At 64.1% G+C, this 121896-nt stretch overlaps 20 non-coding genes and 2 pseudogenes across 20 annotated transcripts; all 22 read right to left on the reverse strand.

Moving 5' to 3' along the window:
* Positions 1-36926: 36926 nt before the first annotated feature.
* On the reverse strand, positions 36927-37045 carry LOC142864488 (5S ribosomal RNA). Its single transcript, XR_012915004.1, has one exon. It is a non-coding gene; the product is annotated as a 5S ribosomal RNA (ribosomal RNA).
* Positions 37046-40895: 3850 nt separating this feature from the next.
* LOC142864393 (5S ribosomal RNA) lies at positions 40896-41014 on the reverse strand. Its single transcript, XR_012914951.1, has one exon. It is a non-coding gene; the product is annotated as a 5S ribosomal RNA (ribosomal RNA).
* Positions 41015-44802: 3788 nt separating this feature from the next.
* LOC142864510 (5S ribosomal RNA) lies at positions 44803-44921 on the reverse strand. The gene has a single exon (XR_012915006.1). It is a non-coding gene; the product is annotated as a 5S ribosomal RNA (ribosomal RNA).
* Positions 44922-48690: 3769 nt separating this feature from the next.
* LOC142864521 (5S ribosomal RNA) lies at positions 48691-48809 on the reverse strand. The gene has a single exon (XR_012915007.1). It is a non-coding gene; the product is annotated as a 5S ribosomal RNA (ribosomal RNA).
* A 3801-nt stretch (positions 48810-52610) lies between these two features.
* Positions 52611-52729, reverse strand: LOC142864394 (5S ribosomal RNA). Its single transcript, XR_012914952.1, has one exon. It is a non-coding gene; the product is annotated as a 5S ribosomal RNA (ribosomal RNA).
* A 3793-nt stretch (positions 52730-56522) lies between these two features.
* Positions 56523-56641, reverse strand: LOC142864532 (5S ribosomal RNA). The gene has a single exon (XR_012915008.1). It is a non-coding gene; the product is annotated as a 5S ribosomal RNA (ribosomal RNA).
* Positions 56642-60418: 3777 nt separating this feature from the next.
* LOC142864395 (5S ribosomal RNA) lies at positions 60419-60537 on the reverse strand. The gene has a single exon (XR_012914953.1). It is a non-coding gene; the product is annotated as a 5S ribosomal RNA (ribosomal RNA).
* Positions 60538-64344: 3807 nt separating this feature from the next.
* LOC142864543 (5S ribosomal RNA) lies at positions 64345-64463 on the reverse strand. Its single transcript, XR_012915009.1, has one exon. It is a non-coding gene; the product is annotated as a 5S ribosomal RNA (ribosomal RNA).
* A 3799-nt stretch (positions 64464-68262) lies between these two features.
* On the reverse strand, positions 68263-68381 carry LOC142864396 (5S ribosomal RNA). The gene has a single exon (XR_012914954.1). It is a non-coding gene; the product is annotated as a 5S ribosomal RNA (ribosomal RNA).
* Positions 68382-72188: 3807 nt separating this feature from the next.
* LOC142864397 (5S ribosomal RNA) lies at positions 72189-72307 on the reverse strand. The gene has a single exon (XR_012914955.1). It is a non-coding gene; the product is annotated as a 5S ribosomal RNA (ribosomal RNA).
* Positions 72308-76101: 3794 nt separating this feature from the next.
* On the reverse strand, positions 76102-76220 carry LOC142864440 (5S ribosomal RNA). Its single transcript, XR_012914998.1, has one exon. It is a non-coding gene; the product is annotated as a 5S ribosomal RNA (ribosomal RNA).
* Positions 76221-80011: 3791 nt separating this feature from the next.
* On the reverse strand, positions 80012-80130 carry LOC142864554 (5S ribosomal RNA). Its single transcript, XR_012915010.1, has one exon. It is a non-coding gene; the product is annotated as a 5S ribosomal RNA (ribosomal RNA).
* Positions 80131-83926: 3796 nt separating this feature from the next.
* On the reverse strand, positions 83927-84045 carry LOC142864565 (5S ribosomal RNA). The gene has a single exon (XR_012915011.1). It is a non-coding gene; the product is annotated as a 5S ribosomal RNA (ribosomal RNA).
* Positions 84046-87873: 3828 nt separating this feature from the next.
* LOC142864448 (uncharacterized) lies at positions 87874-87992 on the reverse strand (annotated as a pseudogene).
* A 3795-nt stretch (positions 87993-91787) lies between these two features.
* Positions 91788-91906, reverse strand: LOC142864398 (5S ribosomal RNA). The gene has a single exon (XR_012914956.1). It is a non-coding gene; the product is annotated as a 5S ribosomal RNA (ribosomal RNA).
* Positions 91907-95701: 3795 nt separating this feature from the next.
* LOC142864576 (5S ribosomal RNA) lies at positions 95702-95820 on the reverse strand. The gene has a single exon (XR_012915012.1). It is a non-coding gene; the product is annotated as a 5S ribosomal RNA (ribosomal RNA).
* A 3794-nt stretch (positions 95821-99614) lies between these two features.
* LOC142864452 (uncharacterized) lies at positions 99615-99733 on the reverse strand (annotated as a pseudogene).
* Positions 99734-103502: 3769 nt separating this feature from the next.
* Positions 103503-103621, reverse strand: LOC142864587 (5S ribosomal RNA). Its single transcript, XR_012915013.1, has one exon. It is a non-coding gene; the product is annotated as a 5S ribosomal RNA (ribosomal RNA).
* Positions 103622-107442: 3821 nt separating this feature from the next.
* On the reverse strand, positions 107443-107561 carry LOC142864599 (5S ribosomal RNA). Its single transcript, XR_012915015.1, has one exon. It is a non-coding gene; the product is annotated as a 5S ribosomal RNA (ribosomal RNA).
* A 3822-nt stretch (positions 107562-111383) lies between these two features.
* Positions 111384-111502, reverse strand: LOC142864610 (5S ribosomal RNA). Its single transcript, XR_012915016.1, has one exon. It is a non-coding gene; the product is annotated as a 5S ribosomal RNA (ribosomal RNA).
* Positions 111503-115322: 3820 nt separating this feature from the next.
* Positions 115323-115441, reverse strand: LOC142864621 (5S ribosomal RNA). The gene has a single exon (XR_012915017.1). It is a non-coding gene; the product is annotated as a 5S ribosomal RNA (ribosomal RNA).
* Positions 115442-119265: 3824 nt separating this feature from the next.
* LOC142864632 (5S ribosomal RNA) lies at positions 119266-119384 on the reverse strand. Its single transcript, XR_012915018.1, has one exon. It is a non-coding gene; the product is annotated as a 5S ribosomal RNA (ribosomal RNA).
* Between the last annotated feature and the right edge of the window lie 2512 nt (positions 119385-121896).

The following is a 121896-nucleotide window of genomic DNA, read 5'->3' on the forward strand; positions in this document are numbered from 1 at the left end:
TGTCCACTCACCCACGGCAGACGGGCAGGCAGGGCGCAGTGCGGATCTGGCTGTGTCCACTCGCCCACGGGAGACGGGCAGGCAGGGCGCAGTGCGGATCTGGCTGTGTCCACTCACCCAGGGGACACGGGCAGGCAAGGCGCAGTGTGGATCTGGCTGTGTCCACTCACCCACGGGAGACGGGCAGAGAGGGTGCTGTGTGGATATGGCTATGTCCACTGACCCACGGCAGACGGGCAGGCAGGGCGCAGTGCGGATCTGGCTGTGTCCACTCACCCACGGCAGACGGTCAGGCAGGGTGCAGTGCGGATCTGGCTGTGTCCACTCACCAACGGGAGACGGGCAGGCAGGGCGCAGTGCGGATCTGGCTGTGTCCACTCACCCACGTGAGACGGGCAGGCAAGGAGCAGTGCGGATCTGGCTGTGTCCACTCACCCACGGCAGACGGTCAGGCAGGGCGCAGTGCGGATCTGGCTGTGTCCACTCACCTACGGGAGACGGGCAGAGAGGGTGCTGTGTGGATATGGCTATGTCCACTGACCCACGGCAGAAGGGCAGGCAGGGCGCAGTGCGGATCTGGCTGTGTCCACTCGCCCACGGGAGACGGGCAGGCAGGGCGCAGTGCGGATCTGGCTGTGTCCACTCACCCACGTGAGACGGGCAGGCAAGGAGCAGTGCGGATCAGGCTGTGTCCACTCACCCACGGGAGACGGGCAGAGACGGTCCTGTGTGGATCTGGCTGTGTCCACTCGCTCACGGGAGACGGGCAGGCAGGGCGCAGTGCGGATCTGGCTGTGTGCACTCACCACGGCAGACGGGCAGGCAGGGCGCAGTGTGGATCTGGCTGTGTCCACTCACCCACGGAGACCGTCAGGCAGGGTGCAGTGCGGATCTGGCTGTGTCCACTCACCCAAGGCAGGCGGTCAGGCAGGGAGCAGTGCGGATCTGGCTGTGTCCACTCGCCCACGGGAGACGGGCAGGCAGGGCGCAGTGCGGATCTGGCTGTGTCCACTCTCCCACGGCAGGCGGTCAGGCAGGGCGCAGTGCGGATCTGGCTGTGTCCACTCACCCAGGGGAGACGGGCAGGCAAGTCGCAGTGTGGATCTGGCTGTGTCCACTCACCCACGGGAGACGGGCAGAGAGGGTGCTGTGTGGATATGGCTATGTCCACTGACCCACGGCACACGGGCAGGCAGGGCGCAGTGCGGATCTGGCTGTGTCCACTCACCCACGGCAGACGGTCTGGCAGGGTGCAGTGCGGATCTGGCTGTGTCCACTCACCCACGGGAGACGGGCATGCAGGGCGCAGTGCGGATATGGTTGTGTCCACAAACCCACGTGAGACGGGCAGGCAGGGCGCAGTGCGGATCTGGCTGTGTCCACTCACCCACGGGAGACGGGCAGGCAGGGCGCAGTGCGGATCCGGCTGTGTCCACCCACCCACGGGAGATGGGCAGAGACGGTGCTGTGTGGATCTGGCTATGTCCACTGACCCACGGCAGACGGGCAGGCAGTGCGCAGTACGGATCTGGCTGTGTCCACTCACCCACGGCAGGCGGTCAGGCAGGGCGCAGTGCGGATCTGGCTGTGTCCACGCACCCACAGCAGGCAGTCAGGCAGCGCGCAGTGCGGATCTGGCTGTGTCCAATCACCCACGGCAGGCGGTCAGGCAGGGCGCAGTGCGGATCTGGCTGTGTCCACTCGCCCACGGGAGACGGGCAGGCAGGGCGCAGTCGGATCTGTCTGTGTCCACTCACCCACGGCAGGCGGTCAGGCAGGGCGCAGTGCGGATCTGGCTGTGTCCACTCACCCACGGCAGACGGTCAGGCAGGGCGCAGTGCAGATCTGGCTGTGTCCACTCGCCCACGGCAGACGTGCAGGCAGGGCGCAGTGTGGATCTGGCTGTGTCCACTCACCCAAGGCAGACGGTCAGGCAGGGCGCAGTGCGGATCTGGCTGTGTCCACTCACCCACGGGAGACGGGCAGGCAGGGCGCAGTGCGGATCTGGCTGTGTCCACTCGCCCACGGGAGACGGGCAGGCAGGGCGCAGTGCGGATCTGGCTGTGTCCACTCACCCACGGGAGACGGGCAGGCAGGACGCAGTGTGGATCTGGCTGTGTCCACTCACCCACGGCAGACGGTCAGGCAGGGCGCTGGGCGGATCTGGCTGTGTGCACTCACCCTCGGCATACGGGCAGGCAGGGCGCAGTGCGGATCTGGCTGTGTCCACTCGCCCACGGGAGACGGGCAGGCAGGGCGCAGTGCGGATCTGGCTGTGTCCACTCGCCCACGGGAGACGGGCAGGCAGGGCGCAGTGCGGATCTGGCTGTGTCCACTCACCCACGGCAGACGGTCATGCAGGGCGCAGTGCGGATCTGGCTGTGTCCACTCACCCACGGTAGGCGATCAGGCAGGGCGCAGTGCGGATCTGGCTGTGTCCACGCACCCACAGCAGGCGGTCAGGCAGGGCGCACTGCGGTTTTGGCTGTGTCCACTCACCCACGGCAGACGGTAAGGAAGGGCGCAGTGCGGATCTGGCTGTGTCCACTCACCCAAGGCAGACGGGCAGGCAGGGCGCAGTGCGGATCTGGCTGTGTCCACTCACACATGACAGACGGGCAGGCAGGGCGCAGTGCGGATCTGGCTGTGTCCACTCGGCCACGCGATACGGGCAGGCATGGCGCAGTGCGGATCTGGCTGTGTCCACTCCCCCACGGCAGGCGGTCAGGCAGGGCGCAGTGCGGATCTGGCTGTGTCCACTCGCCCACGGCAGACGGGCAGGCTGGGCGCAGTGTGGATCTGGCTGTGTCCACTCACCCACGGCAGACGGGCAGGCAGGGCGCAGGGCGGATCTGGCTGTGTCCACTCACCCACGGCAGACGGGCAGGCAGGGCGCAGTGCGGATCTGGCTGTGTCCACTCACCCAAGGCAGACGGGCAGGCAGGGCGCAGTGTGGATCTGGCTGTGTCCACTCGCCCACGGGAGACGGGCAGGCAGGGCGCAGTGCGGATCTGGCTGTGTCCACTCTCCCACGGCAGGCGGTCAGGCAGGGCGCAGTGCGGATCTGGCTGTGTCCACTCCCCCACGCGATACGGGCGGGCATGGCGCAGTTCGGATCTGGCTGTGTCCACTCACCCACGGCAGGCGGTCAGGCAGGGCGCAGTGCGGATCTGGCTGTGTCCACTCACACACGGCAGACGGGCAGGCAGGGCGCAGTGTGGATCTGGCTGTGTCCACTCACCTACGGCAGACGGTCAGGCAGGGCGCAGTGCGGATCTGGCTGTTTCCACTCGCCCACGGGAGACGGGCAGGCAGGGCGCAGTGCGGATCTGGCTGTCTCCACTCACCCACGGCAGGCGGTCAGGCAGGGAGCAGTGCGGATCTGGCTGTGTCCACGCACCCACAGCAGACGGTCAGGCAGGGCGCAGTGTGCATCTGGCTGTGTCCACCCACCCACGGCAGACGGTCAGGCAGGGCGCAGTGCGGATCTGGCTGTGTCCACTCACCCACGGCAGATGGGCAGGCAGGGCGCAGTGCGGATCTGGATGTGTCCACTGCCCACGAGAGACGGGCAGGCAGGGCGCAGTTTGGATCTGGCTGTGTCCACTCACCCACGGCAGACGGGCAGGCAGGGCCCAGTGAGGATCTGGCTGTGTCCACTCACCCAGGGGAGATGGGCAGGCAAGGCGCAGTGAGGATCTGGCTGTGTCCACTCACCCACGGCAGACGGGCAGGCAGGGCGCAGTGCGGATCTGGCTTTGTCCACTCGCCCACGGGAGACAGGCAGGCAGGGCACAGTGCGGATCTGGCTGTGTCCAGTCACCCACGGGAGACGGGCAGGCAGGGCGCAGTGCGGATCTGGCTGTGTCCACTCACTGAGGGGGACGGGCAGGAAAGGCGCAGTGCGGATCTGGGTGTGTCCACTCACCCACGGGAGACGGGCAGGCAGGGCGCAGTGCGGATCCGGCTGTGTCCACTCACCCACGGGAGATGGGCAGAGACGGAGCTGTGTGGATCTGGCTAAGTCCACTGACCCACGGCAGACGGGCAGTCAGGGCGCAGTATGGATCAGGCTGTGTCCACTCACCCACCCCAGGCGGTCAGGCAGGGCGCAGTGCGGATCTGGCTGTGTCCACGCACCCACAGCAGGCGGTCAGGCAGGGCGCAGTGTGGATCAGGCTGTGTCCACTCACCCACCCCAGGCGGTCAGGCAGGGCGCAGTGCGGATCTGGCTGTGTCCACGCACCCACAGCAGGCGGTCAGGCAGGGCGCAGTACGGATCTGGCTGTGTCCACTCACCCACGGCAGGCGGTCAGGCAGGGCGCAATGCGGATCTGGCTGTGTACACTCACCCACGGCAGACGGGCAGGCAGGGCGCAGTGCGGATCTGGGTGTGTCCACTCACCCACGGCATACGGTCAGGCCGGGCGCAGTGTGCATCTGGCTGTGTCCACTCACCCACGGCAGACGGTCAGGCAGGGCGCAGTGGGGATCTGGCTGTGTCCACTCACTCACGGGAGATGGGCAGGCAGGGCGCAGTGCGGATCTGGCTGTGTCCACTCACCCACGGGAGACGGTTAGGCAGGGCGAAGTGCGGATCTGGCTGTGTCCACTCACTGACGGGAGACGGGCAGGCAAGGTGCAGTGCGGATCTGGGTGTGTCAACTCACCCACTGGAGACGGGCAGGCATGGCGCAGTACGGATCTCGCTGTGTCCACTCACCCACGGGAGACAGGCAGGCAGGGCGCAGTGCGGATCTGGCTGTGTCCACTCACCCAGGGGACACGGGCAGGCAAGGCGCAGTGTGGATCTGGCTGTGTCCACTCACCCACGGGAGACGGGCAGAGAGGGTGCTGTGTGGATATGGCTATGTCCACTGACCCACGGCAGACGGGCAGGCAGGGCGCAGTGCGGATCTGGCTGTGTCCACTCACCCACGGCAGACGGTCAGGCAGGGTGCAGTGCGGATCTGGCTGTGTCCACTCACCAACGGGAGACGGGCAGGCAGGGCGCAGTGCGGATCTGGCTGTGTCCACTCACCCACGTGAGACGGGCAGGCAAGGAGCAGTGCGGATCTGGCTGTGTCCACTCACCCACGGCAGACGGTCAGGCAGGGCGCAGTGCGGATCTGGCTGTGTCCACTCACCCATGGCAGACGGTGAGGCAGGGTGCAGTGCGGATCTGGCTGTGTCCACTCGCCCACGGCAGACGGGCAGGCAGGGCGCAGTACGGATCTGGCTGTGTCCACTCACAACGGCAGACGGGCAGGCAGGGCGCAGTGTGGATCTGGCTGTGTCCTATCACCCACGGAAGACCGTCAGGCAGGGCGCAGTGCGGATCTGGCTGTGTCCACTCACCCACGGCAGGCGGTCAGGCAGGGCGCAGTGCGGATCTGGCTGTGTCCACTCGCCCACGGGAGACGGGCAGGCAGGGCGCAGTGCGGATCTGGCTGTGTCCACTCGCCCACGGCAGACGGGAAGGCAGGGCGCAGTGCGGATCTGGCTGTGTCCACTCACCCACGGGAGACGGGCAGAGACGGTCCTGTGTGGATCTGGCTGTGTCCACTCGCTCACGGGAGACGGGCAGGCAGGGCGCAGTGCGGATCTGGCTGTGTGCACTCACCACGGCAGATGGGCAGGCAGAGCGCAGTTCGGATATGGCTGTGTCCACTCGCCCACGGGAGACGGGCAGGCAGGGCGCAGTGCGGATCTGGCTGTGTGCACTCACCACGGCAGACGGGCAGGCAGGGCGCAGTGTGGATCTGGCTGTGTCCACTCACCCACGGAAGACCGTCAGGCAGGGCGCAGTGCGGATCTGGCTGTGTCCACTCACCCACGGCAGGCGGTCAGGCAGGGCGCAGTGCGGATCTGGCTGTGTCCACTCGCCCACGGGAGACGGGCAGGCAGGGCGCAGTGCGGATCTGGCTGTGTCCACTCTCCCACGGCAGGCGGTCAGGCAGGGCGCAGTGCGGATCTGGCTGTGTCCACTCACCCAGGGGAGACGGGCAGGCAAGGCGCAGTGTGTATCTGGCTGTGTCCACTCACCCACGGGAGACGGGCAGAGAGGGTGCTGTGTGGATATGGTTATGTCCTCTGACCCACGGCACACGGGGAGGCAGGGCGCATTGCGGATCTGGCTGTGTCCACTCACCCACGGCAGACGGTCTGGCAGGGTGCAGTGCGGATCTGGCTGTGTCCACTCACCCACAGGAGACGGGCAGGCAGGGCGCAGTGCGGATCTGGCTGTGTCCACTCACCCACTGGAGACGGGCAGGTAGGGCGCAGTGCGGATCTGGCTGTGTCCACTCACCCACGGGAGACGGGCAGGCAGGGCGCAGTGTGGATCTGGCTGTGTCCACTCACCCACGGCAGACGGTCAGGCAGGGCGCAGTGCGGATCTGGTTGTGTCCACTCGCCCACGGCAGATGGGCAGGCAGTGCGCAGTGCGGATCTGGCTGTGTCCACTCGCCCACGGGAGACGGGCAGGCAGGGCGCAGTGCGGATCTGGCTGTGTCCACTCACCCACGGGAGACGGGCAGGCAGGGCGCAGTGCGGATCTGGCTGTGTCCACTCACCACGGCAGACGGGCAGGCAGGGCGCAGTTCGGATATGGCTGTGTCCACTCGCCCACGGGAGACGGGCAGGCAGGGCGCAGTGCGGATCTGGCTGTGTGCACTCACCACGGCAGACGGGCAGGCAGGGCGCAGTGTGGATCTGGCTGTGTCCACTCACCCAGGGAAGACCGTCAGGCAGGGCGCAGTGCGGATCTGGCTGTGTCCACTCACCCACGGCAGGCGGTCAGGCAGGGCGCAGTGCGGATCTGGCTGTGTCCACTCGCCCACGGGAGACGGGCAAGCAGGGCGCAGTGCGGATCTGGCTGTGTCCACTCTCCCACGGCAGGCGGTCAGGCAGGGCGCAGTGTGGATCTGGCTGTGTCCACTCACCCAGGGGAGACGGGCAGGCAAGGCGCAGTGTGTATCTGGCTGTGTCCACTCACCCACGGGAGACGGGCAGAGAGGGTGCTGTGTGGATATGGTTATGTCCACTGACCCACGGCAGACGGGCAGGCAGGGCGCAGTACGGATCTGGCTGTGTCCACTCACCCACGGCAGGCGGTCAGGCAGGGCGCAGTGCGGATCTGGCTGTGTCCACTCACTGACGGGAGACGGGCAGGCAAGGTGCAGTGCGGATCTGGGTGTGTCAACTCACCCACTGGAGACGGGCAGGCAGGGCGCAGTGCGGATCTCGCTGTGTCCACTCACCCACGGGAGACAGGCAGGCAGGGCGCAGTGCGGATCTGGCTGTGTCCACTCACCCAGGGGACACGGGCAGGCAAGGCGCAGTGTGGATCTGGCTGTGTCCACTCACCCACGGGAGACGGGCAGAGAGGGTGCTGTGTGGATATGGCTATGTCCACTGACCCACGGCAGACGGGCAGGCAGGGCGCAGTGCGGATCTGGCTGTGTCCACTCACCCACGGCAGACGGTCAGGCAGGGTGCAGTGCGGATCTGGCTGTGTCCACTCACCAACGGGAGACGGGCAGGCAGGGCGCAGTGCGGATCTGGCTGTGTCCACTCACCCACGTGAGACGGGCAGGCAAGGAGCAGTGCGGATCTGGCTGTGTTCACTCACCCACGGCAGACGGTCAGGCAGGGCGCAGTGCGGATCTGGCTGTGTCCACTCACCCATGGCAGACGGTGAGGCAGGGTGCAGTGCGGATCTGGCTGTGTCCACTCGCCCACGGCAGACGGGCAGGCAGGGCGCAGTACGGATCTGGCTGTGTCCACTCACCACGGCAGACGGGCAGGCAGGGCGCAGTGCGGATCTGGCTGTGTCCACTCACACACGGGAGACGGGCAGAGACGGTCCTGTGTGGATCTGGCTGTGTCCACTCGCTCACGGGAGACGGGCAGGCAGGGCGCAGTGCGGATCTGGCTGTGTGCACTCACCACGGCAGACGGGCAGGCAGGGCGCAGTGTGGATCTGGCTGTGTCCACTCACCCACGGAGACCGTCAGGCAGGGCGCAGTGCGGATCTGGCTGTGTCCACTCACCCACGGCAGGCGGTCAGGCAGGGCGCAGTGCGGATCTGGCTCTGTCCACTCGCCCACGGGAGACGGGTAGGCAGGGCGCAGTGCGGATCTGGCTGTGTCCACTCTCCCACGGCAGGCGGTCAGGCAGGGCGCAGTGCGGATCTGGCTGTGTCCACTCACCCAGGAGAGACGGGCAGGCAAGGCGCAGTGTGGATCTGGCTGTGTCCACTCACCCACGGGAGACGGGCAGAGAGGGTGCTGTGTGGATATGGCTATGTCCACTGACCCACGGCACACGGGCAGGCAGGGCGCAGTGCGGATCTGGCTGTGTCCACTCACCCACGGCAGACGGTCTGGCAGGGTGCAGTGCGGATCTGGCTGTGTCCACTCACCCACGGGAGACGGGCATGCAGGGCGCAGTGCGGATATTGCTGTGTCCACTCACCCACGTGAGACGGGCAGGCAGGGCGCAGTGCGGATCTGGCTGTGTCCACTCACCCACGGGAGACGGGCAGGCAGGGCGCAGTGTGGATCTGGCTGTGTCCACTCACCCACGGCAGACGGTCAGGCAGGGCGCAGTGCGGATCTGGTTGTGTCCACTCGCCCACGGCAGATGGGCAGGCAGTGCGCAGTGCGGATCTGGCTGTGTCCACTCGCCCACGGGAGACGGGCAGGCAGGGCGCAGTGCGGATCTGGCTGTGTCCACTCACCCACGGGAGACGGGCAGGCAGGGCGCAGTGCGGATCTGGCTGTGTCCACTCACCACGGCAGACGGGCAGGCAGGGCGCAGTTCGGATATGGCTGTGTCCACTCGCCCACGGGAGACGGGCAGGCAGGGCGCAGTGCGGATCTGGCTGTGTGCACTCACCACGGCAGACGGGCAGGCAGGGCGCAGTGTGGATCTGGCTGTGTCCACTCACCCACGGAAGACCGTCAGGCAGGGCGCAGTGCGGATCTGGCTGTGTCCACTCACCCACGGCAGGCGGTCAGGCAGGGCGCAGTGCGGATCTGGCTGTGTCCACTCGCCCACGGGAGACGGGCAGGCAGGGCGCCGTGCGGATCTGGCTGTGTCCACTCTCCCACGGCAGGCGGTCAGGCAGGGCGCAGTGCGGATCTGGCTGTGTCCACTCACCCAGGGGAGACGGGCAGGCAAGGCGCAGTGTGTATCTGGCTGTGTCCACTCTCCCACGGGAGACGGGCAGAGAGGGTGCTGTGTGGATATGGTTATGTCCACTGACCCACGGCACACGGGGAGGCAGGGCGCATTGCGGATCTGGCTGTGTCCACTCACCCACGGCAGACGGTCTGGCAGGGTGCAGTGCGGATCTGGCTGTGTCCACTCACCCACGGGAGACGGGCAGTCAGGGCGCAGTGCGGATCTGGCTGTGTCCACTCACCCACGTGAGACGGGCAGGTAGGGCGCAGTGCGGATCTGGCTGTGTCCACTCACCCACGGGAGACGGGCAGGCAGGGCGCAGTGTGGATCTGGCTGTGTCCACTCACCCACGGCAGACGGTCAGGCAGGGCGCAGTGCGGATCTGGTTGTGTCCACTCGCCCACGGCAGATGGGCAGGCAGTGCGCAGTGCGGATCTGGCTGTGTCCACTCGCCCACGGGAGACGGGCAGGCAGGGCGCAGTGCGGATCTGGCTGTGTCCACTCACCCACGGGAGACGGGCAGGCAGGGCGCAGTGCGGATCTGGCTGTGTCCACTCACCACAGCAGACGGGCAGGCAGGGCGCAGTTCGGATATGGCTGTGTCCACTCGCCCACGGGAGACGGGCAGGCAGGGCGCAGTGCGGATCTGGCTGTGTGCACTCACCACGGCAGACGGGCAGGCAGGGCGCAGTGTGGATCTGGCTGTGTCCACTCACCCAGGGAAGACCGTCAGGCAGGGCGCAGTGCGGATCTGGCTGTGTCCACTCACCCACGGCAGGCGGTCAGGCAGGGCGCAGTGCGGATCTGGCTGTGTCCACTCGCCCACGGGAGACGGGCAAGCAGGGCGCAGTGCGGATCTGGCTGTGTCCACTCTCCCACGGCAGGCGGTCAGGCAGGGCGCAGTGTGGATCTGGCTGTGTCCACTCACCAAGGGGAGACGGGCAGGCAAGGCGCAGTGTGTATCTGGCTGTGTCCACTCACCCACGGGAGACGGGCAGAGAGGGTGCTGTGTGGATATGGTTATGTCCACTGACCCACGGCACACGGGGAGGCAGGGCGCATTGCGGATCTGGCTGTGTCCACTCACCCACGGCAGACGGTCTGGCAGGGTGCAGTGCGGATCTGGCTGTGTCCACTCACCCACGGGAGACGGGCAAGCAGGGCGCAGTGCGGATCTGGCTGTGTCCACTCACCCACGTGAGACGGGCAGGCAGGGCGCAGTGCGGATCTGGCTGTGTCCACTCACCCACGGGAGACGGGCAGGTAGGGCGCAGTGCGGATCCGGCTGTGTCCACTCACCCACGGGAGATGGGCAGAGACGGTGCTGTGTGGATCTGGCTATGTCCACTGACCCACGGCAGACGGGCAGGCAGGGCGCAGTACGGATCTGGCTGTGTCCACTCACCCACGGCAGGCGGTCAGGCAGGGCGCAGTGCGGATCTGGCTGTGTCCACGCACCCACAGCAGGCGGTCAGGCAGGGCGCAGTGCGGATCTGGCTGTGTCCAATCACCCACGGCAGGCGGTCAGGCAGGGCGCAGTGCGGATCTGGCTGTGTCCACTCGCCCACGGGAGACGGGCAGGCAGGGCGCAGTCGGATCTGTCTGTGTCCACTCACCCACGGCAGGCGGTCAGGCAGGGCGCAGTGCGGATCTGGCTGTGTCCACTAACCCACGGCAGACTGTCAGGCAGGGCGCAGTGCAGATCTGGCTGTGTCCACTCGCCCACGGCAGACTGGCAGGCAGGGCGCAGTGTGGATCTGGCTGTGTCCACTCATCCACGGCAGACGGTCAGGCAGGGCGCAGTGCGGATCTGGCTGTGTCCACTCGCCCACGGCAGACGGGCAGGCAGTGCGCAGTGCGGATCTGGCTGTGTCCACCCGCCCACGGGAGACGGGCAGGCAGGGCGCAGTGTGGATCTGGCTGTGTCCACTCACCCACGGGAGACGGGCAGGCAGGGCGCAGTGTGTATCTTGCTGTGTCCACTCACCACGGCAGACAGGCAGGCAGGGCGCAGTGCGGATATGGCTGTGTCCACTCGCCCTCGGGAGACGGGCAGGCAGGGCGCAGTGCGGATCTGGCTGTGTGCACTCACCACGGCAGACGGGCAGGCAGGGCGCAGTGTGGATCTGGCTGTGTCCACTCACCCACGGAAGACCGTCAGGCAGGGCGCAGTGCGGATCTGGCTGTGTCCACTCGCCCACGGGAGACGGGCAGGCAGGGCGCAGTGCGGATCTGGCTGTGTCCACTCTCCCACAGCAGTCGGTCAGGCAGGGCGCAGTGCGGATCTGGCTGTGTCCACTCACCCAGGGGAGACGGGCAGGCCAGGCGCAGTGTGGATCTGGCTGTGTCCACTCACCCACGGGAGACGGGCAGAGAGGGTGCTGTGTGGATATGGCTATGTCCACTGACCCACGGCACACGGGGAGGCAGGGCGCAGTGTGGATCTGGCTGTGTCCACTCACTCACGGGAGACGGGCAGGCAGGGCGCAGTGCGGATCTGGCTGTGTCCACTCACCCACGTGAGACGGGCAGGCAGGGCGCAGTGCGGATCTGGCTGTGTCCACTCACCCACGGGAGACGGGCAGGCAGGGCGCAGTGCGGATCCGCCTGTGTCCACCCACCCACGGGAGATGGGCAGAGACGGTGCTGTGTGGATCTGGCTATGTCCACTGACCCACGGCAGACGGGCAGGCAAGGCGCAGTACGGATCTGGCTGTGTCCACTCACCCACGGCAGGCGGTCAGGCAGGGCGCAGTGCGGATCTGTCTGTGTCCACGCACCCACAGCAGGCGGTCAGGCAGGGCGCAGTGCGGATCTGGCTGTGTCCAATCACCCATGGCAGGCGGTCAGGCAGGGCGCACTGCGGATCTGGCTGTGTCCACTCGCCCATGGGAGACGGGCAGGCAGGGCGCAGTCGGATCTGTCTGTGTCCACTCACCCACGGCAGGCGGTCAGGCAGGGCGCAGTGCGGATCTGGCTGTGTCCACTCACCCACGGCAGACGGTCAGGCAGGGCGCAGTTCGGATCTGGCTGTGTCCACTCGCCCACGGGAGACGGGCAGGCAGTGCGCAGTGCGGATCTGGCTGTGTCCACTCGCCCACGGGAGACGGGCAGGCAGGGCGCAATGCGGATCTGGCTGTGTCCACTCACCCACGGGAGACGGGCAGGCAGGGCGCAGTGCGGATCTGGCTGTGTCCACTCACCACGGCAGACGGGCAGGCAGGGCGCAGTGTGGATCTGGCTGTGTCCACTCACCCACGGCAGACGGTCAGGCAGGGCGCAGGGCGGATCTGGCTGTGTCCACTCACACACGGCAGACGGGCCGGCAGGGCGCAGTGCGGATCTGGCTGTGTCCACTCACCCACAGGAGACGGGCCGGCAGGGCGCAGTGCGGATCCGGCTGTGTCCACCCACCCACGGGAGATGGGCAGAGACGGTGCTGTGTGGATCTGGCTATGTCCACTGACCCACGGCAGACGGGCAGGCAGGGCGCAGTACGGATCTGGCTGTGTCCACTCACCCACGGCAGGCGGTCAGGCAGGGCGCAGTGCGGATCTGGCTGTGTCCACGCACCCACAGCAGGCGGTCAGGCAGGGCGCAGTGCGGATCTGGCTGTGTCCAATCACCCACGGCAGGCGGACAGGCAGGGCGCAGTGCGGATCTGGCTGTGTCCACTGACACACGGCAGACGGGCAGGCAGGGCGCAGTGTGGATCTGGCTGTGTCCACTCACCTACGGCAGACGGTCAGGCAGGGCGCAGTGCGGATCTGGCTGTTTCCACTCGCCCACGGGAGACGGGCAGGCAGGGCGCAGTGCGGATCTGGCTGTCTCCACTCACCCACGGCAGGCGGTCAGGCAGGGAGCAGTGCGGATCTGGCTGTGTCCACGCACCCACAGCAGACGGTCAGGCAGGGCGCAGTGTGCATCTGGCTGTGTCCACCCACCCACGGCAGACGGTCAGGCAGGGCGCAGTGCGGATCTGGCTGTGTCCACTCACCCACGGCAGATGGGCAGGCAGGGCGCAGTGCGGATCTGGATGTGTCCACTGCCCACGAGAGACGGGCAGGCATGGCGCAGTGCGGATCTGGTTGTGTCCACTCACCCACGGCAGACGGGCAGGCAGGGCCCAGTGAGGATCTGGCTGTGTCCACTCACCCAGGGGAGATGGGCAGGCAAGGCGCAGTGAGGATCTGGCTGTGTCCAATCACCCACGGCAGACGGTCAGGCAGGGCACAGTGCGGATCCGGCTGTGTCCACTCACCCACGGGAGATGGGCAGAGACGGAGCTGTGTGGATCTGGCTATGTCCACTGACCCACGGCAGACGGGCAGTCAGGGCGCAGTACGGATCTGGCTGTGTCCACTCACCCACCCCAGGCGGTCAGGCAGGGCGCAGTGCGGATCTGGCTGTGTCCACGCACCCACAGCAGGCGGTCATGCAGGGCGCAGTGCGGATCTGGCTGTGTCCACTCTTCCACGGCAGGCGGTCAGGCAGGGCGCAGTGTGGATCTGGCTGTGTCCACTCACCCACGGAAGACCGTCAGGCAGGGCGCAGTGCGGATCTGGCTGTGTCCACTCACCCACGGCAGGCGGTCAGGCAGGGCGCAGTGTGGATCTGGCTGTGTCCACTCGCCCACGGGAGATGGGCAGGCAGGGCGCAGTGCGGATCTGGCTGTGTCCACTCTCCCACGGCAGGCGGTCAGGTAGGGCGCAGTGCGGATCTGGCTGTGTCCACTCACCCACAGCAGACGGTCAGGCAGGGCGCAGTGCGGATCTGGCTGTGTCCACTCGCCCACGGCAGACGGGCAGGCAGGGCGCAGTGTGGATCTGCCTGAGTCCACTCACCCACGGCAGATGGTCAGCAGGGCGCAGTGCGGATCTGGCTGTGTCCACTCGCCCACGGCAGACGGGCAGGCAGGGCGCAGTGCGGATCTGGCTGTGTCCACTCACCCACGGGAGACGGGCAGAGACGGTCCTGTGTGGATCTGGCTATGTCCACTGACCCACAGCAGACGGGCAGGCAGGGCGCAGTACGGATCTGGCTGTGTCCACTCAACCACGGCAGGCGGTCAGGCAGGGCGCAATGCGGATCTGGCTTTGTACACTCACCCACGGCAGATGGGCAGGCAGGGCGCAGTGCGGATCTGGCTGTGTCCACTCACCCACGGCATACGGTCAGGCCGGGCGCAGTGTGCATATGGCTGTGTCCACTCACCCACGGCAGACGGTCAGGCAGGGCGCAGTGGGGATCTGGCTGTGTCCACTCACCCACGGGAGATGGGCAGGCAGGGCGCAGTACGGATCTGGCTGTGTCCACTCACCCACGGGAGACGGTTAGGCAGGGCGCAGTGCGGATCTGGCTGTGTCCACTCACTGACGGGAGACGGGCAGGCAAGGCGCAGTGCGGATCTGGGTGTGTCAACTCACCCACGGGAGATGGGCAGGCAGGGCGCAGTGCGGATCTGGCTGTGTCCACTCACCCACGGGAGACGGGCAGGCAGGGCGCAGTGCGGATCTGGCTGTGTCCACTCACCCAGGGGACACGGGCAGGCAAGGCGCAGTGTGGATCTGGCTGTGTCCACTCACCCACGGGAGACGGGCAGAGAGGGTGCTGTGTGGATATGGCTATGTCCACTGACCCACGGCAGACGGGCAGGCAGGGCGCAGTGCGGATCTGGCTGTGTCCACTCACCCACGGCAGACGGTCAGGCAGGGTGCAGTGCGGATCTGGCTGTGTCCACTCACCAACGGGAGACGGGCAGGCAGGGCGCAGTGCGGATCTGGCTGTGTCCACTCGCCCACGGGAGACGGGCAGGCAGTGCGCAGTGCGGATCTGGCTGTGTCCACTCGCCCACGGGAGACGGGCAGGCAGGGCGCAATGCGGATCTGGCTGTGTCCACTCACCCACGGGAGACGGGCAGGCAGGGCGCAGTGCGGATCTGGCTGTGTCCACTCACCACGGCAGACGGGCAGGCAGGGCGCAGTGTGGATCTGGCTGTGTCCACTCACCCACGGCAGACGGTCAGGCAGGGCGCAGGGCGGATCTGGCTGTGTCCACTCACACACGGCAGACGGGCCGGCAGGGCGCAGTGCGGATCTGGCTGTGTCCACTCACCCACGGGAGACGGGCCGGCAGGGCGCAGTGCGGATCCGGCTGTGTCCACCCACCCACGGGAGATGGGCAGAGACGGTGCTGTGTGGATCTGGCTATGTCCACTGACCCACGGCAGACGGGCAGGCAGGGCGCAGTACGGATCTGGCTGTGTCCACTCACCCACGGCAGGCGGTCAGGCAGGGCGCAGTGCGGATCTGGCTGTGTCCACGCACCCACAGCAGGCGGTCAGGCAGGGCGCAGTGCGGATCTGGCTGTGTCCAATCACCCACGGCAGGCGGTCAGGCAGGGCGCAGTGCGGATCTGGCTGTGTCCACTGACACACGGCAGACGGGCAGGCAGGGCGCAGTGTGGATCTGGCTGTGTCCACTCACCTACGGCAGACGGTCAGGCAGGGCGCAGTGCGGATCTGGCTGTTTCCACTCGCCCACGGGAGACGGGCAGGCAGGGCGCAGTGCGGATCTGGCTGTCTCCACTCACCCACGGCAGGCGGTCAGGCAGGGAGCAGTGCGGATCTGGCTGTGTCCACGCACCCACAGCAGACGGTCAGGCAGGGCGCAGTGTGCATCTGGCTGTGTCCACCCACCCACGGCAGACGGTCAGGCAGGGCGCAGTGCGGATCTGGCTGTGTCCACTCACCCACGGCAGATGGGCAGGCAGGGCGCAGTGCGGATCTGGATGTGTCCACTGCCCACGAGAGACGGGCAGGCATGGCGCAGTGCGGATCTGGTTGTGTCCACTCACCCACGGCAGACGGGCAGGCAGGGCCCAGTGAGGATCTGGCTGTGTCCACTCACCCAGGGGAGATGGGCAGGCAAGGCGCAGTGAGGATCTGGCTGTGTCCAATCACCCACGGCAGACGGTCTGGCAGGGCACAGTGCGGATCCGGCTGTGTCCACTCACCCACGGGAGATGGGCAGAGACGGAGCTGTGTGGATCTGGCTATGTCCACTGACCAACGGCAGACGGGCAGTCAGGGCGCAGTACGGATCTGGCTGTGTCCACTCACCCACCCCAGGCGGTCAGGCAGGGCGCAGTGCGGATCTGGCTGTGTCCACGCACCCACAGCAGGCGGTCAGGCAGGGCGCAGTGCGGATCTGGCTGTGTCCACTCATCCACGGCAGGCGGTCAGGCAGGGCGCAGTGTGGATCTGGCTGTGTCCACTCACCCACGGAAGACCGTCAGGCAGGGCGCAGTGCGGATCTGGCTGTGTCCACTCACCCACGGCAGGCGGTCAGGCAGGGCGCAGTGTGGATCTGGCTGTGTCCACTCGCCCACGGGAGATGGGCAGGCAGGGCGCAGTGCGGATCTGGCTGTGTCCACTCTCCCACGGCAGGCGGTCAGGTAGGGCGCAGTGCGGATCTGGCTGTGTCCACTCACCCACGGCAGACGGTCAGGCAGGGCGCAGTGCGGATCTGGCTGTGTCCACTCGCCCACGGCAGACGGGCAGGCAGGGCGCAGTGTGGATCTGCCTGAGTCCACTCACCCACGGCAGATGGTCAGCAGGGCGCAGTGCGGATCTGGCTGTGTCCACTCGCCCACGGCAGACGGGCAGGCAGGGCGCAGTGCGGATCTGGCTGTGTCCACTCGCCCACGGGAGACGGGAAGGCAGGGCGCAGTGCGGATCTGGCTGTGTCCACTCACCCACGGGAGACGGGCAGAGACGGTCCTGTGTGGATCTGGCTATGTCCACTGACCCACAGCAGACGGGCAGGCAGGGCGCAGTACGGATCTGGCTGTGTCCACTCAACCACGGCAGGCGGTCAGGCAGGGCGCAATGCGGATCTGGCTTTGTACACTCACCCACGGCAGATGGGCAGGCAGGGCGCAGTGCGGATCTGGCTGTGTCCACTCACCCACGGCATACGGTCAGGCCGGGCGCAGTGTGCATATGGCTGTGTCCACTCACCCACGGCAGACGGTCAGGCAGGGCGCAGTGGGGATCTGGCTGTGTCCACTCACCCACGGGAGATGGGCAGGCAGGGCGCAGTACGGATCTGGCTGTGTCCACTCACCCACGGGAGACGGTTAGGCAGGGCGCAGTGCGGATCTGGCTGTGTCCACTCACTGACGGGAGACGGGCAGGCAAGGCGCAGTGCGGATCTGGGTGTGTCAACTCACCCACGGGAGATGGGCAGGCAGGGCGCAGTGCGGATCTGGCTGTGTCCACTCACCCACGGGAGACGGGCAGGCAGTGCGCAGTGCGGATCTGGCTGTTTCCACTCACCCAGGTGACACGGGCAGGCAAGGCGCAGTGTGGATCTGGCTGTGTCCACTCACCCACGGGAGACGGGCAGAGAGGGTGCTGTGTGGATATGGCTATGTCCACTGACCCACGGCAGACGGGCAGGCAGGGCGCAGTGCGGATCTGGCTGTGTCCACTCACCCACGGCAGACGGTCAGGCAGGGTGCAGTGCGGATCTGGCTGTGTCCACTCACCAACGGGAGACGGGCAGGCAGGGCGCAGTGCGGATCTGGCTGTGTCCACTCACCCACGTGAGACGGGCAGGCAAGGAGCAGTGCGGATCTGGCTGTGTCCACTCACCCACGGCAGACGGTCAGGCAGGGCGCAGTGCGGATCTGGCTGTGTCCACTCACCCACGGAAGACCGTCAGGCAGGGCGCAGTGCGGATCTGGCTGTGTCCACTCACCGACGGCAGGCGGTCAGGCAGGGCGCAGTGCGGATCTGGCTGTGTCCACTCGCCCACGGGAGACGGGCAGGCAGGGCGCAGTGCGGATCTGAGTGTGTCCACGCTCCCACGGCAGGCGGTCAGGCAGGGCGGAGTGCGGATCTGGCTGTGTCCACTCACCCAAGGCAGACGGTCAGGCAGGGCGCAGTGCGGATCTGGCTGTGTCCACTCGCCCACGGCAGACGGGCAGGCAGGGCGCAGTGTGGATCTGGCTGTGTCCACTCACCCACGACAGATGATCAGCAGGGCGCAGTGCGGAACTGGCTGTGTCCACTCGCCCACGGCAGACGGGCAGGCAGGGCGCAGTGCGGATCTGGCTGTGTCCACTCGCCCACGGCAGACGAGCAGGCAGGGCGCAGTGCGGATCTGGCTGTGTCCACTCGCCCACGGGAGACGGGAAGGCAGGGCGCAGTGCGGATCTGGCTGTGTCCACTCACCACCGGCATACGGTCAGGCCGGGCGCAGTGTGCATCTGGCTGTGTCCACTCACCCACGGCAGACGGGCAGGCAGGGCGCAGTGCGGATCTGGCTGTGTCCACTCACCACCGGCATACGGTCAGGCCGGGCGCAGTGTGCATCTGGCTGTGTCCACTCACCCAGGGGACACGGGCAGGCAAGGCGCAGTGTGGATCTGGCTGTGTCCACTCACCCACGGGAGACGGGCAGAGAGGGTGCTGTGTGGATATGGCTATGTCCACTGACCCACGGCAGACGGGCAGGCAGGGCGCAGTCGGATCTTTCTGTGTCCACTCACCCACGGCAGGCGGTCAGGCAGGGCGCAGTGCAGATCTGGCTGTGTCCACTCACCCACGTGAGACGGGCAGGCAGGGCGCAGTGCGGATCTGGCTGTGTCCACTCACCCACGGGAGACGGGCAGGCAGGGCGCAGTGCGGATCCGGCTGTGTCCACCCACCCACAGGAGATGGGCAGAGACGGTGCTGTGTGGATCTGGCTATGTCCACTGACCCACGGCAGACGGGCAGGCAAGGCGCAGTACGGATCTGGCTGTGTCCACTCACCCACGGCAGGCGGTCAGGCAGGGCGCAGTGCGGATCTGGCTGTGTCCACGCACCCACAGCAGGCGGTCAGGCAGGGCGCAGTGCGGATCTGGCTGTGTCCAATCACCCACGGCAGGCGGTCAGGCAGGGCGCAGTGCGGATCTGGCTGTGTCCACTCGCCCACGGGAGACGGGCAGGCAGGGCGCAGTGTGGATCTGGCTGTGTCCACTCACCCACGGCAGACGGTCAGGCAGGGCGCAGTGCGGATCTGGCTGTGTCCACTCGCCCACGGCAGACGGGCAGGCAGTGCGCAGTGCGTATCTGGCTGTGTCCACTCGCCCACGGGAGACGGGCAGGCAGGGCGCAGTGCGGATCTGGCTGTGTCCACTCACCCACGGGAGACGGGCAGGCAGGGCGCAGTGCGGATCTGGCTGTGTCCACTCACCACGGCAGACGGGCAGGCAGGGCGCAGTGTGGATCTGGCTGTGTCCTCTCACCCACGGCAGACGGTCAGGCAGGGCGCAGGGCAGATCTGGCTGTGTCCACTCACACATGGCAGACGGGCAGGCAGGGCACAGTGCGGATCTGGCTGTGTCCACTCGCCCACGGCAGGCGGTCAGGCAGGGCGCAGTGCGGATCTGGCTGTGTCCACTCACCCACGGCAGACGGTCAGGCAGGGCGCAGTGCGGATTTGGCTGTGTCCACTCGCCCACGGCAGACGGGCAGGCAGGGCGCAGTGTGGATCTGGCTGTGTCCACTCGCCCACAGCAGACGGTCAGGCAGGGCGCAGTGCGGATCTGGCTGTGTCCACTCGCCCACGGGAAACGGGCAGGCAGGGCGCAGTGCGGATCTGGCTGTCTCCACTCACCCACAGCAGGCGATCAGGCTGGGCGCAGTGCTGATCTCGCTGTGTCCACGCACCCAAGGCAGACGGTCAGACAGGGCGCAGTGTGCATCTGGCTGTGTCCACTCATCCACGGCCGACGGGCAGGCAGGGCGCAGTGTGGATCTGGCTGCGTCCACTCACCCACGGCAGACGGGCAGGCAGGGCGCAGTGCGGATCTGGCTGTGTCCACTCGCCCACGGCAGACGGGCAGGCAGGGCGCAGTGCGGATCTGGCTGTGTCCACTCGCCCACGGGAGACGGGCAGGCAGGGCGCAGTGCGGATCTGGCTGTGTCCACTCACCCACGTGAGACGGGCAGGCAGGGCGCAGTGCGGATCTGGCTGTGTCCACTCATCCACGGGAGACGGGCAGGCAGGGCGCAGTGCGGATCCGGATGTGTCCACTCACCCACGGGAGATGGGCAGAGACGGTGCTGTGTAGATCTGGCTATGTCCACTGACCCACGGCAGACGGGCAGGCAGGGCGCAGTACGGATCTGGCTCTGTCCACTCACCCACGGCAGGCGGTCAGGCAGGTCGCAGTGCGGATCTGGCTGTGTCCACGCACCCACAGCAGGCGGTCAGGCAGGGCGCAGTGCGGATCTGGCTGTGTCCACGCACCCATGGCAGACGGTCAGACAGGGCGCAGTGTGCATCTGGCTGTGTCCACTCATCCATGGCAGACGGGCAGGCAGGGCGCAGTGTGGATCTGGCTGTGTCCACTCACCCACGGCAGACGGGCAGGCAGGGCGCAGTGCGGATCTGGCTGTGTCCACTCGCACACGGGAGACGGGCAGGCAGGGCGCAGTGAGGATCTGGCTGTGTCCACTCGCCCACGTGAGACGGGCAGGCAGGGCGCAGTGCGGATCTGGCTGTGTCCACTCACCCACGGGAGACGGTCAGGCAGGGCGCAGTGCGGATCCGGCTGTGTCCACTCACCCACGGGAGATGGGCCGAGACTGTGCTGTGCGGATCTGGCTATGTCCATTGACCAACGGCAGATGGGCAGGCAGGGCGCAGTGCGGATCTGGCTGTGTCCACTCGCCCACGGCAGACGGGCAGGCAGGGCACAGTGCGGATCTGGCTGTGTCCACTCGCCCACGGGAGACTGGCAGGCAGGGCGCTGTGCGGATCTGGCTGTGTCCACTGACCCACGGGAGATGGGCAGGCAGGGCGCAGTGCGGATCTGGCTGTGTTCATTCACTGACGGGAGACGGGCAGGCAAGGCGCAGTGCGGATCTGGGTGTGTCCACTCACCCACGGGAGACCGGCAGGCAGGGCGCAGTGCTGATCTGGCTGTGTCCACTCACCCACGTGAGACGGGCAGGCAGGGCGCAGTGCGGATCTGGCTGTGTCCACTCACCCAGGGGAGACGGGCAGGCAAGGCGCAGTGTGGATCTGGCTGTGTCCACTCACCCACGGGAGACGGTCAGAGAGGGTGCTGTGTGAATATGGCTATGTCCACTGACCCACGGCAGCCGGGTAGACAGGGCGCAGTGCGGATCTGGCTGTGTCCACTCACACACGGCAGACGGTCAGGCAGGGTGCAGTGCGGATCTGGCTGTGTCCACTCACCCACGGGAGACGGGCAGGCAGGGCGCAGTGCGGATCTGGCTGTGTCCACTCACCCACGGGAGACGGGCAGGCAGGGCGCAGTGTGGATCCCCCTGTGTCCACTCACCCACGGGAGATGGGCAGAGACGGTGCTCTGTGGATCTGGCTATGTCCACTGACCCACGGCAGACGGGCAGGCAGGGCGCAGTACGGATCTGGCTGTGTCCACTCACCCACGGCAGACGGGCAGGCAGGGCGCAGTGTGGATATGGCTGTGTCCACTCGCCCACGGGAGACGGGCAGGCAGGGCGCAGTACGGATCTGGCTGTGTCCACTCACCACGGCAGACGGGCAGGCAGGGCGCAGTGTGGATCTGGCTGTGTCCACTCACCCACGGAAGACCGTCAGGCAGGGCGCAGTGCGGATCTGGCTGTGTCCACTCACCCACGGCAGGCGGTCAGGCAGGGCGCAGTGCGGATCTGGCTGTGTCCACTCGCCCACGGGAGACGGGCAGGCAGGGCGCAGTGCGGATCTGGCTGTGTCCACTCGCCCACGGCAGACGGGAAGGCAGGGCGCAGTGCGGATCTGGCTGTGTCCACTCACCCACGGGAGACGGGCAGAGACGGTCCTGTGTGGATCTGGCTGTGTCCACTCGCTCACGGGAGACGGGCAGGCAGGGCGCAGTGTGGATTTGGCTGTGTGCACTCACCACGGCAGACGGGCAGGCAGGGCGCATTGTGGATCTGGCTGTGTCCACTCACCCACGGAGACCGTCAGGCAGGGCGCAGTGCGGATCTGGCTGTGTCCACTCACCCACGGCAGGCGGTCAGGCAGGGCGCAGTGCGGATCTGGCTCTGTCCACTCGCCCACGGGTGACGGGCAGGCAGGGCGCAGTGCGGATCTGGGTGTGTCCACTCTCCCACGGCAGGCGGTCAGGCAGGGCGCAGTGCGGATCTGGCTGTGTCCACTCACCCAGGGGAGACGGGCAGGCAAGGCGCAGTGTGGATCTGGCTGTGTCCACTCACCCACGGGAGACGGGCAGAGAGGGTGCTGTGTGGATATGGCTATGTCCACTGACCCACGGCACACGGGCAGGCAGGGCGCAGTGCGGATCTGGCTGTGTCCACTCACCCACGGCAGACGGTCTGGCAGGGTGCAGTGCGGATCTGGCTGTGTCCACTCACCCACGGGAGACGGGCATGCAGGGCGCAGTGCGGATATGGCTGTGTCCACTCACCCACGTGAGACGGGCAGGCAGGGCGCAGTGCGGATCTGGCTGTGTCCACTCACCCACGGGAGACGGGCAGGCAGGGCGCAGTGTGGATCTGGCTGTGTCCACTCACCCACGGGAGACGGGCAGGCAGGGCGCAGTGCGGATCTGGCTGTGTCCACTCACCCACGGGAGACGGGCAGGCAGGGCGCAGTGCGGATCTGGCTGTGTCCACTCACCACGGCAGACGGGCAGGCAGGGCGCAGTTCGGATATGGCTGTGTCCACTCGCCCACGGGAGACGGGCAGGCAGGGCGCAGTGCGGATCTGGCTGTGTGCACTCACCACGGCAGACGGGCAGGCAGGGCGCAGTGTGGATCTGGCTGTGTCCACTCACCCACGGAAGACCGTCAGGCAGGGCGCAGTGCGGATCTGGCTGTGTCCACTCACCCACGGCACGCGGTCAGGCAGGGCGCAGTGCGGATCTGGCTGTGTCCACTCGCCCACGGGAGACGGGCAAGCAGGGCGCAGTGCGGATCTGGCTGTGTCCACTCTCCCACGGCAGGCGGTCAGGCAGGGCGCAGTGCGGATCTGGCTGTGTCCACTCACCCAGTGGAGACGGGCAGGCAAGGCGCAGTGTGGATCTGGCTGTGTCCACTCACCCACGGGAGACGGGCAGAGAGGGTGCTGTGTGGATATGGTTATGTCCACTGACCCACGGCACACGGGGAGGCAGGGCGCAGTGCGGATCTGGCTGTGTCCACTTACCCACGGCAGACGGTCTGGCAGGGTGCAGTGCGGATCTGGCTGTGTCCACTCACCCACGGGACGGGCAGCCAGGGCGCAGTGCGGATCTGGCTGTGTCCACTCACCCACGTGAGACGGGCAGGCAGGGCGCAGTGCGGATCTGGCTGTGTCCACTCACCCACGGGAGACGGGCAGGTGGGGCGCAGTGCGGATCCGGCTGTGTCCACCCACCCACGGGAGATGGGCAGAGACGGTGCTGTGTGGATCTGGCTATGTCCACTGACCCACGGCAGACGGGCAGGCAGGGCGCAGTACGGATCTGGCTGTGTCCACTCACCCACGGCAGGCGGCCAGGCAGGGCGCAGTGCGGATCTGGCTGTGTCCACGCACCCACAGCAGGCGGTCAGGCAGGGCACAGTGCGGATCTGGCTGTGTCCAATCACCCATGGCAGGCGGTCAGGCAGGGCGCAGTGCGGATCTGGCTGTGTTCACTCGCCCACGGGAGACGGGCAGGCAGGGCGCAGTCGGATCTGTCTGTGTCCACTCACCCACGGCAGGCGGTCAGGCAGGGCGCAGTGCGGATCTGGCTGTGTCCACTCACCCACGGCAGACTGTCAGGCAGGGCGCAGTGCAGATCTGGCTGTGTCCACTCGCCCACGGCAGACGGGCAGGCAGGGCGCAGTGTGGATCTGGCTGTGTCCACTCATCCACGGCAGACGGTCAGGCAGGGCGCAGTGCGGATCTGGCTGTGTCCACTCGCCCACGGGAGACGGGCAGGCAGGGCGCAATCGGATCTGTCTGTGTCCACTCACCCACGGCAGGCGGTCAGGCAGGGCGCAGTGCGGATCTGGCTGTGTCCACTCACCCACGTGAGACGGGCAGGCAGGGCGCAGTGCGGATCTGGCTGTGTCCACTCACCCACGGGAGACGGGCAGGCAGGGCGCAGTGTGGATCTGGCTGTGTCCACTCACCCACGGCAGACGGTCAGGCAGGGCGCAGTGCGGATCTGGCTGTGTCCACTCGCCCACGGGAGACGGGCAGGCAGGGCGCAGTGCGGATCTGGCTGTGTCCACTCTCCCACGGCAGGCGGTCAGGCAGGGCGCAGTGCGGATCTGGCTGTGTCCACTCACCCAGTGGAGACGGGCAGGCAAGGCGCAGTGTGGATCTGGCTGTGTCCACTCACCCACGGGAGACGGGCAGAGAGGGTGCTGTGTGGATATGGTTATGTCCACTGACCCACGGCACACGGGGAGGCAGGGCGCAGTGCGGATCTGGCTGTGTCCACTCGCCCACGGGAGACGGGCAGGCAGGGCGCAATGCGGATCTGGCTGTGTCCACTCACCCACGGGAGATGGTCAGGCAGGGCGCAGTGCGGATCTGGCTGTGTCCACTCACTGACGGGAGACGGGCAGGCAAGGCGCAGTGCGTATCTGGGTGTGTCCACTCAGCCACGGGAGACGGGGAGTCAGGGCGCAGTGCGGATCTGCCTGTGTCCACTCACCCACGGCAGGCGGTCAGGCAGGGCGCAGTGCGGATCTGCCTGTGTCCACTCACCCACGGCAGACGGTCAGGCAGGGCGCAGTCTGGATCTGGCTGTGTCCACTCGCCCACGGCAGACGGGCAGGCAGGGCGCAGTGTGGATCTGGCTGTGTCCACTCACCCACGGCAGACGGTCAGGCAGGGCGCAGTGCGGATCTGGCTGTGTACACTCGCCCACGGCAGACAGGCAGGCAGGGTGCAGTGCGGATCTGGCTGTGTCCACTCGCCCACGGGAGACAGGCAGGCAGGGCGCAGTGCGGATCTGGCTGTGTCCACTCACCCACGGAAGACCGTCAGGCAGGGCGCAGTGCGGATCTGGCTGTGTCCACTCACCCACGGCAGGCGGTCAGGCAGGGCGCAGTGCGGATCTGGCTGTGTCCACTCGCCCACGGGAGACGGGCAGGCAGGGCGCAGTGCGGATCTGGCTGTGTCCACTCGCCCACGGCAGACGGGAAGGCAGGGCGCAGTGCGGATCTGGCTGTGTCCACTCACCCACGGGAGACGGGCAGAGACGGTCCTGTGTGGATCTGGCTGTGTCCACTCGCTCACGGGAGACGGGCAGGCAGGGCGCAGTGCGGATTTGGCTGTGTGCACTCACCACGGCAGACGGGCAGGCAGCGCGCAGTGTGGATCTGGCTGTGTCCACTCACCCACGGAGACCGTCAGGCACGGCGCATTGCGGATCTGGCTGTGTCCACTCGCCCACGGCAGACGGGCAGGCAGGGCGCAGTGCGGATCTGGCTGTGTCCACTCACCCACGGAGACCGTCAGGCAGGGCGCAGTGCGGATCTGGCTGTGTCCACTCACCCACGGCAGGCGGTCAGGCAGGGCGCAATGCGGATCTGGCTCTGTCCACTCGCCCACGGGAGACGGGCAGGCAGGGCGCAGTGCGGATCTGGGTGTGTCCACTCTCCCACGGCAGGCGGTCAGGCAGGGCGCAGTGTGGATCTGGCTGTGTCCACTCACTCACGGGAGACGGGCAGAGAGGGTGCTGTGTGGATATGGCTATGTCCACTGACCCACGGCACACGGGCAGGCAGGGCGCAGTGCCGATCTGGCTGTGTCCACTCACCCACGGCAGACGGTCTGGCAGGGTGCAGTGGGGATCTGGCTGTGTCGACTCACCCACGGGAGACGGGCATGCAGGGCGCAGTGCGGATATGGCTGTGTCCACTCACCCACGTGAGACGGGCAGGCAGGGCGCAGTGCGGATCTGGCTGTGTCCACTCACCCACGGGAGACGGGCAGGCAGGGCGCAGTGCGGATCTGGCTGTGTCCACTCGCCCACGGGAGACGGGCAGGCAGGGGGCAGTGCGGATCTGGCTGTGTCCACTCACCCACGGGTGACGGGCAGGCAGGGCGCAGTGCGGATCTGGCTGTGTCCACTCACCACGGCAGACGGGCAGGCAGGGCGCAGTGTGGATCTGGCTGTGTCCACTCACCCACGGCAGACGGTCAGGCAGGGCGCAGGGCGGATCTGGCTGTGTCCACTCACACACGGCAGACGGGCAGGCAGGGCGCAGTGCGGATCTGGCTGTGTCCACTCACCCACGGGAGACGGGCTGGCAGGGCGCAGTGCGGATCCGGCTGTGTCCACCCACCCACGGGAGATGGGCAGAGACGGTGCTGTGTGGATCTGGCTATGTCCACTGACCCACGGTAGACGGGCAGGCAGGGCGCAGTACGGATCTGGCTGTGTCCACTCACCCACGGCAGGCGGTCAGGCAGGGCGCAGTGCGGATCTGGCTGTGTCCACGCACCCACAGCAGGCGGTCAGGCAGGGCGCAGTGCGGATCTGGCTGTGTCCAATCACCCACGGCAGGCAGTCAGGCAGGGCGCAGTGCGGATCTGGCTGTGTCCACTCGCCCACGGGAGACGGGCAGGCAGGGCGCAGTCGGATCTGTCTGTGTCCACTCAACCACGGCAGTCAGTCAGGCAGGGCGCAGTGCGGATCTGGCTGTGTCCACTCACCCACAGCAGACGGTCAGGCAGGGCGCAGTGCAGATCTGGCTGTGTCCACTCGCCCACGGCAGACGGGCAGGCAGGGCGCAGTGTGGATCTGGCTGTGTCCACTCACCCACGGCAGACGGTCAGGCAGGGCGCAGTGCGGATCTGGCTGTGTCCACTCGCCCACGGCAGACGGGCAGGCAGTGCGCAGTGCGGATCTGGCTGTGTCCACTCGCCCACGGGAGACGGGCAGGCAGGGCGCAGTGCGGATCTGGCTGTGTCCACTCACCCACGGGAGACGGGCAGGCAGGGCGCAGTGCGGATCTGGCTGTGTCCACTCACCACGGCAGACGGGCAGGCAGGGCGCAGGGCGGATCTGGCTGTGTCCACTCACACACGGCAGACAGGCAGGCAGTGCGCAGTGCGGATCTGGCTGTGTCCACTCGCCCACGGCAGGCGGTCAGGCAGGGCGCAGTGCGGATCTGGCTGTGTCCACTCACCCACGGCAGACGGTCAGGCAGGGCGCAGTGCGGATTTGGCTGTGTCCACTCGCCCACGGCAGACGGGCAGGCAGGGCGCAATGTGGATCTGGCTGTGTCCACTCGCCCACAGCAGACGGTCAGGCAGGGCGCAGTGCGGATCTGGCTGTGTCCACTCGCCCACGGAAGACGGGCAGGCAGGGCGCAGTGCGGATCTGGCTGTCTCCACTCACCCACGGTAGGCGATCAGGCAGGGCGCAGTGCTGATCTCGCTGTGTCCACGCACCAAAGGCAGACGGTCAGACAGGGCGCAGTGTGCATCTGGCTGTGTCCACTCATCCACGGCAGACGGGCAGGCAGGGCGCAGTGCGGATCTGGCTGTGTCCACTCACCCACGGCAGACGGGCAGGCAGGGCGCAGTGCGGATCTGGCTGTGTCCACTCGCCCACGGCAGACGGGCAGGCAGGGCGCAGTGCGGATCTGGCTGTGTCCACTCGCCCACGGGAGACGGGCAGGCAGGGCGCAGTGCGGATCTGGCTGTGTCCACTCACCCACGTGAGACGGGCAGGCAGGGCGCAGTGCGGATCTGGCTGTGTCCACTCATCCACGGGAGACGGGCAGGCAGGGCGCAGTGCGGATCCGGATGTGTCCACTCACCCACGGGAGATGGGCAGAGACGGTGCTGTGTAGATCTGGCTATGTCCACTGACCCACGGCAGACGGGCAGGCAGGGCGCAGTACGGATCTGGCTCTGTCCACTCACCCACGGCAGGCGGTCAGGCAGGGCGCAGTGCGGATCTGCCTGTGTCCACTCACCCACGGCAGACGGTCAGGCAGGGCGCAGTCTGGATCTGGCTGTGTCCACTCACCCACGGCAGACGGGCAGGCAGGGCGCAGTGTGGATCTGGCTGTGTCCACTCACCCACGGCAGACGGTCAGGCAGGGCGCAGTGCGGATCTGGCTGTGTCCACTCGCCCACGGGAGACAGGCAGGCAGGGCGCAGTGCGGATCTGGCTGTGTCCACTCACCCACGGAAGACCGTCAGGCAGGGCGCAGTGCGGATCTGGCTGTGTCCACTCACCCACGGCAGGCGGTCAGGCAGGGCGCAGTGCGGATCTGGCTGTGTCCACTCGCCCACGGGAGACGGGCAGGCAGGGCGCAGTGCGGATCTGGCTGTGTCCACTCGCCCACGGCAGACGGGAAGGCAGGGCGCAGTGCGGATCTGGCTGTGTCCACTCACCCACGGGAGACGGGCAGAGACGGTCCTGTGTGGATCTGGCTGTGTCCACTCGCTCACGGGAGACGGGCAGGCAGGGCGCAGTGCGGATTTGGCTGTGTGCACTCACCACGGCAGACGGGCAGGCAGCGCGCAGTGTGGATCTGGCTGTGTCCACTCACCCACGGAGACCGTCAGGCACGGCGCATTGCGGATCTGGCTGTGTCCACTCGCCCACGGCAGACGGGCAGGCAGGGCGCAGTGCGGATCTGGCTGTGTCCACTCACCCACGGAGACCGTCAGGCAGGGCGCAGTGCGGATCTGGCTGTGTCCACTCACCCACGGCAGGCGGTCAGGCAGGGCGCAGTGCGGATCTGGCTCTGTCCACTCGCCCACGGGAGACGGGCAGGCAGGGCGCAGTGCGGATCTGGCTGTGTCCACTAACCCACGGCAGACGGGTAGGCAGGGCGCAGTGCGGATATGGCTCTGTCCACTCACCCACGGCAGACGGGCAGGCAGGGCGCAGTGTGGATCCGGCTGTGTCCACTCACCCACGGCAGACGGGTAGACAAGGCGCAGTGTGAATCTGGCTGTGTCTACTCACCCACGGGAGACGGGCAGAGAGGGTGCTGTGTGGATCTGGCTATGTCCATTGACCCACGGCAGATGGGCAGGCAGGGCGCAGTGCACATCTGGCTGTGTCCACTCACCCATGTGAGACGGGTAGAGAGAGTGCTGTGTTTATCTGGCTATGTCCACTGACCTACGGCAGACGGGCAGGCAGGGCGCAGTGCGGATCTGGCTGTGTCCACTCACCAAAGGGAGACGGGCAGTGAGGGCACAGTGTGGGTCTGGCTGTGTCCACTCACCCACGGGAGACGGCAGAGAGGGTGCTGTGTGGATCTTGCTATGTCCACTGACCCATGGCAGATGGGCAGGCAGGGCGCAGTGCGGATCCAGCTGTGTCCACTCCCCCACGGGAGACGGGCAGGTAGGGCGCATTGCGGATCTGGCTGTGTCCACTCACCCACGGGAGACGGGCAGGCAAGGCGCAGTGTGGATCTGGCTCTGTCCACTCTCCCACGGGAGACGGGCAGAGAGGGTGCTGTGTGGATCTGGCTATGTCCACTGACCTACGGCAGACGGGCATGCAGGGCGCAGTGCGGATCTGGCTGTGTCCACTCACCCACGGTAGACGGGCAGGGAGGGTGCAGGGCGGATCTGGCTGTGTACACTCACTCACGGGAGACGGGCAGTGAGGGCTCAGTGTGGATCTGGCTGTGTACACTCACTCACGGGAGACGGGCTGTGAGGGCTCAGTGTGGATCTGGCTGTGTCCACTCACTCACGGGAGACGGGCAGTTAGTGCAGAGTGTGGATCTGGCTGTGTCCACTCATCCACGGGTGAGGGGCAGGCAGGGAACAGTTTGGATTTGGCTGTGTCCACATTCTCACGGGAGACCGGCAGTGAGTGCGCAGTGTGGATCTGGCTATGTCCACTCACCCACGGGAGATGGCCAGGCAAGGCACAGTGTGTTTCTGGCTGTGTCCACTCACCCAAAGGAGACGGATAGAGAGAATGCTGTGTGGATCTGGCTATGTCCACTGACCCATGGCAGACGGCCAGGCAGAGCGCAGTGCGGATCTGGCTGTGTCCTCTCACCCACGGCAGACGGGCAGGCAGGGCGCACATTGGATCTGGCTGTGTCCACTCACCAACGGGAGACGGGCAGGCAAGGCGCAGTGTGGATCTGGCTGTGTCCACTCACCCACGGGAGAGGGGTAGAGAGGGTGCTGTGTGGATCTGGCTATGTCCACTGTCCCACGGCAGACGGGCAGGCAGGGCGCAGTGCGGATCTGGCTGTGTCCACTCACCCACGGCAGACGGTTAGGCAGGGCGCAGTACGGATCTGGCTGTGTCCACTCACCCTCGGGAGATGGGCAGGCAAGGCGCAGTGTGGATCTGGCTGTGTCCACTCACCCACGGAAGACGGGCAGAGAGGGTGTTGTGTGGATCTGGCTATGTCCACTGACCCACGGCAGACGGGCAGGCAGAGCGCAGTGCGGATCTGGCTGTGTACCCTCACCCACGGCAGACGGGCAGGCAGGGCGCATTGCGGATCTGGCTGTGTCCACTCACCAACGGGAGACGGGCAGTGAGGGCGCAGTGCGGATCTGGCTGTGTCCACTCACCCACGGGAGACGTGCAGAGAGGGTGCGGTGTGGATCTGGCTATGTCCACTGACCCACGGCAGACGGGCAGGCAGTGCGCAGTGCGGATCTGGCTGTGTCCACTCACACACATCAGACGGGCAGGCAGGGCGCAGTATAGATGTGGCTGTGCCCACTCACACACGGGAGACGGGCAGGAAGGGCGCAGTGTGGATCTTGCCGTATCCACACACCCACGGGAGACTGGCAGGCAGGGCGCAGTGTGGATGTGGCTGTGTCCATTCACACATCTGTGACGGGCAGGCAGGGCGCAGTTTGGAACTGGCAGTGTCCACAACCACCACCAGAGACGGGCAGGCAGGACTCTGTGGATGTGCCTGTCTTCACTCAGCCACGGAAGATGGGCAGGCAGGGCGCAGTGTGGAAATGGCAGTGTCTACTCACCCACGGGAGATGGGCAGGCAGGGCGCTGAGTGGATCTGGCTGTTTCCACACACCCATGGGATACGGTCAGGCAGGGCGCAGTGTGGAACTGGCTGTGTCCACACACGCACTGGAGACGGGCAGGCAGGGCACTGTGTGCAACTGGCTGTGACCACACACCCACAGTAGATGGGCAGGCAGGGCGCAGTGTAGATCTGGCTGTGTCCACTCACTCACTGGAGACGGGCAGGCTGGGTGCCATGTGCATCTGACTGTGTCCACACACCCATGGGAGACGGGCAGGCTGGGCGTCGTGTGGATCCGGCTGTGTGCACACACCCATGGGAGACTGCCAGGCAGGGTTCTGTGTGGGACTCGCTGTGTCCACACACCCACGGGAGACGGTCATGCAGAGTGCAGTGTGGTTCTGGCCGTGTCCACATGCCCATGGGAGACGGGCAGGCAGGGTGCTGTGTGTATCTGGCTGTGTCCACTCACCCATGGGAGACGGGCAGGCAGGGTGCAGTGTGGAACTGGTGTGTCCACACACCCACGGTAAACGGGAGGCAGGGCGCAGTGTGGATGTGGCTGTGTCCACTCACCCACGGGAGACGGGCAGGCAGAGCGCAGTGTGGAACTTGCTGTGTCCACACACCCACCGGAGACGGGCAGGTAGGGCGTTGTGTGGAACTGGCTGTGTCCACACACCCATGGGAGATGGTAAGGCAAGGTGCTTTGTGGATGTGGCTGTGTCCACTCAACAATGGGAGATGGGCAGGCTGGGCGCCGTGTGTATCTGGCTCTGTCCACTCACCCACGGGAGATGAGCAGGCAGCGCGCAGTGTGGATCCTGCTGTTTCCACTCACCCACGGGAGACAGGCAAGCAGGGCGCAGTGTCGATCTCACTGTGTCCACTCACCCATGGGTGATGGGCAGGCAGAGCTCTGTGTGGATCTGGCTTTGTCCACACACCCACCGGAGACGGGAAGGCAGGGCGCTGTTTGGATCTGGGTGTGTCCACTTACCCATGGGATACGGTCAGGCAGTGCGCTGTGTGGAACTGGCTGTGTCCACTCACCCACAGGAGACAGGGAGGCAGGGCGCAGTGTCGATCTTGCCGTGTCCACACACCCACGGGAGACGGGGATGCAGGGCGCAGTGTGGATGTGGCTGTGTCCACTCACCCACGGGAGACGGGAAGGCAGGGCGCAGTGTAGATCTGGCTGTTTCCACTGACCCACGGTAGACGGGCAGGCAGGGCGCTGTGTGGATGTGGCTGTGTCCACTCACGCATGGGAGACGGGCAGGCTGGGCGCCGTGTGGAAGTTGCCGTGTACACACACTCACGGGAGACGGGCAGGGAGGGCGCTATGTGGATCTGGCTCTGTCCACTCACCCACGGCAGACGGGCAGGCAGGGCGCTGTGTGGAACATGCTGTGTCCACACATCCATGGGAGATGGTCAGAAAGGGTTCTGTGTGGATCTGGCTGTGTCCACTCACCCACGGGAGCCGGGCAGGCAGGGCGCTGTGTGGAACTGGCTGTGTCCACACACCCATGTGAGACGGTCAGCCAGGGTGCTGTGCGGATGTGGCTGTGTCCACTCACCCACGGGATTCGGGCAGGCTGGGCGCCGTGTGGATCTGGTTGTGTCGACACAGTCATGGGAGATGGGCAGGCAGGGCGCTGTGTGGATCTGGCTGTGTCCACACACCCACCAGAAACGGGCAGGCAGGGCGCTGTGTGGATCTGGCTGTGTCCACTCACCCATGGGAGACGGGCAGGCAGGGCGCTGTGTGGATCTGGCTGTGTCCACACACCCACCGGAGACGGGCATGCAGGGCACTGTGTAGATCTGTCTGTGTCCACTCACCCATGGGAGACGGGCAGGCAGGTCGCTGTGTGGATATGGCTGTGTCCACACACCCACCGGAGACAGGCAGGCAGGGTGCTGTGTGGATCTGGCTGTGTCCACTCACACATGGTTGACGGGCAAGCAGGGCGCAGTGTGGAAATGGCTGTGTACACACACCCACAAGAGTTGGGCAGGCAGGGCGCTGTGTGGATGTGGCTATCTCCACTCACCCACAGGAGACTGGCAGGCAGGGCGCAGTGTGGAACTGGCTGTGTCCACTCACCCATGGGAGATGGGCAGGCAGGGCGCAGTGTGGAACTGGCTGTGTCTACTCACCCACGGAAGATGGTCAGGCAGGGTGCTGTGTGGATGTGGCTGTGTCAACACACCCACGGGAGACGGGCAGGCTGGGAGCCGTGTGGATCTGGCTGTGTCCACACACAAACGGGAGACGGGCATGCAGGGCGCAGTGTACATCTGGCTGTGTCCACTCACGCATGGGTGACGAGAAGGCAGAGCGCAGTGTGGAACTGGCTATGTCCACACACCTATGGGAGACGGTCAGGCAGTGCTCTGTGTGGAATTGACTGTGTCCACACAAGCACGGGAGACGAGCAGGCCGGGCGCAGTGTGGAACTGACTGTGTCCACACAAGCACGGGAGACGAGCAGGCCGGGCGCAGTGTGGATCTAGCTGTGTCCACTCACCCATGGGTGACGGGCAGGCTAGGCGCAGTGTGGAACTGGCTGTGTCCACTCACCCATGGGAGACGGGCATGCAGGGCGCAGTACGGATGTGGAGGTGTCCACTCACCAAAAGGAGATGGGCAGGCAGGGCTCTGTGTGGAACTGGCTATGTCCACTTACTCACGGGAGACGGGCAGGCAGGGCGTCGTGTGGATGTGGCTGTGTCCAAAAACCCAAGGGAGACGGTCAGGCAGGGCGCAGTGTGGATGTGGCTGTGTCCACTCAACCATGGGAGACGGGCAGGCTGTTCGCCGTGTGGATCTGGCTGTGTCCACTCACCCACGGGAGATGGGCAGGCAGGGCGCAGTGTGGATCTGGCTGAGTCCACTCACCCATGGGTGATGAACAGGCAGGGCACAGTGTGGAACTGGCTGTGTCAACACACGCACTGGAGACGTGCAGGTAGGACTCTGTGTGGAACTGGCTGTGTCCACGCACCCATGGGAGACGGTTAGGCAGGGCGCAGTTTGGATCTTGCCGTGTCCACACACCCACGGGAGACGGGCAGGCAGGGCGCAGTGTGGATGTGGCTGTGTCCACTCACCCATGGGAGATGGGCAGGCAGGGCGCAGTGTGGATCTGGCTGTGTCCACTCACCCATGGGAGACGGGCAGGCAGGTCGCAGTGTGGATCTGGCTGTGTCCACTCACCCATGGGAGACGGGCAGGCAGGGCGTAGTGTGGATGTGGCTGTGTCCAATCACCCATGGGAGATGGGCAGGCAGGGCGCAGTGTGGATCTTGCCGTGTCCACACACCAACGGGAGAAGGGCAGGCTGGGCACCGTGTGGATCTGGCTGTGTCCTCACACACACGGGAGACTTGCAGGCAGGGCGCAGTGTACATCTGGCTGTGTCCACTCACCCATGCGTGACGGGCAGGCAGGGCCCAGTGTGGAACTGGCTGTGTACACACCCCCACCAGAGACGGGCAGGCAGGGCGCTGTGTGGATGTGGATGTCCCCACTCACCCACGGAAGATGGGCAGGCAGGGTGCAGTGTGGAACTAGCTGTGTCTACTTACCCACGGGAGACGGGCAGGCAGGGCGCTGTGTGGATCTGGCTGTTTCCACACACCCATGGGACACGTTCAGGCAGGGCGCTGTGTGGATCTGGCTGTGTCCACTCACCCACGTGAGACTGGCAGGAAGGGTGCTGTGTGGATGTGGCTGTGTCCACTCACCCACACGAGATGGGCAGGCTGGGCACCGTGACGATCTAGCTGTGTCCACTCAACCACGGGAGACAGGCAGGCAGGGTGCAGTGTGGATCTGGCTGTGATCACTCACCCATGGGTGACGGGCAAGCAGGACGCAGTGTGGAAATGGCTGTGTCCACACACCCACCAGAGACGGGCAGGCAGGGCATGTGTGGATGTGGCTGTCTCCACTCACCCACGGGAGACGGGCAGGCAGGGCGCAGTGTGGAACTGGCTGTGTCTACTCACCCACGGGAGACGGTCAGGCAGGGTGCTGTGTGGATGTGGCTGTGTCAACACACCCACGGGAGACGGGCAGGCTGGGAGCCGTGTGGATCTGCCTTGTCCACACTCCCATGGGAGACGGGCAGGCAGGGCCCAGTGTGGAACTGGCTGTGTCCACACCCCTACCGGAGACAGACAGGCAGGGCGCTGTGTGGATGTGCCTGTCTCCACTCACCCACGGAAGGTGGGCAGGCAGGGCACAGTGTGGAACTAGCTTTGTCTACTCACCCACGGGTGACGGGCAGGCAGGGCGCTGTGTGGATCTGCCTGTTTCCACACACCCATGGGATACGTTCAGGCAGGGCACTGTGTGGATCTGGCTGTGTCCACACACCCATGGGAGATGGACAGGAAGGGCGTAGTGTGGAACTGGCTGTGTCCACACACCCATGGAAGACTGTCAGGCAGGGTGCTGTGTGGAGGTGGCTGTGTCTACTCACCCACCGGAGTTGGGCAGGCTGGGCACCGTGACGATTTGGCTGTGTCCACTCACCGATGGGAGATGGGCAGGCTGGGCGATATGGGGATCTGTCTGTGTCCACTCACCCACGGGAGATGGGCAGGCAGGGCGCAGTGGGGAACTGGCTGTGTCCACACACCCATGGGAGGCGGTCAGCCAGGGTGCTGTGTGGATGTGGCTGTGTCCACACACCCATGGGAGACGGTCAGGTAGGGCGCATTGTGGAACTGGCAGTGTGCACTCTCCCACGGGAGACGGGCTGGCAGGTCACAGTGTGCATGTGGCTGTGTCCACTCACCCACGGTAGACGGGCAGGAAGGGCGCTGTGTGGATGTGGCTGTGTCCACTCACCCACCAGAGACAGGCAGTCAGGGCGCAGTGTGGAACTGGCTGTGTCCACAAACCAACGGGAGGCGGGCAGGCAGGGCTGTGTGTGGAACTTTCTGTGTCCACAGACATATGGCAAACGGGCAGACAGGGCGCAGTGTGGAACTTGCTGTATCCACTCACCCATGGGTGACATGCAGGCTGGGCTATGTGTGGAACTGTCATTGTCCACACACCCACGGGACACGGGCAGACAGGGAGCAGTGTGGAACTTGCTGTGTCCACACATCAAACAGACGGGTAGGCAGGACGCAGCGTGGACGTGGCTGTGTCTACTCACCCACGGGAGACATGTAGGCTGGGCGCCGTGTGGATTTATTGTGTCCCCTCACACACGGGAGACGGGTGGCAGGGCGCTGTGTGGAACTTGTTGTGTCCACACACCCAGCAGAGACAGGCGGACAGGGCGCAGTGTGGATGTGACTGTGTAAACTCACCCACGGGAGACGGGCAGTCAGGGCGCAGTGTGGAACTGGCTGTGTCCACACACCTAAGGGACACAGGCAGGCAGGGCGCAGTGTGGATCAGGCTGTGTCCACTCACCCATGGGAGATGGGCAGGCCGTGCGCTGTGTCGATCTGGGTGTGTCCACACACCCATGGGGGACGGTAAGACAGGGTGCCAGAACTTTGGTCTGAGACCTGACAATCCAGAAGCCACGCATGCTGCCGCGTGACGGCGGTATCGCGGCTTGGGACAAGAGGAGGCCCCACGGTGCGGGCTGGGGCTCCAGGCACCGCGGCGGGCGCTGAGGGTGTGGGTGACCCCCACCCCGGGCCGCCGCCCCGCTCCCAGAAAGGGGACAGAACAAGAGGCAAAACAAAAAAAGAAAAAAGAAGAAGCCTACGGCACCCGGTATTCCCAGGCGGTCTCCCAACCAAGTACTAACCAGGCCCAACCCTGCTTAGCTTCCGAGAACAGAAGAGATCGGGCACGTTCAGGGTGGTGTGGCCGTGGACGGCGGAGGGCGCCCCTGATCCGCTCAAGAAGCCGAGCCTCTCTGCGCTTCCCCGCCGCTGCCTCCCGCCCCAGGCCCCGCGCCGGGCCAGGCCTGTTGAGTTTGCCGGCCGGGTCAGCAGGGCTCCGAGGGACAGGGGTGACAGGCGGGGCGGGGCGGACAGGGAGCAGCGGGCCGGGGTGGGGGGCTGTCTCTCTATACACACACACACACACACACACACTCACACTCACTCACTCACACTCACACAAGATGCGCCTCCACGGCTGGACTCGCCAAGGTGGAGACCTTCCAGCCCCCTTCCTCTCCTCACCTGGCCTCCTTCACCTCCCCGCCCCCCACCCCTAGCTCTTGATCGCAACCGCCAAAACCACGGCCGCCGCCGCCGCCACCGCCCATTGCTCACGCACGGGTCGCCTGCCCTTTGACCCCAGGCAGGGGACGCCCTCCCCCCCAACCCCTTTCAGCTGGGCCCCCCACCCTGTGGGTGGGCTGCCGCCTATTCCCCTGGGCCAGGGCTGGGGCACAGCACATGGGGGAGGGGAGCGAGTGTATGGGGCGTCTCTCTCTCTCTGGGGATGTGTCCCATGGGTGGGATGGGGTGGCGTGCTTTGGGGGGCGCTGAAGAAATCAGTCCCCTCCATCTCCTACCTCTGGAAAACGCCCAAGCCCGTGGAGAACTGCCGGCACCGCTTCGTGGGGGCCGGGACCCTCCTCCGTGTCCTCCTGTGGCCCAGTCCAAGGGGCCTGGGCCTGGCTGGGGCTGCATTGGACCCCGACCACCCTGGCGTGTGGACTCACTAAAAATCGGCCATTAGATATTGGATTCCAGCTTCCTAGACGTCATTTCACTAATGAGTGCACCGGAAAGAGTTTCCTAATCCATCTGTGAGGGTGGCAACTGAAAGAGAATTTGAAAGCTGACAGAATAGGCGAGGGAAGGCATAGGAGATTTCCACACCCAGCAAGGAAGACTTTCCCGAAATGGAAGAAAGAAACGAGCAAGCAGAGACACCGGTAGCCCGCCCGGAAAAGAGTCTGCCCCTTAGAGAAAGCACCCTGACTAGGTTCACCCGTGGGTGGGTGGCGAGCTAGCGGCATTCAGAAGAGCGAGGCCCGCAGTCTGTGCGGAAGACACCTGCGCTCGGGTGTGTGTGGCGGCGCGATTCACAAGCAGCTCTAGACGTTAAACCAAGGAGAAGCCAGGGAGTTCCCAACGCCCCAGGTGTCCTCAGCCCACGACTGGCTGCTGTGGGAATGCGAAGCCCGGCTCCTTGTCTCAGAGCGGGGTTCCCAGGAGGATCAGGCTGAAGCTGGGACTCGGCCTCAAAGTGTCCCCTCGCATGGCCACCCCCTTCCCCTTCCTGCTCCTCTACTCCTGGTGCCCCTCCATCCAGGGGCCAGACCTTAAAGAGTCACCGCAAGAGAATCCTGGTCCCAAAGGAGCCTTCTGGGGGACCGGTGCTGAGAGAGGTTGTGGGCATGGCCCGCTGGGGCTCTGCCCGACCCAGGGCTGAGAGATGCCACCTCCCAGCTCTGGGTCCCTGCAGGAAGTGTTGGCAAGCACAGGGCCGGTCCTCCAAAGGCCCAGGTGCAGGGAGCCCAGGCCAAGCAGCCTGTGGAAGAAGCCACTTGCCGTGCCACCCCGGGAACAGGACTGCAGGCCCCGGCCCTTCCCACCTCCTCCTCCTCCTCCTCCTCCTCCTCCCCCCCGCCTCCCCCCTCACAGGGCACAGGGCTCAGAGACACCTCAGACTCTTGCTACCCAAAGTGCAAAGGGCATCAGTTGCTCCTCCAACCCCCCCGCCCAGCAGACCACGTTGTCCAGCCAGCCCCCTGGCCTCCCTGGGGTGCCCAGCACAAAAGTGCAGACACCCACCGGACCCTCAATCTCAGTTTTCGGATGTTTTTGCCACTCTAAGGACCCGCAGGCCAGCTGGGCCTTCGGGCAGGACAGAGAGCCCCGGAATCCGACGTGGAGAGCTGCGTGTACGTCCCCATCAGGAGGCGGTCCCCACCTCCGCGGCTCTCCCCTTGCGGGGAGCGGCAGCCCAGCCGGCAGCCGCAGGGCCTCAGGGAAGACACCAGGCTGGGCCCCCGCGGCACAGCGGGGGCACGTCCCCCGCACTCACGCGACTTAGGGACGGCTGCTGGAGACTGCTGCGGCCACCCTGCTGCCGGGTTTCTGGAGGGCTTCCTGGAAGCAGCGTCCACACCAAGCCCTTGGAAGGCCCAGGCGACGGAGGAGCCGGTCAGGCAGGGGCCGAGGACGGTGAGAGGCCGGGCGGGAAGGAGCGTGTCAGGCAGGGGCAGAGGACGGTGACCGGCCGGGCGGGGAGGAGCCGGTCAGGCGGGGGCCCAGGACAGTGACGGGCCTGGCCGGGGAGGAGTGCGTCAGGCAGGGGCAGAGGAGACGGGCTGGGTAAGGGTTAGGGTGACAGTTAGGGCACAATTCACAATCGCAAAGACGTGGAAGCGACCCGAGTGCCCATCCATCCAGGAGTGCATCAATAAAATGTGGCGCGTGGACACCACGGAGTGCCATTCGGCTGTGAGGAGCAGCGGTGAGAGGGCGCCTCTCGTGTTCTCCTGGCCAGAGCTGGAACCCGTTCCAGTAAGCCAAGTATCCCAAGAATGGACACACGAGCACCACGTGAGCGCGCTCACCGGCAAATTGGTACGAACGGATGGACGCCTACGTGGACAGAGAGGAATCACCTTCATCGGGTGGGTGTCGGGCGGGTGGGGGGAGGGGAGGGGCATACACATCCATTAGGCATGGGGTGGGTGCGCACCGACTGGGGGATGGGCGCACTTGAAGCTCTGACCCGAGGGGGGAGGCTTGGAGAGGGCAAGGCACCCGACCTTAACATTGGTACCCCCACAATACGCTGGAACAACATGAGAGGTATATGAATAAGAACACGGGGGGGGCCGGGCGCGGTGGCTCACGCCTGTAATCCTAGCTCTCTGGGAGGCCGAGGCGGGCGGATTGCTCCAGGTCAGGAGTTCGAAACCAGCCTGAGCAAGAGCGAGACCCCGTCTCTACTAAAAATAGAAAGAAATTAATTGGCCAACTAATATATATAGAAAAACACAGCCGGGCGTGGTGGTGCATGCCTGTAGTCCCAACTACTCGGGAGGCTGAGGCAGCAGGATTGCTTGAGCCCGGAGATTGAGGTTGCTGTGAGCTAGGCTGACGCCATGGCACTCACTCTAGCCTGGGCAGCAAAACGAGACTCTGTCTCAAAAAAAAAAAAAAAAAAGAACACAGGGGGTAGGGGGACACGGGCAACACATGTCACCTGAATACTTGTACTCCCATCATCTGCTTGAAAAGAGAGAGAAAAGAAAATGCAATCCTAGAGGTAAGAGACACTTTTTAAAAATAATGAATCCGAAGAGAAAAGTAAAAGGAGGCCTGTGGAGCAGGTCTGGGTGTGACTCCGGATCCCCCAACATCAGGTGCCACCACCAAAGATTCCTGCGTGTAGCCCATAGAACCCCAAAAGCAACGGGACGAGTTCTGGTCACATACTCCCTCAAAATGACATCCTGGCCTTCTTCTGGAACTCCCTCCCCTCTCAGACTCTCAAGGTTTCCTCCAGCGTGTCGGTTCCCACAGAGCAGACCTTTGGTCTGAGACCTGACAGTCCAGATGCCACGCATGCTGCCGCGTGGCGGCGGTGTTGCGGCTTGGGACAAGAGGAGGCCCCACGGTGCGGGCTGGGGCGCCAGGCACCGCGCGGGCGCTGAGGGTGGGGGTGACCCCCACCCCGGGCCGCCGCCGCGCTCCCAGAAAGGGGACAGAACAAGAGGCAAAAAAAAAAAAAAAAAAAAAAAAAAGCGGCAGCCTGTGGCACCCGGTATTCCCAGGCGGTCTCCCATCCAAGTACTAACCAGGCCCGACCCTGCTTAGCTTCCGAGACCAGACGAGATCGGGGGCGTTCAGGGTGGTGTGGCCCAAGACGGCGGCGGAGGTCGCCCCTGCCCCGCTCGAGAAGCCGAGCCTCTCTGGGCTTCCCCGCCGCCGCCGCCTCCCGCCCCAGGCCCCGCCTCCCGCCCCAGGCCCCGCGCCAGGCTGGGCCGGTTGAGTTCGCCGGCCGGGTCCCGCGGGCTCCCAGGGACGGGGGTGATGGGCGGGGCGGGGCGGGGCGGGGGGCTGTCTCTCTATACACACACACACACACTCACACTCACTCACACTCACACAAGATGCGCCTCCACGGCTGGACTCGCCAAGGTGGAGCCCTCCCAGCCCCCCTCGTCTCCTCGCCCGGCCTCCTTCACCTACCCGCTGCCCACCCCCAGCGCGTCGCTGCCGCTGACTGCGCACGCGCGGGACGCTCGCCCTTTGACCCCAGCCAGGGGCCGCCCTCCCCCACAACCCCTTTCAGCTGCGCCCCCCCCTCGCCCCGTGGGTGGGCTGCCGCCTATTCCCCCGGGCCAGGGCTGGGGCACAGCCAGTGTACGGGGCGTCTCTCTCTGGGGATGTGTCCCATGGGTGGGGTGGGGTGGCGTGGTTTGGGGGGCGCTGAAGAAATCAGTCCCCTCCATCTCCTACCTCTGGAAAACGCCCAAGCCCGTGGAGAACTGCCGGCACCGCTTCGTGGGGGCCGGGACCCTCCTCCGTGTCCTCCTGTGGCCCAGTCCAAGGGGCCTGGGCCTGGCCGGGGCTGCATTGGACCCCGACCACCCTGGCGTGTGGACTCGCTAAAAATCGGCCATTAGATATTGGATTCCAGCTTCCTGGAGGTCATTTCACTAATGAGTGCACCGGAAAGAGTTTCCTAATCCATCTGTGAGGGTGGCAACTGAAAGAGAATTTTAAAGCTGACAGAATAGGCTTGGGAAGGCATAGGAGATTTCCACACCCAGCAAGGAAGACTTTCCCGAAATGGAAGAAAGAAAAGAGCAAACAGAGACACCGGTAGCCCGCCCGGAAAAGAGTCTGCCCCTGAGAGAAAGCACCCTGACCAGGTTCACCCGTGGGTGGGTGGGTGGCGAGCTAGCGGCATTCAGAAGAGCGAGGCCCGCAGTCTGTGCGGAAGACACCTGCGCTCGGGTGTGTGTGGCGGCGCGATTCACAAGCAGCTCTAGACGTTAAACCAAGGAGAAGCCAGGGAGTTCCCAACGCCCCAGGTGTCCTCAGCCCACGACTGGCTGCTGTGGGAATGCGAAGCCCGGCTCCTTGTCTCAGAGCGGGGTTCCCAGGAGGATCAGGCTGAAGCTGGGACTTGGCCTCAAAGTGTCCCCTCGCATGGCCACCCCCTTCCCCTTCCTGCTCCTCTACTCCTGGTGCCCCTCCATCCAGGGGCCAGACCTTAAAGAGTCACCGCAAGAGAATCCTGGTCCCAAAGGAGCCTTCTGGGGGACCGGTGCTGACAGAGGTTGTGGGCATGGCCCGCTGGGGCTCTGCCCGACCCAGGGCTGAGAGATGCCACCTCCCAGCTCTGGGTCCCTGCAGGAAGTGTTGGCAAGCACAGGGCCGGTCCTCCAAAGGCCCAGGTGCAGGGAGCCCAGGCCAAGCAGCCTGTGGAAGAAGCCACTTGCCGTGCCACCCCGGGAACAGGACTGCAGGCCCCGGCCCTTCCCACCTCCTCCTCCTCCTCCTCCTCCTCCTCCCCCCCGCCTCCCCCCTCACAGGGCACAGGGCTCAGAGACACCTCAGACTCTTGCTACCCAAAGTGCAAAGGGCATCAGTTGCTCCTCCAACCCCCCTGCCCAGCAGACCACGTTGTCCAGCCAGCCCCCGGGCCTCCCTGGGGTGCCCAGCACAAAAGTGCAGACACCCACCGGACCCTCAATCTCAGTTTTCGGATGTTTTTGCCACTCTAAGGACCCGCAGGCCAGCTGGGCCTTCGGGCAGGACAGAGAGCCCCGGAATCCGACGTGGAGAGCTGCGTGTACGTCCCCATCAGGAGGCGGTCCCCACCTCCGCGGCTCTCCCCTTGCGGGGAGCGGCAGCCCAGCCGGCAGCCGCAGGGCCTCAGGGAAGACACCAGGCTGGGCCCCCGCGGCACAGCGGGGGCACGTCCCCCGCACTCACGCGACTTAGGGACGGCTGCTGGAGACTGCTGCGGCCACCCTGCTGCCGGGTTTCTGGAGGGCTTCCTGGAAGCAGCGTCCACACCAAGCCCTTGGAAGGCCCGGGCGACGGAGGAGCCGGTCAGGCAGGGGCCGAGGACGGTGAGAGGCCGGGCGGGAAGGAGCGTGTCAGGCAGGGGCAGAGGACGGTGACCGGCCGGGCGGGGAGGAGCCGGTCAGGCGGGGGCCCAGGACAGTGACGGGCCTGGCCGGGGAGGAGTGCGTCAGGCAGGGGCAGAGGAGACGGGCTGGGTAAGGGTTAGGGTTACAGTTAGGGCACAATTCACAATCGCAAAGACGTGGAAGCGACCCGAGTGCCCATCCATCCAGGAGTGCATCAATAAAATGTGGCGCGTGGACACCACGGAGTGCCATTCGGCTGTGAGGAGCAGCCGTGAGAGGGCGCCTCTCGTGTTCTCCTGGCCAGAGCTGGAACCCGTTCCAGTAAGCCAAGTATCCCAAGAATGGACACACGAGCACCACGTGAGCGCGCTCACCGGCAAATTGGTACGAACGGATGGACGCCTAAGTGGACAGAGAGGAATCACCTTCATCGGGTGGGTGTCGGGCGGGTGGGGGGAGGGGAGGGGCATACACATCCATTAGGCATGGGGTGGGTGCGCACCGACTGGGGGATGGGCGCACTTGAAGCTCTGACCCGAGGGGGGAGGCTTGGAGAGGGCAAGGCACCCGACCTTAACATTGGTACCCCCACAATACGCTGGAACAACATGAGAGGTATATGAATAAGAACACAGGGGGGGCCGGGCGCGGTGGCTCACGCCTGTAATCCTAGCTCTCTGGGAGGCCGAGGCGGGCGGATTGCTCCAGGTCAGGAGTTCGAAACCAGCCTGAGCAAGAGCGAGACCCCGTCTCTACTAAAAATAGAAAGAAATTAATTGGCCAACTAATATATATAGAAAAACACAGCCGGGCGTGGTGGTGCATGCCTGTAGTCCCAACTACTCGGGAGGCTGAGGCAGCAGGATTGCTTGAGCCCGGAGATTGAGGTTGCTGTGAGCTAGGCTGACGCCATGGCACTCACTCTAGCCTGGGCAGCAAAACGAGACTCTGTCTCAAAAAAAAAAAAAAAAAAAAGAACACAGGGGGGAGGGGGGCACGGGCAACACATGTCACCTGCATACTTGTACTCCCATCATCTGCTTGAAAAGAGAGAGAAAAGAAAATGCAATCCTAGAGGTAAGAGACACTTTTTAAAAATAATGAATCCGAAGAGAAAAGTAAAAGGAGGCCTGTGGAGCAGGTCTGGGTGTGACTCCGGATCCCCCAACATCAGGTGCCACCACCAAAGATTCCTGCGTGTAGCCCATAGAACCCCAAAAGCAACGGGACGAGTTCTGGTCACATACTCCCTCAAAATGACATCCTGGCCTTCTTCTGGAACTCCCTCCCCTCTCAGACTCTCAAGGTTTCCTCCAGCGTTTCGGTTCCCACAGAGCAGACCTTTGGTCTGAGACCTGACAGTCCAGATGCCACGCATGCTGCCGCGTGGCGGCGGTGTCGCGGCTTGGGACAAGAGGAGGCCCCACGGTGCGGGCTGGGGCGCCAGGCACCGCGCGGGCGCTGAGGGTGGGGGTGACCCCCACCCCGGGCCGCCGCCGCGCTCCCAGAAAGGGGACAGAACAAGAGGCAAAAAAAAAAAAAAGCAGCAGCCTGTGGCACCCGGTATTCCCAGGCGGTCTCCCATCCAAGTACTAACCAGGCCCGACCCTGCTTAGCTTCCGAGACCAGACGAGATCGGGGGCGTTCAGGGTGGTGTGGCCCTAGACGGCGGCGGAGGGCGCCCCTGCCCCGCTCGAGAAGCCGAGCCTCTCTGGGCTTCCCCGCCGCCGCCTCCCGCCCCAGGCCCCGGGCCGGTTGAGTTCGCCGGCCGGGTCCCGCGGGCTCCCAGGGATGGGGGTGATGGGCGGGGCTGGGCGGGGCGGGGCGGGGCGGGGTGGGGGGCTGTCTCTCTATACACACACACACACACTCACACTCACTCACACTCACACAAGATGCGCCTCCGCGGCTGGACTCGCCAAGGTGGAGCCCTCCCAGCCCCCCTCGTCTCCTCGCCCGGCCTCCTTCACCTACCCGCTGCCCACCCCCAGCGCGTCGCTGCCGCTGACTGCGCACGCGCGGGACGCTCGCCCTTTGACCCCAGCCAGGGGCCGCCCTCCCCCACAACCCCTTTCAGCTGCGCCCCCCCCTCGCCCCGTGGGTGGGCTGCCGCCTATTCCCCCGGGCCAGGGCTGGGGCACAGCCAGTGTACGGGGCGTCTCTCTCTGGGGATGTGTCCCATGGGTGGGGTGGGGTGGCGTGGTTTGGGGGGCGCTGAAGAAATCAGTCCCCTCCATCTCCTACCTCTGGAAAAACGCCCAAGCCCGTGGAGAACTGCCGGCACCGCTTCGTGGGGGCCGGGACCCTCCTCCGTGTCCTCCTGTGGCCCAGTCCAAGGGGCCTGGGCCTGGCCGGGGCTGCATTGGACCCCGACCACCCTGGCGTGTGGACTCGCTAAAAATCGGCCATTAGATATTGGATTCCAGCTTCCTGGAGGTCATTTCACTAATGAGTGCACCGGAAAGAGTTTCCTAATCCATCTGTGAGGGTGGCAACTGAAAGAGAATTTTAAAGCTGACAGAATAGGCTTGGGAAGGCATAGGAGATTTCCACACCCAGCAAGGAAGACTTTCCCGAAATGGAAGAAAGAAACGAGCAAACAGAGACACCGGTAGCCCGCCCGGAAAAGAGTCTGCCCCTGAGAGAAAGCACCCTGACCAGGTTCACCCGTGGGTGGGTGGGTGGCGAGCTAGCGGCATTCAGAAGAGCGAGGCCCGCAGTCTGTGCGGAAGACACCTGCGCTCGGGTGTGTGTGGCGGCGCGATTCACAAGCAGCTCTAGACGTTAAACCAAGGAGAAGCCAGGGAGTTCCCAACGCCCCAGGTGTCCTCAGCCCACGACTGGCTGCTGTGGGAATGCGAAGCCCGGCTCCTTGTCTCAGAGCGGGGTTCCCAGGAGGATCAGGCTGAAGCTGGGACTTGGCCTCAAAGTGTCCCCTCGCATGGCCACCCCCTTCCCCTTCCTGCTCCTCTACTCCTGGTGCCCCTCCATCCAGGGGCCAGACCTTAAAGAGTCACCGCAAGAGAATCCTGGTCCCAAAGGAGCCTTCTGGGGGACCGGTGCTGACAGAGGTTGTGGGCATGGCCCGCTGGGGCTCTGCCCGACCCAGGGCTGAGAGATGCCACCTCCCAGCTCTGGGTCCCTGCAGGAAGTGTTGGCAAGCACAGGGCCGGTCCTCCAAAGGCCCAGGTGCAGGGAGCCCAGGCCAAGCAGCCTGTGGAAGAAGCCACTTGCCGTGCCACCCCGGGAACAGGACTGCAGGCCCCGGCCCTTCCCACCTCCTCCTCCTCCTCCTCCTCCTCCCCCCCCGCCCCCCCCCACAGGGCACAGGGCTCAGAGACACCTCAGACTCTTGCTACCCAAAGTGCAAAGGGCATCAGTTGCTCCTCCAACCCCCCCGCCCAGCAGACCACGTTGTCCAGCCAGCCCCCGGGCCTCCCTGGGGTGCCCAGCACAAAAGTGCAGACACCCACCGGACCCTCAATCTCAGTTTTCGGATGTTTTTGCCACTCTAAGGACCCGCAGGCCAGCTGGGCCTTCGGGCAGGACAGAGAGCCCCGGAATCCGACGTGGAGAGCTGCGTGTACGTCCCCATCAGGAGGCGGTCCCCACCTCCGCGGCTCTCCCCTTGCGGGGAGCGGCAGCCCAGCCGGCAGCCGCAGGGCCTCAGGGAAGACACCAGGCTGGGCCCCCGCGGCACAGCGGGGGCACGTCCCCCGCACTCACGCGACTTAGGGACGGCTGCTGGAGACTGCTGCGGCCACCCTGCTGCCGGGTTTCTGGAGGGCTTCCTGGAAGCAGCGTCCACACCAAGCCCTTGGAAGGCCCGGGCGACGGAGGAGCCGGTCAGGCAGGGGCCGAGGACGGTGAGAGGCCGGGCGGGAAGGAGCGTGTCAGGCAGGGGCAGAGGACGGTGACCGGCCGGGCGGGGAGGAGCCGGTCAGGCGGGGGCCCAGGACAGTGACGGGCCTGGCCGGGGAGGAGTGCGTCAGGCAGGGGCAGAGGAGACGGGCTGGGTAAGGGTTAGGGTTACAGTTAGGGCACAATTCACAATCGCAAAGACGTGGAAGCGACCCGAGTGCCCATCCATCCAGGAGTGCATCAATAAAATGTGGCGCGTGGACACCACGGAGTGCCATTCGGCTGTGAGGAGCAGCCGTGAGAGGGCGCCTCTCGTGTTCTCCTGGCCAGAGCTGGAACCCGTTCCAGTAAGCCAAGTATCCCAAGAATGGACACACGAGCACCACGTGAGCGCGCTCACCGGCAAATTGGTACGAACGGATGGACGCCTAAGTGGACAGAGAGGAATCACCTTCATCGGGTGGGTGTCGGGCGGGTGGGGGGAGGGGAGGGGCATACACATCCATTAGGCATGGGGTGGGTGCGCACCGACTGGGGGATGGGCGCACTTGAAGCTCTGACCCGAGGGGGGAGGCTTGGAGAGGGCAAGGCACCCGACCTTAACATTGGTACCCCCACAATACGCTGGAACAACATGAGAGGTATATGAATAAGAACACAGGGGGGGCCGGGCGCGGTGGCTCACGCCTGTAATCCTAGCTCTCTGGGAGGCCGAGGCGGGCGGATTGCTCCAGGTCAGGAGTTCGAAACCAGCCTGAGCAAGAGCGAGACCCCGTCTCTACTAAAAATAGAAAGAAATTAATTGGCCAACTAATATATATAGAAAAACACAGCCGGGCGTGGTGGTGCATGCCTGTAGTCCCAACTACTCGGGAGGCTGAGGCAGCAGGATTGCTTGAGCCCGGAGATTGAGGTTGCTGTGAGCTAGGCTGACGCCATGGCACTCACTCTAGCCTGGGCAGCAAAACGAGACTCTGTCTCAAAAAAAAAAAAAAAAAAAAAGAACACAGGGGGGAGGGGGGCACGGGCAACACATGTCACCTGCATACTTGTACTCCCATCATCTGCTTGAAAAGAGAGAGAAAAGAAAATGCAATCCTAGAGGTAAGAGACACTTTTTAAAAATAATGAATCCGAAGAGAAAAGTAAAAGGAGGCCTGTGGAGCAGGTCTGGGTGTGACTCCGGATCCCCCAACATCAGGTGCCACCACCAAAGATTCCTGCGTGTAGCCCATAGAACCCCAAAAGCAACGGGACGAGTTCTGGTCACATACTCCCTCAAAATGACATCCTGGCCTTCTTCTGGAACTCCCTCCCCTCTCAGACTCTCAAGGTTTCCTCCAGCGTGTCGGTTCCCACAGAGCAGACCTTTGGTCTGAGACCTGACAGTCCAGATGCCACGCATGCTGCCGCGTGGCAGCGGTGTCGCGGCTTGGGACAAGAGGAGGCCCCACGGTGCGGGCTGGGGCGCCAGGCACCGCGCGGGCGCTGAGGGTGGGGGTGACCCCCACCCCGGGCCGCCGCCGCGCTCCCAGAAAGGGGACAGAACAAGAGGCAAAAAAAAAAAAAAGCAGCAGCCTGTGGCACCCGGTATTCCCAGGCGGTCTCCCATCCAAGTACTAACCAGGCCCGACCCTGCTTAGCTTCCGAGACCAGACGAGATCGGGGGCGTTCAGGGTGGTGTGGCCCTAGACGGCGGCGGAGGGCGCCCCTGCCCCGCTCGAGAAGCCGAGCCTCTCTGGGCTTCCCCGCCGCCGCCTCCCGCCCCAGGCCCCGGGCCGGTTGAGTTCGCCGGCCGGGTCCCGCGGGCTCCCAGGGATGGGGGTGATGGGCGGGGCTGGGCGGCGCGGGGCGGGGCGGGGTGGGGGGCTGTCTCTCTATACACACACACACACACTCACACTCACTCACACTCACACAAGATGCGCCTCCGCGGCTGGACTCGCCAAGGTGGAGCCCTCCCAGCCCCCCTCGTCTCCTCGCCCGGCCTCCTTCACCTACCCGCTGCCCACCCCCAGCGCGTCGCTGCCGCTGACTGCGCACGCGCGGGACGCTCGCCCTTTGACCCCAGCCAGGGGCCGCCCTCCCCCACAACCCCTTTCAGCTGCGCCCCCCCCTCGCCCCGTGGGTGGGCTGCCGCCTATTCCCCCGGGCCAGGGCTGGGGCACAGCCAGTGTACGGGGCGTCTCTCTCTGGGGATGTGTCCCATGGGTGGGGTGGGGTGGCGTGGTTTGGGGGGCGCTGAAGAAATCAGTCCCCTCCATCTCCTACCTCTGGAAAACGCCCAAGCCCGTGGAGAACTGCCGGCACCGCTTCGTGGGGGCCGGGACCCTCCTCCGTGTCCTCCTGTGGCCCAGTCCAAGGGGCCTGGGCCTGGCCGGGGCTGCATTGGACCCCGACCACCCTGGCGTGTGGACTCGCTAAAAATCGGCCATTAGATATTGGATTCCAGCTTCCTGGAGGTCATTTCACTAATGAGTGCACCGGAAAGAGTTTCCTAATCCATCTGTGAGGGTGGCAACTGAAAGAGAATTTTAAAGCTGACAGAATAGGCTTGGGAAGGCATAGGAGATTTCCACACCCAGCAAGGAAGACTTTCCCGAAATGGAAGAAAGAAAAGAGCAAACAGAGACACCGGTAGCCCGCCCGGAAAAGAGTCTGCCCCTGAGAGAAAGCACCCTGACCAGGTTCACCCGTGGGTGGGTGGGTGGCGAGCTAGCGGCATTCAGAAGAGCGAGGCCCGCAGTCTGTGCGGAAGACACCTGCGCTCGGGTGTGTGTGGCGGCGCGATTCACAAGCAGCTCTAGACGTTAAACCAAGGAGAAGCCAGGGAGTTCCCAACGCCCCAGGTGTCCTCAGCCCACGACTGGCTGCTGTGGGAATGCGAAGCCCGGCTCCTTGTCTCAGAGCGGGGTTCCCAGGAGGATCAGGCTGAAGCTGGGACTTGGCCTCAAAGTGTCCCCTCGCATGGCCACCCCCTTCCCCTTCCTGCTCCTCTACTCCTGGTGCCCCTCCATCCAGGGGCCAGACCTTAAAGAGTCACCGCAAGAGAATCCTGGTCCCAAAGGAGCCTTCTGGGGGACCGGTGCTGACAGAGGTTGTGGGCATGGCCCGCTGGGGCTCTGCCCGACCCAGGGCTGAGAGATGCCACCTCCCAGCTCTGGGTCCCTGCAGGAAGTGTTGGCAAGCACAGGGCCGGTCCTCCAAAGGCCCAGGTGCAGGGAGCCCAGGCCAAGCAGCCTGTGGAAGAAGCCACTTGCCGTGCCACCCCGGGAACAGGACTGCAGGCCCCGGCCCTTCCCACCTCCTCCTCCTCCTCCTCCTCCTCCTCCCCCCCGCCTCCCCCCTCACAGGGCACAGGGCTCAGAGACACCTCAGACTCTTGCTACCCAAAGTGCAAAGGGCATCAGTTGCTCCTCCAACCCCCCCGCCCAGCAGACCACGTTGTCCAGCCAGCCCCCGGGCCTCCCTGGGGTGCCCAGCACAAAAGTGCAGACACCCACCGGACCCTCAATCTCAGTTTTCGGATGTTTTTGCCACTCTAAGGACCCGCAGGCCAGCTGGGCCTTCGGGCAGGACAGAGAGCCCCGGAATCCGACGTGGAGAGCTGCGTGTACGTCCCCATCAGGAGGCGGTCCCCACCTACGCGGCAAGGCTCTCCCCTTGCGGGGAGCGGCAGCCCAGCCGGCAGCCGCAGGGCCTCAGGGAAGACACCAGGCTGGGCCCCCGCGGCACAGCGGGGGCACGTCCCCCGCACTCACGCGACTTAGGGACGGCTGCTCGAGACTGCTGCGGCCACCCTGCTGCCGGGTTTCTGGAGGGCTTCCTGGAAGCAGCGTCCACACCAAGCCCTTGGAAGGCCCAGGCGACGGAGGAGCCGGTCAGGCAGGGGCCGAGGACGGTGAGAGGCCGGGCGGGAAGGAGCGTGTCAGGCAGGGGCAGAGGACGGTGACAGGCCGGGCGGGGAGGAGCCGGTCAGGCGGGGGCCCAGGACAGTGACGGGCCTGGCCGGGGAGGAGTGCGTCAGGCAGGGGCAGAGGAGACGGGCTGGGTAAGGGTTAGGGTGACAGTTAGGGCACAATTCACAATCGCAAAGACGTGGAAGCGACCCGAGTGCCCCTCCATCCAGGAGTGCATCAATAAAATGTGGCGCGTGGACACCACGGAGTGCCATTCGGCTGTGAGGAGCAGCGGTGAGAGGGCGCCTCTCGTGTTCTCCTGGCCAGAGATGGAACCCGTTCCAGTAAGCCAAGTATCCCAAGAATGGACACACGAGCACCACGTGAGCGCGCTCACCAGCAAATTGGTACGAACGGATGGACACCTAAGTGGACAGAGAGGAATCACCTTCATCGGGTGGGTGTCGGGCGGGTGGGGGGAGGGGAGGGGCATACACATCCATTAGGCATGGGGTGGGTGCGCACCGACTGGGGGATGGGCGCGCACCGACTGGCGGATGGGCGCACTTGAAGCTCTGACCCGAGGGGGGAGGCTTGGAGAGGGCAAGGCACCCGACCTTAACATTGGTACCCCCACAATACGCTGGAACAACATGAGAGGTATATGAATAAGAACACAGGGGGGGCCGGGCGCGGTGGCTCACGCCTGTAATCCTAGCTCTCTGGGAGGCCGAGGCGGGCGGATTGCTCCAGGTCAGGAGTTCGAAACCAGCCTGAGCAAGAGCGAGACCCCGTCTCTACTAAAAATAGAAAGAAATTAATTGGCCAACTAATATATATAGAAAAACACAGCCGGGCGTGGTGGTGCATGCCTGTAGTCCCAACTACTCGGGAGGCTGAGGCAGCAGGATTGCTTGAGCCCGGAGATTGAGGTTGCTGTGAGCTAGGCTGACGCCATGGCACTCACTCTAGCCTGGGCAGCAAAACGAGACTCTGTCTCAAAAAAAAAAAAAAAAAAAAAAAGAACACAGGGGGGAGGGGGGCACGGGCAACACATGTCACCTGCATACTTGTACTCCCATCATCTGCTTGAAAAGAGAGAGAAAAGAAAATGCAATCCTAGAGGTAAGAGACACTTTTTAAAAATAATGAATCCGAAGAGAAAAGTAAAAGGAGGCCTGTGGAGCAGGTCTGGGTGTGACTCCGGATCCCCCAACATCAGGTGCCACCACCAAAGATTCCTGCGTGTAGCCCATAGAACCCCAAAAGCAACGGGACGAGTTCTGGTCACATACTCCCTCAAAATGACATCCTGGCCTTCTTCTGGAACTCCCTCCCCTCTCAGACTCTCAAGGTTTCCTCCAGCGTGTCGGTTCCCACAGAGCAGACCTTCGGTCTGAGACCTGACAGTCCAGATGCCACGCATGCTGCCGCGTGGCAGCGGTGTCGCGGCTTGGGACAAGAGGAGGCCCCACGGTGCGGGCTGGGGCGCCAGGCACCGCGCGGGCGCTGAGGGTGGGGGTGACCCCCACCCCGGGCCGCCGCCGCGCTCCCAGAAAGGGGACAGAACAAGAGGCAAAAAAAAAAAAAAGCAGCAGCCTGTGGCACCCGGTATTCCCAGGCGGTCTCCCATCCAAGTACTAACCAGGCCCGACCCTGCTTAGCTTCCGAGACCAGACGAGATCGGGGGCGTTCAGGGTGGTGTCGCCCTAGACGGCGGCGGAGGGCGCCCCTGCCCCGCTCGAGAAGCCGAGCCTCTCTGGGCTTCCCCGCCGCCGCCTCCCGCCCCAGGCCCCGGGCCGGTTGAGTTCGCCGGCCGGGTCCCGCGGGCTCCCAGGGATGGGGGTGATGGGCGGGGCTGGGCGGGGCGGGGCGGGGCGGGGTGGGGGGCTGTCTCTCTATACACACACACACACACTCACACTCACTCACACTCACACAAGATGCGCCTCCACGGCTGGACTCGCCAAGGTGGAGCCCTCCCAGCCCCCCTCGTCTCCTCGCCCGGCCTCCTTCACCTACCCGCTGCCCACCCCCAGCGCGTCGCTGCCTGCCGCTGACTGCGCACGCGCGGGACGCTCGCCCTTTGACCCCAGCCAGGGGCCGCCCTCCCCCACAACCCCTTTCAGCTGCGCCCCCCCCTCGCCCCGTGGGTGGGCTGCCGCCTATTCCCCCGGGCCAGGGCTGGGGCACAGCCAGTGTACGGGGCGTCTCTCTCTGGGGATGTGTCCCATGGGTGGGGTGGGGTGGCGTGGTTTGGGGGGCGCTGAAGAAATCAGTCCCCTCCATCTCCTACCTCTGGAAAACGCCCAAGCCCGTGGAGAACTGCCGGCACCGCTTCGTGGGGGCCGGGACCCTCCTCCGTGTCCTCCTGTGGCCCAGTCCAAGGGGCCTGGGCCTGGCCGGGGCTGCATTGGACCCCGACCACCCTGGCGTGTGGACTCGCTAAAAATCGGCCATTAGATATTGGATTCCAGCTTCCTGGAGGTCATTTCACTAATGAGTGCACCGGAAAGAGTTTCCTAATCCATCTGTGAGGGTGGCAACTGAAAGAGAATTTTAAAGCTGACAGAATAGGCTTGGGAAGGCATAGGAGATTTCCACACCCAGCAAGGAAGACTTTCCCGAAATGGAAGAAAGAAAAGAGCAAACAGAGACACCGGTAGCCCGCCCGGAAAAGAGTCTGCCCCTGAGAGAAAGCACCCTGACCAGGTTCACCCGTGGGTGGGTGGGTGGCGAGCTAGCGGCATTCAGAAGAGCGAGGCCCGCAGTCTGTGCGGAAGACACCTGCGCTCGGGTGTGTGTGGCGGCGCGATTCACAAGCAGCTCTAGACGTTAAACCAAGGAGAAGCCAGGGAGTTCCCAACGCCCCAGGTGTCCTCAGCCCACGACTGGCTGCTGTGGGAATGCGAAGCCCGGCTCCTTGTCTCAGAGCGGGGTTCCCAGGAGGATCAGGCTGAAGCTGGGACTTGGCCTCAAAGTGTCCCCTCGCATGGCCACCCCCTTCCCCTTCCTGCTCCTCTACTCCTGGTGCCCCTCCATCCAGGGGCCAGACCTTAAAGAGTCACCGCAAGAGAATCCTGGTCCCAAAGGAGCCTTCTGGGGGACCGGTGCTGACAGAGGTTGTGGGCATGGCCCGCTGGGGCTCTGCCCGACCCAGGGCTGAGAGATGCCACCTCCCAGCTCTGGGTCCCTGCAGGAAGTGTTGGCAAGCACAGGGCCGGTCCTCCAAAGGCCCAGGTGCAGGGAGCCCAGGCCAAGCAGCCTGTGGAAGAAGCCACTTGCCGTGCCACCCCGGGAACAGGACTGCAGGCCCCGGCCCTTCCCACCTCCTCCTCCTCCTCCTCCTCCTCCTCCCCCCCCCCGCCTCCCCCCTCACAGGGCACAGGGCTCAGAGACACCTCAGACTCTTGCTACCCAAAGTGCAAAGGGCATCAGTTGCTCCTCCAACCCCCCCGCCCAGCAGACCACGTTGTCCAGCCAGCCCCCGGGCCTCCCTGGGGTGCCCAGCACAAAAGTGCAGACACCCACCGGACCCTCAATCTCAGTTTTCGGATGTTTTTGCCACTCTAAGGACCCGCAGGCCAGCTGGGCCTTCGGGCAGGACAGAGAGCCCCGGAATCCGACGTGGAGAGCTGCGTGTACGTCCCCATCAGGAGGCGGTCCCCACCTCCGCGGCTCTCCCCTTGCGGGGAGCGGCAGCCCAGCCGGCAGCCGCAGGGCCTCAGGGAAGACACCAGGCTGGGCCCCCGCGGCACAGCGGGGGCACGTCCCCCGCACTCACGCGACTTAGGGACGGCTGCTGGAGACTGCTGCGGCCACCCTGCTGCCGGGTTTCTGGAGGGCTTCCTGGAAGCAGCGTCCACACCAAGCCCTTGGAAGGCCCGGGCGACGGAGGAGCCGGTCAGGCAGGGGCCGAGGACGGTGAGAGGCCGGGCGGGAAGGAGCGTGTCAGGCAGGGGCAGAGGACGGTGACCGGCCGGGCGGGGAGGAGCCGGTCAGGCGGGGGCCCAGGACAGTGACGGGCCTGGCCGGGGAGGAGTGCGTCAGGCAGGGGCAGAGGAGACGGGCTGGGTAAGGGTTAGGGTTACAGTTAGGGCACAATTCACAATCGCAAAGACGTGGAAGCGACCCGAGTGCCCATCCATCCAGGAGTGCATCAATAAAATGTGGCGCGTGGACACCACGGAGTGCCATTCGGCTGTGAGGAGCAGCCGTGAGAGGGCGCCTCTCGTGTTCTCCTGGCCAGAGCTGGAACCCGTTCCAGTAAGCCAAGTATCCCAAGAATGGACACACGAGCACCACGTGAGCGCGCTCACCGGCAAATTGGTACGAACGGATGGACGCCTAAGTGGACAGAGAGGAATCACCTTCATCGGGTGGGTGTCGGGCGGGTGGGGGGAGGGGAGGGGCATACACATCCATTAGGCATGGGGTGGGTGCGCACCGACTGGGGGATGGGCGCACTTGAAGCTCTGACCCGAGGGGGGAGGCTTGGAGAGGGCAAGGCACCCGACCTTAACATTGGTACCCCCACAATACGCTGGAACAACATGAGAGGTATATGAATAAGAACACAGGGGGGGCCGGGCGCGGTGGCTCACGCCTGTAATCCTAGCTCTCTGGGAGGCCGAGGCGGGCGGATTGCTCCAGGTCAGGAGTTCGAAACCAGCCTGAGCAAGAGCGAGACCCCGTCTCTACTAAAAATAGAAAGAAATTAATTGGCCAACTAATATATATAGAAAAACACAGCCGGGCGTGGTGGTGCATGCCTGTAGTCCCAACTACTCGGGAGGCTGAGGCAGCAGGATTGCTTGAGCCCGGAGATTGAGGTTGCTGTGAGCTAGGCTGACGCCATGGCACTCACTCTAGCCTGGGCAGCAAAACGAGACTCTGTCTCAAAAAAAAAAAAAAAAAAAAAAGAACACAGGGGGGAGGGGGGCACGGGCAACACATGTCACCTGCATACTTGTACTCCCATCATCTGCTTGAAAAGAGAGAGAAAAGAAAATGCAATCCTAGAGGTAAGAGACACTTTTTAAAAATAATGAATCCGAAGAGAAAAGTAAAAGGAGGCCTGTGGAGCAGGTCTGGGTGTGACTCCGGATCCCCCAACATCAGGTGCCACCACCAAAGATTCCTGCGTGTAGCCCATAGAACCCCAAAAGCAACGGGACGAGTTCTGGTCACATACTCCCTCAAAATGACATCCTGGCCTTCTTCTGGAACTCCCTCCCCTCTCAGACTCTCAAGGTTTCCTCCAGCGTGTCGGTTCCCACAGAGCAGACCTTTGGTCTGAGACCTGACAGTCCAGATGCCACGCATGCTGCCGCGTGGCGGCGGTGTCGCGGCTTGGGACAAGAGGAGGCCCCACGGTGCGGGCTGGGGCGCCAGGCACCGCGCGGGCGCTGAGGGTGGGGGTGACCCCCACCCCGGGCCGCCGCCGCGCTCCCAGAAAGGGGACAGAACAAGAGGCAAAAAAAAAAAAAAAAAAAAAAAAAAAGCAGCAGCCTGTGGCACCCGGTATTCCCAGGCGGTCTCCCATCCAAGTACTAACCAGGCCCGACCCTGCTTAGCTTCCGAGACCAGACGAGATCGGGGGCGTTCAGGGTGGTGTGGCCCTAGACGGCGGCGGAGGGCGCCCCTGCCCCGCTCGAGAAGCCGAGCCTCTCTGGGCTTCCCCGCCGCCGCCTCCCGCCCCAGGCCCCGGGCCGGTTGAGTTCGCCGGCCGGGTCCCGCGGGCTCCCAGGGATGGGGGTGATGGGCGGGGCTGGGCGGCGCGGGGCGGGGCGGGGTGGGGGGCTGTCTCTCTATACACACACACACACACTCACACTCACTCACACTCACACAAGATGCGCCTCCGCGGCTGGACTCGCCAAGGTGGAGCCCTCCCAGCCCCCCTCGTCTCCTCGCCCGGCCTCCTTCACCTACCCGCTGCCCACCCCCAGCGCGTCGCTGCCTGCCGCTGACTGCGCACGCGCGGGACGCTCGCCCTTTGACCCCAGCCAGGGGCCGCCCTCCCCCACAACCCCTTTCAGCTGCGCCCCCCCCTCGCCCCGTGGGTGGGCTGCCGCCTATTCCCCCGGGCCAGGGCTGGGGCACAGCCAGTGTACGGGGCGTCTCTCTCTGGGGATGTGTCCCATGGGTGGGGTGGGGTGGCGTGGTTTGGGGGGCGCTGAAGAAATCAGTCCCCTCCATCTCCTACCTCTGGAAAACGCCCAAGCCCGTGGAGAACTGCCGGCACCGCTTCGTGGGGGCCGGGACCCTCCTCCGTGTCCTCCTGTGGCCCAGTCCAAGGGGCCTGGGCCTGGCCGGGGCTGCATTGGACCCCGACCACCCTGGCGTGTGGACTCGCTAAAAATCGGCCATTAGATATTGGATTCCAGCTTCCTGGAGGTCATTTCACTAATGAGTGCACCGGAAAGAGTTTCCTAATCCATCTGTGAGGGTGGCAACTGAAAGAGAATTTTAAAGCTGACAGAATAGGCTTGGGAAGGCATAGGAGATTTCCACACCCAGCAAGGAAGACTTTCCCGAAATGGAAGAAAGAAACGAGCAAACAGAGACACCGGTAGCCCGCCCGGAAAAGAGTCTGCCCCTGAGAGAAAGCACCCTGACCAGGTTCACCCGTGGGTGGGTGGGTGGCGAGCTAGCGGCATTCAGAAGAGCGAGGCCCGCAGTCTGTGCGGAAGACACCTGCGCTCGGGTGTGTGTGGCGGCGCGATTCACAAGCAGCTCTAGACGTTAAACCAAGGAGAAGCCAGGGAGTTCCCAACGCCCCAGGTGTCCTCAGCCCACGACTGGCTGCTGTGGGAATGCGAAGCCCGGCTCCTTGTCTCAGAGCGGGGTTCCCAGGAGGATCAGGCTGAAGCTGGGACTTGGCCTCAAAGTGTCCCCTCGCATGGCCACCCCCTTCCCCTTCCTGCTCCTCTACTCCTGGTGCCCCTCCATCCAGGGGCCAGACCTTAAAGAGTCACCGCAAGAGAATCCTGGTCCCAAAGGAGCCTTCTGGGGGACCGGTGCTGACAGAGGTTGTGGGCATGGCCCGCTGGGGCTCTGCCCGACCCAGGGCTGAGAGATGCCACCTCCCAGCTCTGGGTCCCTGCAGGAAGTGTTGGCAAGCACAGGGCCGGTCCTCCAAAGGCCCAGGTGCAGGGAGCCCAGGCCAAGCAGCCTGTGGAAGAAGCCACTTGCCGTGCCACCCCGGGAACAGGACTGCAGGCCCCGGCCCTTCCCACCTCCTCCTCCTCCTCCTCCTCCTCCTCCCCCCCGCCTCCCCCCTCACAGGGCACAGGGCTCAGAGACACCTCAGACTCTTGCTACCCAAAGTGCAAAGGGCATCAGTTGCTCCTCCAACCCCCCCGCCCAGCAGACCACGTTGTCCAGCCAGCCCCCGGGCCTCCCTGGGGTGCCCAGCACAAAAGTGCAGACACCCACCGGACCCTCAATCTCAGTTTTCGGATGTTTTTGCCACTCTAAGGACCCGCAGGCCAGCTGGGCCTTCGGGCAGGACAGAGAGCCCCGGAATCCGACGTGGAGAGCTGCGTGTACGTCCCCATCAGGAGGCGGTCCCCACCTCCGCGGCTCTCCCCTTGCGGGGAGCGGCAGCCCAGCCGGCAGCCGCAGGGCCTCAGGGAAGACACCAGGCTGGGCCCCCGCGGCACAGCGGGGGCACGTCCCCCGCACTCACGCGACTTAGGGACGGCTGCTGGAGACTGCTGCGGCCACCCTGCTGCCGGGTTTCTGGAGGGCTTCCTGGAAGCAGCGTCCACACCAAGCCCTTGGAAGGCCCGGGCGACGGAGGAGCCGGTCAGGCAGGGGCCGAGGACGGTGAGAGGCCGGGCGGGAAGGAGCGTGTCAGGCAGGGGCAGAGGACGGTGACCGGCCGGGCGGGGAGGAGCCGGTCAGGCGGGGGCCCAGGACAGTGACGGGCCTGGCCGGGGAGGAGTGCGTCAGGCAGGGGCAGAGGAGACGGGCTGGGTAAGGGTTAGGGTGACAGTTAGGGCACAATTCACAATCGCAAAGACGTGGAAGCGACCCGAGTGCCCCTCCATCCAGGAGTGCATCAATAAAATGTGGCGCGTGGACACCACGGAGTGCCATTCGGCTGTGAGGAGCAGCGGTGAGAGGGCGCCTCTCGTGTTCTCCTGGCCAGAGCTGGAACCCGTTCCAGTAAGCCAAGTATCCCAAGAATGGACACACGAGCACCACGTGAGCGCGCTCACCAGCAAATTGGTACGAACGGATGGACACCTAAGTGGACAGAGAGGAATCACCTTCATCGGGTGGGTGTCGGGCGGGTGGGGGGAGGGGAGGGGCATACACATCCATTAGGCATGGGGTGGGTGCGCACCGACTGGGGGATGGGCGCACTTGAAGCTCTGACCCGAGGGGGGAGGCTTGGAGAGGGCAAGGCACCCGACCTTAACATTGGTACCCCCACAATACGCTGGAACAACATGAGAGGTATATGAATAAGAACACAGGGGGGGCCGGGCGCGGTGGCTCACGCCTGTAATCCTAGCTCTCTGGGAGGCCGAGGCGGGCGGATTGCTCCAGGTCAGGAGTTCGAAACCAGCCTGAGCAAGAGCGAGACCCCGTCTCTACTAAAAATAGAAAGAAATTAATTGGCCAACTAATATATATAGAAAAACACAGCCGGGCGTGGTGGTGCATGCCTGTAGTCCCAACTACTCGGGAGGCTGAGGCAGCAGGATTGCTTGAGCCCGGAGATTGAGGTTGCTGTGAGCTAGGCTGACGCCATGGCACTCACTCTAGCCTGGGCAGCAAAACGAGACTCTGTCTCAAAAAAAAAAAAAAAAAAAAAAGAACACAGGGGGGAGGGGGGCACGGGCAACACATGTCACCTGCATACTTGTACTCCCATCATCTGCTTGAAAAGAGAGAGAAAAGAAAATGCAATCCTAGAGGTAAGAGACACTTTTTAAAAATAATGAATCCGAAGAGAAAAGTAAAAGGAGGCCTGTGGAGCAGGTCTGGGTGTGACTCCGGATCCCCCAACATCAGGTGCCACCACCAAAGATTCCTGCGTGTAGCCCATAGAACCCCAAAAGCAACGGGACGAGTTCTGGTCACATACTCCCTCAAAATGACATCCTGGCCTTCTTCTGGAACTCCCTCCCCTCTCAGACTCTCAAGGTTTCCTCCAGCGTGTCGGTTCCCACAGAGCAGACCTTTGGTCTGAGACCTGACAGTCCAGATGCCACGCATGCTGCCGCGTGGCGGCGGTGTCGCGGCTTGGGACAAGAGGAGGCCCCACGGTGCGGGCTGGGGCGCCAGGCACCGCGCGGGCGCTGAGGGTGGGGGTGACCCCCACCCCGGGCCGCCGCCGCGCTCCCAGAAAGGGGACAGAACAAGAGGCAAAAAAAAAAAAAAGCAGCAGCCTGTGGCACCCGGTATTCCCAGGCGGTCTCCCATCCAAGTACTAACCAGGCCCGACCCTGCTTAGCTTCCGAGACCAGACGAGATCGGGGGCGTTCAGGGTGGTGTCGCCCTAGACGGCGGCGGAGGGCGCCCCTGCCCCGCTCGAGAAGCCGAGCCTCTCTGGGCTTCCCCGCCGCCGCCTCCCGCCCCAGGCCCCGGGCCGGTTGAGTTCGCCGGCCGGGTCCCGCGGGCTCCCAGGGATGGGGGTGATGGGCGGGGCTGGGCGGGGCGGGGCGGGGCGGGGTGGGGGGCTGTCTCTCTATACACACACACACACACTCACACTCACTCACACTCACACAAGATGCGCCTCCGCGGCTGGACTCGCCAAGGTGGAGCCCTCCCAGCCCCCCTCGTCTCCTCGCCCGGCCTCCTTCACCTACCCGCTGCCCACCCCCAGCGCGTCGCTGCCGCTGACTGCGCACGCGCGGGACGCTCGCCCTTTGACCCCAGCCAGGGGCCGCCCTCCCCCACAACCCCTTTCAGCTGCGCCCCCCCCTCGCCCCGTGGGTGGGCTGCCGCCTATTCCCCCGGGCCAGGGCTGGGGCACAGCCAGTGTACGGGGCGTCTCTCTCTGGGGATGTGTCCCATGGGTGGGGTGGGGTGGCGTGGTTTGGGGGGCGCTGAAGAAATCAGTCCCCTCCATCTCCTACCTCTGGAAAACGCCCAAGCCCGTGGAGAACTGCCGGCACCGCTTCGTGGGGGCCGGGACCCTCCTCCGTGTCCTCCTGTGGCCCAGTCCAAGGGGCCTGGGCCTGGCCGGGGCTGCATTGGACCCCGACCACCCTGGCGTGTGGACTCGCTAAAAATCGGCCATTAGATATTGGATTCCAGCTTCCTGGAGGTCATTTCACTAATGAGTGCACCGGAAAGAGTTTCCTAATCCATCTGTGAGGGTGGCAACTGAAAGAGAATTTTAAAGCTGACAGAATAGGCTTGGGAAGGCATAGGAGATTTCCACACCCAGCAAGGAAGACTTTCCCGAAATGGAAGAAAGAAACGAGCAAACAGAGACACCGGTAGCCCGCCCGGAAAAGAGTCTGCCCCTGAGAGAAAGCACCCTGACCAGGTTCACCCGTGGGTGGGTGGGTGGCGAGCTAGCGGCATTCAGAAGAGCGAGGCCCGCAGTCTGTGCGGAAGACACCTGCGCTCGGGTGTGTGTGGCGGCGCGATTCACAAGCAGCTCTAGACGTTAAACCAAGGAGAAGCCAGGGAGTTCCCAACGCCCCAGGTGTCCTCAGCCCACGACTGGCTGCTGTGGGAATGCGAAGCCCGGCTCCTTGTCTCAGAGCGGGGTTCCCAGGAGGATCAGGCTGAAGCTGGGACTTGGCCTCAAAGTGTCCCCTCGCATGGCCACCCCCTTCCCCTTCCTGCTCCTCTACTCCTGGTGCCCCTCCATCCAGGGGCCAGACCTTAAAGAGTCACCGCAAGAGAATCCTGGTCCCAAAGGAGCCTTCTGGGGGACCGGTGCTGACAGAGGTTGTGGGCATGGCCCGCTGGGGCTCTGCCCGACCCAGGGCTGAGAGATGCCACCTCCCAGCTCTGGGTCCCTGCAGGAAGTGTTGGCAAGCACAGGGCCGGTCCTCCAAAGGCCCAGGTGCAGGGAGCCCAGGCCAAGCAGCCTGTGGAAGAAGCCACTTGCCGTGCCACCCCGGGAACAGGACTGCAGGCCCCGGCCCTTCCCACCTCCACCTCCACCTCCTCCTCCTCCTCCTCCTCCTCCTCCCCCCCGCCTCCCCCCTCACAGGGCACAGGGCTCAGAGACACCTCAGACTCTTGCTACCCAAAGTGCAAAGGGCATCAGTTGCTCCTCCAACCCCCCCGCCCAGCAGACCACGTTGTCCAGCCAGCCCCCGGGCCTCCCTGGGGTGCCCAGCACAAAAGTGCAGACACCCACCGGACCCTCAATCTCAGTTTTCGGATGTTTTTGCCACTCTAAGGACCCGCAGGCCAGCTGGGCCTTCGGGCAGGACAGAGAGCCCCGGAATCCGACGTGGAGAGCTGCGTGTACGTCCCCATCAGGAGGCGGTCCCCACCTCCGCGGCTCTCCCCTTGCGGGGAGCGGCAGCCCAGCCGGCAGCCGCAGGGCCTCAGGGAAGACACCAGGCTGGGCCCCCGCGGCACAGCGGGGGCACGTCCCCCGCACTCACGCGACTTAGGGACGGCTGCTGGAGACTGCTGCGGCCACCCTGCTGCCGGGTTTCTGGAGGGCTTCCTGGAAGCAGCGTCCACACCAAGCCCTTGGAAGGCCCGGGCGACGGAGGAGCCGGTCAGGCAGGGGCCGAGGACGGTGAGAGGCCGGGCGGGAAGGAGCGTGTCAGGCAGGGGCAGAGGACGGTGACCGGCCGGGCGGGGAGGAGCCGGTCAGGCGGGGGCCCAGGACAGTGACGGGCCTGGCCGGGGAGGAGTGCGTCAGGCAGGGGCAGAGGAGACGGGCTGGGTAAGGGTTAGGGTGACAGTTAGGGCACAATTCACAATCGCAAAGACGTGGAAGCGACCCGAGTGCCCCTCCATCCAGGAGTGCATCAATAAAATGTGGCGCGTGGACACCACGGAGTGCCATTCGGCTGTGAGGAGCAGCGGTGAGAGGGCGCCTCTCGTGTTCTCCTGGCCAGAGCTGGAACCCGTTCCAGTAAGCCAAGTATCCCAAGAATGGACACACGAGCACCACGTGAGCGCGCTCACCAGCAAATTGGTACGAACGGATGGACACCTAAGTGGACAGAGAGGAATCACCTTCATCGGGTGGGTGTCGGGCGGGTGGGGGGAGGGGAGGGGCATACACATCCATTAGGCATGGGGTGGGTGCGCACCGACTGGGGGATGGGCGCGCACCGACTGGGGGATGGGCGCACTTGAAGCTCTGACCCGAGGGGGGAGGCTTGGAGAGGGCAAGGCACCCGACCTTAACATTGGTACCCCCACAATACGCTGGAACAACATGAGAGGTATATGAATAAGAACACAGGGGGGGCCGGGCGCGGTGGCTCACGCCTGTAATCCTAGCTCTCTGGGAGGCCGAGGCGGGCGGATTGCTCCAGGTCAGGAGTTCGAAACCAGCCTGAGCAAGAGCGAGACCCCGTCTCTACTAAAAATAGAAAGAAATTAATTGGCCAACTAATATATATAGAAAAACACAGCCGGGCGTGGTGGTGCATGCCTGTAGTCCCAACTACTCGGGAGGCTGAGGCAGCAGGATTGCTTGAGCCCGGAGATTGAGGTTGCTGTGAGCTAGGCTGACGCCATGGCACTCACTCTAGCCTGGGCAGCAAAACGAGACTCTGTCTCAAAAAAAAAAAAAAAAAAAAAAGAACACAGGGGGGAGGGGGGCACGGGCAACACATGTCACCTGCATACTTGTACTCCCATCATCTGCTTGAAAAGAGAGAGAAAAGAAAATGCAATCCTAGAGGTAAGAGACACTTTTTAAAAATAATGAATCCGAAGAGAAAAGTAAAAGGAGGCCTGTGGAGCAGGTCTGGGTGTGACTCCGGATCCCCCAACATCAGGTGCCACCACCAAAGATTCCTGCGTGTAGCCCATAGAACCCCAAAAGCAACGGGACGAGTTCTGGTCACATACTCCCTCAAAATGACATCCTGGCCTTCTTCTGGAACTCCCTCCCCTCTCAGACTCTCAAGGTTTCCTCCAGCGTGTCGGTTCCCACAGAGCAGACCTTTGGTCTGAGACCTGACAGTCCAGATGCCACGCATGCTGCCGCGTGGCAGCGGTGTCGCGGCTTGGGACAAGAGGAGGCCCCACGGTGCGGGCTGGGGCGCCAGGCACCGCGCGGGCGCTGAGGGTGGGGGTGACCCCCACCCCGGGCCGCCGCCGCGCTCCCAGAAAGGGGACAGAACAAGAGGCAAAAAAAAAAAAAAGCAGCAGCCTGTGGCACCCGGTATTCCCAGGCGGTCTCCCATCCAAGTACTAACCAGGCCCGACCCTGCTTAGCTTCCGAGACCAGACGAGATCGGGGGCGTTCAGGGTGGTGTGGCCCTAGACGGCGGCGGAGGGCGCCCCTGCCCCGCTCGAGAAGCCGAGCCTCTCTGGGCTTCCCCGCCGCCGCCTCCCGCCCCAGGCCCCGGGCCGGTTGAGTTCGCCGGCCGGGTCCCGCGGGCTCCCAGGGATGGGGGTGATGGGCGGGGCTGGGCGGCGCGGGGCGGGGCGGGGTGGGGGGCTGTCTCTCTATACACACACACACACACTCACACTCACTCACACTCACACAAGATGCGCCTCCGCGGCTGGACTCGCCAAGGTGGAGCCCTCCCAGCCCCCCTCGTCTCCTCGCCCGGCCTCCTTCACCTACCCGCTGCCCACCCCCAGCGCGTCGCTGCCGCTGACTGCGCACGCGCGGGACGCTCGCCCTTTGACCCCAGCCAGGGGCCGCCCTCCCCCACAACCCCTTTCAGCTGCGCCCCCCCCTCGCCCCGTGGGTGGGCTGCCGCCTATTCCCCCGGGCCAGGGCTGGGGCACAGCCAGTGTACGGGGCGTCTCTCTCTGGGGATGTGTCCCATGGGTGGGGTGGGGTGGCGTGGTTTGGGGGGCGCTGAAGAAATCAGTCCCCTCCATCTCCTACCTCTGGAAAACGCCCAAGCCCGTGGAGAACTGCCGGCACCGCTTCGTGGGGGCCGGGACCCTCCTCCGTGTCCTCCTGTGGCCCAGTCCAAGGGGCCTGGGCCTGGCCGGGGCTGCATTGGACCCCGACCACCCTGGCGTGTGGACTCGCTAAAAATCGGCCATTAGATATTGGATTCCAGCTTCCTGGAGGTCATTTCACTAATGAGTGCACCGGAAAGAGTTTCCTAATCCATCTGTGAGGGTGGCAACTGAAAGAGAATTTTAAAGCTGACAGAATAGGCTTGGGAAGGCATAGGAGATTTCCACACCCAGCAAGGAAGACTTTCCCGAAATGGAAGAAAGAAAAGAGCAAACAGAGACACCGGTAGCCCGCCCGGAAAAGAGTCTGCCCCTGAGAGAAAGCACCCTGACCAGGTTCACCCGTGGGTGGGTGGGTGGCGAGCTAGCGGCATTCAGAAGAGCGAGGCCCGCAGTCTGTGCGGAAGACACCTGCGCTCGGGTGTGTGTGGCGGCGCGATTCACAAGCAGCTCTAGACGTTAAACCAAGGAGAAGCCAGGGAGTTCCCAACGCCCCAGGTGTCCTCAGCCCACGACTGGCTGCTGTGGGAATGCGAAGCCCGGCTCCTTGTCTCAGAGCGGGGTTCCCAGGAGGATCAGGCTGAAGCTGGGACTTGGCCTCAAAGTGTCCCCTCGCATGGCCACCCCCTTCCCCTTCCTGCTCCTCTACTCCTGGTGCCCCTCCATCCAGGGGCCAGACCTTAAAGAGTCACCGCAAGAGAATCCTGGTCCCAAAGGAGCCTTCTGGGGGACCGGTGCTGACAGAGGTTGTGGGCATGGCCCGCTGGGGCTCTGCCCGACCCAGGGCTGAGAGATGCCACCTCCCAGCTCTGGGTCCCTGCAGGAAGTGTTGGCAAGCACAGGGCCGGTCCTCCAAAGGCCCAGGTGCAGGGAGCCCAGGCCAAGCAGCCTGTGGAAGAAGCCACTTGCCGTGCCACCCCGGGAACAGGACTGCAGGCCCCGGCCCTTCCCACCTCCTCCTCCTCCTCCTCCTCCTCCTCCCCCCCCCCGCCTCCCCCCTCACAGGGCACAGGGCTCAGAGACACCTCAGACTCTTGCTACCCAAAGTGCAAAGGGCATCAGTTGCTCCTCCAACCCCCCCGCCCAGCAGACCACGTTGTCCAGCCAGCCCCCGGGCCTCCCTGGGGTGCCCAGCACAAAAGTGCAGACACCCACCGGACCCTCAATCTCAGTTTTCGGATGTTTTTGCCACTCTAAGGACCCGCAGGCCAGCTGGGCCTTCGGGCAGGACAGAGAGCCCCGGAATCCGACGTGGAGAGCTGCGTGTACGTCCCCATCAGGAGGCGGTCCCCACCTCCGCGGCTCTCCCCTTGCGGGGAGCGGCAGCCCAGCCGGCAGCCGCAGGGCCTCAGGGAAGACACCAGGCTGGGCCCCCGCGGCACAGCGGGGGCACGTCCCCCGCACTCACGCGACTTAGGGACGGCTGCTGGAGACTGCTGCGGCCACCCTGCTGCCGGGTTTCTGGAGGGCTTCCTGGAAGCAGCGTCCACACCAAGCCCTTGGAAGGCCCGGGCGACGGAGGAGCCGGTCAGGCAGGGGCCGAGGACGGTGAGAGGCCGGGCGGGAAGGAGCGTGTCAGGCAGGGGCAGAGGACGGTGACCGGCCGGGCGGGGAGGAGCCGGTCAGGCGGGGGCCCAGGACAGTGACGGGCCTGGCCGGGGAGGAGTGCGTCAGGCAGGGGCAGAGGAGACGGGCTGGGTAAGGGTTAGGGTGACAGTTAGGGCACAATTCACAATCGCAAAGACGTGGAAGCGACCCGAGTGCCCCTCCATCCAGGAGTGCATCAATAAAATGTGGCGCGTGGACACCACGGAGTGCCATTCGGCTGTGAGGAGCAGCGGTGAGAGGGCGCCTCTCGTGTTCTCCTGGCCAGAGCTGGAACCCGTTCCAGTAAGCCAAGTATCCCAAGAATGGACACACGAGCACCACGTGAGCGCGCTCACCAGCAAATTGGTACGAACGGATGGACACCTAAGTGGACAGAGAGGAATCACCTTCATCGGGTGGGTGTCGGGCGGGTGGGGGGAGGGGAGGGGCATACACATCCATTAGGCATGGGGTGGGTGCGCACCGACTGGGGGATGGGCGCGCACCGACTGGGGGATGGGCGCACTTGAAGCTCTGACCCGAGGGGGGAGGCTTGGAGAGGGCAAGGCACCCGACCTTAACATTGGTACCCCCACAATACGCTGGAACAACATGAGAGGTATATGAATAAGAACACAGGGGGGGCCGGGCGCGGTGGCTCACGCCTGTAATCCTAGCTCTCTGGGAGGCCGAGGCGGGCGGATTGCTCCAGGTCAGGAGTTCGAAACCAGCCTGAGCAAGAGCGAGACCCCGTCTCTACTAAAAATAGAAAGAAATTAATTGGCCAACTAATATATATAGAAAAACACAGCCGGGCGTGGTGGTGCATGCCTGTAGTCCCAACTACTCGGGAGGCTGAGGCAGCAGGATTGCTTGAGCCCGGAGATTGAGGTTGCTGTGAGCTAGGCTGACGCCATGGCACTCACTCTAGCCTGGGCAGCAAAACGAGACTCTGTCTCAAAAAAAAAAAAAAAAAAAAAAAGAACACAGGGGGGAGGGGGGCACGGGCAACACATGTCACCTGCATACTTGTACTCCCATCATCTGCTTGAAAAGAGAGAGAAAAGAAAATGCAATCCTAGAGGTAAGAGACACTTTTTAAAAATAATGAATCCGAAGAGAAAAGTAAAAGGAGGCCTGTGGAGCAGGTCTGGGTGTGACTCCGGATCCCCCAACATCAGGTGCCACCACCAAAGATTCCTGCGTGTAGCCCATAGAACCCCAAAAGCAACGGGACGAGTTCTGGTCACATACTCCCTCAAAATGACATCCTGGCCTTCTTCTGGAACTCCCTCCCCTCTCAGACTCTCAAGGTTTCCTCCAGCGTGTCGGTTCCCACAGAGCAGACCTTTGGTCTGAGACCTGACAGTCCAGATGCCACGCATGCTGCCGCGTGGCGGCGGTGTCGCGGCTTGGGACAAGAGGAGGCCCCACGGTGCGGGCTGGGGCGCCAGGCACCGCGCGGGCGCTGAGGGTGGGGGTGACCCCCACCCCGGGCCGCCGCCGCGCTCCCAGAAAGGGGACAGAACAAGAGGCAAAAAAAAAAAAAAGCAGCAGCCTGTGGCACCCGGTATTCCCAGGCGGTCTCCCATCCAAGTACTAACCAGGCCCGACCCTGCTTAGCTTCCGAGACCAGACGAGATCGGGGGCGTTCAGGGTGGTGTCGCCCTAGACGGCGGCGGAGGGCGCCCCTGCCCCGCTCGAGAAGCCGAGCCTCTCTGGGCTTCCCCGCCGCCGCCTCCCGCCCCAGGCCCCGGGCCGGTTGAGTTCGCCGGCCGGGTCCCGCGGGCTCCCAGGGATGGGGGTGATGGGCGGGGCTGGGCGGGGCGGGGCGGGGCGGGGTGGGGGGCTGTCTCTCTATACACACACACACACACTCACACTCACTCACACTCACACAAGATGCGCCTCCGCGGCTGGACTCGCCAAGGTGGAGCCCTCCCAGCCCCCCTCGTCTCCTCGCCCGGCCTCCTTCACCTACCCGCTGCCCACCCCCAGCGCGTCGCTGCCGCTGACTGCGCACGCGCGGGACGCTCGCCCTTTGACCCCAGCCAGGGGCCGCCCTCCCCCACAACCCCTTTCAGCTGCGCCCCCCCCTCGCCCCGTGGGTGGGCTGCCGCCTATTCCCCCGGGCCAGGGCTGGGGCACAGCCAGTGTACGGGGCGTCTCTCTCTGGGGATGTGTCCCATGGGTGGGGTGGGGTGGCGTGGTTTGGGGGGCGCTGAAGAAATCAGTCCCCTCCATCTCCTACCTCTGGAAAACGCCCAAGCCCGTGGAGAACTGCCGGCACCGCTTCGTGGGGGCCGGGACCCTCCTCCGTGTCCTCCTGTGGCCCAGTCCAAGGGGCCTGGGCCTGGCCGGGGCTGCATTGGACCCCGACCACCCTGGCGTGTGGACTCGCTAAAAATCGGCCATTAGATATTGGATTCCAGCTTCCTGGAGGTCATTTCACTAATGAGTGCACCGGAAAGAGTTTCCTAATCCATCTGTGAGGGTGGCAACTGAAAGAGAATTTTAAAGCTGACAGAATAGGCTTGGGAAGGCATAGGAGATTTCCACACCCAGCAAGGAAGACTTTCCCGAAATGGAAGAAAGAAACGAGCAAACAGAGACACCGGTAGCCCGCCCGGAAAAGAGTCTGCCCCTGAGAGAAAGCACCCTGACCAGGTTCACCCGTGGGTGGGTGGGTGGCGAGCTAGCGGCATTCAGAAGAGCGAGGCCCGCAGTCTGTGCGGAAGACACCTGCGCTCGGGTGTGTGTGGCGGCGCGATTCACAAGCAGCTCTAGACGTTAAACCAAGGAGAAGCCAGGGAGTTCCCAACGCCCCAGGTGTCCTCAGCCCACGACTGGCTGCTGTGGGAATGCGAAGCCCGGCTCCTTGTCTCAGAGCGGGGTTCCCAGGAGGATCAGGCTGAAGCTGGGACTTGGCCTCAAAGTGTCCCCTCGCATGGCCACCCCCTTCCCCTTCCTGCTCCTCTACTCCTGGTGCCCCTCCATCCAGGGGCCAGACCTTAAAGAGTCACCGCAAGAGAATCCTGGTCCCAAAGGAGCCTTCTGGGGGACCGGTGCTGACAGAGGTTGTGGGCATGGCCCGCTGGGGCTCTGCCCGACCCAGGGCTGAGAGATGCCACCTCCCAGCTCTGGGTCCCTGCAGGAAGTGTTGGCAAGCACAGGGCCGGTCCTCCAAAGGCCCAGGTGCAGGGAGCCCAGGCCAAGCAGCCTGTGGAAGAAGCCACTTGCCGTGCCACCCCGGGAACAGGACTGCAGGCCCCGGCCCTTCCCACCTCCACCTCCACCTCCTCCTCCTCCTCCTCCTCCTCCTCCCCCCCGCCTCCCCCCTCACAGGGCACAGGGCTCAGAGACACCTCAGACTCTTGCTACCCAAAGTGCAAAGGGCATCAGTTGCTCCTCCAACCCCCCCGCCCAGCAGACCACGTTGTCCAGCCAGCCCCCGGGCCTCCCTGGGGTGCCCAGCACAAAAGTGCAGACACCCACCGGACCCTCAATCTCAGTTTTCGGATGTTTTTGCCACTCTAAGGACCCGCAGGCCAGCTGGGCCTTCGGGCAGGACAGAGAGCCCCGGAATCCGACGTGGAGAGCTGCGTGTACGTCCCCATCAGGAGGCGGTCCCCACCTCCGCGGCTCTCCCCTTGCGGGGAGCGGCAGCCCAGCCGGCAGCCGCAGGGCCTCAGGGAAGACACCAGGCTGGGCCCCCGCGGCACAGCGGGGGCACGTCCCCCGCACTCACGCGACTTAGGGACGGCTGCTGGAGACTGCTGCGGCCACCCTGCTGCCGGGTTTCTGGAGGGCTTCCTGGAAGCAGCGTCCACACCAAGCCCTTGGAAGGCCCGGGCGACGGAGGAGCCGGTCAGGCAGGGGCCGAGGACGGTGAGAGGCCGGGCGGGAAGGAGCGTGTCAGGCAGGGGCAGAGGACGGTGACCGGCCGGGCGGGGAGGAGCCGGTCAGGCGGGGGCCCAGGACAGTGACGGGCCTGGCCGGGGAGGAGTGCGTCAGGCAGGGGCAGAGGAGACGGGCTGGGTAAGGGTTAGGGTGACAGTTAGGGCACAATTCACAATCGCAAAGACGTGGAAGCGACCCGAGTGCCCCTCCATCCAGGAGTGCATCAATAAAATGTGGCGCGTGGACACCACGGAGTGCCATTCGGCTGTGAGGAGCAGCGGTGAGAGGGCGCCTCTCGTGTTCTCCTGGCCAGAGCTGGAACCCGTTCCAGTAAGCCAAGTATCCCAAGAATGGACACACGAGCACCACGTGAGCGCGCTCACCAGCAAATTGGTACGAACGGATGGACACCTAAGTGGACAGAGAGGAATCACCTTCATCGGGTGGGTGTCGGGCGGGTGGGGGGAGGGGAGGGGCATACACATCCATTAGGCATGGGGTGGGTGCGCACCGACTGGGGGATGGGCGCGCACCGACTGGGGGATGGGCGCACTTGAAGCTCTGACCCGAGGGGGGAGGCTTGGAGAGGGCAAGGCACCCGACCTTAACATTGGTACCCCCACAATACGCTGGAACAACATGAGAGGTATATGAATAAGAACACAGGGGGGGCCGGGCGCGGTGGCTCACGCCTGTAATCCTAGCTCTCTGGGAGGCCGAGGCGGGCGGATTGCTCCAGGTCAGGAGTTCGAAACCAGCCTGAGCAAGAGCGAGACCCCGTCTCTACTAAAAATAGAAAGAAATTAATTGGCCAACTAATATATATAGAAAAACACAGCCGGGCGTGGTGGTGCATGCCTGTAGTCCCAACTACTCGGGAGGCTGAGGCAGCAGGATTGCTTGAGCCCGGAGATTGAGGTTGCTGTGAGCTAGGCTGACGCCATGGCACTCACTCTAGCCTGGGCAGCAAAACGAGACTCTGTCTCAAAAAAAAAAAAAAAAAAAAAAGAACACAGGGGGGAGGGGGGCACGGGCAACACATGTCACCTGCATACTTGTACTCCCATCATCTGCTTGAAAAGAGAGAGAAAAGAAAATGCAATCCTAGAGGTAAGAGACACTTTTTAAAAATAATGAATCCGAAGAGAAAAGTAAAAGGAGGCCTGTGGAGCAGGTCTGGGTGTGACTCCGGATCCCCCAACATCAGGTGCCACCACCAAAGATTCCTGCGTGTAGCCCATAGAACCCCAAAAGCAACGGGACGAGTTCTGGTCACATACTCCCTCAAAATGACATCCTGGCCTTCTTCTGGAACTCCCTCCCCTCTCAGACTCTCAAGGTTTCCTCCAGCGTGTCGGTTCCCACAGAGCAGACCTTTGGTCTGAGACCTGACAGTCCAGATGCCACGCATGCTGCCGCGTGGCAGCGGTGTCGCGGCTTGGGACAAGAGGAGGCCCCACGGTGCGGGCTGGGGCGCCAGGCACCGCGCGGGCGCTGAGGGTGGGGGTGACCCCCACCCCGGGCCGCCGCCGCGCTCCCAGAAAGGGGACAGAACAAGAGGCAAAAAAAAAAAAAAGCAGCAGCCTGTGGCACCCGGTATTCCCAGGCGGTCTCCCATCCAAGTACTAACCAGGCCCGACCCTGCTTAGCTTCCGAGACCAGACGAGATCGGGGGCGTTCAGGGTGGTGTCGCCCTAGACGGCGGCGGAGGGCGCCCCTGCCCCGCTCGAGAAGCCGAGCCTCTCTGGGCTTCCCCGCCGCCGCCTCCCGCCCCAGGCCCCGGGCCGGTTGAGTTCGCCGGCCGGGTCCCGCGGGCTCCCAGGGATGGGGGTGATGGGCGGGGCTGGGCGGGGCGGGGCGGGGCGGGGTGGGGGGCTGTCTCTCTATACACACACACACACACTCACACTCACTCACACTCACACAAGATGCGCCTCCACGGCTGGACTCGCCAAGGTGGAGCCCTCCCAGCCCCCCTCGTCTCCTCGCCCGGCCTCCTTCACCTACCCGCTGCCCACCCCCAGCGCGTCGCTGCCGCTGACTGCGCACGCGCGGGACGCTCGCCCTTTGACCCCAGCCAGGGGCCGCCCTCCCCCACAACCCCTTTCAGCTGCGCCCCCCCCCGCCCCGTGGGTGGGCTGCCGCCTATTCCCCCGGGCCAGGGCTGGGGCACAGCCAGTGTACGGGGCGTCTCTCTCTGGGGATGTGTCCCATGGGTGGGGTGGGGTGGCGTGGTTTGGGGGGCGCTGAAGAAATCAGTCCCCTCCATCTCCTACCTCTGGAAAACGCCCAAGCCCGTGGAGAACTGCCGGCACCGCTTCGTGGGGGCCGGGACCCTCCTCCGTGTCCTCCTGTGGCCCAGTCCAAGGGGCCTGGGCCTGGCCGGGGCTGCATTGGACCCCGACCACCCTGGCGTGTGGACTCGCTAAAAATCGGCCATTAGATATTGGATTCCAGCTTCCTGGAGGTCATTTCACTAATGAGTGCACCGGAAAGAGTTTCCTAATCCATCTGTGAGGGTGGCAACTGAAAGAGAATTTTAAAGCTGACAGAATAGGCTTGGGAAGGCATAGGAGATTTCCACACCCAGCAAGGAAGACTTTCCCGAAATGGAAGAAAGAAACGAGCAAACAGAGACACCGGTAGCCCGCCCGGAAAAGAGTCTGCCCCTGAGAGAAAGCACCCTGACCAGGTTCACCCGTGGGTGGGTGGGTGGCGAGCTAGCGGCATTCAGAAGAGCGAGGCCCGCAGTCTGTGCGGAAGACACCTGCGCTCGGGTGTGTGTGGCGGCGCGATTCACAAGCAGCTCTAGACGTTAAACCAAGGAGAAGCCAGGGAGTTCCCAACGCCCCAGGTGTCCTCAGCCCACGACTGGCTGCTGTGGGAATGCGAAGCCCGGCTCCTTGTCTCAGAGCGGGGTTCCCAGGAGGATCAGGCTGAAGCTGGGACTCGGCCTCAAAGTGTCCCCTCGCATGGCCACCCCCTTCCCCTTCCTGCTCCTCTACTCCTGGTGCCCCTCCATCCAGGGGCCAGACCTTAAAGAGTCACCGCAAGAGAATCCTGGTCCCAAAGGAGCCTTCTGGGGGACCGGTGCTGACAGAGGTTGTGGGCATGGCCCGCTGGGGCTCTGCCCGACCCAGGGCTGAGAGATGCCACCTCCCAGCTCTGGGTCCCTGCAGGAAGTGTTGGCAAGCACAGGGCCGGTCCTCCAAAGGCCCAGGTGCAGGGAGCCCAGGCCAAGCAGCCTGTGGAAGAAGCCACTTGCCGTGCCACCCCGGGAACAGGACTGCAGGCCCCGGCCCTTCCCACCTCCTCCTCCTCCTCCTCCTCCTCCTCCCCCCTGCCTCCCCCCTCACAGGGCACAGGGCTCAGAGACACCTCAGACTCTTGCTACCCAAAGTGCAAAGGGCATCAGTTGCTCCTCCAACCCCCCCGCCCAGCAGACCACGTTGTCCAGCCAGCCCCCGGGCCTCCCTGGGGTGCCCAGCACAAAAGTGCAGACACCCACCGGACCCTCAATCTCAGTTTTCGGATGTTTTTGCCACTCTAAGGACCCGCAGGCCAGCTGGGCCTTCGGGCAGGACAGAGAGCCCCGGAATCCGATGTGGAGAGCTGCGTGTACGTCCCCATCAGGAGGCGGTCCCCACCTCCGCGGCTCTCCCCTTGCGGGGAGCGGCAGCCCAGCCGGCAGCCGCAGGGCCTCAGGGAAGACACCAGGCTGGGCCCCCGCGGCACAGCGGGGGCACGTCCCCCGCACTCACGCGACTTAGGGACGGCTGCTGGAGACTGCTGCGGCCACCCTGCTGCCGGGTTTCTGGAGGGCTTCCTGGAAGCAGCGTCCACACCAAGCCCTTGGAAGGCCCGGGCGACGGAGGAGCCGGTCAGGCAGGGGCCGAGGACGGTGAGAGGCCGGGCGGGAAGGAGCGTGTCAGGCAGGGGCAGAGGACGGTGACCGGCCGGGCGGGGAGGAGCCGGTCAGGCGGGGGCCCAGGACAGTGACGGGCCTGGCCGGGGAGGAGTGCGTCAGGCAGGGGCAGAGGAGACGGGCTGGGTAAGGGTTAGGGTTACAGTTAGGGCACAATTCACAATCGCAAAGACGTGGAAGCGACCCGAGTGCCCATCCATCCAGGAGTGCATCAATAAAATGTGGCGCGTGGACACCACGGAGTGCCATTCCGCTGTGAGGAGCAGCCGTGAGAGGGCGCCTCTCGTGTTCTCCTGGCCAGAGCTGGAACCCGTTCCAGTAAGCCAAGTATCCCAAGAATGGACACACGAGCACCACGTGAGCGCGCTCACCGGCAAATTGGTACGAACGGATGGACGCCTAAGTGGACAGAGAGGAATCACCTTCATCGGGTGGGTGTCGGGCGGGTGGGGGGAGGGGAGGGGCATACACATCCATTAGGCATGGGGTGGGTGCGCACCGACTGGGGGATGGGCGCGCACCGACTGGGGGATGGGCGCACTTGAAGCTCTGACCCGAGGGGGGAGGCTTGGAGAGGGCAAGGCACCCGACCTTAACATTGGTACCCCCACAATACGCTGGAACAACATGAGAGGTATATGAATAAGAACACAGGGGGGGCCGGGCGCGGTGGCTCACGCCTGTAATCCTAGCTCTCTGGGAGGCCGAGGCGGGCGGATTGCTCCAGGTCAGGAGTTCGAAACCAGCCTGAGCAAGAGCGAGACCCCGTCTCTACTAAAAATAGAAAGAAATTAATTGGCCAACTAATATATATAGAAAAACACAGCCGGGCGTGGTGGTGCATGCCTGTAGTCCCAACTACTCGGGAGGCTGAGGCAGCAGGATTGCTTGAGCCCGGAGATTGAGGTTGCTGTGAGCTAGGCTGACGCCATGGCACTCACTCTAGCCTGGGCAGCAAAACGAGACTCTGTCTCAAAAAAAAAAAAAAAAAAAAGAACACAGGGGGGAGGGGGGCACGGGCAACACATGTCACCTGCATACTTGTACTCCCATCATCTGCTTGAAAAGAGAGAGAAAAGAAAATGCAATCCTAGAGGTAAGAGACACTTTTTAAAAATAATGAATCCGAAGAGAAAAGTAAAAGGAGGCCTGTGGAGCAGGTCTGGGTGTGACTCCGGATCCCCCAACATCAGGTGCCACCACCAAAGATTCCTGCGTGTAGCCCATAGAACCCCAAAAGCAACGGGACGAGTTCTGGTCACATACTCCCTCAAAATGACATCCTGGCCTTCTTCTGGAACTCCCTCCCCTCTCAGACTCTCAAGGTTTCCTCCAGCGTGTCGGTTCCCACAGAGCAGACCTTTGGTCTGAGACCTGACAGTCCAGATGCCACGCATGCTGCCGCGTGGCGGCGGTGTCGCGGCTTGGGACAAGAGGAGGCCCCACGGTGCGGGCTGGGGCGCCAGGCACCGCGCGGGCGCTGAGGGTGGGGGTGACCCCCACCCCGGGCCGCCGCCGCGCTCCCAGAAAGGGGACAGAACAAGAGGCAAAAAAAAAAAAAAAAGCGGCAGCCTGTGGCACCCGGTATTCCCAGGCGGTCTCCCATCCAAGTACTAACCAGGCCCGACCCTGCTTACCTTCCGAGACCAGACGAGATCGGGGGCGTTCAGGGTGGTGTGGCCCTAGACGGCGGCGGAGGACGCCCCTGCCCCGCTCGAGAAGCCGAGCCTCTCTGGGCTTCCCCGCCGCCGCCGCCGCCTCCCGCCCCAGGCCCCGCCTCCCGCCCCAGGCCCCGCGCCAGGCCGGGCCGGTTGAGTTCGCCGGCCGGGTCCCGCGGGCTCCCAGGGACGGGGGTGATGGGCGGGGCGGGGCGGGGCGGGGGGCTGTCTCTCTATACACACACACACACACTCACACTCACTCACACTCACACAAGATGCGCCTCCACGGCTGGACTCGCCAAGGTGGAGCCCTCCCAGCCCCCCTCGTCTCCTCGCCCGGCCTCCTTCACCTACCCGCTGCCCACCCCCAGCGCGTCGCTGCCTGCCGCTGACTGCGCACGCGCGGGACGCTCGCCCTTTGACCCCAGCCAGGGGCCGCCCTCCCCCACAACCCCTTTCAGCTGCGCCCCCCCCCCTCGCCCTGTGGGTGGGCTGCCGCCTATTCCCCCGGGCCAGGGCTGGGGCACAGCCAGTGTATGGGGCGTCTCTCTCTGGGGATGTGTCCCATGGGTGGGGTGGGGTGGCGTGGTTTGGGGGGCGCTGAAGAAATCAGTCCCCTCCATCTCCTACCTCTGGAAAACGCCCAAGCCCGTGGAGAACTGCCGGCACCGCTTCGTGGGGGCCGGGACCCTCCTCCGTGTCCTCCTGTGGCCCAGTCCAAGGGGCCTGGGCCTGGCCGGGGCTGCATTGGACCCCGACCACCCTGGCGTGTGGACTCGCTAAAAATCGGCCATTAGATATTGGATTCCAGCTTCCTGGAGGTCATTTCACTAATGAGTGCACCGGAAAGAGTTTCCTAATCCATCTGTGAGGGTGGCAACTGAAAGAGAATTTGAAAGCTGACAGAATAGGCGAGGGAAGGCATAGGAGATTTCCACACCCAGCAAGGAAGACTTTCCCGAAATGGAAGAAAGAAACGAGCAAACAGAGACACCGGTAGCCCGCCCGGAAAAGAGTCTGCCCCTGAGAGAAAGCACCCTGACCAGGTTCACCCGTGGGTGGGTGGCGAGCTAGCGGCGTTCAGAAGAGCGAGGCCCGCAGTCTGTGCGGAAGACACCTGCGCTCGGGTGTGTGTGGCGGCGCGATTCACAAGCAGCTCTAGACGTTAAACCAAGGAGAAGCCAGGGAGTTCCCAACGCCCCAGGTGTCCTCAGCCCACGACTGGCTGCTGTGGGAATGCGAAGCCCGGCTCCTTGTCTCAGAGCGGGGTTCCCAGGAGGATCAGGCTGAAGCTGGGACTCGGCCTCAAAGTGTCCCCTCGCATGGCCACCCCCTTCCCCTTCCTGCTCCTCTACTCCTGGTGCCCCTCCATCCAGGGGCCAGACCTTAAAGAGTCACCGCAAGAGAATCCTGGTCCCAAAGGAGCCTTCTGGGGGACCGGTGCTGAGAGAGGTTGTGGGCATGGCCCGCTGGGGCTCTGCCCGACCCAGGGCTGAGAGATGCCACCTCCCAGCTCTGGGTCCCTGCAGGAAGTGTTGGCAAGCACAGGGCCGGTCCTCCAAAGGCCCAGGTGCAGGGAGCCCAGGCCAAGCAGCCTGTGGAAGAAGCCACTTGCCGTGCCACCCCGGGAACAGGACTGCAGGCCCCGGCCCTTCCCACCTCCTCCTCCTCCTCCTCCTCCTCCCCCCCCGCCCCCCCCCACAGGGCACAGGGCTCAGAGACACCTCAGACTCTTGCTACCCAAAGTGCAAAGGGCATCAGTTGCTCCTCCAACCCCCCCGCCCAGCAGACCACGTTGTCCAGCCAGCCCCCGGGCCTCCCTGGGGTGCCCAGCACAAAAGTGCAGACACCCACCGGACCCTCAATCTCAGTTTTCGGATGTTTTTGCCACTCTAAGGACCCGCAGGCCAGCTGGGCCTTCGGGCAGGACAGAGAGCCCCGGAATCCGACGTGGAGAGCTGCGTGTACGTCCCCATCAGGAGGCGGTCCCCACCTCCGCGGCTCTCCCCTTGCGGGGAGCGGCAGCCCAGCCGGCAGCCGCAGGGCCTCAGGGAAGACACCAGGCTGGGCCCCCGCGGCACAGCGGGGGCACGTCCCCCGCACTCACGCGACTTAGGGACGGCTGCTGGAGACTGCTGCGGCCACCCTGCTGCCGGGTTTCTGGAGGGCTTCCTGGAAGCAGCGTCCACACCAAGCCCTTGGAAGGCCCGGGCGACGGAGGAGCCGGTCAGGCAGGGGCCGAGGACGGTGAGAGGCCGGGCGGGAAGGAGCGTGTCAGGCAGGGGCAGAGGACGGTGACCGGCCGGGCGGGGAGGAGCCGGTCAGGCGGGGGCCCAGGACAGTGACGGGCCTGGCCGGGGAGGAGTGCGTCAGGCAGGGGCAGAGGAGACGGGCTGGGTAAGGGTTAGGGTTACAGTTAGGGCACAATTCACAATCGCAAAGACGTGGAAGCGACCCGAGTGCCCATCCATCCAGGAGTGCATCAATAAAATGTGGCGCGTGGACACCACGGAGTGCCATTCGGCTGTGAGGAGCAGCCGTGAGAGGGCGCCTCTCGTGTTCTCCTGGCCAGAGCTGGAACCCGTTCCAGTAAGCCAAGTATCCCAAGAATGGACACACGAGCACCACGTGAGCGCGCTCACCGGCAAATTGGTACGAACGGATGGACGCCTAAGTGGACAGAGAGGAATCACCTTCATCGGGTGGGTGTCGGGCGGGTGGGGGGAGGGGAGGGGCATACACATCCATTAGGCATGGGGTGGGTGCGCACCGACTGGGGGATGGGCGCACTTGAAGCTCTGACCCGAGGGGGGAGGCTTGGAGAGGGCAAGGCACCCGACCTTAACATTGGTACCCCCACAATACGCTGGAACAACATGAGAGGTATATGAATAAGAACACAGGGGGGGCCGGGCGCGGTGGCTCACGCCTGTAATCCTAGCTCTCTGGGAGGCCGAGGCGGGCGGATTGCTCCAGGTCAGGAGTTCGAAACCAGCCTGAGCAAGAGCGAGACCCCGTCTCTACTAAAAATAGAAAGAAATTAATTGGCCAACTAATATATATAGAAAAACACAGCCGGGCGTGGTGGTGCATGCCTGTAGTCCCAACTACTCGGGAGGCTGAGGCAGCAGGATTGCTTGAGCCCGGAGATTGAGGTTGCTGTGAGCTAGGCTGACGCCATGGCACTCACTCTAGCCTGGGCAGCAAAACGAGACTCTGTCTCAAAAAAAAAAAAAAAAAAAAGAACACAGGGGGGAGGGGGGCACGGGCAACACATGTCACCTGCATACTTGTACTCCCATCATCTGCTTGAAAAGAGAGAGAAAAGAAAATGCAATCCTAGAGGTAAGAGACACTTTTTAAAAATAATGAATCCGAAGAGAAAAGTAAAAGGAGGCCTGTGGAGCAGGTCTGGGTGTGACTCCGGATCCCCCAACATCAGGTGCCACCACCAAAGATTCCTGCGTGTAGCCCATAGAACCCCAAAAGCAACGGGACGAGTTCTGGTCACATACTCCCTCAAAATGACATCCTGGCCTTCTTCTGGAACTCCCTCCCCTCTCAGACTCTCAAGGTTTCCTCCAGCGTGTCGGTTCCCACAGAGCAGACCTTTGGTCTGAGACCTGACAGTCCAGATGCCACGCATGCTGCCGCGTGGCGGCGGTGTCGCGGCTTGGGACAAGAGGAGGCCCCACGGTGCGGGCTGGGGCGCCAGGCACCGCGCGGGCGCTGAGGGTGGGGGTGACCCCCACCCCGGGCCGCCGCCGCGCTCCCAGAAAGGGGACAGAACAAGAGGCAAAAAAAAAAAAAAAAGCGGCAGCCTGTGGCACCCGGTATTCCCAGGCGGTCTCCCATCCAAGTACTAACCAGGCCCGACCCTGCTTAGCTTCCGAGACCAGACGAGATCGGGGGCGTTCAGGGTGGTGTGGCCCTAGACGGCGGCGGAGGACGCCCCTGCCCCGCTCGAGAAGCCGAGCCTCTCTGGGCTTCCCCGCCGCCGCCTCCTCCCGCCCCAGGCCCCGCCTCCCGCCCCAGGCCCCGCGCCGGGCCGGGCCGGTTGAGTTCGCCGGCCGGGTCCCGCGGGCTCCCAGGGACGGGGGTGATGGGCGGGGCGGGGCGGGGTGGGGGGCTGTCTCTCTCTACACACACACACACACACACACACTCACACTCACTCACACTCACACAAGATGCGCCTCCACGGCTGGACTCGCCAAGGTGGAGCCCTCCCAGCCCCCCTCGTCTCCTCGCCCGGCCTCCTTCACCTACCCGCTGCCCACCCCCAGCGCGTCGCTGCCTGCCGCTGACTGCGCACGCGCGGGACGCTCGCCCTTTGACCCCAGCCAGGGGCCGCCCTCCCCCACAACCCCTTTCAGCTGCGCCCCCCCCCCTCGCCCTGTGGGTGGGCTGCCGCCTATTCCCCCGGGCCAGGGCTGGGGCACAGCCAGTGTATGGGGCGTCTCTCTCTGGGGATGTGTCCCATGGGTGGGGTGGGGTGGCGTGGTTTGGGGGGCGCTGAAGAAATCAGTCCCCTCCATCTCCTACCTCTGGAAAACGCCCAAGCCCGTGGAGAACTGCCGGCACCGCTTCGTGGGGGCCGGGACCCTCCTCCGTGTCCTCCTGTGGCCCAGTCCAAGGGGCCTGGGCCTGGCCGGGGCTGCATTGGACCCCGACCACCCTGGCGTGTGGACTCGCTAAAAATCGGCCATTAGATATTGGATTCCAGCTTCCTGGAGGTCATTTCACTAATGAGTGCACCGGAAAGAGTTTCCTAATCCATCTGTGAGGGTGGCAACTGAAAGAGAATTTGAAAGCTGACAGAATAGGCGAGGGAAGGCATAGGAGATTTCCACACCCAGCAAGGAAGACTTTCCCGAAATGGAAGAAAGAAACGAGCAAACAGAGACACCGTTAGCCCGCCCGGAAAAGAGTCTGCCCCTGAGAGAAAGCACCCTGACCAGGTTCACCCGTGGGTGGGTGGCGAGCTAGCGGCGTTCAGAAGAGCGAGGCCCGCAGTCTGTGCGGAAGACACCTGCGCTCGGGTGTGTGTGGCGGCGCGATTCACAAGCAGCTCTAGACGTTAAACCAAGGAGAAGCCAGGGAGTTCCCAACGCCCCAGGTGTCCTCAGCCCACGACTGGCTGCTGTGGGAATGCGAAGCCCGGCTCCTTGTCTCAGAGCGGGGTTCCCAGGAGGATCAGGCTGAAGCTGGGACTCGGCCTCAAAGTGTCCCCTCGCATGGCCACCCCCTTCCCCTTCCTGCTCCTCTACTCCTGGTGCCCCTCCATCCAGGGGCCAGACCTTAAAGAGTCACCGCAAGAGAATCCTGGTCCCAAAGGAGCCTTCTGGGGGACCGGTGCTGAGAGAGGTTGTGGGCATGGCCCGCTGGGGCTCTGCCCGACCCAGGGCTGAGAGATGCCACCTCCCAGCTCTGGGTCCCTGCAGGAAGTGTTGGCAAGCACAGGGCCGGTCCTCCAAAGGCCCAGGTGCAGGGAGCCCAGGCCAAGCAGCCTGTGGAAGAAGCCACTTGCCGTGCCACCCCGGGAACAGGACTGCAGGCCCCGGCCCTTCCCACCTCCTCCTCCTCCTCCTCCTCCTCCCCCCCCGCCCCCCCCCACAGGGCACAGGGCTCAGAGACACCTCAGACTCTTGCTACCCAAAGTGCAAAGGGCATCAGTTGCTCCTCCAACCCCCCCGCCCAGCAGACCACGTTGTCCAGCCAGCCCCCGGGCCTCCCTGGGGTGCCCAGCACAAAAGTGCAGACACCCACCGGACCCTCAATCTCAGTTTTCGGATGTTTTTGCCACTCTAAGGACCCGCAGGCCAGCTGGGCCTTCGGGCAGGACAGAGAGCCCCGGAATCCGACGTGGAGAGCTGCGTGTACGTCCCCATCAGGAGGCGGTCCCCACCTCCGCGGCTCTCCCCTTGCGGGGAGCGGCAGCCCAGCCGGCAGCCGCAGGGCCTCAGGGAAGACACCAGGCTGGGCCCCCGCGGCACAGCGGGGGCACGTCCCCCGCACTCACGCGACTTAGGGACGGCTGCTGGAGACTGCTGCGGCCACCCTGCTGCCGGGTTTCTGGAGGGCTTCCTGGAAGCAGCGTCCACACCAAGCCCTTGGAAGGCCCGGGCGACGGAGGAGCCGGTCAGGCAGGGGCCGAGGACGGTGAGAGGCCGGGCGGGAAGGAGCGTGTCAGGCAGGGGCAGAGGACGGTGACCGGCCGGGCGGGGAGGAGCCGGTCAGGCGGGGGCCCAGGACAGTGACGGGCCTGGCCGGGGAGGAGTGCGTCAGGCAGGGGCAGAGGAGACGGGCTGGGTAAGGGTTAGGGTTACAGTTAGGGCACAATTCACAATCGCAAAGACGTGGAAGCGACCCGAGTGCCCATCCATCCAGGAGTGCATCAATAAAATGTGGCGCGTGGACACCACGGAGTGCCATTCGGCTGTGAGGAGCAGCCGTGAGAGGGCGCCTCTCGTGTTCTCCTGGCCAGAGCTGGAACCCGTTCCAGTAAGCCAAGTATCCCAAGAATGGACACACGAGCACCACGTGAGCGCGCTCACCGGCAAATTGGTACGAACGGATGGACGCCTAAGTGGACAGAGAGGAATCACCTTCATCGGGTGGGTGTCGGGCGGGTGGGGGGAGGGGAGGGGCATACACATCCATTAGGCATGGGGTGGGTGCGCACCGACTGGGGGATGGGCGCACTTGAAGCTCTGACCCGAGGGGGGAGGCTTGGAGAGGGCAAGGCACCCGACCTTAACATTGGTACCCCCACAATACGCTGGAACAACATGAGAGGTATATGAATAAGAACACAGGGGGGGCCGGGCGCGGTGGCTCACGCCTGTAATCCTAGCTCTCTGGGAGGCCGAGGCGGGCGGATTGCTCCAGGTCAGGAGTTCGAAACCAGCCTGAGCAAGAGCGAGACCCCGTCTCTACTAAAAATAGAAAGAAATTAATTGGCCAACTAATATATATAGAAAAACACAGCCGGGCGTGGTGGTGCATGCCTGTAGTCCCAACTACTCGGGAGGCTGAGGCAGCAGGATTGCTTGAGCCCGGAGATTGAGGTTGCTGTGAGCTAGGCTGACGCCATGGCACTCACTCTAGCCTGGGCAGCAAAACGAGACTCTGTCTCAAAAAAAAAAAAAAAAAAAAGAACACAGGGGGGAGGGGGGCACGGGCAACACATGTCACCTGCATACTTGTACTCCCATCATCTGCTTGAAAAGAGAGAGAAAAGAAAATGCAATCCTAGAGGTAAGAGACACTTTTTAAAAATAATGAATCCGAAGAGAAAAGTAAAAGGAGGCCTGTGGAGCAGGTCTGGGTGTGACTCCGGATCCCCCAACATCAGGTGCCACCACCAAAGATTCCTGCGTGTAGCCCATAGAACCCCAAAAGCAACGGGACGAGTTCTGGTCACATACTCCCTCAAAATGACATCCTGGCCTTCTTCTGGAACTCCCTCCCCTCTCAGACTCTCAAGGTTTCCTCCAGCGTGTCGGTTCCCACAGAGCAGACCTTTGGTCTGAGACCTGACAGTCCAGATGCCACGCATGCTGCCGCGTGGCGGCGGTGTCGCGGCTTGGGACAAGAGGAGGCCCCACGGTGCGGGCTGGGGCGCCAGGCACCGCGCGGGCGCTGAGGGTGGGGGTGACCCCCACCCCGGGCCGCCGCCGCGCTCCCAGAAAGGGGACAGAACAAGAGGCAAAAAAAAAAAAAAAAGCGGCAGCCTGTGGCACCCGGTATTCCCAGGCGGTCTCCCATCCAAGTACTAACCAGGCCCGACCCTGCTTAGCTTCCGAGACCAGACGAGATCGGGGGCGTTCAGGGTGGTGTGGCCCTAGACGGCGGCGGAGGACGCCCCTGCCCCGCTCGAGAAGCCGAGCCTCTCTGGGCTTCCCCGCCGCCGCCGCCTCCCGCCCCAGGCCCCGCCTCCCGCCCCAGGCCCCGCGCCGGGCCGGGCCGGTTGAGTTCGCTGGCCGGGTCCCGCGGGCTCCCAGGGACGGGGGTGATGGGCGGGGCGGGGCGGGGTGGGGGGCTGTCTCTCTCTACACACACACACACACACACACACTCACACTCACTCACACTCACACAAGATGCGCCTCCACGGCTGGACTCGCCAAGGTGGAGCCCTCCCAGCCCCCCTCGTCTCCTCGCCCGGCCTCCTTCACCTACCCGCTGCCCACCCCCAGCGCGTCGCTGCCGCTGACTGCGCACGCGCGGGACGCTCGCCCTTTGACCCCAGCCAGGGGCCGCCCTCCCCCACAACCCCTTTCAGCTGCGCCCCCCCCTCGCCCCGTGGGTGGGCTGCCGCCTATTCCCCCGGGCCAGGGCTGGGGCACAGCCAGTGTATGGGGCGTCTCTCTCTGGGGATGTGTCCCATGGGTGGGGTGGGGTGGCGTGGTTTGGGGGGCGCTGAAGAAATCAGTCCCCTCCATCTCCTACCTCTGGAAAACGCCCAAGCCCGTGAAGAACTGCCGGCACCGCTTCGTGGGGGCCGGGACCCTCCTCCGTGTCCTCCTGTGGCCCAGTCCAAGGGGCCTGGGCCTGGCCGGGGCTGCATTGGACCCCGACCACCCTGGCGTGTGGACTCGCTAAAAATCGGCCATTAGATATTGGATTCCAGCTTCCTTGAGGTCATTTCACTAATGAGTGCACCGGAAAGAGTTTCCTAATCCATCTGTGAGGGTGGCAACTGAAAGAGAATTTGAAAGCTGACAGAATAGGCGAGGGAAGGCATAGGAGATTTCCACACCCAGCAAGGAAGACTTTCCCGAAATGGAAGAAAGAAACGAGCAAACAGAGACACCGGTAGCCCGCCCGGAAAAGAGTCTGCCCCTGAGAGAAAGCACCCTGACCAGGTTCACCCGTGGGTGGGTGGCGAGCTAGCGGCATTCAGAAGAGCGAGGCCCGCAGTCTGTGCGGAAGACACCTGCGCTCGGGTGTGTGTGGCGGCGCGATTCACAAGCAGCTCTAGATGTTAAACCAAGGAGAAGCCAGGGAGTTCCCAACGCCCCAGGTGTCCTCAGCCCACGACTGGCTGCTGTGGGAATGCGAAGCCCGGCTCCTTGTCTCAGAGCGGGGTTCCCAGGAGGATCAGGCTGAAGCTGGGACTTGGCCTCAAAGTGTCCCCTCGCATGGCCACCCCCTTCCCCTTCCTGCTCCTCTACTCCTGGTGCCCCTCCATCCAGGGGCCAGACCTTAAAGAGTCACCGCAAGAGAATCCTGGTCCCAAAGGAGCCTTCTGGGGGACCGGTGCTGAGAGAGGTTGTGGGCATGGCCCGCTGGGGCTCTGCCCGACCCAGGGCTGAGAGATGCCACCTCCCAGCTCTGGGTCCCTGCAGGAAGTGTTGGCAAGCACAGGGCCGGTCCTCCAAAGGCCCAGGTGCAGGGAGCCCAGGCCAAGCAGCCTGTGGAAGAAGCCACTTGCCGTGCCACCCCGGGAACAGGACTGCAGGCCCCGGCCCTTCCCAGGTCCTCCTCCTCCTCCTCCTCCTCCCCCCCGCCCCCCCCCACAGGGCACAGGGCTCAGAGACACCTCAGACTCTTGCTACCCAAAGTGCAAAGGGCATCAGTTGCTCCTCCAACCCCCCCCCCCCCCCCCCCGCCCAGCAGACCACGTTGTCCAGCCAGCCCCCGGGCCTCCCTGGGGTGCCCAGCACAAAAGTGCAGACACCCACCGGACCCTCAATCTCAGTTTTCGGATGTTTTTGCCACTCTAAGGACCCGCAGGCCAGCTGGGCCTTCGGGCAGGACAGAGAGCCCCGGAATCCGACGTGGAGAGCTGCGTGTACGTCCCCATCAGGAGGCGGTCCCCACCTACGCGGCAAGGCTCTCCCCTTGCGGGGAGCGGCAGCCCAGCCGGCAGCCGCAGGGCCTCAGGGAAGACACCAGGCTGGGCCCCCGCGGCACAGCGGGGGCACGTCCCCCGCACTCACGCGACTTAGGGACGGCTGCTGGAGACTGCTGCGGCCACCCTGCTGCCGGGTTTCTGGAGGGCTTCCTGGAAGCAGCGTCCACACCAAGCCCTTGGAAGGCCCAGGCGACGGAGGAGCCGGTCAGGCAGGGGCCGAGGACGGTGAGAGGCCGGGCGGGAAGGAGCGTGTCAGGCAGGGGCAGAGGACGGTGACAGGCCGGGCGGGGAGGAGCCGGTCAGGCGGGGGCCCAGGACAGTGACGGGCCTGGCCGGGGAGGAGTGCGTCAGGCAGGGGCAGAGGAGACGGGCTGGGTAAGGGTTAGGGTGACAGTTAGGGCACAATTCACAATCGCAAAGACGTGGAAGCGACCCGAGTGCCCCTCCATCCAGGAGTGCATCAATAAAATGTGGCGCGTGGACACCACGGAGTGCCATTCGGCTGTGAGGAGCAGCGGTGAGAGGGCGCCTCTCGTGTTCTCCTGGCCAGAGCTGGAACCCGTTCCAGTAAGCCAAGTATCCCAAGAATGGACACACGAGCACCACGTGAGCGCGCTCACCAGCAAATTGGTACGAACGGATGGACACCTAAGTGGACAGAGAGGAATCACCTTCATCGGGTGGGTGTCGGGCGGGTGGGGGGAGGGGAGGGGCATACACATCCATTAGGCATGGGGTGGGTGCGCACCGACTGGGGGATGGGCGCGCACCGACTGGCGGATGGGCGCACTTGAAGCTCTGACCCGAGGGGGGAGGCTTGGAGAGGGCAAGGCACCCGACCTTAACATTGGTACCCCCACAATACGCTGGAACAACATGAGAGGTATATGAATAAGAACACAGGGGGGGCCGGGCGCGGTGGCTCACGCCTGTAATCCTAGCTCTCTGGGAGGCCGAGGCGGGCGGATTGCTCCAGGTCAGGAGTTCGAAACCAGCCTGAGCAAGAGCGAGACCCCGTCTCTACTAAAAATAGAAAGAAATTAATTGGCCAACTAATATATATAGAAAAACACAGCCGGGCGTGGTGGTGCATGCCTGTAGTCCCAACTACTCGGGAGGCTGAGGCAGCAGGATTGCTTGAGCCCGGAGATTGAGGTTGCTGTGAGCTAGGCTGACGCCATGGCACTCACTCTAGCCTGGGCAGCAAAACGAGACTCTGTCTCAAAAAAAAAAAAAAAAAAAAAAGAACACAGGGGGGAGGGGGGCACGGGCAACACATGTCACCTGCATACTTGTACTCCCATCATCTGCTTGAAAAGAGAGAGAAAAGAAAATGCAATCCTAGAGGTAAGAGACACTTTTTAAAAATAATGAATCCGAAGAGAAAAGTAAAAGGAGGCCTGTGGAGCAGGTCTGGGTGTGACTCCGGATCCCCCAACATCAGGTGCCACCACCAAAGATTCCTGCGTGTAGCCCATAGAACCCCAAAAGCAACGGGACGAGTTCTGGTCACATACTCCCTCAAAATGACATCCTGGCCTTCTTCTGGAACTCCCTCCCCTCTCAGACTCTCAAGGTTTCCTCCAGCGTGTCGGTTCCCACAGAGCAGACCTTCGGTCTGAGACCTGACAGTCCAGATGCCACGCATGCTGCCGCGTGGCAGCGGTGTCGCGGCTTGGGACAAGAGGAGGCCCCACGGTGCGGGCTGGGGCGCCAGGCACCGCGCGGGCGCTGAGGGTGGGGGTGACCCCCACCCCGGGCCGCCGCCGCGCTCCCAGAAAGGGGACAGAACAAGAGGCAAAAAAAAAAAAAAGCAGCAGCCTGTGGCACCCGGTATTCCCAGGCGGTCTCCCATCCAAGTACTAACCAGGCCCGACCCTGCTTAGCTTCCGAGACCAGACGAGATCGGGGGCGTTCAGGGTGGTGTCGCCCTAGATGGCGGCGGAGGGCGCCCCTGCCCCGCTCGAGAAGCCGAGCCTCTCTGGGCTTCCCCGCCGCCGCCTCCCGCCCCAGGCCCCGGGCCGGTTGAGTTCGCCGGCCGGGTCCCGCGGGCTCCCAGGGATGGGGGTGATGGGCGGGGCTGGGCGGGGCGGGGCGGGGCGGGGTGGGGGGTTGTCTCTCTATACACACACACACACACTCACACTCACTCACACTCACACAAGATGCGCCTCCACGGCTGGACTCGCCAAGGTGGAGCCCTCCCAGCCCCCCTCGTCTCCTCGCCCGGCCTCCTTCACCTACCCGCTGCCCACCCCCAGCGCGTCGCTGCCGCTGACTGCGCACGCGCGGGACGCTCGCCCTTTGACCCCAGCCAGGGGCCGCCCTCCCCCACAACCCTTTTCAGCTGCGCCCCCCCCTCGCCCCGTGGGTGGGCTGCCGCCTATTCCCCCGGGCCAGGGCTGGGGCACAGCCAGTGTATGGGGCGTCTCTCTCTGGGGATGTGTCCCATGGGTGGGGTGGGGTGGCGTGGTTTGGGGGGCGCTGAAGAAATCAGTCCCCTCCATCTCCTACCTCTGGAAAACGCCCAAGCCCGTGGAGAACTGCCGGCACCGCTTCGTGGGGGCCGGGACCCTCCTCCGTGTCCTCCTGTGGCCCAGTCCAAGGGGCCTGGGCCTGGCCGGGGCTGCATTGGACCCCGACCACCCTGGCGTGTGGACTCGCTAAAAATCGGCCATTAGATATTGGATTCCAGCTTCCTGGAGGTCATTTCACTAATGAGTGCACCGGAAAGAGTTTCCTAATCCATCTGTGAGGGTGGCAACTGAAAGAGAATTTTAAAGCTGACAGAATAGGCGAGGGAAGGCATAGGAGATTTCCACACCCAGCAAGGAAGACTTTCCCGAAATGGAAGAAAGAAACGAGCAAACAGAGACACCGGTAGCCCGCCCGGAAAAGAGTCTGCCCCTGAGAGAAAGCACCCTGACCAGGTTCACCCGTGGGTGGGTGGGTGGCGAGCTAGCGGCATTCAGAAGAGCGAGGCCCGCAGTCTGTGCGGAAGACACCTGCGCTCGGGTGTGTGTGGCGGCGCGATTCACAAGCAGCTCTAGACGTTAAACCAAGGAGAAGCCAGGGAGTTCCCAACGCCCCAGGTGTCCTCAGCCCACGACTGGCTGCTGTGGGAATGCGAAGCCCGGCTCCTTGTCTCAGAGCGGGGTTCCCAGGAGGATCAGGCTGAAGCTGGGACTTGGCCTCAAAGTGTCCCCTCACATGGCCACCCCCTTCCCCTTCCTGCTCCTCTACTCCTGGTGCCCCTCCATCCAGGGGCCAGACCTTAAAGAGTCACCGCAAGAGAATCCTGGTCCCAAAGGAGCCTTCTGGGGGACCGGTGCTGACAGAGGTTGTGGGCATGGCCCGCTGGGGCTCTGCCCGACCCAGGGCTGAGAGATGCCACCTCCCAGCTCTGGGTCCCTGCAGGAAGTGTTGGCAAGCACAGGGCCGGTCCTCCAAAGGCCCAGGTGCAGGGAGCCCAGGCCAAGCAGCCTGTGGAAGAAGCCACTTGCCGTGCCACCCCGGGAACAGGACTGCAGGCCCCGGCCCTTCCCACCTCCTCCTCCTCCTCCTCCTCCTCCTCCCCCCCGCCTCCCACCTCACAGGGCACAGGGCTCAGAGACACCTCAGACTCTTGCTACCCAAAGTGCAAAGGGCATCAGTTGCTCCTCCAACCCCCCCGCCCAGCAGACCACGTTGTCCAGCCAGCCCCCGGGCCTCCCTGGGGTGCCCAGCACAAAAGTGCAGACACCCACCGGACCCTCAATCTCAGTTTTCGGATGTTTTTGCCACTCTAAGGACCCGCAGGCCAGCTGGGCCTTCGGGCAGGACAGAGAGCCCCGGAATCCGACGTGGAGAGCTGCGTGTACGTCCCCATCAGGAGGCGGTCCCCACCTCCGCGGCTCTCCCCTTGCGGGGAGCGGCAGCCCAGCCGGCAGCCGCAGGGCCTCAGGGAAGACACCAGGCTGGGCCCCCGCGGCACAGCGGGGGCACGTCCCCCGCACTCACGCGACTTAGGGACGGCTGCTGGAGACTGCTGCGGCCACCCTGCTGCCGGGTTTCTGGAGGGCTTCCTGGAAGCAGCGTCCACACCAAGCCCTTGGAAGGCCCGGGCGACGGAGGAGCCGGTCAGGCAGGGGCCGAGGACGGTGAGAGGCCGGGCGGGAAGGAGCGTGTCAGGCAGGGGCAGAGGACGGTGACCGGCCGGGCGGGGAGGAGCCGGTCAGGCGGGGGCCCAGGACAGTGACGGGCCTGGCCGGGGAGGAGTGCGTCAGGCAGGGGCAGAGGAGACGGGCTGGGTAAGGGTTAGGGTGACAGTTAGGGCACAATTCACAATCGCAAAGACGTGGAAGCGACCCGAGTGCCCCTCCATCCAGGAGTGCATCAATAAAATGTGGCGCGTGGACACCACGGAGTGCCATTCGGCTGTGAGGAGCAGCGGTGAGAGGGCGCCTCTCGTGTTCTCCTGGCCAGAGCTGGAACCCGTTCCAGTAAGCCAAGTATCCCAAGAATGGACACACGAGCACCACGTGAGCGCGCTCACCAGCAAATTGGTACGAACGGATGGACACCTAAGTGGACAGAGAGGAATCACCTTCATCGGGTGGGTGTCGGGCGGGTGGGGGGAGGGGAGGGGCATACACATCCATTAGGCATGGGGTGGGTGCGCACCGACTGGGGGATGGGCGCGCACCGACTGGGGGATGGGCGCACTTGAAGCTCTGACCCGAGGGGGGAGGCTTGGAGACGGCAAGGCACCCGACCTTAACATTGGTACCCCCACAATACGCTGGAACAACATGAGAGGTATATGAATAAGAACACAGGGGGGGCCGGGCGCGGTGGCTCACGCCTGTAATCCTAGCTCTCTGGGAGGCCGAGGCGGGCGGATTGCTCCAGGTCAGGAGTTCGAAACCAGCCTGAGCAAGAGCGAGACCCCGTCTCTACTAAAAATAGAAAGAAATTAATTGGCCAACTAATATATATAGAAAAACACAGCCGGGCGTGGTGGTGCATGCCTGTAGTCCCAACTACTCGGGAGGCTGAGGCAGCAGGATTGCTTGAGCCCGGAGATTGAGGTTGCTGTGAGCTAGGCTGACGCCATGGCACTCACTCTAGCCTGGGCAGCAAAACGAGACTCTGTCTCAAAAAAAAAAAAAAAAAAAAAAGAACACAGGGGGGAGGGGGGCACGGGCAACACATGTCACCTGCATACTTGTACTCCCATCATCTGCTTGAAAAGAGAGAGAAAAGAAAATGCAATCCTAGAGGTAAGAGACACTTTTTAAAAATAATGAATCCGAAGAGAAAAGTAAAAGGAGGCCTGTGGAGCAGGTCTGGGTGTGACTCCGGATCCCCCAACATCAGGTGCCACCACCAAAGATTCCTGCGTGTAGCCCATAGAACCCCAAAAGCAACGGGACGAGTTCTGGTCACATACTCCCTCAAAATGACATCCTGGCCTTCTTCTGGAACTCCCTCCCCTCTCAGACTCTCAAGGTTTCCTCCAGCGTGTCGGTTCCCACAGAGCAGACCTTTGGTCTGAGACCTGACAGTCCAGATGCCACGCATGCTGCCGCGTGGCAGCGGTGTCGCGGCTTGGGACAAGAGGAGGCCCCACGGTGCGGGCTGGGGCGCCAGGCACCGCGCGGGCGCTGAGGGTGGGGGTGACCCCCACCCCGGGCCGCCGCCGCGCTCCCAGAAAGGGGACAGAACAAGAGGCAAAAAAAAAAAAAAGCAGCAGCCTGTGGCACCCGGTATTCCCAGGCGGTCTCCCATCCAAGTACTAACCAGGCCCGACCCTGCTTAGCTTCCGAGACCAGACGAGATCGGGGGCGTTCAGGGTGGTGTCGCCCTAGACGGCGGCGGAGGGCGCCCCTGCCCCGCTCGAGAAGCCGAGCCTCTCTGGGCTTCCCCGCCGCCGCCTCCCGCCCCAGGCCCCGGGCCGGTTGAGTTCGCCGGCCGGGTCCCGCGGGCTCCCAGGGATGGGGGTGATGGGCGGGGCTGGGCGGGGCGGGGCGGGGCGGGGTGGGGGGCTGTCTCTCTATACACACACACACACACTCACACTCACTCACACTCACACAAGATGCGCCTCCACGGCTGGACTCGCCAAGGTGGAGCCCTCCCAGCCCCCCTCGTCTCCTCGCCCGGCCTCCTTCACCTACCCGCTGCCCACCCCCAGCGCGTCGCTGCCGCTGACTGCGCACGCGCGGGACGCTCGCCCTTTGACCCCAGCCAGGGGCCGCCCTCCCCCACAACCCCTTTCAGCTGCGCCCCCCCCTCGCCCCGTGGGTGGGCTGCCGCCTATTCCCCCGGGCCAGGGCTGGGGCACAGCCAGTGTACGGGGCGTCTCTCTCTGGGGATGTGTCCCATGGGTGGGGTGGGGTGGCGTGGTTTGGGGGGCGCTGAAGAAATCAGTCCCCTCCATCTCCTACCTCTGGAAAACGCCCAAGCCCGTGGAGAACTGCCGGCACCGCTTCGTGGGGGCCGGGACCCTCCTCCGTGTCCTCCTGTGGCCCAGTCCAAGGGGCCTGGGCCTGGCCGGGGCTGCATTGGACCCCGACCACCCTGGCGTGTGGACTCGCTAAAAATCGGCCATTAGATATTGGATTCCAGCTTCCTGGAGGTCATTTCACTAATGAGTGCACCGGAAAGAGTTTCCTAATCCATCTGTGAGGGTGGCAACTGAAAGAGAATTTTAAAGCTGACAGAATAGGCTTGGGAAGGCATAGGAGATTTCCACACCCAGCAAGGAAGACTTTCCCGAAATGGAAGAAAGAAACGAGCAAACAGAGACACCGGTAGCCCGCCCGGAAAAGAGTCTGCCCCTGAGAGAAAGCACCCTGACCAGGTTCACCCGTGGGTGGGTGGGTGGCGAGCTAGCGGCATTCAGAAGAGCGAGGCCCGCAGTCTGTGCGGAAGACACCTGCGCTCGGGTGTGTGTGGCGGCGCGATTCACAAGCAGCTCTAGACGTTAAACCAAGGAGAAGCCAGGGAGTTCCCAACGCCCCAGGTGTCCTCAGCCCACGACTGGCTGCTGTGGGAATGCGAAGCCCGGCTCCTTGTCTCAGAGCGGGGTTCCCAGGAGGATCAGGCTGAAGCTGGGACTCGGCCTCAAAGTGTCCCCTCGCATGGCCACCCCCTTCCCCTTCCTGCTCCTCTACTCCTGGTGCCCCTCCATCCAGGGGCCAGACCTTAAAGAGTCACCGCAAGAGAATCCTGGTCCCAAAGGAGCCTTCTGGGGGACCGGTGCTGACAGAGGTTGTGGGCATGGCCCGCTGGGGCTCTGCCCGACCCAGGGCTGAGAGATGCCACCTCCCAGCTCTGGGTCCCTGCAGGAAGTGTTGGCAAGCACAGGGCCGGTCCTCCAAAGGCCCAGGTGCAGGGAGCCCAGGCCAAGCAGCCTGTGGAAGAAGCCACTTGCCGTGCCACCCCGGGAACAGGACTGCAGGCCCCGGCCCTTCCCACCTCCTCCTCCTCCTCCTCCTCCTCCTCCCCCCTGCCTCCCCCCTCACAGGGCACAGGGCTCAGAGACACCTCAGACTCTTGCTACCCAAAGTGCAAAGGGCATCAGTTGCTCCTCCAACCCCCCCGCCCAGCAGACCACGTTGTCCAGCCAGCCCCCGGGCCTCCCTGGGGTGCCCAGCACAAAAGTGCAGACACCCACCGGACCCTCAATCTCAGTTTTCGGATGTTTTTGCCACTCTAAGGACCCGCAGGCCAGCTGGGCCTTCGGGCAGGACAGAGAGCCCCGGAATCCGACGTGGAGAGCTGCGTGTACGTCCCCATCAGGAGGCGGTCCCCACCTCCGCGGCTCTCCCCTTGCGGGGAGCGGCAGCCCAGCCGGCAGCCGCAGGGCCTCAGGGAAGACACCAGGCTGGGCCCCCGCGGCACAGCGGGGGCACGTCCCCCGCACTCACGCGACTTAGGGACGGCTGCTGGAGACTGCTGCGGCCACCCTGCTGCCGGGTTTCTGGAGGGCTTCCTGGAAGCAGCGTCCACACCAAGCCCTTGGAAGGCCCGGGCGACGGAGGAGCCGGTCAGGCAGGGGCCGAGGACGGTGAGAGGCCGGGCGGGAAGGAGCGTGTCAGGCAGGGGCAGAGGACGGTGACCGGCCGGGCGGGGAGGAGCCGGTCAGGCGGGGGCCCAGGACAGTGACGGGCCTGGCCGGGGAGGAGTGCGTCAGGCAGGGGCAGAGGAGACGGGCTGGGTAAGGGTTAGGGTTACAGTTAGGGCACAATTCACAATCGCAAAGACGTGGAAGCGACCCGAGTGCCCATCCATCCAGGAGTGCATCAATAAAATGTGGCGCGTGGACACCACGGAGTGCCATTCGGCTGTGAGGAGCAGCCGTGAGAGGGCGCCTCTCGTGTTCTCCTGGCCAGAGCTGGAACCCGTTCCAGTAAGCCAAGTATCCCAAGAATGGACACACGAGCACCACGTGAGCGCGCTCACCGGCAAATTGGTACGAACGGATGGACGCCTAAGTGGACAGAGAGGAATCACCTTCATCGGGTGGGTGTCGGGCGGGTGGGGGGAGGGGAGGGGCATACACATCCATTAGGCATGGGGTGGGTGCGCACCGACTGGGGGATGGGCGCGCACCGACTGGGGGATGGGCGCACTTGAAGCTCTGACCCGAGGGGGGAGGCTTGGAGAGGGCAAGGCACCCGACCTTAACATTGGTACCCCCACAATACGCTGGAACAACATGAGAGGTATATGAATAAGAACACAGGGGGGGCCGGGCGCGGTGGCTCACGCCTGTAATCCTAGCTCTCTGGGAGGCCGAGGCGGGCGGATTGCTCCAGGTCAGGAGTTCGAAACCAGCCTGAGCAAGAGCGAGACCCCGTCTCTACTAAAAATAGAAAGAAATTAATTGGCCAACTAATATATATAGAAAAACACAGCCGGGCGTGGTGGTGCATGCCTGTAGTCCCAACTACTCGGGAGGCTGAGGCAGCAGGATTGCTTGAGCCCGGAGATTGAGGTTGCTGTGAGCTAGGCTGACGCCATGGCACTCACTCTAGCCTGGGCAGCAAAACGAGACTCTGTCTCAAAAAAAAAAAAAAAAAAAAGAACACAGGGGGGAGGGGGGCACGGGCAACACATGTCACCTGCATACTTGTACTCCCATCATCTGCTTGAAAAGAGAGAGAAAAGAAAATGCAATCCTAGAGGTAAGAGACACTTTTTAAAAATAATGAATCCGAAGAGAAAAGTAAAAGGAGGCCTGTGGAGCAGGTCTGGGTGTGACTCCGGATCCCCCAACATCAGGTGCCACCACCAAAGATTCCTGCGTGTAGCCCATAGAACCCCAAAAGCAACGGGACGAGTTCTGGTCACATACTCCCTCAAAATGACATCCTGGCCTTCTTCTGGAACTCCCTCCCCTCTCAGACTCTCAAGGTTTCCTCCAGCGTGTCGGTTCCCACAGAGCAGACCTTTGGTCTGAGACCTGACAGTCCAGATGCCACGCATGCTGCCGCGTGGCGGCGGTGTCGCGGCTTGGGACAAGAGGAGGCCCCACGGTGCGGGCTGGGGCGCCAGGCACCGCGCGGGCGCTGAGGGTGGGGGTGACCCCCACCCCGGGCCGCCGCCGCGCTCCCAGAAAGGGGACAGAACAAGAGGCAAAAAAAAAAAAAAAAGCGGCAGCCTGTGGCACCCGGTATTCCCAGGCGGTCTCCCATCCAAGTACTAACCAGGCCCGACCCTGCTTAGCTTCCGAGACCAGACGAGATCGGGGGCGTTCAGGGTGGTGTGGCCCTAGACGGCGGCGGAGGACGCCCCTGCCCCGCTCGAGAAGCCGAGCCTCTCTGGGCTTCCCCGCCGCCGCCGCCGCCTCCCGCCCCAGGCCCCGCCTCCCGCCCCAGGCCCCGCGCCAGGCCGGGCCGGTTGAGTTCGCCGGCCGGGTCCCGCGGGCTCCCAGGGACGGGGGTGATGGGCGGGGCGGGGCGGGGCGGGGGGCTGTCTCTCTATACACACACACACACACTCACACTCACTCACACTCACACAAGATGCGCCTCCACGGCTGGACTCGCCAAGGTGGAGCCCTCCCAGCCCCCCTCGTCTCCTCGCCCGGCCTCCTTCACCTACCCGCTGCCCACCCCCAGCGCGTCGCTGCCTGCCGCTGACTGCGCACGCGCGGGACGCTCGCCCTTTGACCCCAGCCAGGGGCCGCCCTCCCCCACAACCCCTTTCAGCTGCGCCCCCCCCCCTCGCCCTGTGGGTGGGCTGCCGCCTATTCCCCCGGGCCAGGGCTGGGGCACAGCCAGTGTATGGGGCGTCTCTCTCTGGGGATGTGTCCCATGGGTGGGGTGGGGTGGCGTGGTTTGGGGGGCGCTGAAGAAATCAGTCCCCTCCATCTCCTACCTCTGGAAAACGCCCAAGCCCGTGGAGAACTGCCGGCACCGCTTCGTGGGGGCCGGGACCCTCCTCCGTGTCCTCCTGTGGCCCAGTCCAAGGGGCCTGGGCCTGGCCGGGGCTGCATTGGACCCCGACCACCCTGGCGTGTGGACTCGCTAAAAATCGGCCATTAGATATTGGATTCCAGCTTCCTGGAGGTCATTTCACTAATGAGTGCACCGGAAAGAGTTTCCTAATCCATCTGTGAGGGTGGCAACTGAAAGAGAATTTTAAAGCTGACAGAATAGGCTTGGGAAGGCATAGGAGATTTCCACACCCAGCAAGGAAGACTTTCCCGAAATGGAAGAAAGAAACGAGCAAACAGAGACACCGGTAGCCCGCCCGGAAAAGAGTCTGCCCCTGAGAGAAAGCACCCTGACCAGGTTCACCCGTGGGTGGGTGGGTGGCGAGCTAGCGGCATTCAGAAGAGCGAGGCCCGCAGTCTGTGCGGAAGACACCTGCGCTCGGGTGTGTGTGGCGGCGCGATTCACAAGCAGCTCTAGACGTTAAACCAAGGAGAAGCCAGGGAGTTCCCAACGCCCCAGGTGTCCTCAGCCCACGACTGGCTGCTGTGGGAATGCGAAGCCCGGCTCCTTGTCTCAGAGCGGGGTTCCCAGGAGGATCAGGCTGAAGCTGGGACTCGGCCTCAAAGTGTCCCCTCGCATGGCCACCCCCTTCCCCTTCCTGCTCCTCTACTCCTGGTGCCCCTCCATCCAGGGGCCAGACCTTAAAGAGTCACCGCAAGAGAATCCTGGTCCCAAAGGAGCCTTCTGGGGGACCGGTGCTGAGAGAGGTTGTGGGCATGGCCCGCTGGGGCTCTGCCCGACCCAGGGCTGAGAGATGCCACCTCCCAGCTCTGGGTCCCTGCAGGAAGTGTTGGCAAGCACAGGGCCGGTCCTCCAAAGGCCCAGGTGCAGGGAGCCCAGGCCAAGCAGCCTGTGGAAGAAGCCACTTGCCGTGCCACCCCGGGAACAGGACTGCAGGCCCCGGCCCTTCCCACCTCCTCCTCCTCCTCCTCCTCCTCCCCCCCCGCCCCCCCCCACAGGGCACAGGGCTCAGAGACACCTCAGACTCTTGCTACCCAAAGTGCAAAGGGCATCAGTTGCTCCTCCAACCCCCCCGCCCAGCAGACCACGTTGTCCAGCCAGCCCCCGGGCCTCCCTGGGGTGCCCAGCACAAAAGTGCAGACACCCACCGGACCCTCAATCTCAGTTTTCGGATGTTTTTGCCACTCTAAGGACCCGCAGGCCAGCTGGGCCTTCGGGCAGGACAGAGAGCCCCGGAATCCGACGTGGAGAGCTGCGTGTACGTCCCCATCAGGAGGCGGTCCCCACCTCCGCGGCTCTCCCCTTGCGGGGAGCGGCAGCCCAGCCGGCAGCCGCAGGGCCTCAGGGAAGACACCAGGCTGGGCCCCCGCGGCACAGCGGGGGCACGTCCCCCGCACTCACGCGACTTAGGGACGGCTGCTGGAGACTGCTGCGGCCACCCTGCTGCCGGGTTTCTGGAGGGCTTCCTGGAAGCAGCGTCCACACCAAGCCCTTGGAAGGCCCGGGCGACGGAGGAGCCGGTCAGGCAGGGGCCGAGGACGGTGAGAGGCCGGGCGGGAAGGAGCGTGTCAGGCAGGGGCAGAGGACGGTGACCGGCCGGGCGGGGAGGAGCCGGTCAGGCGGGGGCCCAGGACAGTGACGGGCCTGGCCGGGGAGGAGTGCGTCAGGCAGGGGCAGAGGAGACGGGCTGGGTAAGGGTTAGGGTTACAGTTAGGGCACAATTCACAATCGCAAAGACGTGGAAGCGACCCGAGTGCCCATCCATCCAGGAGTGCATCAATAAAATGTGGCGCGTGGACACCACGGAGTGCCATTCGGCTGTGAGGAGCAGCCGTGAGAGGGCGCCTCTCGTGTTCTCCTGGCCAGAGCTGGAACCCGTTCCAGTAAGCCAAGTATCCCAAGAATGGACACACGAGCACCACGTGAGCGCGCTCACCGGCAAATTGGTACGAACGGATGGACGCCTAAGTGGACAGAGAGGAATCACCTTCATCGGGTGGGTGTCGGGCGGGTGGGGGGAGGGGAGGGGCATACACATCCATTAGGCATGGGGTGGGTGCGCACCGACTGGGGGATGGGCGCACTTGAAGCTCTGACCCGAGGGGGGAGGCTTGGAGAGGGCAAGGCACCCGACCTTAACATTGGTACCCCCACAATACGCTGGAACAACATGAGAGGTATATGAATAAGAACACAGGGGGGGCCGGGCGCGGTGGCTCACGCCTGTAATCCTAGCTCTCTGGGAGGCCGAGGCGGGCGGATTGCTCCAGGTCAGGAGTTCGAAACCAGCCTGAGCAAGAGCGAGACCCCGTCTCTACTAAAAATAGAAAGAAATTAATTGGCCAACTAATATATATAGAAAAACACAGCCGGGCGTGGTGGTGCATGCCTGTAGTCCCAACTACTCGGGAGGCTGAGGCAGCAGGATTGCTTGAGCCCGGAGATTGAGGTTGCTGTGAGCTAGGCTGACGCCATGGCACTCACTCTAGCCTGGGCAGCAAAACGAGACTCTGCCTCAAAAAAAAAAAAAAAAAAAGAACGCAGGGGGGAGGGGGGCACGGGCGTCACATGTCACCTGAATACTTGTACTCCCATCATCTGCTTGAAGAGAGAGAGAAAAGAAAATGCAATCCTAGAGGTAAGAGACACTTTTTAAAAATAATGAATCCGAAGAGAAAAGTAAAAGGAGGCCTGTGGAGCAGGTCTGGGTGTGACTCCGGATCCCCCAACATCAGGTGCCACCACCAAAGATTCCTGCGTGTAGCCCATAGAACCCCAAAAGCAACGGGACGAGTTCTGGTCACATACTCCCTCAAAATGACATCCTGGCCTTCTTCTGGAACTCCCTCCCCTCTCAGACTCTCAAGGTTTCCTCCAGCGTGTCGGTTCCCACAGAGCAGACCTTTGGTCTGAGACCTGACAGTCCAGATGCCACGCATGCTGCCGCGTGGCGGCGGTGTCGCGGCTTGGGACAAGAGGAGGCCCCACGGTGCGGGCTGGGGCGCCAGGCACCGCGCGGGCGCTGAGGGTGGGGGTGACCCCCACCCCGGGCCGCCGCCGCGCTCCCAGAAAGGGGACAGAACAAGAGGCAAAAAAAAAAAAAAAAGCAGCAGCCTGTGGCACCCGGTATTCCCAGGCGGTCTCCCATCCAAGTACTAACCGGGCCCGACCCTGCTTAGCTTCCCAGACCAGACGAGATCGGGGGCGTTCAGGGTGGTGTGGCCCTAGACGGCGGCGGAGGGCGCCCCTGCCCCGCTCAAGAAGCCGAGCCTCTCTGGGCTTCCCCGCCGCCGCCTCCCGCGCCGGGCCGGGCCGGTTGAGTTCGCCGGCCGGGTCCCGCGGGCTCCCAGGGACGGGGGTGATGGGCGGGGCGGGGCGGGGCGGGGCGGGGCGGGGCGGGGGGCTGTCTCTCTATACACACACACACACACTCACACTCACTCACACTCACACAAGATGCGCCTCCACGGCTGGACTCGCCAAGGTGGAGCCCTCCCAGCCCCCCTCGTCTCCTCGCCCGGCCTCCTTCACCTACCCGCTGCCCACCCCCAGCGCGTCGCTGCCTGCCGCTGACTGCGCACGTGCGGGACGCTCGCCCTTTGACCCCAGCCAGGGGCCGCCCTCCCCCACAACCCCTTTCAGCTGCGCCCCCCCCCCTCGCCCTGTGGGTGGGCTGCCGCCTATTCCCCCGGGCCAGGGCTGGGGCACAGCCAGTGTATGGGGCGTCTCTCTCTGGGGATGTGTCCCATGGGTGGGGTGGGGTGGCGTGGTTTGGGGGGCGCTGAAGAAATCAGTACCCTCCATCTCCTACCTCTGGAAAACGCCCAAGCCCGTGGAGAACTGCCGGCACCGCTTCGTGGGGGCCGGGACCCTCCTCCGTGTCCTCCTGTGGCCCAGTCCAAGGGGCCTGGGCCTGGCCGGGGCTGCATTGGACCCCGACCACCCTGGCGTGTGGACTCGCTAAAAATCGGCCATTAGATATTGGATTCCAGCTTCCTGGAGGTCATTTCACTAATGAGTGCACCGGAAAGAGTTTCCTAATCCATCTGTGAGGGTGGCAACTGAAAGAGAATTTGAAAGCTGACAGAATAGGCGAGGGAAGGCATAGGAGATTTCCACACCCAGCAAGGAAGACTTTCCCGAAATGGAAGAAAGAAACGAGCAAACAGAGACACCGGTAGCCCGCCCGGAAAAGAGTCTGCCCCTGAGAGAAAGCACCCTGACCAGGTTCACCCGTGGGTGGGTGGCGAGCTAGCGGCGTTCAGAAGAGCGAGGCCCGCAGTCTGTGCGGAAGACACCTGCGCTCGGGTGTGTGTGGCGGCGCGATTCACAAGCAGCTCTAGACGTTAAACCAAGGAGAAGCCAGGGAGTTCCCAACGCCCCAGGTGTCCTCAGCCCACGACTGGCTGCTGTGGGAATGCGAAGCCCGGCTCCTTGTCTCAGAGCGGGGTTCCCAGGAGGATCAGGCTGAAGCTGGGACTCGGCCTCAAAGTGTCCCCTCGCATGGCCACCCCCTTCCCCTTCCTGCTCCTCTACTCCTGGTGCCCCTCCATCCAGGGGCCAGACCTTAAAGAGTCACCGCAAGAGAATCCTGGTCCCAAAGGAGCCTTCTGGGGGACCGGTGCTGACAGAGGTTGTGGGCATGGCCCGCTGGGGCTCTGCCCGACCCAGGGCTGAGAGATGCCACCTCCCAGCTCTGGGTCCCTGCAGGAAGTGTTGGCAAGCACAGGGCCGGTCCTCCAAAGGCCCAGGTGCAGGGAGCCCAGGCCAAGCAGCCTGTGGAAGAAGCCACTTGCCGTGCCACCCCGGGAACAGGACTGCAGGCCCCGGCCCTTCCCACCTCCTCCTCCTCCTCCTCCTCCTCCCCCCCCGCCCCCCCCCACAGGGCACAGGGCTCAGAGACACCTCAGACTCTTGCTACCCAAAGTGCAAAGGGCATCAGTTGCTCCTCCAACCCCCCCGCCCAGCAGACCACGTTGTCCAGCCAGCCCCCGGGCCTCCCTGGGGTGCCCAGCACAAAAGTGCAGACACCCACCGGACCCTCAATCTCAGTTTTCGGATGTTTTTGCCACTCTAAGGACCCGCAGGCCAGCTGGGCCTTCGGGCAGGACAGAGAGCCCCGGAATCCGACGTGGAGAGCTGCGTGTACGTCCCCATCAGGAGGCGGTCCCCACCTCCGCGGCTCTCCCCTTGCGGGGAGCGGCAGCCCAGCCGGCAGCCGCAGGGCCTCAGGGAAGACACCAGGCTGGGCCCCCGCGGCACAGCGGGGGCACGTCCCCCGCACTCACGCGACTTAGGGACGGCTGCTGGAGACTGCTGCGGCCACCCTGCTGCCGGGTTTCTGGAGGGCTTCCTGGAAGCAGCGTCCACACCAAGCCCTTGGAAGGCCCGGGCGACGGAGGAGCCGGTCAGGCAGGGGCCGAGGACGGTGAGAGGCCGGGCGGGAAGGAGCGTGTCAGGCAGGGGCAGAGGACGGTGACCGGCCGGGCGGGGAGGAGCCGGTCAGGCGGGGGCCCAGGACAGTGACGGGCCTGGCCGGGGAGGAGTGCGTCAGGCAGGGGCAGAGGAGACGGGCTGGGTAAGGGTTAGGGTTACAGTTAGGGCACAATTCACAATCGCAAAGACGTGGAAGCGACCCGAGTGCCCATCCATCCAGGAGTGCATCAATAAAATGTGGCGCGTGGACACCACGGAGTGCCATTCGGCTGTGAGGAGCAGCCGTGAGAGGGCGCCTCTCGTGTTCTCCTGGCCAGAGCTGGAACCCGTTCCAGTAAGCCAAGTATCCCAAGAATGGACACACGAGCACCACGTGAGCGCGCTCACCGGCAAATTGGTACGAACGGATGGACGCCTAAGTGGACAGAGAGGAATCACCTTCATCGGGTGGGTGTCGGGCGGGTGGGGGGAGGGGAGGGGCATACACATCCATTAGGCATGGGGTGGGTGCGCACCGACTGGGGGATGGGCGCACTTGAAGCTCTGACCCGAGGGGGGAGGCTTGGAGAGGGCAAGGCACCCGACCTTAACATTGGTACCCCCACAATACGCTGGAACAACATGAGAGGTATATGAATAAGAACACAGGGGGGGCCGGGCGCGGTGGCTCACGCCTGTAATCCTAGCTCTCTGGGAGGCCGAGGCGGGCGGATTGCTCCAGGTCAGGAGTTCGAAACCAGCCTGAGCAAGAGCGAGACCCCGTCTCTACTAAAAATAGAAAGAAATTAATTGGCCAACTAATATATATAGAAAAACACAGCCGGGCGTGGTGGTGCATGCCTGTAGTCCCAACTACTCGGGAGGCTGAGGCAGCAGGATTGCTTGAGCCCGGAGATTGAGGTTGCTGTGAGCTAGGCTGACGCCATGGCACTCACTCTAGCCTGGGCAGCAAAACGAGACTCTGTCTCAAAAAAAAAAAAAAAAAAAAGAACACAGGGGGGAGGGGGGCACGGGCAACACATGTCACCTGCATACTTGTACTCCCATCATCTGCTTGAAAAGAGAGAGAAAAGAAAATGCAATCCTAGAGGTAAGAGACACTTTTTAAAAATAATGAATCCGAAGAGAAAAGTAAAAGGAGGCCTGTGGAGCAGGTCTGGGTGTGACTCCGGATCCCCCAACATCAGGTGCCACCACCAAAGATTCCTGCGTGTAGCCCATAGAACCCCAAAAGCAACGGGACGAGTTCTGGTCACATACTCCCTCAAAATGACATCCTGGCCTTCTTCTGGAACTCCCTCCCCTCTCAGACTCTCAAGGTTTCCTCCAGCGTGTCGGTTCCCACAGAGCAGACCTTTGGTCTGAGACCTGACAGTCCAGATGCCACGCATGCTGCCGCGTGGCGGCGGTGTCGCGGCTTGGGACAAGAGGAGGCCCCACGGTGCGGGCTGGGGCGCCAGGCACCGCGCGGGCGCTGAGGGTGGGGGTGACCCCCACCCCGGGCCGCCGCCGCGCTCCCAGAAAGGGGACAGAACAAGAGGCAAAAAAAAAAAAAAAAGCGGCAGCCTGTGGCACCCGGTATTCCCAGGCGGTCTCCCATCCAAGTACTAACCAGGCCCGACCCTGCTTAGCTTCCGAGACCAGACGAGATCGGGGGCGTTCAGGGTGGTGTGGCCCTAGACGGCGGCGGAGGACGCCCCTGCCCCGCTCGAGAAGCCGAGCCTCTCTGGGCTTCCCCGCCGCCGCCTCCTCCCGCCCCAGGCCCCGCCTCCCGCCCCAGGCCCCGCGCCGGGCCGGGCCGGTTGAGTTCGCCGGCCGGGTCCCGCGGGCTCCCAGGGACGGGGGTGATGGGCGGGGCGGGGCGGGGTGGGGGGCTGTCTCTCTCTACACACACACACACACACACACACTCACACTCACTCACACTCACACAAGATGCGCCTCCACGGCTGGACTCGCCAAGGTGGAGCCCTCCCAGCCCCCCTCGTCTCCTCGCCCGGCCTCCTTCACCTACCCGCTGCCCACCCCCAGCGCGTCGCTGCCGCTGACTGCGCACGCGCCGGACGCTCGCCCTTTGACCCCAGCCAGGGGCCGCCCTCCCCCACAACCCCTTTCAGCTGCGCCCCCCCCTCGCCCTGTGGGTGGGCTGCCGCCTATTCCCCCGGGCCAGGGCTGGGGCACAGCCAGTGTACGGGGCGTCTCTCTCTGGGGATGTGTCCCATGGGTGGGGTGGGGTGGCGTGGTTTGGGGGGCGCTGAAGAAATCAGTCCCCTCCATCTCCTACCTCTGGAAAACGCCCAAGCCCGTGGAGAACTGCCGGCACCGCTTCGTGGGGGCCGGGACCCTCCTCCGTGTCCTCCTGTGGCCCAGTCCAAGGGGCCTGGGCCTGGCCGGGGCTGCATTGGACCCCGACCACCCTGGCGTGTGGACTCGCTAAAAATCGGCCATTAGATATTGGATTCCAGCTTCCTGGAGGTCATTTCACTAATGAGTGCACCGGAAAGAGTTTCCTAATCCATCTGTGAGGGTGGCAACTGAAAGAGAATTTTAAAGCTGACAGAATAGGCTTGGGAAGGCATAGGAGATTTCCACACCCAGCAAGGAAGACTTTCCCGAAATGGAAGAAAGAAACGAGCAAACAGAGACACCGGTAGCCCGCCCGGAAAAGAGTCTGCCCCTGAGAGAAAGCACCCTGACCAGGTTCACCCGTGGGTGGGTGGGTGGCGAGCTAGCGGCATTCAGAAGAGCGAGGCCCGCAGTCTGTGCGGAAGACACCTGCGCTCGGGTGTGTGTGGCGGCGCGATTCACAAGCAGCTCTAGACGTTAAACCAAGGAGAAGCCAGGGAGTTCCCAACGCCCCAGGTGTCCTCAGCCCACGACTGGCTGCTGTGGGAATGCGAAGCCCGGCTCCTTGTCTCAGAGCGGGGTTCCCAGGAGGATCAGGCTGAAGCTGGGACTTGGCCTCAAAGTGTCCCCTCGCATGGCCACCCCCTTCCCCTTCCTGCTCCTCTACTCCTGGTGCCCCTCCATCCAGGGGCCAGACCTTAAAGAGTCACCGCAAGAGAATCCTGGTCCCAAAGGAGCCTTCTGGGGGACCGGTGCTGACAGAGGTTGTGGGCATGGCCCGCTGGGGCTCTGCCCGACCCAGGGCTGAGAGATGCCACCTCCCAGCTCTGGGTCCCTGCAGGAAGTGTTGGCAAGCACAGGGCCGGTCCTCCAAAGGCCCAGGTGCAGGGAGCCCAGGCCAAGCAGCCTGTGGAAGAAGCCACTTGCCGTGCCACCCCGGGAACAGGACTGCAGGCCCCGGCCCTTCCCACCTCCTCCTCCTCCTCCTCCTCCTCCTCCCCCCCGCCTCCCACCTCACAGGGCACAGGGCTCAGAGACACCTCAGACTCTTGCTACCCAAAGTGCAAAGGGCATCAGTTGCTCCTCCAACCCCCCCGCCCAGCAGACCACGTTGTCCAGCCAGCCCCCGGGCCTCCCTGGGGTGCCCAGCACAAAAGTGCAGACACCCACCGGACCCTCAATCTCAGTTTTCGGATGTTTTTGCCACTCTAAGGACCCGCAGGCCAGCTGGGCCTTCGGGCAGGACAGAGAGCCCCGGAATCCGACGTGGAGAGCTGCGTGTACGTCCCCATCAGGAGGCGGTCCCCACCTCCGCGGCTCTCCCCTTGCGGGGAGCGGCAGCCCAGCCGGCAGCCGCAGGGCCTCAGGGAAGACACCAGGCTGGGCCCCCGCGGCACAGCGGGGGCACGTCCCCCGCACTCACGCGACTTAGGGACGGCTGCTGGAGACTGCTGCGGCCACCCTGCTGCCGGGTTTCTGGAGGGCTTCCTGGAAGCAGCGTCCACACCAAGCCCTTGGAAGGCCCGGGCGACGGAGGAGCCGGTCAGGCAGGGGCCGAGGACGGTGAGAGGCCGGGCGGGAAGGAGCGTGTCAGGCAGGGGCAGAGGACGGTGACCGGCCGGGCGGGGAGGAGCCGGTCAGGCGGGGGCCCAGGACAGTGACGGGCCTGGCCGGGGAGGAGTGCGTCAGGCAGGGGCAGAGGAGACGGGCTGGGTAAGGGTTAGGGTGACAGTTAGGGCACAATTCACAATCGCAAAGACGTGGAAGCGACCCGAGTGCCCCTCCATCCAGGAGTGCATCAATAAAATGTGGCGCGTGGACACCACGGAGTGCCATTCGGCTGTGAGGAGCAGCGGTGAGAGGGCGCCTCTCGTGTTCTCCTGGCCAGAGCTGGAACCCGTTCCAGTAAGCCAAGTATCCCAAGAATGGACACACGAGCACCACGTGAGCGCGCTCACCAGCAAATTGGTACGAACGGATGGACACCTAAGTGGACAGAGAGGAATCACCTTCATCGGGTGGGTGTCGGGCGGGTGGGGGGAGGGGAGGGGCATACACATCCATTAGGCATGGGGTGGGTGCGCACCGACTGGGGGATGGGCGCGCACCGACTGGGGGATGGGCGCACTTGAAGCTCTGACCCGAGGGGGGAGGCTTGGAGAGGGCAAGGCACCCGACCTTAACATTGGTACCCCCACAATACGCTGGAACAACATGAGAGGTATATGAATAAGAACACAGGGGGGGCCGGGCGCGGTGGCTCACGCCTGTAATCCTAGCTCTCTGGGAGGCCGAGGCGGGCGGATTGCTCCAGGTCAGGAGTTCGAAACCAGCCTGAGCAAGAGCGAGACCCCGTCTCTACTAAAAATAGAAAGAAATTAATTGGCCAACTAATATATATAGAAAAACACAGCCGGGCGTGGTGGTGCATGCCTGTAGTCCCAACTACTCGGGAGGCTGAGGCAGCAGGATTGCTTGAGCCCGGAGATTGAGGTTGCTGTGAGCTAGGCTGACGCCATGGCACTCACTCTAGCCTGGGCAGCAAAACGAGACTCTGTCTCAAAAAAAAAAAAAAAAAAAAAGAACACAGGGGGGAGGGGGGCACGGGCAACACATGTCACCTGCATACTTGTACTCCCATCATCTGCTTGAAAAGAGAGAGAAAAGAAAATGCAATCCTAGAGGTAAGAGACACTTTTTAAAAATAATGAATCCGAAGAGAAAAGTAAAAGGAGGCCTGTGGAGCAGGTCTGGGTGTGACTCCGGATCCCCCAACATCAGGTGCCACCACCAAAGATTCCTGCGTGTAGCCCATAGAACCCCAAAAGCAACGGGACGAGTTCTGGTCACATACTCCCTCAAAATGACATCCTGGCCTTCTTCTGGAACTCCCTCCCCTCTCAGACTCTCAAGGTTTCCTCCAGCGTGTCGGTTCCCACAGAGCAGACCTTTGGTCTGAGACCTGACAGTCCAGATGCCACGCATGCTGCCGCGTGGCGGCGGTGTCGCGGCTTGGGACAAGAGGAGGCCCCACGGTGCGGGCTGGGGCGCCAGGCACCGCGCGGGCGCTGAGGGTGGGGGTGACCCCCACCCCGGGCCGCCGCCGCGCTCCCAGAAAGGGGACAGAACAAGAGGCAAAAAAAAAAAAAAAAGCGGCAGCCTGTGGCACCCGGTATTCCCAGGCGGTCTCCCATCCAAGTACTAACCAGGCCCGACCCTGCTTAGCTTCCGAGACCAGACGAGATCGGGGGCGTTCAGGGTGGTGTGGCCCTAGACGGCGGCGGAGGACGCCCCTGCCCCGCTCGAGAAGCCGAGCCTCTCTGGGCTTCCCCGCCGCCGCCTCCTCCCGCCCCAGGCCCCGCCTCCCGCCCCAGGCCCCGCGCCGGGCCGGGCCGGTTGAGTTCGCCGGCCGGGTCCCGCGGGCTCCCAGGGACGGGGGTGATGGGCGGGGCGGGGCGGGGTGGGGGGCTGTCTCTCTCTACACACACACACACACACACACACTCACACTCACTCACACTCACACAAGATGCGCCTCCACGGCTGGACTCGCCAAGGTGGAGCCCTCCCAGCCCCCCTCGTCTCCTCGCCCGGCCTCCTTCACCTACCCGCTGCCCACCCCCAGCGCGTCGCTGCCGCTGACTGCGCACGCGCGGGACGCTCGCCCTTTGACCCCAGCCAGGGGCCGCCCTCCCCCACAACCCCTTTCAGCTGCGCCCCCCCGTCGCCCTGTGGGTGGGCTGCCGCCTATTCCCCCGGGCCAGGGCTGGGGCACAGCCAGTGTACGGGGCGTCTCTCTCTGGGGATGTGTCCCATGGGTGGGGTGGGGTGGCGTGGTTTGGGGGGCGCTGAAGAAATCAGTCCCCTCCATCTCCTACCTCTGGAAAACGCCCAAGCCCGTGGAGAACTGCCGGCACCGCTTCGTGGGGGCCGGGACCCTCCTCCGTGTCCTCCTGTGGCCCAGTCCAAGGGGCCTGGGCCTGGCCGGGGCTGCATTGGACCCCGACCACCCTGGCGTGTGGACTCGCTAAAAATCGGCCATTAGATATTGGATTCCAGCTTCCTGGAGGTCATTTCACTAATGAGTGCACCGGAAAGAGTTTCCTAATCCATCTGTGAGGGTGGCAACTGAAAGAGAATTTTAAAGCTGACAGAATAGGCTTGGGAAGGCATAGGAGATTTCCACACCCAGCAAGGAAGACTTTCCCGAAATGGAAGAAAGAAACGAGCAAACAGAGACACCGGTAGCCCGCCCGGAAAAGAGTCTGCCCCTGAGAGAAAGCACCCTGACCAGGTTCACCCGTGGGTGGGTGGGTGGCGAGCTAGCGGCATTCAGAAGAGCGAGGCCCGCAGTCTGTGCGGAAGACACCTGCGCTCGGGTGTGTGTGGCGGCGCGATTCACAAGCAGCTCTAGACGTTAAACCAAGGAGAAGCCAGGGAGTTCCCAACGCCCCAGGTGTCCTCAGCCCACGACTGGCTGCTGTGGGAATGCGAAGCCCGGCTCCTTGTCTCAGAGCGGGGTTCCCAGGAGGATCAGGCTGAAGCTGGGACTTGGCCTCAAAGTGTCCCCTCGCATGGCCACCCCCTTCCCCTTCCTGCTCCTCTACTCCTGGTGCCCCTCCATCCAGGGGCCAGACCTTAAAGAGTCACCGCAAGAGAATCCTGGTCCCAAAGGAGCCTTCTGGGGGACCGGTGCTGACAGAGGTTGTGGGCATGGCCCGCTGGGGCTCTGCCCGACCCAGGGCTGAGAGATGCCACCTCCCAGCTCTGGGTCCCTGCAGGAAGTGTTGGCAAGCACAGGGCCGGTCCTCCAAAGGCCCAGGTGCAGGGAGCCCAGGCCAAGCAGCCTGTGGAAGAAGCCACTTGCCGTGCCACCCCGGGAACAGGACTGCAGGCCCCGGCCCTTCCCACCTCCTCCTCCTCCTCCTCCTCCTCCTCCCCCCCGCCTCCCACCTCACAGGGCACAGGGCTCAGAGACACCTCAGACTCTTGCTACCCAAAGTGCAAAGGGCATCAGTTGCTCCTCCAACCCCCCCGCCCAGCAGACCACGTTGTCCAGCCAGCCCCCGGGCCTCCCTGGGGTGCCCAGCACAAAAGTGCAGACACCCACCGGACCCTCAATCTCAGTTTTCGGATGTTTTTGCCACTCTAAGGACCCGCAGGCCAGCTGGGCCTTCGGGCAGGACAGAGAGCCCCGGAATCCGACGTGGAGAGCTGCGTGTACGTCCCCATCAGGAGGCGGTCCCCACCTCCGCGGCTCTCCCCTTGCGGGGAGCGGCAGCCCAGCCGGCAGCCGCAGGGCCTCAGGGAAGACACCAGGCTGGGCCCCCGCGGCACAGCGGGGGCACGTCCCCCGCACTCACGCGACTTAGGGACGGCTGCTGGAGACTGCTGCGGCCACCCTGCTGCCGGGTTTCTGGAGGGCTTCCTGGAAGCAGCGTCCACACCAAGCCCTTGGAAGGCCCGGGCGACGGAGGAGCCGGTCAGGCAGGGGCCGAGGACGGTGAGAGGCCGGGCGGGAAGGAGCGTGTCAGGCAGGGGCAGAGGACGGTGACCGGCCGGGCGGGGAGGAGCCGGTCAGGCGGGGGCCCAGGACAGTGACGGGCCTGGCCGGGGAGGAGTGCGTCAGGCAGGGGCAGAGGAGACGGGCTGGGTAAGGGTTAGGGTGACAGTTAGGGCACAATTCACAATCGCAAAGACGTGGAAGCGACCCGAGTGCCCCTCCATCCAGGAGTGCATCAATAAAATGTGGCGCGTGGACACCACGGAGTGCCATTCGGCTGTGAGGAGCAGCGGTGAGAGGGCGCCTCTCGTGTTCTCCTGGCCAGAGCTGGAACCCGTTCCAGTAAGCCAAGTATCCCAAGAATGGACACACGAGCACCACGTGAGCGCGCTCACCAGCAAATTGGTACGAACGGATGGACACCTAAGTGGACAGAGAGGAATCACCTTCATCGGGTGGGTGTCGGGCGGGTGGGGGGAGGGGAGGGGCATACACATCCATTAGGCATGGGGTGGGTGCGCACCGACTGGGGGATGGGCGCGCACCGACTGGGGGATGGGCGCACTTGAAGCTCTGACCCGAGGGGGGAGGCTTGGAGAGGGCAAGGCACCCGACCTTAACATTGGTACCCCCACAATACGCTGGAACAACATGAGAGGTATATGAATAAGAACACAGGGGGGGCCGGGCGCGGTGGCTCACGCCTGTAATCCTAGCTCTCTGGGAGGCCGAGGCGGGCGGATTGCTCCAGGTCAGGAGTTCGAAACCAGCCTGAGCAAGAGCGAGACCCCGTCTCTACTAAAAATAGAAAGAAATTAATTGGCCAACTAATATATATAGAAAAACACAGCCGGGCGTGGTGGTGCATGCCTGTAGTCCCAACTACTCGGGAGGCTGAGGCAGCAGGATTGCTTGAGCCCGGAGATTGAGGTTGCTGTGAGCTAGGCTGACGCCATGGCACTCACTCTAGCCTGGGCAGCAAAACGAGACTCTGTCTCAAAAAAAAAAAAAAAAAAAAAAGAACACAGGGGGGAGGGGGGCACGGGCAACACATGTCACCTGCATACTTGTACTCCCATCATCTGCTTGAAAAGAGAGAGAAAAGAAAATGCAATCCTAGAGGTAAGAGACACTTTTTAAAAATAATGAATCCGAAGAGAAAAGTAAAAGGAGGCCTGTGGAGCAGGTCTGGGTGTGACTCCGGATCCCCCAACATCAGGTGCCACCACCAAAGATTCCTGCGTGTAGCCCATAGAACCCCAAAAGCAACGGGACGAGTTCTGGTCACATACTCCCTCAAAATGACATCCTGGCCTTCTTCTGGAACTCCCTCCCCTCTCAGACTCTCAAGGTTTCCTCCAGCGTGTCGGTTCCCACAGAGCAGACCTTTGGTCTGAGACCTGACAGTCCAGATGCCACGCATGCTGCCGCGTGGCGGCGGTGTCGCGGCTTGGGACAAGAGGAGGCCCCACGGTGCGGGCTGGGGCGCCAGGCACCGCGCGGGCGCTGAGGGTGGGGGTGACCCCCACCCCGGGCCGCCGCCGCGCTCCCAGAAAGGGGACAGAACAAGAGGCAAAAAAAAAAAAAAAAGCGGCAGCCTGTGGCACCCGGTATTCCCAGGCGGTCTCCCATCCAAGTACTAACCAGGCCCGACCCTGCTTAGCTTCCGAGACCAGACGAGATCGGGGGCGTTCAGGGTGGTGTGGCCCTAGACGGCGGCGGAGGACGCCCCTGCCCCGCTCGAGAAGCCGAGCCTCTCTGGGCTTCCCCGCCGCCGCCTCCTCCCGCCCCAGGCCCCGCCTCCCGCCCCAGGCCCCGCGCCGGGCCGGGCCGGTTGAGTTCGCCGGCCGGGTCCCGCGGGCTCCCAGGGACGGGGGTGATGGGCGGGGCGGGGCGGGGTGGGGGGCTGTCTCTCTCTACACACACACACACACACACACACTCACACTCACTCACACTCACACAAGATGCGCCTCCACGGCTGGACTCGCCAAGGTGGAGCCCTCCCAGCCCCCCTCGTCTCCTCGCCCGGCCTCCTTCACCTACCCGCTGCCCACCCCCAGCGCGTCGCTGCCGCTGACTGCGCACGCGCGGGACGCTCGCCCTTTGACCCCAGCCAGGGGCCGCCCTCCCCCACAACCCCTTTCAGCTGCGCCCCCCCCTCGCCCCGTGGGTGGGCTGCCGCCTATTCCCCCGGGCCAGGGCTGGGGCACAGCCAGTGTACGGGGCGTCTCTCTCTGGGGATGTGTCCCATGGGTGGGGTGGGGTGGCGTGGTTTGGGGGGCGCTGAAGAAATCAGTCCCCTCCATCTCCTACCTCTGGAAAACGCCCAAGCCCGTGGAGAACTGCCGGCACCGCTTCGTGGGGGCCGGGACCCTCCTCCGTGTCCTCCTGTGGCCCAGTCCAAGGGGCCTGGGCCTGGCCGGGGCTGCATTGGACCCCGACCACCCTGGCGTGTGGACTCGCTAAAAATCGGCCATTAGATATTGGATTCCAGCTTCCTGGAGGTCATTTCACTAATGAGTGCACCGGAAAGAGTTTCCTAATCCATCTGTGAGGGTGGCAACTGAAAGAGAATTTTAAAGCTGACAGAATAGGCTTGGGAAGGCATAGGAGATTTCCACACCCAGCAAGGAAGACTTTCCCGAAATGGAAGAAAGAAACGAGCAAACAGAGACACCGGTAGCCCGCCCGGAAAAGAGTCTGCCCCTGAGAGAAAGCACCCTGACCAGGTTCACCCGTGGGTGGGTGGGTGGCGAGCTAGCGGCATTCAGAAGAGCGAGGCCCGCAGTCTGTGCGGAAGACACCTGCGCTCGGGTGTGTGTGGCGGCGCGATTCACAAGCAGCTCTAGACGTTAAACCAAGGAGAAGCCAGGGAGTTCCCAACGCCCCAGGTGTCCTCAGCCCACGACTGGCTGCTGTGGGAATGCGAAGCCCGGCTCCTTGTCTCAGAGCGGGGTTCCCAGGAGGATCAGGCTGAAGCTGGGACTTGGCCTCAAAGTGTCCCCTCGCATGGCCACCCCCTTCCCCTTCCTGCTCCTCTACTCCTGGTGCCCCTCCATCCAGGGGCCAGACCTTAAAGAGTCACCGCAAGAGAATCCTGGTCCCAAAGGAGCCTTCTGGGGGACCGGTGCTGACAGAGGTTGTGGGCATGGCCCGCTGGGGCTCTGCCCGACCCAGGGCTGAGAGATGCCACCTCCCAGCTCTGGGTCCCTGCAGGAAGTGTTGGCAAGCACAGGGCCGGTCCTCCAAAGGCCCAGGTGCAGGGAGCCCAGGCCAAGCAGCCTGTGGAAGAAGCCACTTGCCGTGCCACCCCGGGAACAGGACTGCAGGCCCCGGCCCTTCCCACCTCCTCCTCCTCCTCCTCCTCCTCCTCCCCCCCGCCTCCCACCTCACAGGGCACAGGGCTCAGAGACACCTCAGACTCTTGCTACCCAAAGTGCAAAGGGCATCAGTTGCTCCTCCAACCCCCCCGCCCAGCAGACCACGTTGTCCAGCCAGCCCCCGGGCCTCCCTGGGGTGCCCAGCACAAAAGTGCAGACACCCACCGGACCCTCAATCTCAGTTTTCGGATGTTTTTGCCACTCTAAGGACCCGCAGGCCAGCTGGGCCTTCGGGCAGGACAGAGAGCCCCGGAATCCGACGTGGAGAGCTGCGTGTACGTCCCCATCAGGAGGCGGTCCCCACCTCCGCGGCTCTCCCCTTGCGGGGAGCGGCAGCCCAGCCGGCAGCCACAGGGCCTCAGGGAAGACACCAGGCTGGGCCCCCGCGGCACAGCGGGGGCACGTCCCCCGCACTCACGCGACTTAGGGACGGCTGCTGGAGACTGCTGCGGCCACCCTGCTGCCGGGTTTCTGGAGGGCTTCCTGGAAGCAGCGTCCACACCAAGCCCTTGGAAGGCCCGGGCGACGGAGGAGCCGGTCAGGCAGGGGCCGAGGACGGTGAGAGGCCGGGCGGGAAGGAGCGTGTCAGGCAGGGGCAGAGGACGGTGACCGGCCGGGCGGGGAGGAGCCGGTCAGGCGGGGGCCCAGGACAGTGACGGGCCTGGCCGGGGAGGAGTGCGTCAGGCAGGGGCAGAGGAGACGGGCTGGGTAAGGGTTAGGGTGACAGTTAGGGCACAATTCACAATCGCAAAGACGTGGAAGCGACCCGAGTGCCCCTCCATCCAGGAGTGCATCAATAAAATGTGGCGCGTGGACACCACGGAGTGCCATTCGGCTGTGAGGAGCAGCGGTGAGAGGGCGCCTCTCGTGTTCTCCTGGCCAGAGCTGGAACCCGTTCCAGTAAGCCAAGTATCCCAAGAATGGACACACGAGCACCACGTGAGCGCGCTCACCAGCAAATTGGTACGAACGGATGGACACCTAAGTGGACAGAGAGGAATCACCTTCATCGGGTGGGTGTCGGGCGGGTGGGGGGAGGGGAGGGGCATACACATCCATTAGGCATGGGGTGGGTGCGCACCGACTGGGGGATGGGCGCGCACCGACTGGGGGATGGGCGCACTTGAAGCTCTGACCCGAGGGGGGAGGCTTGGAGAGGGCAAGGCACCCGACCTTAACATTGGTACCCCCACAATACGCTGGAACAACATGAGAGGTATATGAATAAGAACACAGGGGGGGCCGGGCGCGGTGGCTCACGCCTGTAATCCTAGCTCTCTGGGAGGCCGAGGCGGGCGGATTGCTCCAGGTCAGGAGTTCGAAACCAGCCTGAGCAAGAGCGAGACCCCGTCTCTACTAAAAATAGAAAGAAATTAATTGGCCAACTAATATATATAGAAAAACACAGCCGGGCGTGGTGGTGCATGCCTGTAGTCCCAACTACTCGGGAGGCTGAGGCAGCAGGATTGCTTGAGCCCGGAGATTGAGGTTGCTGTGAGCTAGGCTGACGCCATGGCACTCACTCTAGCCTGGGCAGCAAAACGAGACTCTGTCTCAAAAAAAAAAAAAAAAAAAAGAACACAGGGGGGAGGGGGGCACGGGCAACACATGTCACCTGCATACTTGTACTCCCATCATCTGCTTGAAAAGAGAGAGAAAAGAAAATGCAATCCTAGAGGTAAGAGACACTTTTTAAAAATAATGAATCCGAAGAGAAAAGTAAAAGGAGGCCTGTGGAGCAGGTCTGGGTGTGACTCCGGATCCCCCAACATCAGGTGCCACCACCAAAGATTCCTGCGTGTAGCCCATAGAACCCCAAAAGCAACGGGACGAGTTCTGGTCACATACTCCCTCAAAATGACATCCTGGCCTTCTTCTGGAACTCCCTCCCCTCTCAGACTCTCAAGGTTTCCTCCAGCGTGTCGGTTCCCACAGAGCAGACCTTTGGTCTGAGACCTGACAGTCCAGATGCCACGCATGCTGCCGCGTGGCGGCGGTGTCGCGGCTTGGGACAAGAGGAGGCCCCACGGTGCGGGCTGGGGCGCCAGGCACCGCGCGGGCGCTGAGGGTGGGGGTGACCCCCACCCCGGGCCGCCGCCGCGCTCCCAGAAAGGGGACAGAACAAGAGGCAAAAAAAAAAAAAAAAGCGGCAGCCTGTGGCACCCGGTATTCCCAGGCGGTCTCCCATCCAAGTACTAACCAGGCCCGACCCTGCTTAGCTTCCGAGACCAGACGAGATCGGGGGCGTTCAGGGTGGTGTGGCCCTAGACGGCGGCGGAGGACGCCCCTGCCCCGCTCGAGAAGCCGAGCCTCTCTGGGCTTCCCCGCCGCCGCCTCCTCCCGCCCCAGGCCCCGCCTCCCGCCCCAGGCCCCGCGCCGGGCCGGGCCGGTTGAGTTCGCCGGCCGGGTCCCGCGGGCTCCCAGGGACGGGGGTGATGGGCGGGGCGGGGCGGGGTGGGGGGCTGTCTCTCTCTACACACACACACACACACACACACTCACACTCACTCACACTCACACAAGATGCGCCTCCACGGCTGGACTCGCCAAGGTGGAGCCCTCCCAGCCCCCCTCGTCTCCTCGCCCGGCCTCCTTCACCTACCCGCTGCCCACCCCCAGCGCGTCGCTGCCGCTGACTGCGCACGCGCGGGACGCTCGCCCTTTGACCCCAGCCAGGGGCCGCCCTCCCCCACAACCCCTTTCAGCTGCGCCCCCCCCTCGCCCCGTGGGTGGGCTGCCGCCTATTCCCCCGGGCCAGGGCTGGGGCACAGCCAGTGTACGGGGCGTCTCTCTCTGGGGATGTGTCCCATGGGTGGGGTGGGGTGGCGTGGTTTGGGGGGCGCTGAAGAAATCAGTCCCCTCCATCTCCTACCTCTGGAAAACGCCCAAGCCCGTGGAGAACTGCCGGCACCGCTTCGTGGGGGCCGGGACCCTCCTCCGTGTCCTCCTGTGGCCCAGTCCAAGGGGCCTGGGCCTGGCCGGGGCTGCATTGGACCCCGACCACCCTGGCGTGTGGACTCGCTAAAAATCGGCCATTAGATATTGGATTCCAGCTTCCTGGAGGTCATTTCACTAATGAGTGCACCGGAAAGAGTTTCCTAATCCATCTGTGAGGGTGGCAACTGAAAGAGAATTTGAAAGCTGACAGAATAGGCTTGGGAAGGCATAGGAGATTTCCACACCCAGCAAGGAAGACTTTCCCGAAATGGAAGAAAGAAACGAGCAAACAGAGACACCGGTAGCCCGCCCGGAAAAGAGTCTGCCCCTGAGAGAAAGCACCCTGACCAGGTTCACCCGTGGGTGGGTGGGTGGCGAGCTAGCGGCATTCAGAAGAGCGAGGCCCGCAGTCTGTGCGGAAGACACCTGCGCTCGGGTGTGTGTGGCGGCGCGATTCACAAGCAGCTCTAGACGTTAAACCAAGGAGAAGCCAGGGAGTTCCCAACGCCCCAGGTGTCCTCAGCCCACGACTGGCTGCTGTGGGAATGCGAAGCCCGGCTCCTTGTCTCAGAGCGGGGTTCCCAGGAGGATCAGGCTGAAGCTGGGACTTGGCCTCAAAGTGTCCCCTCGCATGGCCACCCCCTTCCCCTTCCTGCTCCTCTACTCCTGGTGCCCCTCCATCCAGGGGCCAGACCTTAAAGAGTCACCGCAAGAGAATCCTGGTCCCAAAGGAGCCTTCTGGGGGACCGGTGCTGACAGAGGTTGTGGGCATGGCCCGCTGGGGCTCTGCCCGACCCAGGGCTGAGAGATGCCACCTCCCAGCTCTGGGTCCCTGCAGGAAGTGTTGGCAAGCACAGGGCCGGTCCTCCAAAGGCCCAGGTGCAGGGAGCCCAGGCCAAGCAGCCTGTGGAAGAAGCCACTTGCCGTGCCACCCCGGGAACAGGACTGCAGGCCCCGGCCCTTCCCACCACCTCCTCCTCCTCCTCCTCCTCCTCCTCCCCCCCGCCTCCCACCTCACAGGGCACAGGGCTCAGAGACACCTCAGACTCTTGCTACCCAAAGTGCAAAGGGCATCAGTTGCTCCTCCAACCCCCCCGCCCAGCAGACCACGTTGTCCAGCCAGCCCCCGGGCCTCCCTGGGGTGCCCAGCACAAAAGTGCAGACACCCACCGGACCCTCAATCTCAGTTTTCGGATGTTTTTGCCACTCTAAGGACCCGCAGGCCAGCTGGGCCTTCGGGCAGGACAGAGAGCCCCGGAATCCGACGTGGAGAGCTGCGTGTACGTCCCCATCAGGAGGCGGTCCCCACCTCCGCGGCTCTCCCCTTGCGGGGAGCGGCAGCCCAGCCGGCAGCCGCAGGGCCTCAGGGAAGACACCAGGCTGGGCCCCCGCGGCACAGCGGGGGCACGTCCCCCGCACTCACGCGACTTAGGGACGGCTGCTGGAGACTGCTGCGGCCACCCTGCTGCCGGGTTTCTGGAGGGCTTCCTGGAAGCAGCGTCCACACCAAGCCCTTGGAAGGCCCGGGCGACGGAGGAGCCGGTCAGGCAGGGGCCGAGGACGGTGAGAGGCCGGGCGGGAAGGAGCGTGTCAGGCAGGGGCAGAGGACGGTGACCGGCCGGGCGGGGAGGAGCCGGTCAGGCGGGGGCCCAGGACAGTGACGGGCCTGGCCGGGGAGGAGTGCGTCAGGCAGGGGCAGAGGAGACGGGCTGGGTAAGGGTTAGGGTGACAGTTAGGGCACAATTCACAATCGCAAAGACGTGGAAGCGACCCGAGTGCCCCTCCATCCAGGAGTGCATCAATAAAATGTGGCGCGTGGACACCACGGAGTGCCATTCGGCTGTGAGGAGCAGCGGTGAGAGGGCGCCTCTCGTGTTCTCCTGGCCAGAGCTGGAACCCGTTCCAGTAAGCCAAGTATCCCAAGAATGGACACACGAGCACCACGTGAGCGCGCTCACCAGCAAATTGGTACGAACGGATGGACACCTAAGTGGACAGAGAGGAATCACCTTCATCGGGTGGGTGTCGGGCGGGTGGGGGGAGGGGAGGGGCATACACATCCATTAGGCATGGGGTGGGTGCGCACCGACTGGGGGATGGGCGCGCACCGACTGGGGGATGGGCGCACTTGAAGCTCTGACCCGAGGGGGGAGGCTTGGAGAGGGCAAGGCACCCGACCTTAACATTGGTACCCCCACAATACGCTGGAACAACATGAGAGGTATATGAATAAGAACACAGGGGGGGCCGGGCGCGGTGGCTCACGCCTGTAATCCTAGCTCTCTGGGAGGCCGAGGCGGGCGGATTGCTCCAGGTCAGGAGTTCGAAACCAGCCTGAGCAAGAGCGAGACCCCGTCTCTACTAAAAATAGAAAGAAATTAATTGGCCAACTAATATATATAGAAAAACACAGCCGGGCGTGGTGGTGCATGCCTGTAGTCCCAACTACTCGGGAGGCTGAGGCAGCAGGATTGCTTGAGCCCGGAGATTGAGGTTGCTGTGAGCTAGGCTGACGCCATGGCACTCACTCTAGCCTGGGCAGCAAAACGAGACTCTGTCTCAAAAAAAAAAAAAAAAAAAAAGAACACAGGGGGGAGGGGGGCACGGGCAACACATGTCACCTGCATACTTGTACTCCCATCATCTGCTTGAAAAGAGAGAGAAAAGAAAATGCAATCCTAGAGGTAAGAGACACTTTTTAAAAATAATGAATCCGAAGAGAAAAGTAAAAGGAGGCCTGTGGAGCAGGTCTGGGTGTGACTCCGGATCCCCCAACATCAGGTGCCACCACCAAAGATTCCTGCGTGTAGCCCATAGAACCCCAAAAGCAACGGGACGAGTTCTGGTCACATACTCCCTCAAAATGACATCCTGGCCTTCTTCTGGAACTCCCTCCCCTCTCAGACTCTCAAGGTTTCCTCCAGCGTGTCGGTTCCCACAGAGCAGACCTTTGGTCTGAGACCTGACAGTCCAGATGCCACGCATGCTGCCGCGTGGCGGCGGTGTCGCGGCTTGGGACAAGAGGAGGCCCCACGGTGCGGGCTGGGGCGCCAGGCACCGCGCGGGCGCTGAGGGTGGGGGTGACCCCCACCCCGGGCCGCCGCCGCGCTCCCAGAAAGGGGACAGAACAAGAGGCAAAAAAAAAAAAAAAAGCGGCAGCCTGTGGCACCCGGTATTCCCAGGCGGTCTCCCATCCAAGTACTAACCAGGCCCGACCCTGCTTAGCTTCCGAGACCAGACGAGATCGGGGGCGTTCAGGGTGGTGTGGCCCTAGACGGCGGCGGAGGACGCCCCTGCCCCGCTCGAGAAGCCGAGCCTCTCTGGGCTTCCCCGCCGCCGCCTCCTCCCGCCCCAGGCCCCGCCTCCCGCCCCAGGCCCCGCGCCGGGCCGGGCCGGTTGAGTTCGCCGGCCGGGTCCCGCGGGCTCCCAGGGACGGGGGTGATGGGCGGGGCGGGGCGGGGTGGGGGGCTGTCTCTCTCTACACACACACACACACACACACACTCACACTCACTCACACTCACACAAGATGCGCCTCCACGGCTGGACTCGCCAAGGTGGAGCCCTCCCAGCCCCCCTCGTCTCCTCGCCCGGCCTCCTTCACCTACCCGCTGCCCACCCCCAGCGCGTCGCTGCCTGCCGCTGACTGCGCACGCGCGGGACGCTCGCCCTTTGACCCCAGCCAGGGGCCGCCCTCCCCCACAACCCCTTTCAGCTGCGCCCCCCCCCCTCGCCCTGTGGGTGGGCTGCCGCCTATTCCCCCGGGCCAGGGCTGGGGCACAGCCAGTGTATGGGGCGTCTCTCTCTGGGGATGTGTCCCATGGGTGGGGTGGGGTGGCGTGGTTTGGGGGGCGCTGAAGAAATCAGTCCCCTCCATCTCCTACCTCTGGAAAACGCCCAAGCCCGTGGAGAACTGCCGGCACCGCTTCGTGGGGGCCGGGACCCTCCTCCGTGTCCTCCTGTGGCCCAGTCCAAGGGGCCTGGGCCTGGCCGGGGCTGCATTGGACCCCGACCACCCTGGCGTGTGGACTCGCTAAAAATCGGCCATTAGATATTGGATTCCAGCTTCCTGGAGGTCATTTCACTAATGAGTGCACCGGAAAGAGTTTCCTAATCCATCTGTGAGGGTGGCAACTGAAAGAGAATTTGAAAGCTGACAGAATAGGCGAGGGAAGGCATAGGAGATTTCCACACCCAGCAAGGAAGACTTTCCCGAAATGGAAGAAAGAAACGAGCAAACAGAGACACCGGTAGCCCGCCCGGAAAAGAGTCTGCCCCTGAGAGAAAGCACCCTGACCAGGTTCACCCGTGGGTGGGTGGCGAGCTAGCGGCGTTCAGAAGAGCGAGGCCCGCAGTCTGTGCGGAAGACACCTGCGCTCGGGTGTGTGTGGCGGCGCGATTCACAAGCAGCTCTAGACGTTAAACCAAGGAGAAGCCAGGGAGTTCCCAACGCCCCAGGTGTCCTCAGCCCACGACTGGCTGCTGTGGGAATGCGAAGCCCGGCTCCTTGTCTCAGAGCGGGGTTCCCAGGAGGATCAGGCTGAAGCTGGGACTCGGCCTCAAAGTGTCCCCTCGCATGGCCACCCCCTTCCCCTTCCTGCTCCTCTACTCCTGGTGCCCCTCCATCCAGGGGCCAGACCTTAAAGAGTCACCGCAAGAGAATCCTGGTCCCAAAGGAGCCTTCTGGGGGACCGGTGCTGACAGAGGTTGTGGGCATGGCCCGCTGGGGCTCTGCCCGACCCAGGGCTGAGAGATGCCACCTCCCAGCTCTGGGTCCCTGCAGGAAGTGTTGGCAAGCACAGGGCCGGTCCTCCAAAGGCCCAGGTGCAGGGAGCCCAGGCCAAGCAGCCTGTGGAAGAAGCCACTTGCCGTGCCACCCCGGGAACAGGACTGCAGGCCCCGGCCCTTCCCACCTCCTCCTCCTCCTCCTCCTCCTCCCCCCCCGCCCCCCCCCACAGGGCACAGGGCTCAGAGACACCTCAGACTCTTGCTACCCAAAGTGCAAAGGGCATCAGTTGCTCCTCCAACCCCCCCGCCCAGCAGACCACGTTGTCCAGCCAGCCCCCGGGCCTCCCTGGGGTGCCCAGCACAAAAGTGCAGACACCCACCGGACCCTCAATCTCAGTTTTCGGATGTTTTTGCCACTCTAAGGACCCGCAGGCCAGCTGGGCCTTCGGGCAGGACAGAGAGCCCCGGAATCCGACGTGGAGAGCTGCGTGTACGTCCCCATCAGGAGGCGGTCCCCACCTCCGCGGCTCTCCCCTTGCGGGGAGCGGCAGCCCAGCCGGCAGCCGCAGGGCCTCAGGGAAGACACCAGGCTGGGCCCCCGCGGCACAGCGGGGGCACGTCCCCCGCACTCACGCGACTTAGGGACGGCTGCTGGAGACTGCTGCGGCCACCCTGCTGCCGGGTTTCTGGAGGGCTTCCTGGAAGCAGCGTCCACACCAAGCCCTTGGAAGGCCCGGGCGACGGAGGAGCCGGTCAGGCAGGGGCCGAGGACGGTGAGAGGCCGGGCGGGAAGGAGCGTGTCAGGCAGGGGCAGAGGACGGTGACCGGCCGGGCGGGGAGGAGCCGGTCAGGCGGGGGCCCAGGACAGTGACGGGCCTGGCCGGGGAGGAGTGCGTCAGGCAGGGGCAGAGGAGACGGGCTGGGTAAGGGTTAGGGTTACAGTTAGGGCACAATTCACAATCGCAAAGACGTGGAAGCGACCCGAGTGCCCATCCATCCAGGAGTGCATCAATAAAATGTGGCGCGTGGACACCACGGAGTGCCATTCGGCTGTGAGGAG

Source organism: Microcebus murinus, chromosome 25 (assembly GCF_040939455.1).
Source record: "Microcebus murinus isolate Inina chromosome 25, M.murinus_Inina_mat1.0, whole genome shotgun sequence".
In the NCBI taxonomy this organism is placed as follows: domain Eukaryota; kingdom Metazoa; phylum Chordata; class Mammalia; order Primates; family Cheirogaleidae; genus Microcebus; species Microcebus murinus.